The sequence below is a fragment of the Triturus cristatus genome, chromosome 9 (genome assembly GCF_964204655.1).
Source record: "Triturus cristatus chromosome 9, aTriCri1.1, whole genome shotgun sequence".
Taxonomy (NCBI): Eukaryota; Metazoa; Chordata; class Amphibia; order Caudata; family Salamandridae; genus Triturus; species Triturus cristatus.
In genome coordinates, this window is record NC_140592.1 from 23,726,153 (window position 1) to 23,870,331 (window position 144,179).

Here is a 144,179-nt window from a genome sequence, read left to right on the forward strand (position 1 = left end):
TGTCTCATTGTGTAGTAAGTGATATGGTTCATCAGCAATTAGTGACCAGATTAGTGTTGGTAAGATTAAGGATATGAAGTTAGTATTTAAAATTGAGCAAGAGGGTCTCAAGTAGTGACAGTTTCCCCAAAATGTTTGGATGGTTTCATCTTCAGGATTTGTGGGAGCATTATTTGATTTGTGGTGATCATTACTTTAAATCACATTTAAGAGGGGGGGTGATAAGGTATGATTTGTGGTGATCATTCCTTCAAATCTCGTGCAAGAAGACGGTGATAAGGTTTGATATGTGGTGATCATTCCTTCATATCATGTGTAAGAGGACGGTGACCAGGTTTAATTTGTGGTGATCACTCCTTCAAATCTCGTGTAAGAGGGCGGTGAAAAGGTTTGATTTGTGGTGATTATTCCTTCAAATCATGTGTAAGAGGGCGGTGACCAGGTTTGATTTATGGTGATCACTCCTTCAAATCTCTTGTAACAGGGGTGGTGATAAGGTTTGATTTGTAATGATCAATCCTTCAAATCTCATGTAAGAGTGCGGTAATAAGGTTTGATTTGTGGTGATCATTCCTTCAAATCTTATGTAAGAGGGGCGTGATAAGGTTTGATTTGTGGTGATCACTCTTTCAAATATCATGTAAAAGGGCGGTGATGAGGTTTGATTTGTGGTGATCATTCCTTCAAATCTCGTGTAAGAGAGCGGTGATAAGGTTTGATTTGTAATGATCAATCCTTCAAATCTCTTGTAACAGGGGCGGTGATAAGGTTTGATTTGTGGTGATCATTCCTTCATATCTCGTGTAAGAGGGCGGTGATAAGGTTTGATTTGTGGTCATCATTTCTTCAAATCTTGTGTAAGAGGGCGGTGATAAGGTTTGATTTGTGGTGATCATTCCTTCAAATCTCGTGTAAGAGGGATGTGATAAGGTTTGATTTGTGGTGATCATTCCTTCAAATCTTGTGTAAGAGGGCGGTGATAAGGTTTGATTTGTGGTGATCATTCCTTCAAATCTCGTGTAAGAGGGATGTGATAAGGTTTGATTTGTGGTGATCATTCCTTCAAATCTTGTGTAAGAGGGCGGTGATAAGGTTTGATTTGTGGTGATCATTTCTTCAAATCTTGTGTGAGAGGGAGGTGATAAGGTTTGATTTGTGGTGATTATTCCTTCAAATCTCGTCTAAGAGGGGCGGTGATAAGATTTGATTTGTGGTGATCATTCCTTCAAATCTCGTGTAAGAAGGGTGTGATAAGGTTTGATTTGTGGTGATCATTCCTTCAAATCTCGTGTAAGAGGGGTGGTGATCAGGTTTGATTTGTGGTGATGATTCCTTCAAATCACATTTAAGAAGGGGTAATAAGGTTTGATTTGTGGTGATCATTCCTTCAAATCTCGTGTAAGAGGGGCGGGGGGAACAACCTTTACAACGCAACTTTTACAACGCACTACACTTACAACGCATTTTTTACAACGCAACATCCACTACAGCGCATTCCATTACATCGCATGACACTACAACGCATTTTTAAAAACTACCTTTACAACGCATTCCATTACATCGCATACTACCTTTACAACGCATACCATTACAACGCATAATATTAAATTGCATTTAAGGTAAGTATGCACCCCCTGGAGTTAGAATAGTAAATTTTACCCCTACACTATCCAACACTTACCCTACTGTTGCACCCCCTGGAGTTAGAATAGTAAATTTTACCCCTACACTATCCAACACTTACCCTACTGTTGCACCCCCTGGAGTTAGAATAGTAATTTTTTCCCCTATACTATCCAACACTTACCCTACTGTTGCACCCCCTGGAGTTAGAATAGTAATTTTTACCCCTACACTATCCAACACTTACCCTACTGTTGCACCCCCTGGAGTTAGTATAGTAATTTTTACCCCTATACTATCCAACACTTACCCTACTGTTGCACCCCCTGGAGTTAGAATAGTAATTTTTACCCCTACACTATCCAACACTTACCCTACTGTTGCACCCCCTGGAGTTAGAATAGTAATTTTTACCCCTATACTATCCAACACTTACCCTACTGTTGCACCCCCTGGAGTTAGAATAGTAATTTGTACCCCTACACTATCCAACACTTACCCTACTGTTGCACCCCCTGGAGTTAGAATAGTAATTTTTACCCCTATACTATCCAACACTTACCCTACTGTTGCACCCCCTGGAGTTAGAATAGTATTTTTTACCCCTATACTATCCAACACTTACCCTACTGTTGCAACCCCTGGAGTTAGAATAGTAATTTTTACCCCTATACTATCGAACACTTACCCTACTGTTGCACCCCCTGGAGTGAGAATAGTAATTTTTACCCCTATACTATCCAACACTTACCTTAAATGCAATGTAATATAATGCGTTGTAATGGTATGCGTTGTAAAGGTAGTATGCGATGTAATGGAATGCGTTGTAAAGGTAGTTTTTAAAAATGCGTTGTAGTGTCATGCGATGTAATGGAATGCGTTGTAGTGGATGTTGCGTTGTAAAAATTGCGTTGTAAGTGCATGCGTTGTAAAAGTATGCGTTGTAACGTCATACATCCGAGGGGCGGTGATCAGGATTGATAGTTGTGATCATTCCTTCAAACCTCGTGTAAGAGGGGTGGTGATAAGGTTTGATTTGTGGTGATCATTCCTTCAAATCTCATGTAAGAGGGGCATGATAAGGTTTGATTTGTGGTGATCATTCCTTCAAATCTTGTGTCAGAGTGGCAGTGATCAGGTTTGATTTGTTGTGATCATTCCTTCAAATGTCATGTAAGAAGGCGGTGATAAGGTTTGATTTGTGGTGATCATTCCTTCAAATCTCTTGTAAGAGGGCGGTGATAAGTTTTGATTTGTGGTGATCACTCCTTCAATTCTAGTGTAAGAGGGCGGTGATCAGGTTTGATTTGTGGTGATCACTCCTTCAAATCCCATGTAAGAGGGCGGTGATCAGGTTTGATTTGTGGTGATCATTCCTTCAAACTCGTGTATGAGGGCGGTGATAAGGTTTGATTTGTGACGATCATTCCTTCAAATCACATTTAAGAGGGGGGTAATAAGGTTTGATTTGTCGTGATCATTCCTTCAAATCTCATGTAAGAGGACGGTGATAAGGTTTGATTTGTGGTGATCACTCCTTCAAATCTTGTGTAAGAGGGCGGTGATAAGGTTTGATTTGTGGTGATTATTCCTTCAAATCTTGTGTAGGAGGGCAGTGATAAGGTTTGATTTGTGGTGATTATTCCTTCAAATCATGTGTAAGAGGGTGGTGACCAGGTTTGATTTGTGGTGATCATTCCTTCAAATCTCGTGTAAGAGGGCGGTGATAAGGTTTGATTTGTGGTGATCATTCCTTCAAATCTCGTGTAAGAGGGCGGTGATAAGGTTTGATTTGTAGTGATTATTCCTTCAAATCTCTTGTAAGAGGGGCGGTGATAAGGTTTGATTTGTGGTGATAATTCCTTCAAATCTCATGTAAGAGGGGCGTGATGAGTTTTGATCTGTGGTGATCATTCCTTCAAATCTCATGTAAGAGGGCGGTGATCAGGTTTGATTTGTGGTGATCATTCCTTCAAATGTTGCGTAAGAGGGCAGTGATACGGTTTAATTTGTGGTCATCATTCCTTCAAATCTTGTGTAAGAGGGCGGTGATAAGGTTTGATTTGTGGTGATCACTCCTTCAAATATCGTGTAAAAGGGCAGTGATAAGGTTTGATGTGTGGTGATCACTCCTTCAAATATCGTGTAAGAGGGCAGTGTAGTGTTCTTCCCACGTGCATTGGCGCAATGTGGAATTCTTTCCACCTCACACTGGAACCTTTGTTACGGTTTAAAAAAGCAGTTGTTGTCCCTGCCTCCTGCCTTTAATGTTTGGACGTGTTGGTTGCTGGGGACTTGTTGTAAACATTAATCAAGGATATTTTTACCTCAACCAGGCTACGTGGTTACATCTTTTGGGCGACAATCTTCAACCCAGTCCTTGGCTGTGGCACACTTTTTATTTTTCTATTTCTGCATCTTCACAGCTTGCCCTGGCACCACCATACACGAAGCGACGCTTCAAAATGACTTGAAGGCTCCGCCACAACTCGTCCTGAAGGCTTCCCTGCCTCACTCCACCACAGCTTCCTGCCTTCGCCATCCGATATTTTTGCTCGCAATCCACTGAATAATACAAAAAAAGAGGCGTCTAGTTTATCGAGGAAGGCTGCAGTGACGTCACTCCTGGCCGGCCCGCTGCAGTCCTGAATGTCAGCACAGCGTGTGAGCAGCTTCCAGCAATGCAAGCCACCTGCCCTGAACGTCATTTACGTGCCGCCATTTTCAATACAAAAGCTGCGGTCTACTGCTACTTGAAGTTTAGCACTGTGCTCTGTACGCACTGACTTCCAGCAACACAGGGGAAGGATTTAACTGTGTTTTACGGTAGAAGGATTTAACTGTGTTTTGGTTTGCTTACTAAAGTGCTCACCAGTTTATGGACCATTCACGGTTCTTTACATATTTATTTTTTTAGGTTGGTGCTCTGTTGCCTATTTGTCATTCTCTCATCATCCAGCAGTGTTGCACACCGCCACCACCTTGATTGCAAAATCCGAGGGACACTTGTATGAAATGGAGTAAGTGGTTGGGGCTCTTTAATAATTTCATGGTGGCCATTGATGGCGATTCGTTTAGTGTTGTGAGGAAAAAAGGCTTGTTGCTGAATTCAATTGGCACTGAAGCTCAAGAAATGTTTGATCATTTGCCTTGACTCGTTGCGCCTCAAGGTGTGGACGAGTATAAAGAATTTACGGAGACCTGGACAGATGAAGGCTGCATTTCACAGTGGAACCACACATGGTTATGGAACATTTTAACTTTTATTCCAGAGATCAAATGGCTACGGAACCCATTGAAAACTGCGAAGCAGCATTGAGAGTTTTCGCTGCTAATTGTGTTTGGTGCCATCATTGAGCAGTATTTGCGTGATCAAGTGATTATGCACTGCTTCAATAAAAATATACAAGAACAACTTCCTAGACATAAGAATCCTTCTCTCAGAGAAGTCATTGAAGTCACGAAAGGAGTTGAAAGAGCTGCCAGACCCTTCAAATTATTGAACGATGAGAAAGAGGGGTATCTTGATGTTGCATTGATATGTAATCAAGAACAAGTTCCTAAAAAACAAGTCCTTTTCCAATATGAGTAAAGAAAAGTATGTTAGGTGTGGGTCTTGTACTCATACTAACAAGGCTTTGTGTCCTGCTATCAACAAAAGTTGCTTCAAGTGTGGCAAAGCAGGTCACTTCTCTAATGTGTGCAGATCTCAACGGGGAATCAATGCCATCCAGGAGAATGTGTCAGATGTGCAATCCGATGAGGCGTAAGCCAGCAACGTGGTTCTCATTATCAATGGATTTGAATCTACGGCCAGCATTGACAGGGAACCGTGCAAGTCACCTTTGTGTGAGGTTTTCATTGACGGGGTCGAGTCCAACATATTGGTTGACTCTGGGTCTCCCTTTTAATTGATTTCTAACATATTATTCAATAAAGTCTTGGCTAACAGGAAGTTGCAAGGCTGTGACATTTAAGCTTTTGGCTATGCAAATTCTAACATCAACATTTTAGGTTATTTCATTGCAGCCATTTCTTTTCAGGGTTGCACCATAATGGGAAAAGTTTATCCCGCAGAAGATGGGCAGCATGTTCTTGGGTGCAGACACCAAGGAAATCTGGGTTCGATTTTGAACCCATCGGCAGAGTTACCTGTTTACTGTATGGCAGTTCATCAAGGTATAGAAAAAATTATTGACCAATTCCAAGATGTTTTCTGCAACAATTTGGGGAAGGTTGTGGGTTTTTCACATAGTATTGTTCTCAAACCTAATTTGATTCCTGTTCATCACAAACTTAGGGATGTCCCATTGAGTGCCAGGGAAGAGCTTTCTGCCTTGCTCAAACAGTTACTTCTCGAGGGTGTGATTGAGGAGGTTGATGCCTCTGAGTGGGTGTATCCCATTGTTCTTGTCAGGAAAAACTCAGGGTTGTTGAGATTATGTGTGGACTTGAGATCTCTCAACAAACAGACAGTTGTGGATTGTCACCCCTTCCCAAAATTCAAGAGGTACTTGCCCAGATCAGCAGAGCTACGTTTTTCACTTCCTTTTATCGCGAATCTGCCTACCATCATATAGAATTGGAGAAGGGTTGTAGACATCTGACCACGTTTATTACCCTGGATGGGGATTTTAGGTACATTTGCATGCCTTTTGACCTAGCATCCGCAGCTTCTGTTTCTCAGAAACTCATGTTTTCTCTTTTTGGTGAAATGGAAAGTGTGGTCGCGTTTCAATATAACATCTTGATTTTTGCTGAAAGTTAGGAGACTCAAAATGCCAGATTGTCCAAAGTTTTGCAAGTGTTACATGAGGAAGGGATGAATCTCCAGTTGGAGAAGTGTAATTTTCTCAGCCAGGAGGTTGAGTATTTGGGCCCTTCCATTTCTGGTAAGGGTTTTTTCAAAAATGCAAATTAGTTGAGGCTATTGAGTCTGTGCCTGCTACCAAGGACAAAGACAAATTAAGACCTTTTTTAGGTCTGCGTGAATTCTATTCTAGTTTCATTGACCAGGTTTCACATATTGCTGCACCTCTTAGGTTTTTACTCAAGAAGGGTGAATGATTTGTTTGGGAAAGTGTTCAGCAGATATCTTTTGAGCAGATCAAATCTTCCATTATCAATGCTCCTCCCCTGGCTCCCTTTAATTTCAAAGAACAGTGTATTGTAAGTGTGGATGACAGCCTAGATGGGTTAGGGGCAATGTAAATCCAGAAATCCAACAATATAGTCAAAACTGTTGCTTTTGCTTCTAGATCCCTTTCTGTGGCAGAGAAAAAATACTCCACCATTGAGTGTGAGGCTTTGGCTTGTGCCTGGGGTATTGAACATTTTAAGACGTATCTTTGGGGGAAAACATTTATCATTAAAACTGATCACAAGCCCCTTTTGTCTTTATTGAATAGCAATGGCACTGGTAAGGCCTCAGCTCGCTTAGGGCCTCATGTAGGTAGCATACCAGTTACCACTTCATAAATACCGAGCCGTACCGAATCGGTATTTAAGAAGTGGTAACTCGTATGTAGGTAATGAGTCGGTAATTATTACCGATTCGTTACAATTCGGTAATTACCGAATCGGTATTTACCGATTCGGTAATGAGGCATACTTTCCCATTGAGGGGAAGGTATGCCCCATTACCGAATCGGTAAATACCGATTCGGTAATTGTGGAGAACATGCAAGGGTGGCAGGGTGTCACATTGACACCCTGTTGCACCCCTGATTCGGCCATGTGTGCACATGTGGCACACATACATGCCCTAAGGGCATGTATGTATGCCACATTGCACACTGCTACGCGCGTAAAAATGCCTAAACACATACATTAATTATTTACCACCAACTGTAAGTTGGTGGTAAATACCGACTCTTAAACACAGCCACACACTCCCCCTACATCTCGATTTTGGTTTCGGAATTTACCGAATCGGTAAAATTACCGATTCGGAAAAGTTACCGATTCGGTAACATTACCGATTCGGTATTATTACCGAATCGGTAATTTTACCGATTCGGTAAATTCCGAAACCAAAACTTGTCCCCCTACATACCAATAGCCAAAATACCGGTCGGTAACGGTATAATTACCGAAAATCGGCCGTTACCGACCGGTATTTGGCTACCTACATGAGGCCCTAGCCTCATGTAGGTATAATACCGAATCGGTAATGTTACCGAATCGGTAACTTTTCCGAATCGGTAATTTTACCGATTCGGTAAATTCCGAAACCAAAATCGAGATGTAGGGGGAGTGTGTGGCTGTGTTTAAGAGTCGGTATTTACCACCAACTTATAGTTGGTGGTAAATAATTAATGTATGTGTTTAGGCATTTTTACGCGCGTAGCAGTGTGCAATGTGGCATACATACATGCCCTTAGGGCATGTATGTGTGCCACATGTGCACACATGGCCGAATCAGGGGTGCAACAGGGTGTCAATGTGACACCCTGCCACCCTTGCATGTTCTCCACAATTACCGAATCGGTATTTACCGATTCGGTAATGGGGCATACCTTCCCCTCAATGGGAAAGTATGCCTCATTGCCGAATCGGTAAATACCGATTTGGTAATTACCGAATTGTAACGAATCGGTAATAATTACCGACTCATTACCTACATACGAGTTACCACTTCTTAAATACCGATTCGGTACGGCTCGGTATTTATGAAGTGGTAACTGGTATGCTACCTACATGAGGCCCTTAGTGAGGATTTTATCCAAAATGTATGAAAACAATTTCAGGGCCAATTACATTCCAGGCCCGTGTAAGGTTGTTGCTGACTGTTTGTCCAGGCTGCCTGAGCCGGGTTACTCACATAGTGCTGAGTTGATTGAGGAGTGTGTTGTTGCCACTGTGGAGGATGTTTTAGGAGAATGGTCTGGTAGACTATCCAAGTCAGCTGGGTTGGAAGCAACCCAACAGGACAAAGATTTGTCTCAAGTGGTGGAGTTTATAAATAAAGGTTGGCCTAGAGAGAAAGTGCTTTCAGCAGAGATGCAAGTGTTTTGGAAAGTTAAGGGTGCCATTACTGTTGTGGGTTGTGTGGTCACCAAGTATGATTGTGTTGTGCCACCCAAAGGACTCAGGAATTCTATCTTAGATCTGCGTTATGAGGGTCATCTGGGGGAAAGTGTACTAAAAGAAGAGTTAGAGAGTATTTTTGGTGGCCTTACTTAGATTTTCAGATTTCCTCTTTTGTTAAACGATGTCCATTGTGTGCCAATTCCGACAAATCACTTATTACTTCCAAGGTTGATTGCGAAATTTCTGAATTTCCGGTCAGGTCATGGCAAAAGTTTGCTGTGGACCTTCTTGGTCCATATGATAACACTTCTTCAAGCAAATTGTATGGTGTGGTACTTGTTGATTATTTTTCAAAGTGAGTGGAGTACAGGTGGATTTCTTAACCCCCCTCAAGGTTACAGAGTTTTTAGGAGATTGTTTTCATAAGGAAGGACTACCTGGTTGCATTGTTTCTGACAATGGCGTGCAATTCACCTCACCAGATTTCGAACGGTTTTTGCGTGCTAGAGGTATGAGATGCATTAGAACTGCTTTATACTCACCACTATGGTCAAGTCAAGAGATTTAATAGAGTCGTTGTAGAATCCATTCACGCTGCACAGGCAAAAAGAGTTGATGTTAAAAGATTTGATGCTGAAAAAATCTGGGCATATCACACATCTCCTTATTCTGTTTTCATTCGCTCCTTTTTTGTTGCTAAAGGGTAGGATCCCTCGCTTAAGTTTTAAACCCTCATAGATGAGGGAGAGAACTCCGGTGGTTGAACTGAAAGAGGTTTATGCTCATGCTCGGAAGAATGTTCTTAACCATCAGGTTTTGAGAAAAACTGGTCAAGTTTCTAATAAGCGTTATTCTTCGTGTAATTCTTGACTTCCTGTGTCCAAGTTTTTCTCTGAGGGGAATGGTGGTAACTTGTTGGTTGGTGGTTATGTCAAAATCAAATTACCATTTCATGTCAAGAAAGGTGAATCCAAGTTTTCAGGAAAAAAGTTTAAAGTTGTTGTAAAGGGGGAAACCGCAGCCAAACTTAACAATAATTATTGGTGGAGTCTTGGCAGGCTTGCTAAAATTCAGAAAAATGTGTTGGATAAAGTTCTTGCTCAGGACTCTCATTCTGGATGCTGCTCACAATTTTCCTCTTTTTCAGATAATTTGGCGAATCCTTACTCATCCTCTAATGGGGACCTTTACAAACAAGATATCATCCCTGGAAATCAAGTAATCTATGAGACTGTTGATTCTTTTCTGGGTGATTTTGTTTCATTGAATTTAGATGGGTCTTGTGGGGATTCCAATGTTGCAGTTCAAGAGACGGAAAATGAGGCATGTTTGGGGGAAGTTGCTAATTCTGAATGTCACAGGAGGGAACTTGTCGTGCCTAAGAAATTTGAAGGTTTTTTTATGTTTTAATGTTTTTCTTTCTCTTTTCTCCTTTCCCATACCCTCTCTGTCTACGTCTTCTATCCCTTTCGTTTCCCCTAGAGGGTGGAGTTGTGTAGTGTTCTTTCCACGTTCGTTGGCGCGAGGTGGACTTCTCTCCACCTTGCGCTAAGGCACCTTCACCCGAACGCTGGAACCTTTGTTACGGTTTGAAAAAGGCAGTTGTTGTCCCAGTCTCCTACCTTTAATGTTTGGACGGGTTGGTTGCCGGGGACTCGTTGTAACCATTGAACAAGGATATTTTTACCTCAACCAGGCTCTGTGGTTACTTCAGGCCGTGATAAGGTTTGGGCATCCAGCCCTTTGATGACTATCCCTGTCCCCAGATATTTGTGCCTACAGGTCTACTTTCTCAGGGTCTAAGATGTCCTTAATGCCTTCTAATCTTGACTGTCCTGTATATTTATGTTTGTCAGGCGTCCGATGTTAATTATTGGACGGACCGTCTCTGCCCAGGTCTTCGGCTGCAGTTCTGGCATACAACCTTCTCCTGTCAGAGGGCTTTCTTGCCTGTGCTTTGTGAACTCTCCTCTTCAAGTCACTGATGCACATTTTGGAGGCCTCAACTGTGCGGGATATTAATAAGAGCATCAACATGGTTGGAAACTGTGGGGCTTATTTACAACATTTTGGTGCAGGGCAGCGCCATAAGGCTTCTTGCTGCACTGTGTCAAAAGAAAAGGGCAGGAATGCGCTGTATCTATGAGATACAGCGCATTTCTGTCCTCTTTCACAGCACTGGTGCACAAACGGCTATCATGTGCCAATGCAGACACCCTTTCACCATGGTACAAGGGTGCCTGCGTTGAATTCAGGTTGGTTTTGTGGAGGAAGGAACACTTTCCTTTCCAGAAACAACCGTTACGGCGCCCCTGGGGAGGCACAGAGTTTTGACGCATTCCCAGGTTATGGATTTGTTGTCAAAACCCATGGGTGTTGCGTGGAAACACCCACCACAAAGCCTGTGGCATGCCTCCCCGAGGCAGTGTGAAGCAACACAGCGACTTGCTCTTCATTGCCTTACACCATATCTACGAGGTCATGAAAAGCCAGGCAGGGTGGCTTGCCATGGCCTTCTAGATATGGCTGAGAGGCCTGCACCACCGGAGCGTCATTAACAGTGACGCCCTGGCAGCGCAGGCCTCTTGTAAACGAGGCCCTGTCTGCCACAGGTTGGCACACACCTTGATGCTGGGTTAGGCCACCAGCTGCCCTTGGTAGCTCCATTACCATCTCCTCAGCAAGAGCCTGTAGCTCCCATTCAGAAACTCTCCCCTTCTGCAGCCTTTGATGCAATTGGACCCCAAGGGTCGGTGCCTGAAGACTCAGTCCTGAAAATTCAAAGATTCATCACCAAGATACATTATTTTTATCCACAACTTTCCCTACAAAGCTGGAAAGACCTGCTGCACGGGATCATAGCCGTGCTTTTATTTTTAAACATCCTGCCTGTGTTTTACTTCTATCAAAGAACCTGCCACAGGGCAGATCGTTTCCTTTCAATGTCAAAAACAAATATTCTTCTGTCCTCATCCCCTTTAACCATTCTCAGAAAATAATTATTCGCTTTCTGCCCAATACTGCATTTGCCCGATTAGTATTTTTATGTCGTCTTAAATTTGATTTTGGAGGTATGAGTTGTTGACTTTTTTAATTTTGCTGTATAGTATTGTTGTTTTGGTTGCACCAACCAATTTTCCTTTTAAGGGTCATACATGAAATGAAAAGGACTGGCGTGGACTGGCTTGTGCCTGCTTCTTACACAAGCAGTAACACTAAGCCCCGGGGGTGCTATTCATTACACCAGAAAAGCAAAAGCTACAATTAAGGACTCTACTTCCAAATATTAAGATGCCAAGCCCTCTCTTCCACCTCTTGAACACTGACACTGCAGTAATTAGTGTAAGAGAAGCTTCAGTTGACAGGTGTGGAGCTCTTGCACCAATCTGTCAGTGAGATACCCATCTGCAGGAGTGATGCAGGTGTCACCTGCCTCACCTGTCCTGTCCACCACTTCAACGGCCAATGAGGGATACTTCTGTACTGTACGTGGTACTGGCCCTCTGTGGCGCCACATTGCCTCTGTTTTCGTCTCCCACCCACAAATGCCGGAGACAGGTTCTACCTTGCAGGTTACCTTGAACAGTATCTGAGTGTACTCTCTCTGTCTCCAGGGTTGTGGTACAAGAACTCACAACACAACAGTGACATAAACAAAAATACAATTAAAGACAGTGAGCCCGATTCACAGAACTAACTTAAGACAAAATCCTAAACTTACTACTTTTGGTATTCACAGAAGGCATTTAGTAGTAGTAAAGTTAGTATTTTGTCTTAAGTTTGACTTAAGACAGACTTAAGACAGACTTAGGACAGACTTAGGACAGACTTAGGACAGACTTAGGACAGACTTAAGACAAAATCCTAACTTTACTACTACTAAATGCCTTCTGTTAATACCAAAAGTAGTAATTTTAGGATTTTGTCTTAAGTTAGTTCTGTGAATCATGCCCAGTATGTCAGACCAATGTAGATGTTCAACTTGCCATTCTCATGTCAAGTCTATTTTTGCATTTAAAAGCCCCTCTCTGGTCTCTTTGTGCACCCATATTAACTGTGGGGCAGATTTATGAGCCCCTTGCGCCACTTTTGCGTCACTTTTCCCATGTTAAAAGTGACGCAAAAGTGGCGCAAGGGGCTCATAAATCTGCCCCTGTATGCTTTGGCATGTTCAGGGCTACGAATTGATGCAAAGCCCGCATCTTAATCTCACTCGAGCCTGGCAAGATGGTGAAAAAGCAGAGATATTTTCTTTTTTTAAATCAAATTTGATAAATATTTTGTTGCATTTCTGAAATGGACAAACATAAATTATAGACTGCTAACTAAGGAAATTTTGCCCTGAATATCGGGACTCTGGCTGTACCACATATGTGGCTTTTCCCAGGGAATGTAGTCTGCACAATCAATTATGTAATAGTGGAGCTGATCACTAAAGTGTATCACAATTATTGTTTATGGGGCAGTGTTCATTTGCTGAGTGACATCAAACAAATGACTAAAGGGAAGACATAAAAAAAACAATATATGTAACTAATCGTCTACTGGCCATGGATCCTCAAGTGAACTCCCGACGTCCCATTACCGGACTGTCCGGGCCCTTGAACACACTGAACATGACGTCAGTGCCATCACTTTTCATAAACATGGTCATTCCCCTCAGTCTCCCCCGCTCAGGACCACGGCCCTGCCAGCGCCTGAGCTCCGTGTGTGTAGACTGGACATACAAGGGCTTTCTATGAGCTTGGGATGTCCACAGGTGATAAACTGAATGCAGTGCATTTAGGAACATTGGAAAGCGCCTCAAAGTGAAATGCAGGTGCGTGGCACCTTACCTTTGGTTGCAGGTTTTATCCCCTCACTGTATTGAACATATCACAGCCATCCATTTTCAGCGTCTACACATCCTGCAGTTTCAATCGCTGGGTGTCAGACTCACAGGGAGTCAGACCTCCCTTGACGTGATTGGCTGGCCGAGATGACGCTTTGTCAGATTTTCCGCATTTTTTCTTACAAAACATGTCAATTCCCTGCCGTCTGCCTCCTGCAGGTAGGTGTCCCTGCCGACCCTTGGCCTAGATCGGCGTTCTCCTCGGTCTCCTGAGAGTGAGGCCACCAGATTTGCAGGGGTTTTCAATGGGTTTGAGCAAGAATCCACACCTTTGGGAAAGGTTTTATACCTACTACATATGTAGAACCTGTCGACATCGAGATTAGGCTCAGGGCATCCCATGAGGCCATAAAACCAGTCACAGAAACTCTGGCGCAGTTAAAACAGCAACGCGCTAATTCCCATAAAAACATGCCGTTTGGCAAACCTCCGAACTTCGAAGGGAAAAACTTGACTGAAAAAATTGGAAAGAATGTGGCGTAAAACACAAACAAAGAAGGAGAAAAGGAACTCTAAAACGGCTCTCGCACTCTGCCATAGGAGTTTTAAAAAGGCACGGCAAGCCCATATTACCTCTAGGCTAAATCAAGGTGGCAATTATGCAAAGAACTCTACAAAGGTCTCAATTCCTTTACCAATCCTACTGCCTGTACTAACAAGAGCCCTTCCTCTCAGACATTTTGTGCTAATATTGCCAACTATTTTGAGGAAAAAATTCATATAATATATGATCAATTTCCCAGTGACTCAAAACTTTCTGATATTTCTGTCTTATTGTCTACATCTCAGAAAGAGAAAGAGGTCTGCCGAGAGAGTGTTCCACCTTGCTGGTACCTCAAGTAGAAGAGATGCTGAAAACAGCCAAATCTGGTTCAACCCTCGATATTTTGCCATCCCACCTGTTTGCATCACTAGCTACGCAACTAGCCCCCTCTATTTGCACTATATTAAATGCCTCTTTGAATGCAGGGATACTCCCACGTGAATGGAAGGAGGCACAAGTGCTCCCGATTCAGAAAAAGGCACATGTACCCGCAACTGAATTGACAAATTATCGCCCCATTTCACTCCTTCCACTCATGAGTAAACTCCTGGAAAGGCATATCAACACTCGGGTCATGGGGTACTTAGAATCCCAAGACAACTTTGACCCTTCTCAATCCGGTCTCAGACCCAATCACTCCACTGAAACCACCCTTATAGGCGTCACAGATCACATCAAACTTGCCCTGGACAACAATAAGGCGGTTCTGCTAGTGTTGCTGGACTTATCCGCGGCTTTTGATACGGTGTCTCCCCAAATGCTACTCTATAGATTGAATGAGATGGGGTTCCAGGGACTGGCACTCAAATGGCTTGCTAGTTTCCTGGACCAGCGTACCCAAACTGTCAACTTGGGCTCTTTCCAGTCACGTACCTTGGAGCTAACTAAGGGGGGGTACTACAGGGCTCCTGTCTTAACCCTAACCTATTTAATGTGTACGTTGCCCCTCTCGCTAAGACCATCAGAGACCATGGGTTCACCCCTTATTTTTATGCGGACGATACCCAACTCCTCTTATCCTTTGATAACAACAAGGTCATGACCAAATCTCTCTTTGCTGATGGTATGCGAGGAATCTCCAGATGGATGATGCAAAACTTCCTTCAGCTTGATGCAGCTAAAACGCAAATCTTGCAATTCGATAATTCTCAAACCCTGTGGTCCCCCGGCTGGTGGCACGCTGCCCCTACCCCTACCCATAAATTGAGGCTAAAAACCTGGTTGTCCGACTGGACCACTCTCTAACTATGAGAGACCAAGTCATGGCCACTTCAGGGACCTGTTTCCACACACTGAGTCTTCTCCGTAGAGTGTTCCATCTCCTTCCCTTATCAGTCTGCAGGTCCCTAATTCAAGCCTTAGTTATCAGCCATCTTGATTATTGTAACGCCCTTCTTATGTCCGCCAATGAATCCCTGCTGAACAGACTGCAGGTGGTTCGGAATACAGCAGCCCGCCTGGCTCTAAATATGTCCCCTAAAACCACCTCCCAGTCACTGTCACTTACGGCAGCTTCACTGGCTTCCCATCCGGCAGAGATGGTCCACAAGGCATTACATGGCAGAGTCCCAAGCTACCTTGCGGAAAAACTTAAGTGCTATCTGCCTGGCAGATCTCTTAGTTCAGGGGAAAAAGCTCTGTTGGCTATACCCGCTACAAAAGACTTTGTGCGGGGGGCAAAGGTTTTGCATATCATGCTCCCGTGAACTGGAACTCATTGCCCGTGCAACTTCAGAAGTGCACTAATCTCCTTCACTTCAGGAAACTCCTAAAGACAGAACTGTTCAGTAATTGACCGCCCTGGCTCTGCATAGTCCGCTCCCCTAGCGCAGAGATACCCCTTCGGGGGTGATTCCTGTGCTTTACAAATATAAATATTAATAATAATAGACACCAGAGAATGTTTTTGATAAGGACTTTCATAGGGTATGACTGCAGTATTTGGGCCAGCACCAAGGAAACCTATCAAGCCCAGACATATCTAAACAGTAGAGACCTATGAGAATCCAGGACTTGGGATGAGAAGAACGTCAAAAGCGTCTGGTTCCTTGCTGGGTCATAGATGTGTGTCTGTGCCCCCAGATAGGAGTCAGACGCTGTTTGGGTTTTATCTTAGAATAAATGCAAGCAGCGCCTGGCTCCTTGCCGGGGATCGGACCTGTGTGTTTGTGCCTCAGCAAGAAGCAGACGTAGTTTACATTTCTTCTTAGGCTATAAAGAATTAAAGCAGTGCCTGGCTTCTTGTCGGGGTACAGGCACACAGCTCCTTCCTCTCAGACTTCTTCTCACAGATGGAGAGGCATTCTGAGATGATGGTGCTGCAGCAGTGGCGGCCACCTCGGAAAGGGAGTGGTGCGGAAGGGGGGGGGGTTACAATTAAAAGTAATGATAATAAATAAAGTAACTTACCTTTTTCTTCGCTGCCACGCTACTGCCTGTCTCTCCTCCGTCCTCTTCCTCACGATCTACCGGAAGCACCCAGGCTTCCGGGCTCTCCCAGCCAATCACGACTCTGCAGGAGCAGCGTTGTGATTGGTCTGGACTTCCTGTTTGGATGCTCAGGCTGTGCCTGGGGAGGCTGGGCATGCTCTCCACTGGGCTTTGCAACACAGCCCAATGGAGAACATGCCAAGTTAGCATGACTGTTTGGCCGGCAGACTGTCATGTGCACTCAGAGAAGTGCAAACCACTCCTCACTCTGGCGTCTTGGAACCCAGCCCCGTCTCTACCTGGCTCCGAGCTCCACAAAGAAAAAGAAAATTATAATAACATTATGTTATCTTTTTATTTTTATTTTGTCCACTGTTGAATTAGGAGTGGGGCAACGTTCCTCAGCCTTAGCGGAGGAGCCGCCACTGGCTGCAAGAAATGAAACAGGAAGTGGAGATTATAAAGGAAGGGACTGGAAATAGTCCTTGTCTCTCCCATTCCATTCCTCACCACTGAGGATATTTCTTTAGATTCGAGGTAAGAGGAGCAGGGCTGCTCCTTCCATCCTGTCTCTCGCCTCTCTCTCTCCCTCTCTCCCTCGCTCCCTCCCTACCACCAGGAAAAAGCAGGTAGGCTTCACTAGGTAGGAGATGGGGGCAGTAATAGCTAGCCGTAGTCCTTACCACAACCCCTCCCACAAGTTTAATCCCCTTAAGTAGCTAAAGTATCCATCCCAGGTCCATGTGTTATGAGTATGATGTCACTAGTGATGTCACATGCATATTAATGAGGTAGCTTAAACGTACCTCAAAACTGAGAATGCTAAGAGTATTAAGATATTAAGATCTTATCATAAGTTTAAGGCCCAGAGGGGATGCCTCCATTGAGCCTCCAGGCGGCTTGTGGCTGAACAACACATTTGACTCAAACTAGGGTGCCGTACCACACAGAACACACCTGGTTTCTGTGCTTGGGGTCGCCCAGACAGGTGTTACGTAACTTGTTTGGCAGTGTGGGTCGGAAGGGTGGTAGCGGAGCATAATGCATATTGAAGGATGCCACACTTACCAGCACCATGAGTTTCAGAAAGGAGGCCTGGACATACCTTATAATCTGCCTTTCCAAGATGAAATGAAATGAAATGAAAAGAACATTTATAAAGCGCATGGCTACCCGGAGGCCTCCCAGCGCTGGGTTAGACTGCATGGAACAAGCTGAGGAAGATTAGGGGAACAGGAGAGTTTTCAATTGTCTTCGGAAAGCTAGGTGGTTAGGTTCACTTCGTAGCTGGAGAGGCAAGGCATTCCAAAGTTTGGATGCATTAAAAGAGAAGAGGCGACCTCCACTACTGGCCCTTTTAACTTTCGGGATCAATACCAAATGAAGATCATTGGAGCGGAGATTCCTGTTGGCTTTATAAGGCCGAATTAAGGGTGCCAAGAGAGGGGGGCCATACCCTTGAAGGGTTCTGTGCACAATACAAAGGGCTTTGAAGTTTACCCTCTCCTTCACCGGCAGCCAGTGCAGTGAGCGATGATGTACCAGGGATTTGCAGTCTAAGATGGAAGAAGGGTTCTTCTTGAGATGTCACTTCCTGTTTAACTGGTTTATAAGGAGGCATCTACAAGTGATGGATGTACCACACTGTGTTAGTTCCCTTCTTTTTAATCATGTTCATCACTCATTGCTGCTATTTTTGTCTCTGATGTTTCATCCTTGGTAGCTAGAGATGCCGGTGGATTTCTTCTGGACGTGTCTTGCTTATCTCTTCTTCCTCCCTGATGCCAGTGGGAGCCTGTGGCCTTGCTGTCCATGTCTGCTTTCATCTTCATCAACATTCAAGAGCTAAGAAATTGCCAAGGGTTTTATTTCCCTTTGTTTTTTTTCCTTCCTCATTGGTACTGCCCGGAGGAGGCACCTGATACCTTTCACATGTACTAATATGTGCAGATTGGCACCGTGGCTACTGGAAGGAGTAAACTGTTCCTCAGGCCATCAGCAGACCTTCCCAGCATCCAGTACAGATTGGAATGCCGATGCCTCCTTAGGTTTGCGTGTCCCATGGATCCCTCACAGGACCTAGTTCAAGAGTTAGCATGATTATGCCTGGAGTCATCGCCATTAAAGCAGACCTTGATAATGCAGTCCACAGATTATCCTGCGGCTCCTTCAAACACTCTAAACTGTTTGATGATCTCTTTTTTTGTGCGCTTTGCTTATCACCCTACAGTTTAGTCAAGATCATTGACAAGTGAGATAGTTGATTGGTTGCTTTACTGGAGCTGGGTTGGACTGAGCAACTTCTTTAGTAAGGATGTTTTACTATTAGCATCTAAGATGTGTGAATGTCCTGATGAGGTGTCCTGCTGAAAAAAGCCTTGTACAATATTCGGCAAGTTGGAAAGGAGGATTTGACGTATGTGACTGACTGTCATCATTTAGCTGCTGAAACTCCCTGAGTTGAAAAAACTCAGATGAGTTCTTTTCAAAGTCGTTTGAGAGAAGCAATTAAGGACTGTATTGGCTTGATGCTGCTAATTGGGCTTAGACTAAAAGGGAGATGGAAAGATACAAGGACAAAGTAATTTTTTGTTGTTGTCTAGAAGTCGTTCAGAGCTTCTAGTGCGACTGTTGCTCCAAGAAGGACCACAGCAAGTTGAGGCAGACCCGGGACCTTTAAGGGAAGGACTCTGCCATCTTGTGTGAAATAAAAGACGACGGAAGAACAGTTGTACCTTATATTGGATCGTCTATGTATAACACTGATCATCGTTTGTTCCTTCGCCCAAGTGTTATCTGAAGAGAAGACAGAGAAGTTGTTGACACTTCCGCATTGTTGGACAGCAGCGTCTGTGGAGTGTTCGCTAACAAAGAGCGGGTCACTAACAGTGATGATCCTAAGAGACCAGAGACGACTTCTGAAATGATCTAAACTGTTGATGGTTCTCCATTGACGTCAGGTCTGACGCTGGCTTCTCCATTGCGACTCTCTTTTGGACATAATTCTGAAGTGCTGTGTTTTGACACAAAATCTTTTATAACTATATTTTTGAAATCGTCCTGATTAAATAGGCAAAACCGGTAATTCACTTGGTCTACTTGAACAATATCTCTATCAGAACAGTTTTGTGAGGTCCATTGTGAGGCTTCGTGTAGCCGTTGGTTGTACAGGGATGAGATTTAGGATTATATGTCCGATTTCATACCTTCTAACATCTCTGTGTTGCCACTGCTGTACCAAGCTTACTCTCTGGATACTTACTCCTCATAGGGAGTATAAAGACGCCACATCATTCGAAGGTGCCAATGTTAATTTTGGACATAATTACGGTTCAACGGAACAAGAGAAGTTGATACTGAAGACGTATTTGCAGGAGAATTGTTCAAAATGGGAAATTTATCCCAACCATATGCTCTAACTGTAGGGACACCTTCTTTTTGTACCTAAGAAGGGCCACAATTCCCTGCCTGCCCTCTCCCAGGCAGGGAACAAACCTGTGCCCCTGCCCAGCGGGAGCAGAAACAAAAGCTGCTCTCACCAGCCAGCTCCCGTTGGCACCCAGGATGGGTGCTGGCGGGTAGGGGGGGAGGAGGGTGTTGGCAATGGACACGGCGGGGCAGGCATATTTTTGTAATATTTTGTAATGCATTATTTGTTTTTGATATTATGTCATAGAACAGATAAACACATAAAAAGTGCGCCTGCAGATAACACCAAGGTTTTTGCAAATTGGCCAGGGAGGTGTTGGTAAACTGTCGATGGCCAGCCTGCGAATGTACTCACAGAAGTGAAACCGAAGGCGCGAGCAGTCGGTGAAAGGTCTCGGGTGGTACTTGATAACAAAGCAGGGTGCCCATGCCAACGATTGAAGCAATGATTTTGAGAGTCTCAGAGTATTCACCTTAATTGGAACACTGTAAGTTGGAGACTGTTTTTAAAAATCTCAGAAAATCAAAGTTGGACCTTTAAATAACGTTATTGCCTGCGCCACAGCCCTATGGATTCGGGATATGCGATCCGGTAATCAAATTTTGATGATACACGCAGACGTTCCTGAATGTACAAAATTCCAACCTGCAAGTTTTCCGAGTAGCGTCATAAGATCTGACAGCAAAGGATGGCAATCATGCCCCCCTCATTTCCAGCCAGCGCATTGACAAACTGAGCCATGGATGTAAGCACTGTTACTTCAAACTCTCGGAAGCGGAGATCGTTCTAAGATCAGGGGTGCCACATGTATAAAACCCTGCAGCACCACACCCCACTGGCTCCTATGCAACCCCCCAACAGCAGCCGGGGGAGGACAGAAGGACCTCTAGGTAGAGAAAGCTAAACCTAAGAAATCTGCAGGTCCGGTTTGAAATGGGCATTTGGTCGTTTTGCTGTGGACCTGTGGCCGTGTTGTGGGGGTCACCCTACAAACAAAACCCACGGACCCGTTTTTGAAGAACGGGTCTTGGAGATTAGAGCACTTTTTATCCCATCCCTGATTTTTATCAAGAATTCTCCCTATAAAGCTGCCAAGCCCTGCAGCAAGTGGGTAGAGCTTGTTCGGTTTTAACTTCATCTTATTTTTTTTTATTTCTCTTATTTAAGCTGCTGAATGGCTCCTTGTTTCTTTCCAGTACAAAACATGCATGTACTGCTGTGTACCTCAAAAACACACAACAAGGCATTGCTTTTTAGGTCTCGGCTAGCGAAGGCTGCGCTTGCGCAGTCTTGCTCGCGAGATTTAATGACTTGGAGAAGAGGGGCTTGAACCCGCCCCTCTTCTCCCCTCTTCTCCATTGGCTGGCCTCTTGAATGCTGGCCAGCCATTGGAGAAGAGGTTTGTCTCTCCGAACAGGATCTAACTCATGCCCTACCTCTTGGATGCCTCTTTAGTTACTCCTGAATCTCTCTCCAAGAGAAGGGTATGTCCTACTGATGTCACAGATCCAATCATGCTAACTGTAATGACATTATTTCTGCATGCAGAGGCCCAATGGACACAATCAAGAACGAGGTGAAGAGGAAGTGAAACAGGCATCACTTCATGAAGGTCGTCAATGATGCTGAGCGCCTCAAGATCGATATTGTAAATGGAAGCAGCACCACTCTGATAACTCCAAGTGGGGCCTGTTTTTAGGGATCTGAACTGAAATTTGAATCTTTGCTTAGCTATGTTGCCAATGCTGCAACTCCATGGATTAGGGGTAAAAACTCTAGTACTCCAATGTTGAGTATAGAGGGATCACCTTGAGATTTCTGAAAAACTCACTTTGCAAATTGGCATCACAGGATCTGACAGCAAAAATGGTATCCTGATTTCAAGTGCTTTAGCAATCGCAGGGCCATATGTACAGTTTGGAGGACAGATTACAAAATGTGAAAAATGTCCCATCCGCTGTATTGTCGAACTATAGCTGCTCTTCTTTCACTCCGCCACTTATCATTATCCACTAAAATCGAATGTCACGTGTATTAGGATAAAATTTAAAAGTGCCCTTTCTTGGAACCTCGAGGCCTTTTAATTTTCACAAAACCCCCACCTAAAGTTGCACATCTGTTTCCTTGCTCAAACTATCATATCTCTGATTGCTTTTAGCTTGGACATCCTCTACTCTATGACACACATCTCTCAAATTGGAAACCCTCTCACTCATACGTGTTTTCTCCAAAACCGATTTAGGAGACAACTTACAAGGTGAGTGCCCACCCCTCAAGAGGACAGAAGGAGAAACTTCTGTAGTGGAATGTGGATTATTATCATAATCCTACAACCTATTGTTCACTGCTTTAAGGACATCCGCACCGGAAGACAAAGCTCATTGGATTGTTACTTTTAGCATCCTGTTCACCCTCTCCACCATTCCACTACATTGGGGACTATATAATACCACCGTCAAATACTTAATGACAAAAGACAAAGTCCTGCGCACACAATCAGGATAAAGCTTATTAGTAGCATCTGTCAGAGGAATGAGTAAGTATATGAATTTGATTGATTTTGAACATAGAAGGTCGACATCAGCAGATTTTTTGAGAAAAGAAAACTTTATGTGTGTCAATGTCTGACCAATACAAAGCACGCAAATATTCAGCCGGCACGTGTTTCGTCACACTGTGTAAAGATGTGACTCTTCAGGGCTGGGAAGGGCACAAAGAAATAACAGAAAATGAAGATGAGTGAAAAAAAGCAAAAAATATAAAACATTATACTGCAAAAACTGAAAGAACGTGGGTCCAAGGTGTGAGATGCTCTTGATGTGAAACGGGTGATACAATGCCTCAAGAACAGAATTTTAAACAAGGTGCACCTGGACTGTAGAGCTGGACGAGGCACTTTCAGTGGATAAAGTGGCTATGGAGAATCCAAAATATATATGAGCAGGCAAAGGACGGTGAAAGGTGCTCTTAATATGGACCCGGTGACGCTAAGTCACTGTAAAACTAAATTCAACCTTGAGGAATAAAGAAAGCTAAACTGGAATGCTCCTAAGCGAAAGCGAATCGCATGTTTATACGAATGTGTAGCATGCTGGATAACTGCTGCACTAGTAAATAAAATTGCGTGTGCCAAATGACTACGGAGAGTGCAAGAAAAATTATGGTGAAAAGACAGAAAAGGTAGAGATAGTGGGCTGAAAAACGACTGGTGATGGATAATGCAGAAAATCCCAAAACGCATGCGAGAAGGTGGCCGAACATTATAACATTAGAAATTCGTGATAGAGTTATGATTGTAAAGCACATAAGTAACCTGAGCAAAATTGAAACGAAAAAGTCTAGTGATCATTCAGTAACGGATGGAAAAACACAATAATGACAAAAGGGCGTAGAAACAATGATCTCTATGCAGTGTGACAGGTAGGTATCAAAACAATAATGATAATGGAAAAATATATAGAGCAGGCCACAATCAAAACGGAATAAACCACTCTGTAAATTGAGAGAAAACATAAGAAAATGCAGTTTTAGAAGACATAAGAGATACAGTGGCCGTGGTTACTAGAATCAAAAGCAGCAATATGACATAAGAAAATGGAACAGAAAGACGGTAGGTGATAATTCACTAGTAGCAGCCTAAGACGTGTTTGGAGGCAAAAGGGACGAATCAGGATGATCAAAGAAAAGCGGCAAGCGTAATGGGAAAAGGCTATGGTTCGATCTATTAAGTGAAAGTGCTTATTCTTGGTTGCGGAGCCGTTAATGTGAGACAGAGGGAAATACAAAACATGCACGTGGAACGGGGAACGTGGCCGATTCGAGCAAGATTGAAGAACTCCCCGTACCTGATGATATCGATGAGCGTGGACCTTGAAACGTAAATGAAACTGGCAAGGTGAGGGTGCGGTACGGAAAGACCGGTCACCCGAACTGGTGAGTTAGGCGCCGATGTATAACAGCCACGTGGGTTATTGGCTGTACAATCTAAGGTACAAAAGGGTAGAATGAGCGACGTGCAGTTTAAAATTTAAAAGTGTGGCTAGCGGGTTGGGGTCTTACCGGGTGTGCTTGAGGATCGCGGGTTGTGGATCCACCGATTCCAGGATGTCGGAATATCGAGGTCCCGGAACCGGAAGCTTAAATAGCCGGGTTGTCAGTTATAACTCGAGAGAAACTAGAGCGCGCAGTGCATGCGGGAGAGTAAGAAGCAGGAAGTGAGGGAGTGAATGACTAAATCGTCATGGTTACGTGTCTAAGCAAAATAAAACGGCTCATGTGGCGTGTACTCGCAACTAATGACAGATAGAAGGGATAAGCAAGGAAGTGTACAGTAGACCCTACGAAGAGAAATAAGTATCCATGTATTTATGCAGCAGTGTGCGACAGATATAATAAGGGTACAGTGTACACATCATTGGGGAATAATTGAGTAGAATCACATGCATATTCATTAATGTCAATGAACAACGAAGAGACAGCAAAAAGGGTGGAAACTCTAAAGCCAATGATTGCACAGTTAAAGAAAACAGAAAAACAGGTTCAGAGGTCAAAGCAGAGTTTGCCCCACTGTGAATACTCAGTGGGAAGAAAACCAAGCATATAATGAAAAATTATGCAAATACATAAAAGAGCATGTAAGTTATCACAGGCATGACATGACATGAAGGGAAACAACAAAAATGGGTTAAGTTCCTAGAAAGTACTGTAATTCATGGTCAATGTTGAGACCGTGTTTGACCGACTGAAGGCGCATTATCCATGTCGCCTCTTGTCTCCTCAGCCTCAGTTCTCGGTTACCACCTCTGGCATTACTTTTGGAAATGTCTATTCCAAAAAAGGAAAGTCTTTTCAGAGTGCCCTGTGTTTTGCATGATGCTATGTGAGACGCCATCGGGTATTTGGCATCCACATTGTGCATAGCACGAACATGTTCACTGATACGCTCCTTCAGTGACCTGATCGTGCTCCCCACGTATTGAAGGCTACATGTGCATTGTAGGATGTAGACCACAAAGGAGGAATTGCAGTTGATGTTGCAAGTTATTCTGTGTTTTTTGCCATTCCAGCCACTGAATTCTTTAGTGCCATTAGCGGCCCATTTGCAAACGCCGCAACAGCCACCTTTGAAAAAACCAATGGTATGGGGTTTAAGCCAGGAGGAGGATGCAGACGTGGAGTGAGGAATCGTAGGACAGAGTCTGCTTCTGAGTGTGGCTGGCAAAAAACACAGAATAACTTGCAACATCAACTGCAATTCCTCCTTCTCACACCTTGGACCCACGTTCTTTCAGTTTTTGCAGTATAATGTTTTATATTTTTTGCTTTTTTTCACTCATCTTCATTTTCTGTTATTTCTTTGTGCCCTTCCCAGCCCTGAAGAGTCACATCTTTACACAGTGTGACGAAACACGTGTCGGCTGAATATTTGCGTGCTTTGTATTGGTCAGACATTGACACACATAAAGTTTTCTTTTCTCAAAAAATCTACTGATGTCGACCTTCTATGTTCAAAATCAATCAAATTCATATACTTACTCATTCCTCTGACAGATGCTACTAATAAGCTTTATCCTGATTGTGTGCGCAGGACTTTGTCTTTTGTTCTCTTGAGCGGGCTTGTCCCACTTAATTGCAGGGGTTTCCTTGGGTTGGTACCCCTGACCTGACAGCACCACACCTACTCTTTCAAAGTGATTACTCACAGTGCACACGTCTGAGCGCCATCTTCCTTTATCCCCATCCAACCCTGCCACATTGTGAAATACTTAATGACAACAAATGTAAAAAATGTCTCAATGCTACTTAAAAATTGCACTCCATGATCTGTGACTAGGAATTTAGGAACGCCTTCCCTCTAGAATAATCCTGTTAAAAAACAAATTATGTCACAATAGTGATGGGAGATTCAGAATCCACAGTGACTTCAACTTACACGTCACCATCACCTATAGTGCAGACAGGACCACCCCCTTTCTTAAGTTATTGTGGGGTCGATACCATCTCCACAGATAACACCCCTCTGCTGTCATTTTCTCCTGCTTCATCTTTACTTCCCATGGATGAATCATTAATAAACACAACACCTGGATGTTCTTGCAGACTCTGGCAAAATGCCCAACCTTTTTGCATTTCAAACAGGTTTTTCCCATAGCTGGACACCCCCTAGACTTAGGTAAATGAGTGTTTGAACCACATTCTAAGTCAAGTATTTAAAGAATTAGCTGCATTTTCTGAACTTTCTTATAATCCTTTGAAGACCCAAGAAGGGTCTTAGATTTAGTAGTGATGGCATTAACATTCTCCGTTTCAGTTACCTTTTTGAATTTATTCAGTTCTCTAGATGACATTAGAGAACATGTAATGCACATAGCAATCTCTATCATTTCCTCAAGACTCGGATTTCAGCAGCATAATAACCTTCCCTGTGTTCTTTCGTAATAACAGATGATAACTGTTTGATCCCTCGGATATTGTCAAGACTGCCATCAAACTCACATGTACATACGAACACGCAAAGCTCGGCTAGAAAACTGTCAATTGACTCATGCTTTAATTGGTGATGTGAGGGAAATCTGTGTTTCTCTACAATTACACCTGTGTTATCTTTGCAATGGTTCTGTAATCTGTTGACTGCTTCCTCATGTATGTCCCTATACATTTCTGTTGGCCGCTTCACGGCTGGCAGAAGATCAAAAAGTCTTTGACCTTCGGACTCTGAGCAATTATCCAGTATTGCCACCTTCCCTATCGGATCATACTTAGAATTGCACCTAAATAACTATCAAACATCTTGAACCATTGTTTCCATTTGAATCTATGCACACCTCAGGTGGACAGGATGAACGTGGACTCTCAAGCAAAAAGGTCTACGCTGACCAGCGCAAGGAGGGTGAGCACGTCTTCATGTCAGGCGCTTGCGCGACAGGTCCAACCTGAAGTGCGTGAGGAGAGGAGCGTGGAAGAAAGTAAGCTTGAGCGAATTTGCTGATGCAAAACGCTTGTTTCCCACCCAAAACACAGAGTCTGCTACAGGTAAGCAGACCCAGTGAGAAAATAATACAGTACATTTAATATGACATCAACGCAGACATAAAGCTTGAGGAGCTACCAGCGGTGGTAGAGGACAGTAGAAGGTGACTGATAGAATCCTCGACAGTTTGAGGAGGCAGAGACCTCAGGGTGCAGTCCAAAGGTTCACCAACTCTTCACCAAACTTATGTTGTGGAGATAAATGTCCAAAAGAGCCAAAGTGAAGATGAAGAAATGTCCTCAGTAAGAAATTGATGGACAGCACTCGACATCCCTTGGTGATTGCTCAAGGCGCCAACCAGGCAGTCTGGAGCCTGCACCCCTCACCAAGAAATGTCCAAACCTACGCTCTATTGTCAAAGTTACAGGAAGTCACCCAAAGCCGTGGCCCAAGGTAGTGCAATGAGTCTGGCCAGATCTTGGTTTCTGGTCTCTGCTCCAGTCTTGTGTTTGAGGATTAGAAAGCCAAGGTCAAGCGTTTTGTTTGAGTGTCACTTGATCGTTTGTTACCGGCTGGGGTTTTAGTGGTAAAACGCCGCACGGCTGTGACACGCGGAGGTAAGCAGGCTCACTTTAGAGCTGCCTCCGGTGGGTTCTGCTGTCCTCAGATGGATTCTCCAGTTGAGGGTCAACATTCTGTTGGAAGAGATTCAACGATAAAAATAAAGCATACCTTTTACTTTAGCAGCAAAATAGGAGGTCAGAATTCACAAACGCTCCTTAGCACAGAGTCCAGGGTGTTCCCTTCAATTATACTCGAAGGAGAAAGGCTACAATGAATGCCTCTGTTTTCAAATAGTAATGGGTTCGTCCACCCCTCCACTTCTGCAACATTAACACCTGTCATTAGCCTAATTACCGCTTCTATTAAAAGCTGTAGGACTCACATCAAGCTGTCAACGGAAGAGACCATCCCTGCAGGCAGTGTGTTAGGTAAGAGCCTCTCTATTCACCGGTCCCTGCTTGTATAAGCAAGGTTTGTTATTTCAGGGCTGTCTGTAGTAACCCTCGCCCCCTGCCGGGGGCAATCGTCTCACTTTGTTGTTGACTAGGTCCCAAGCATGCCAAGTGCAGATTGCATCTCGCAGGATACCTTGAGCAGCGTCGGCTTTCCTCCACGCTGAACTTACTTTGTCTCCAAGGTTATGTAAGGACTCAAAACACAGAGAGCAGTTTAAAGATAAGAAATAAACAAAGACATTATGGTGCCCCTCATATGGCATGTGTAGATGTTCCACTCGTCATTCATATGTCAGGCATACTTTTGGATTCTAATGTGTAGCTACAGACTGTTTACCACCGAAGCCCCCTGCTTAGCAGGAACCTCTGGTTTCACACTATTTTACAGTTGTTCTGCAGGTGGATTTTTCTGGATTTACACTAACTAGATTCAAGATTTCCAAAGAACCCTCTGGGAAGAGGTAAGATTGATGCTTGGCTTCCTAAGTTGCATCTAAAGGTGGAAGAAAGGTTCGTGAATCAGGTTTGATGGGGGCTCCACCGGGTCCGGCAGGCTTGTAAATGTGCCAGGAGTCCGGCGCTCTGGCTGCTGACCTGGTGTTGTGCTGCCTTATAGTGACTCCAGCAGAGCTGGCACACAAGGGACCTCCACCCAAGGAGCGCCAATGATCATAGAAGAGAAGCGAGCTCCTTGGTGGAGACCGATGAAGAGTCCAGAACGCAGAGATACTGCCTACACTGGCGAGGATAGACATGAGGGTGGTGCTGTCCGTGGCAAAATTCAAAGCACCAGATGTACTAGGGTTTTGCGTCGGGGTTGCGTCACTTATTTGGAGGGTCCACTACGCAAAATTATTTTTGCCATTTCCTGAAGCCACGCAGAGCCACTTTGCATGGCTTTGGTAGTTTAATAAATACAAACTAGGAATTCCATGGGTGGAGCATGGGCGTTCCCATGCATCCATCCAGGGATTTACTAAGGTGAGTAAACCTGGGATTGAGACAAAAGTCTATGCCTCCCTCAAGCAAGTGTAACAAGGAGAACTGTCTTTATTTCTCCTCGTTACTTCCTGCAGCATGCATAGAAAGAGGACATTACTTCTAAGCATTGATTTTGAGCAGAAAGGTCTCCCTTCCTGCACAAAAACAACCCTGCCTGTAACGCAGGCACCCTTGCACTATGGTTAAAAGGTGCCCGCATTGGTACAACTTTGCTTGCTGCCCTGCGTTGTGTGTAAAACAATAAATGTGCCCCTATGTCCCTGGAAATAAACAGTGTTACAAACTGCCTAAAGGGGTAAAACGTGTGATTGCAAAAACATATTTTCAGTATTTACAATGTGTGGCGACAAAGGACAGGGTTCAATTTGACTTGATTTCACTTGCTTTGACAGTGGTGGTCAAACAGGTAGATGCACACAGAGGGGATAGTGCAACTCCGTCGACAGGTGAGATGTGATGATGGCACGGTCGTAGCACGATAATATAATCCACTAAGTAGTGGAGAAACAGCCTAGAGTATATCTTCCCACAATCATAGATATACCACAAAGATACTCTGGGACCTGGAGGGGCCCCTACCCAAGTGTGTTGTCCGCGTCTTCCTACAGTAGTTCCAGAGCCAAAGGAAGAACGTATTTAACTCCTCATTCAAATGGACATGAGTTTCTCAGCATCCCCGGGGTGACATGCTCCACCATAGTGGTCTCTCCTGGCGGTGTAGAGATGTTCTCACATTGGTCGCTTAACTGGTGAGTCAGGCGGTGCCTTTGAAGCAGATTTTGAGGGTATTGAGTCATGTTCCAGTATAAAGTAAATATGGGCCACCATCTCAGGAGCTCTCTAATGTGTCAAGAAGCATTCTTTTAAGGCATGAATAGAATATGGGAACGTGAGGACGTCTTGCTCATGTGGCCGGTGAACCCTTGAGCTCCAAAGGACAAGTGGACTGGATCCTTCATTGTTCTGAAAAATATCGGTCAAGTAAAATATGTAGACCTTTTGGGCATTGTCCATAAACCCCACTTGGTGGACCACAGGGCAAGCCAAGAGGCTACAATTCTCATGGATGGAGAGAAAGCCAACAAGGCAGTGATCTCCTCTCTGGCGGTAAGAGAAGGTACCTCGCCACACCGTGTGTAATATATTGGCAGCAGTGTGCTCCAAAATGCACAACGGGCTACATACCACACCCTTACCCCTCTCCTGCTGAGTGGGCTTACTTACCACACCCAAGCCACTCTCCTGCTGAGTGGACTTGTATACCACACCCTTAATAATCTCCTGCTGAATGGGCGTACATACCACACACTTACCACTCTCCTACTGACTGGGTTTACATACCACACCCTTCCCACTCTCCTGCTGAGTGGGCATACATACCACACCCTTACCACTCTCCTGCTGAGTGGGCTTACATACCACATCCATACCACTCTCCTGCTGAGTGAGCTTGCATACCAAACTCTCACCACTCTCCTGCTGAGTGGGCTTACATACCACATCCATGCTACTCTCCTGCTGAGTGGGCTTGCATACCACACCCTAACCACTCTCCTGCTGAGTGGGCTTACATACCACACCCTTACCACTCTCCTGCTGAGTGGGCTTACATACCACACCCTTACTACTCTCCTGTTGAGTAGGCTTACATACCACATCCATACCACTCTCCGGCTGAGTGGGCTTACATACCACATCCATACCACTCTCCTACTGAGTGGGCTTACATACCTCACCCTTACTACTCTCCTGCTGAATGGGCGTACATACCACACACTTACCACTCTCCTACTGACTGGGTTTACATACCACGCCCTTATCACTCTCCTGCTGAGTGGGCTTACATATCACATCCATACCACTCTCCTGCTGACTGGGCGTACTGACCACACCCTTATCACTCTCCTGCTGAGTGGGCTTACATACCACACCCTTACTACTCTCCTGCTGAGTGGGCTTACATACCACATCCTTACCACTCTCCTGCTGAGTGGGAGTACATGCCACAACCTTAGCACTCTCCTGCTGATTGGGCTTGCATACCACACCCTTCCCACTCTCCTGCTGAGTGGGCATACATACCACACCTTACTACTCTCCTGCTGAGCGGGCGTACATACAAGACCCTTACCACTCTTCTGCTGAGTGGGCTTAGATACCACACCCTTACCACTCTCCTGCTGAGTGGGCGTACATACCACACCCTTACCACTCTCCTGCTGAGTGGGCTTACATACCACATCCATACCACTCTCCTGCTGAGTGGGCATACATACCACACCCTTACCACTCTCCTGCTAAGTGGGTGTACATACCACACCCTTACCACTCTCCTGCTAAATGGGCGTACATACCACACCCATACACACTCCACTACACTTTATCTGAAAATTACCTCCCCGGAAGACCTCATCTCACTCAACTCAATGCTGATGAACACTCAAAACTGGCTCACTGACAACTACCTCATGCTCAATACCTCCAAAACTGAATTCCTTCTCCTCGCTCCCTCTAATCACATTCCCAAGATTGACCTTTGGATGAAACACCTCACAGCCTTCAACTGCTCCCCCCACATTATTGAATCAGCGAAATCCCTCGGAATCACGCTAGACTTGCACTTATATGAAGAACCACATCAGCCATGCAACCAAGGAAGCTAAACATCCGTTGAGTATACTAAAGAATCGCAAACCATTCCTTCCACAGAAAGACTTCAAATGGCCAGTACAGGCTCTAGTTTTGCCAAGAGTAGACTACGGTAGTTCTGCACTATGTGGTCTCCCCAAACAGAGCATGGCGCCACTAAGGGCCTCCCTTAATGCCATAGCTAGATTGATTACTGGGACAAAAAGAAAAGAGGAGATATCCCCAGCCCTAAAATCCCTAAACTGGTTACCATACGAGGCCTGAAAACAGTTAAAAAGTGCCTGCATGACGCACATAGCCCTTCATTTCAAGACCCCGTCTATCTGGCTGAAAAGCTAGAACTATCAGGGGGCTGCAGAGCGGCACGAAGTGCAAGTTCAATGGTCCAGCAACCACAGATTTTCCACAAAAAGGCATTGAGTAACAGAGCCTTCTCAGGCATTGTCCCGAAGAGTTGGAACTCTCTTCCGGAAATCCGACCGCTTCCTTCAAAAAGGAAGTGAAAAAAATCCTAATGCTCAAGTTCCTTCCCTAATAGGCCTCGGCTCCAAGACTCCATTACTGCCCTCTATTCGGTCGTCTTGATTGACTTTTGACATGGTTATAAACCTGGGAATAACATTGTTAGCATGCATTGTAGATACATATGTTCAAATGCTGCTCACCCCATTACTGTATCCGCTCTACCCTTATGTGAAGCGTTCTGATACCTACAGGAGTCTTCCACCAGCCTTGCATAACTATGTAACAAATGTTTTGCTTCCCAGTACTGTATCCCTCTTACCCAAAATTGTGATGCGCTCTGATACCCGCAAGGGTCACGTTCGCACTAAGCAAAACTTTATAAATAACATTTTAAAAAATAAATAAAAATACTGCTCTTCTGCTGAGTGGGCGGGGCTCATTTGTCGCTCTTGTTCTTTTTGTGAGGCTTGGGTTTTCATAATCCCTCTGTCTTCAGTGATGTAACATTCAAGGCAGCAACCCTACTCTGAAGATTGTTCCAGTGCGACTCCTTGATCAAAGATCCCTTTAATAACCGGTCTTGAAAGTAATCAATTGCGTGTGCCTGGTCAGCTTCCCTGATCAGGAGGCTGATGGCATGAGTCCCCAGACAGGAGGTCCAGGATTTGATAACATGAACGTTCCTCAGAAGTGGAAACCTCCCTACTGGAATCGGGGGTTCACCCAAAAGGAACTTTCTGTCTGTCTGGGGTACCTACATCTACATGTCCAGGGCATGACGGATGCTGGTGGCAGCTAACTGATAGTCAGGGGACAGGCCTTTTAACCTCCACCCCAGCCTGGCTGAGCTGAGTTATTCTGTCCATCCCTGGTAAACCCAAGCAGTCTGTTGTATCTGGATCACTCACTTGTGTGAATGTGCGAAGTATGTTTGCAGCACAGTTGTGTAGACATGATAAGCAGCGGTGCCCATGTATGTGTGTAGTCTGACGTTTGCGGGTCACATGAGGCAGCGGTAGGCCTTGGAGTTAGCTGTCTCCTTCTGTCCACTGCGTTCTCTTGCACTGCTTCCTGGACAGCTCCCTGCACAAGCCATTATGTCCAGTTTGTTGTGCATCTAGCTTGGATGAACACATTCTGCAATGGAGGTGAGAGGGGCTCTTCATTTCCACCCATGACCACAGTCAGGAGACTATTTTTGGGGGGAGCATGCTCCAGTATGGTAACAACAAAAGTGCACAGCAGTACAGATTGGGTTCTCCCCCAGCATGTATGGGAAAGTGGTACAATATTTCATGTGTTTTAAGACACACAATGGTTTTATATGTTAATTAGTTATTGCTTTTATCGTACTAATAGATCGGAAATGCATTCCAAATGACAGATTAAGAATAGGGGTGTGCGGAATTATGCCTGTAAGATATTTACCATGCTCACGTGGGAAGTGCAAAATATGCAATGTCACTGGTGACGTTTGGTACTAAAATAAGTAAACAAAACATGTCAGTTCCGGGTGGGGCTCAGTGTTCAGAATTCCGAGCTGCCCTGGAAGTATCAATGAGTGCTCCTTTGAAGCTTCAATCCCAGTCAGGGCTCCAGGAGGTCGGACACATTCACTTGAATGTCTCCCTCTTTCACTCTGTGTGCACTGATTACAAGAATGACGAATGAACTTCCCCTTTATTAGGAAGGCAATGATGTGCATGGCCTGCTGTCTCTCTGGTTGCTCACCCCGGATGGACAAGAGTCCTGAGAGCCTCATACAAGTGACCAGATGACCAGTCTCTGCTTTTGGTGGTGTGAAAAGTTCTACCAAAGTTCAAGGCTTGAGTTCTGGTGGGGCTCATTTGAGGTCCATGTGCTGGACTGTCGTGTCGTAGAGTACATGGGAACCTCTGCTTCACTGGGCTGAAACGACCTGACCAGAGCAAGGGTCAGAGCTCTGTTGGATTAGCATAATGGCCCCTGGAACTTGGGGTCCATGCACTGACCCGCTATCCCAGAATACCTAAGATGGGATTCCACCGGCCCGTGGAGGGCTCTCCTGCTTCACCATGACAAGAAGCTCTCTCCAGGTCCCTGGACAGAGCTCTGGCAGCCCCAGAATGAGGGCACCTGAGACCTGGGGTCCATGCACCGGCCCAAGATATATCAGAGTGCCCAGGATAGGATGCTGCTGGCCCATGGAGGTGTCCCCTGCTTTATTGGCTTAAGAAGCTCTGACTCGGCTCCAAGTCAGAGCTCCGGCTTGCCAGGTGATGCAAGTGCCCTGGCCCTGGGCTCCAGTCTCCGTCTCGCTGTCTTTCAAAGTGCCCAGGATGGGATCTTCCCGGCCTCTAGGAGGCCTTCCCTGCTTCACCAGGATAAGGAGCTCTGACCTGGATCCAAGTCAGTGCTCCAGCTTGCCAGGCTGTTCAAGCGCCCTGGCCCTGGGCTCGATTCTATGTCTCGCTGTGTCTCAAAGTGCCCAGGGTTGAGTCCTCCTGGCATCTGCAAGGCCTCCCATGCTTCACCAGGATAAGAAGCTCTGACTGGTACCCAGGTCAGAGCTCCAGCTGGCCTGCAGGTGCAAGCCTGTGGCCCTGGGGTCCATTCTCCAGTCTGATGTGTCTCAATTTGCCTGAGACAGGATTCTGCAGGCCTGGGAAGTTCTTTCTTGCTGGGACGGCTGTTGAAGCTCTGTCTGGGCCCCGCGTCAGAGCTCGGCCAGTCCTGGTACCCTGACCCTGGGCTCCATTTCATGGCCTGGCAGGTGGAAAAGTCCCCTATACGGGATCCCACAGGACCACGGAGGGCTCCCCTGCTTGGCTGGGTGTTGAAGCTTTGACTGTGATCCACTCCCTTACTAATTCTCTGGAAGGTATAACAAGCATTGGCAAAGCCAATAGGTCTTGTCATTGCCCAAGCTATTGACCTTGTCAATGTGAATGTCTTTTAGCCATGCTGTCTAGGAACACATCTGCTGTTCAGCATGGCGGAAAGTCACTGAAAGCCCAGAATCACAGAATGTTGAGCTGATGTCGAGTCTGTTCGCCCCCCATGTAGAGTTTATTACCCTGCCCCGCCTAACACAAAAAAGCGCTATGATGTGGCCTGCGCTGGCCGCATTACAGCACTTTTTTCTGTGACTTTCAGTCATGCTGAACAACAGATGTGCTGCTACACAACATGGCTAAAAGACATTCCCATTGACAAAGCCAATAGCTCACTCCTCGATTTATTGGCTTTGCCAATACTTGTTCGGTGTTGATGGGGTCTTGCTGAACAAATGTGGAAGTGATAGTCAGAATCAGTTGAGGAGCTTTGAAGTGAAGCGAGGGTGTGGCGTAACGGCCAGAGCTGCTGACAGGGGAACCAAGTTTGAATCTCGAGGTCGACTGAACAGTTTGTGATTCTGGGCAAATCACTTAAGCTTCTCCTGCCTACAACAATGAATGTCGTTGTGTAATGTAAGTGGTGAGCACTTAAAGCGCTCCAATACCATCAGCTGGTGTTAGCACTATGGCAAGATGGAGGACGTAACTAGTGTTCCAATACCATCAGATCGTGCAAAAAAAATAAAGCAGCAGCAACGAGGGAGGTACTGGGGGGATGGGTCTTGCAGGGAAGCAGGATGGGCTGGGGGAGATGGGCATGCAATGACGGGTGAAGGTGGGTGGAAGCAACAATGAAGGGGTAAAAAATACCGTAATTGAAGCGAGATCATCGACAAAAATGAATGCGTCATTGTGGAATGTAACATGTGAGCACCCAAAGTGCTCTAACATCATTGGCGTGTGTTCGCGCTATGGCAAGACGGAGGATGAAGTGAGCACTCCAATACCATTGGATAGTGCAAACAATCTGTGTTTTAATAACCTTTTAAGAAATTCATTTATTTATGTACATGCACATGCATTTTTGTGGTATGTGTATATGTGTACAAGGGAAACGGCCTGAAAACACAAGCACTCCTATGGAGGGTTTGAAAACAAAGAAAAAATAGCTGCACAAACCGGGAGCAGTGTAAGGAGACATGTACTTGGTCAGTGAGCTATGTGAGGGCCAAACGCAAGAAGAGGGCATGATGCCCGCATGCCATGACGAATGGCATCAAAGAAAATGAGAGCGACGTTGAAGTTTACCAATGATAGGAGATGGGCCCGCAGATAGAACACAACACGTCTCTCTTGAGACTGTGCATGCGCTGTCAAGATGAGCAGCGCATGCTCTGTCTAGCCGAGACCTAAAAACAATACATTTCACTCAGGCGAAACCTACTGGCTTTGCCAATGCTTATTGTGTTTAAAAACAGGAAGAGTAAGTGATTTATCCACAATCACAAAATGTGGGTTGAGGCCGGGGCTAGGGAGATGATATGACATCCTTTCAGGAAAGGGTGTGATGTAAGGGTCAGAGCTGCCCAATATGGAGTTGGTAAACCGGGCTTGAGTTTCGGCTTCGGCTTAACATCCTGTGATTATGGGCAATTCACGTAATGTCCCCGTGCCTACAAAAATGAATGTGCCCTTCTGTAAAGGAACTGGTGCTAATGTAAAGTACTCCAATACCTTCGGGTGGTGTTGGCTCTATACAAAACTGCACACAAAAACAGAAAGAATCACAGTGTTGGTCTGGTTTACAGTTGTGAACATGAGGAAATACATTGCGTCGGCAACCACAGTAAAAGGACTACTTTTGCCAGGGACACTGAGGGGCAGGCAGTCCTTGATGACATCAAGACTCAGCCTGGCTCCTTTGAAGAGAATTCAAGTTAAGCAACAGTGGCACAGGGAAACACTTCACTGGTGAATGCGGGAAAAGTAAGAAAGTGTTTGAAAAAATAGAGTCCCACCCTATGAAATGAGAAACATCAAGGTGAGACATGAGCAGTTCAATCATTTTGCACAGGAGAAACATGGCTATGCAATTTCAGATATTTGTAAAGCACGAACATATCACCTCTTTAGTCTTCAAGGTGCTGGGGGCCATTGGGGAGATTAAGTGAGCTATTGCCCAGAGTCACACAGTGCTGAGCTGCTGCCGGCAATCCACCTGTGAACCCTATGCTCTGGAGTCAGCCGCTCTGGTCGCTGCGCCACACCTCTCCCTAAATTACAGTAGAAGACACAGGTACTTTAGAAGCTCTGACATGCCCTGTGATAACACATACCTGATTCACTTGATTTCTGATTTTCCAGCTACAAAAACAACATTTCTGAATGACCACATATGGTGTAAACACTTACACACACCTAGTACCCACATGCGAGGAAATTCAACAGAGACTAAATGTGTGCCAACTAAAAGCAGCCATGCACACATGTTCCAATCAGCACGCCAGATATACACTAACAGGGCATTAAAAGGCAGAACACCACCACTCACAAGAATGAAACAGACTACAATGGGGGTTTAATGCAGTGATAGAGTTGGGGGAGGGGGTGATTTGTGGATGGAGCAATCACCAGGAGGTGCGAGGGAGCAAGCAGCGATGGGAGGGAGGAGGTGGGGGAAACGGAAAGCAGCAAAGGAGGAAAAGCAGTGCTGCAGGAGGGGAGGGGTTGATCCGTGGATGGGGCATAAAGGTGGGTGGGAGTCAACAGAGATGGTAAGATCATGAGTACTGCGTAGAGTGCTCAAAAGAAAGAAAAAGGTAGGTCCTAAAATGGTTGTAAAAACTGAAGCAGTAGAAGTTTACAAGTACTTGGTCCATGCTCTGGGGGAGGGCTAAACAAATGAAGAGACATGATCATGCATGCCTGGGAGAAATGGTGACAAAGAATATGAAAGTGACGATGGAGCGAGCAAATGGGAAGCTGTGGGTGGGCTGAAGCCCACAGATTTATCATAGCATGTCTCTTCTAGAGAGCGCAGAGGGTTGCGAACTACTGACATACTTGCTGTTATGTCGCATCCTTACTCCTGAGTGGAGATATATCTGATGGGCGGGCCGTAGCTTGTGCTATTTTGTGGAGCAGACTGGGCCGCGCCAGGACGCAGCAGCTCACCCTGTACCAGGGGCTTCCTTCTGTAGGACTTCCAAGGATCCGTAAAAGAGGGTTGACACTTACCTTGTGCTCAGGCTCTGGTGCGAGTACAATCAAGCTCTGCCTCCTGGCTTTACCAGCAGCTGTCATGCTTATTCTAAAAATGACCAAGTTAGACCTGATGTGAAATGGACACTATTGCAAAATGCCGGCTTCTAGGCGCTAACCCCATTGCAGTTATGCAACCAGGACAACCATCGAGGAAGAAGCAAAGAGGGTACAGAGGAGGTTTGGGCCGTGCGTTTTGTGGTCTGGGATGGCGGAGTCTCAAAGTCTTTGGAAGATATGGTTTTTAAAAACAGTCTACATTTCTAAAATGGTTTCCTCTTGTGGTTATATTTCAAACCCATAATTAAACATCTTTGTACGGTTTCTGGAACGATTCTAAAAGGGACAGGGTACTCTCCTTAAAATGTTGTTTTTTGACTTTTGCTGAAGGCAATCTCCCTTCTTTTTGTTCCTCACATAAAGACTGACCTATGGGTCCACACTCACTCCTCCCCAAAGCCTGAGGTCCCTTCATTCAGAAGAATTGAATGAACAGATGAATGAATGAATCCACTCTGGCTACCCCTGCCCTCAGGAGTCATGAAGGCAGCGCAGGACTCTCAGAGCTGGGCCTCCTCTCTGTATTTCGTCTTCTTTATCTTCTCCAGTTCTCTTTTATCTGCAGGGGGCTGGAGAGGGGTGGAGAGAGGGAAAGGAGTCAACCCTGTGGGTCACAGGTTGTAACATCTTGGCCACATGTACATTTGTATTCGCCTCTGTGATCTGGCATGGATCCCATGCTATCAAGGCTGTATACTCTCCTTTCTTCCTTATGTATGTGCTGACCCGACCGCTGACGCAGCAGGTTCCTCTTGTGCAGTGGCGGCTGGCATCTACTGAGGGTGGAGGGGCAGGCAAACAAAAGAAAACAAAGAAATGCACTTACCGGTCTTGACGACGGTGACGATGTCCCCCTCACTCCGACCTTGTCTGCTGCCGGGACTGCAGTGCAGGCCCCAGCAACCTCCCTTGACCAATCAAAGACCGCTCAGTGCTGTTAACCAGGATGTGAGCAGTGCCCTGATTGGTGGGTGCTAGATGCCTGCACTTGCTCTCACCCTAGCTGTCTTAAGATAGCTGGGTTGAGAGGCTTAATGTGCAGATGTGTGGCTGGCGGTCGCAAGACGGCGGCCAAAGACACATGCGCACTTTGAACAAGTGCAAAAGGCAGCCCTCTGCCCACCACTCCTCCCTGCTCACTGGGCAGGACCGCCCATCCGGACGCTCCGTTCAGGAGAGAACAATGCTAATGATTTACCATTTTTTTTTTTTGTCTGGGGCTGTTGGGGGCACATAAGTGGGGCGACGCTCCTTCTCTTATAGCAGAGCTTGTTTGAGCAGAAATGCATCACAGCCACGGAAATCAGGAACTAAAGGTATATGAGGTCATTTATTCTCACAGACATGGCAAAATGGGGGTCTTGTGATGTGAAGCGTTGAGGAGGCCTTAGGGCATGATTCACAAACTGCAGGTCTGGTACTCACAGTTCTATTACTCACTCACAATGCAATTCATTAACCTAAGACCGGAGGGCGCCGCCGCTCCCATCGCTCCTGTTTGAATGCCTCCGAGATCTCCGGATATGTGGGCATACGTTTCAGGGGTAAATGTGGGAGGGACAAGGGGGTGTGGCTGATAAATGGGGAATACCTGCTACTAAATATGAGTGACTTTCTGATACAAAAGAGTAAGACGATTGTAATTCACAAAATACACTTACAAAGTTACTACAGCCCTAAAGGTGTCAAAACAGCCTTGGAACACGGCCTTGGGGTAATTCAAGCACCACACATGGTACTGCAACACACCCCCTAGAAAACAATGTAGGCAAGCAACTGATGGAACACCACGTAGAAACGAATGTTGAATTATTTATATGGCTGTCATTTGAAATGAAGCAAAAACCAAAGGAAATGATGGACGGAGTGTTGAACATTGCAAACACTCACCCCCAGTCAACTGATCTGGGTTTAATCCATCACCATTCTTTAGCCCACTCTGCCACCCCAGTTCAGACATGGCCATATGCAAATCAGTCTGACCCTGTGCCTCATGGGACCAGTCCAGCCCGAACTGCCAAGCCATATCTTCCGTGGACCGGAACAAGCTTCCTAGGAGCGGTTTCTGACATTTCAGCCGTCTTCAGCCAGGCTTGCTTGAATCCAGTGGCCAAGTGAGCAAGGGACTCACGTCTGAGCATACCCTGCCAACTTATGGCGAACAAAGCAAAAACCAAAGGAAATGATGGACGGAGTGTTGAACATTGCAAACACTCACCCCCAGTCAACTGATCTGGGTTTAATCCATCACCATTCTTTAGCCCACTCTGCCACCCCAGTTCAGACATGGCCATATGCAAATCAGTCTGACCCTGTGCCTCATGGGAACAGTCCAGCCCGAACTGCCAAGCCATATCTTCCGTGGACCGGAACAAGCTTCCTAGGACCGGTTTCTGACATTTCAGCCGTCTTCAGCCAGGCTTGCTTGAATCCAGTGGCCAAGTGAGCAAGGGACTCACGTCTGAGCCTACCCTGCCAACTTATGGCGAACAAAGCAAAAACCAAAGGAAATGATGGACGGAGTGTTGAACATTGCAAACACTCACCCCCAGTCAACTGATCTGGGTTTAATCCATCACCATTCTTTAGCCCACTCTGCCACCCCAGTTCAGACATGGCCATATGCAAATCAGTCTGACCCTGTGCCTCATGGGAACAGTCCAGCCCGAACTGCCAAGCCATATCTTCCGTGGACCGGAACAAGCTTCCTAGGACCGGTTTCTGACATTTCAGCCGTCTTCAGCCAGGCTTGCTTGAATCCAGTGGCCAAGTGAGCAAGGGACTCACATCTGAGCATACCCTGCCAACTTATGGCGAACAAAGCAAAAACCAAAGGAAATGATGGACGGAGTGTTGAACATTGCAAACACTCACCCCCAGTCAACTGATCTGGGTTTAATCCATCACCATTCTTTAGCCCACTCTGCCACCCCAGTTCAGACATGGCCATATGCAAATCAGTCTGACCCTGTGCCTCATGGGAACAGTCCAGCCCGAACTGCCAAGCCATATCTTCCGTGGACCGGAACAAGCTTCCTAGGACCGGTTTCTGACATTTCAGCCGTCTTCAGCCAGGCTTGCTTGAATCCAGTGGCCAAGTGAGCAAGGGACTCACGTCTGAGCATACCCTGCCAACTTATGGCGAACAAAGCAAAAACCAAAGGAAATGATGGACGGAGTGTTGAACATTGCAAACACTCACCCCCAGTCAACTGATCTGGGTTTAATCCATCACCATTCTTTAGCCCACTCTGCCACCCCAGTTCAGACATGGCCATATGCAAATCACAGTCCAGCCCGAACTGCCAAGCCATATCTTCCGTGGACCGGAACAAGCTTCCTAGGACCGGTTTCTGACATTTCAGCCGTCTTCAGCCAGGCTTGCTTGAATCCAGTGGCCAAGTGAGCAAAGGACTCACGTCTGAGCATACCCTGCCAACTTATGGCGAACAAAGCAAAAACCAAAGGAAATGATGGACGGAGTGTTGAACATTGCAAACACTCACCCCCAGTCAACTGATCTGGGTTTAATCCATCACCATTCTTTAGCCCACTCTGCCACCCCAGTTCAGACATGGCCATATGCAAATCAGTCTGACCCTGTGCCTCATGGGAACAGTCCAGCCCGAACTGCCAAGCCATATCTTCCGTGGACCGGAACAAGCTTCCTAGGACCGGTTTCTGACATTTCAGCCGTCTTCAGCCAGGCTTGCTTGAATCCAGTGGCCAAGTGAGCAAGGGACTCACGTCTGAGCATACCCTGCCAACTTATGGCGAACAAAGCAAAAACCAAAGGAAATGATGGACGGAGTGTTGAACATTGCAAACACTCACCCCCAGTCAACTGATCTGGGTTTAATCCATCACCATTCTTTAGCCCACTCTGCCACCCCAGTTCAGACATGGCCATATGCAAATCAGTCTGACCCTGTGCCTCATGGGAACAGTCCAGCCCGAACTGCCAAGCCATATCTTCCGTGGACCGGAACAAGCTTCCTAGGACCGGTTTCTGACATTTCAGCCGTCTTCAGCCAGGCTTGCTTGAATCCAGTGGCCAAGTGAGCAAGGGACTCACGTCTGAGCATACCCTGCCAACTTATGGCGAACAAAGCAAAAACCAAAGGAAATGATGGACGGAGTGTTGAACATTGCAAACACTCACCCCCAGTCAACTGATCTGGGTTTAATCCATCACCATTCTTTAGCCCACTCTGCCACCCCAGTTCAGACATGGCCATATGCAAATCAGTCTGACCCTGTGCCTCATGGGAACAGTCCAGCCCGAACTGCCAAGCCATATCTTCCGTGGACCGGAACAAGCTTCCTAGGACCGGTTTCTGACATTTCAGCCGTCTTCAGCCAGGCTTGCTTGAATCCAGTGGCCAAGTGAGCAAGGGACTCACGTCTGAGCATACCCTGCCAACTTATGGCGAACAAAGCAAAAACCAAAGGAAATGATGGACGGAGTGTTGAACATTGCAAACACTCACCCCCAGTCAACTGATCTGGGTTTAATCCATCACCATTCTTTAGCCCACTCTGCCACCCCAGTTCAGACATGGCCATATGCAAATCAGTCTGACCCTGTGCCTCATGGGAACAGTCCAGCCCGAACTGCCAAGCCATATCTTCCGTGGACCGGAACAAGCTTCCTAGGACCGGTTTCTGACATTTCAGCCGTCTTCAGCCAGGCTTGCTTGAATCCAGTGGCCAAGTGAGCAAGGGACTCACATCTGAGCATACCCTGCCAACTTATGGCGAACAAAGCAAAAACCAAAGGAAATGATGGACGGAGTGTTGAACATTGCAAACACTCACCCCCAGTCAACTGATCTGGGTTTAATCCATCACCATTCTTTAGCCCACTCTGCCACCCCAGTTCAGACATGGCCATATGCAAATCAGTCTGACCCTGTGCCTCATGGGAACAGTCCAGCCCGAACTGCCAAGCCATATCTTCCGTGGACCGGAACAAGCTTCCTAGGACCGGTTTCTGACATTTCAGCCGTCTTCAGCCAGGCTTGCTTGAATCCAGTGGCCAAGTGAGCAAGGGACTCACGTCTGAGCATACCCTGCCAACTTATGGCGAACAAAGCAAAAACCAAAGGAAATGATGGACGGAGTGTTGAACATTGCAAACACTCACCCCCAGTCAACTGATCTGGGTTTAATCCATCACCATTCTTTAGCCCACTCTGCCACCCCAGTTCAGACATGGCCATATGCAAATCACAGTCCAGCCCGAACTGCCAAGCCATATCTTCCGTGGACCGGAACAAGCTTCCTAGGACCGGTTTCTGACATTTCAGCCGTCTTCAGCCAGGCTTGCTTGAATCCAGTGGCCAAGTGAGCAAAGGACTCACGTCTGAGCATACCCTGCCAACTTATGGCGAACAAAGCAAAAACCAAAGTAAATGATGGACGGAGTGTTGAACATTGCAAACACTCACCCCCAGTCAACTGATCTGGGTTTAATCCATCACCATTCTTTAGCCCACTCTGCCACCCCAGTTCAGACATGGCCATATGCAAATCAGTCTGACCCTGTGCCTCATGGGAACAGTCCAGCCCGAACTGCCAAGCCATATCTTCCGTGGACCGGAACAAGCTTCCTAGGACCGGTTTCTGACATTTCAGCCGTCTTCAGCCAGGCTTGCTTGAATCCAGTGGCCAAGTGAGCAAGGGACTCACGTCTGAGCATACCCTGCCAACTTATGGCGAACAAAGCAAAAACCAAAGGAAATGATGGACGGAGTGTTGAACATTGCAAACACTCACCCCCAGTCAACTGATCTGGGTTTAATCCATCACCATTCTTTAGCCCACTCTGCCACCCCAGTTCAGACATGGCCATATGCAAATCAGTCTGACCCTGTGCCTCATGGGAACAGTCCAGCCCGAACTGCCAAGCCATATCTTCCGTGGACCGGAACAAGCTTCCTAGGACCGGTTTCTGACATTTCAGCCGTCTTCAGCCAGGCTTGCTTGAATCCAGTGGCCAAGTGAGCAAGGGACTCACGTCTGAGCATACCCTGCCAACTTATGGCGAACAAAGCAAAAACCAAAGGAAATGATGGACGGAGTGTTGAACATTGCAAACACTCACCCCCAGTCAACTGATCTGGGTTTAATCCATCACCATTCTTTAGCCCACTCTGCCACCCCAGTTCAGACAAGGCCATATGCAAATCAGTCTGACCCTGTGCCTCATGGGAACAGTCCAGCCCGAACTGCCAAGCCATATCTTCCGTGGACCGGAACAAGCTTCCTAGGACCAGTTTCTGACATTTCAGCCGTCTTCAGCCAGGCTTGCTTGAATCCAGTGGCCAAGTGAGCAAGGGACTCACGTCTGAGCATACCCTGCCAACTTATGGCGAACAAAGCAAAAACCAAAGGAAATGATGGACGGAGTGTTGAACATTGCAAACACTCACCCCCAGTCAACTGATCTGGGTTTAATCCATCACCATTCTTTAGCCCACTCTGCCACCCCAGTTCAGACATGGCCATATGCAAATCAGTCTGACCCTGTGCCTCATGGGAACAGTCCAGCCCGAACTGCCAAGCCATATCTTCCGTGGACCGGAACAAGCTTCCTAGGACCGGTTTCTGACATTTCAGCCGTCTTCAGCCAGGCTTGCTTGAATCCAGTGGCCAAGTGAGCAAGGGACTCACGTCTGAGCATACCCTGCCAACTTATGGCGAACAAAGCAAAAACCAAAGGAAATGATGGACGGAGTGTTGAACATTGCAAATACTCACCCCCAGTCAACTGATCTGGGTTTAATCCATCACCATTCTTTAGCCCACTCTGCCACCCCAGTTCAGACATGGCCATATGCAAATCAGTCTGACCCTGTGCCTCATGGGAACAGTCCAGCCCGAACTGCCAAGCCATATCTTCCGTGGACCGGAACAAGCTTCCTAGGACCGGTTTCTGACATTTCAGCCGTCTTCAGCCAGGCTTGCTTGAATCCAGTGGCCAAGTGAGCAAGGGACTCACGTCTGAGCATACCCTGCCAACTTATGGCGAACAAAGCAAAAACCAAAGGAAATGATGTACGGAGTGTTGAACATTGCAAACACTCACCCCCAGTCAACTGATCTGGGTTTAATCCATCACCATTCTTTAGCCCACTCTGCCACCCCAGTTCAGACATGGCCATATGCAAATCAGTCTGACCCTGTGCCTCATGGGAACAGTCCAGCCCGAACTGCCAAGCCATATCTTCCGTGGACCGGAACAAGCTTCCTAGGACCGGTTTCTGACATTTCAGCCGTTTTCAGCCAGGCTTGCTTGAATCCAGTGGCCAAGTGAGCAAGGGACTCACGTCTGAGCATACCCTGCCAACTTATGGCGAACAAAGCAAAAACCAAAGGAAATGATGGACGGAGTGTTGAACATTGCAAACACTCACCCCCAGTCAACTGATCTGGGTTTAATCCATCACCATTCTTTAGCCCACTCTGCCACCCCAGTTCAGACATGGCCATATGCAAATCAGTCTGACCCTGTGCCTCATGGGAACAGTCCAGCCCGAACTGCCAAGCCATATCTTCCGTGGACCGGAACAAGCTTCCTAGGACCGGTTTCTGACATTTCAGCCGTCTTCAGCCAGGCTTGCTTGAATCCAGTGGCCAAGTGAGCAAGGGACTCACGTCTGAGCATACCCTGCCAACTTATGGCGAACAAAGCAAAAACCAAAGGAAATGATGGACGGAGTGTTGAACAATGCAAACACTCACCCCCAGTCAACTGATCTGGGTTTAATCCATCACCATTCTTTAGCCCACTCTGCCACCCCAGTTCAGACATGGCCATATGCAAATCAGTCTGACCCTGTGCCTCATGGGAACAGTTTAGCCCGAACTGCCAAGCCATATCTTCCGTGGACCGGAACAAGCTTCCTAGGACCGGTTTCTGACATTTCAGCCGTCTTCAGCCAGGCTTGCTTGAATCCAGTGGCCAAGTCAGCAAGGGACTCACGTCTGAGCATACCCTGCCAACTTATGGCGAACAAAGCAAAAACCAAAGGAAATGATGGACGGAGTGTTGAACATTGCAAACACTCACCCCCAGTCAACTGATTTGGGTTTAATCCATAACCATTCTTTAGCCCACTCTGCCACCCCAGTTCAGACATGGCCATATGCAAATCAGTCTGACCCTGTGCCTCATGGGAACAGTCCAGCCCGAACTGCCAAGCCATATCTTCTGTGGACCGGAACAAGCTTCCTAGGACCGGTTTCTGACATTTCAGCCGTCTTCAGCCAGGCTTGCTTGAATCCAGTGGCCAAGTGAGCAAGGGACTCACGTCTGAGCATACCCTGCCAACTTATGGCGAACAAAGCAAAAACCAAAGGAAATGATGGACGGAGTGTTGAACATTGCAAACACTCACCCCCAGTCAACTGATCTGGGTTTAATCCATCACCATTCTTTAGCCCACTCTGCCACCCCAGTTCAGACATGGCCATATGCAAATCAGTCTGACCCTGTGCCTCATGGGAACAGTCCAGCCCGAACTGCCAAGCCATATCTTCCGTGGACCGGAACAAGCTTCCTAGGACCGGTTTCTGACATTTCAGCCGTCTTCAGCCAGGCTTGCTTGAATCCAGTGGCCAAGTGAGCAAGGGACTCACGTCTGAGCATACCCTGCCAACTTATGGCGAACAAAGCAAAAACCAAAGGAAATGATGGACGGAGTGTTGAACATTGCAAACACTCACCCCCAGTCAACTGATCTGGGTTTAATCCATCACCATTCTTTAGCCCACTCTGCCACCCCAGTTCAGACATGGCCATATGCAAATCAGTCTGACCCTGTGCCTCATGGGAACAGTCCTGCCCAAACTGCCAAGCCTTATCTTCCGTGGACCGGAACAAGCTTCCTAGGACCGGTTTCTGACATTTCAGCCGTCTTCAGCCAGGCTTGCTTGAATCCAGTGGCCAAGTGAGCAAGGGACTCACGTCTGAGCATACCCTGCCAACTTATGGCGAACAAAGCAAAAACCAAAGGAAATGATGGACGGAGTGTTGAACAATGCAAACACTCACCCCCAGTCAACTGATCTGGGTTTAATCCATCACCATTCTTTAGCCCACTCTGCCACCCCAGTTCAGACATGGCCATATGCAAATCAGTCTGACCCTGTGCCTCATGGGAACAGTCCAGCCCGAACTGCCAAGCCATATCTTCCGTGGACCGGAACAAGCTTCCTAGGACCGGTTTCTGACATTTCAGCCGTCTTCAGCCAGGCTTGCTTGAATCCAGTGGCCAAGTGAGCAAGGGACTCACGTCTGAGCATACCCTGCCAACTTATGGCGAACAAAGCAAAAACCAAAGGAAATGATGGACGGAGTGTTGAACAAGCATGTATGTGTGGGGGGTGTCTGTGTGTGAGAGAGATTAACAAATATATTTAATTACTATAATTATTGTTTTAGTTTAATAATAAACGTAGTTTGATAGATACATTTATCTATTGAACTTTTTTTAAAGCATGTATTAACTGATCTTACTAAATATTACAAACATTAAAAATAGGGTTCTTTATTTAATCATTGTTTAGAATTAAATTGTAATTAATATATAAATATTTAAAATTAATTTTTATTCATATTATACATTAAAATATGTGTATTTAATTGTTAAGCAATAAACTTAATTAAATCTCCCTTTGCTTTTCCATAGGGAGATTTCCACTGCATGGAGATCTCCACACTGATGGCAGAAATGGAGGCAGACATGTGCGCCAGCTAGGAGGAACGCAAAATACGATTGTAGAGTTACTTAAGCTAACTTTATGGCCTCCTCTCTAGAGGGGGAGGAGTCATGTAAGTATACATCTTGGTGTAAATCCACACTTGGAAATGGTGAACAGCAAAACCTTTGAGGGTAACACACAGAAGTTGTAGTAAATATACATGTCTGTACATACAGGAGTATATGCAGGTATATATTTACCGTTGTGAATCTAGCCCTGACCGTTGACATAGACAATATCCCGCATGTAAATGCACATGATGCACATTCTTTCCCCTGCCAGTGCTGTGACTTCACTTCCTCTACTCCTGGTATTGTGGGAAATTGATGCCCGAGTGCTTGAGATGAGATTACAAGGTATTTCGGACGCACAGAAACTTTATGGAGTCTGATTCTATACGAAGGAGTTTTGGGAGGCTTCGGGGGGCCTGGGGAGGGGGACATTTGCTTACCAACTGTTTTTACTGCACAGTTGATCTAGACATCTGGTGAGTTGGGATGGTGAGAACACGAACCCAGGTGACAGCCCTGAGCTGCTTTGTTCCTCAGGCACATTACTCCGAAGGTCGACCGTTCCTTGGTTGAGGGTAACTGAAGTGCCGTCGTGGAAGGGGACTAAGGTTGGATATTTGGAGGATGAAGTTGACCTGAAAGTCGCTGAGGGCAACTGTGCTCCACATATAACCTAAGCTGGAATATAACTCCTGTTTCAACGTCATTTGCCAGAAAAGTAGACTGGAGAGGGGCTTGCAAGCTGCCCAAACTGCAAGGTTCACACTGTTTGGTTCCAGTAGTGGGTGCAGATGCAGCTCCCTCCCTGAGTGATGCCTTGGTGGACCTTGAGACAATGAGTGCAAAGGGTGGACATTCTGGGAGTACCCACTTTCACTGCACATGCCTGCCTGCAGGGAGGAGGATGTAAAGGTTTGAGGGTCTTGGGGACTTTGGTCACAATCTCTAGGAGATTCCTCGAATGTTGAGGGCGGTGATTTTTTATCTAGGGCAAGCGGCAGGGGCTGGAGTTAGGATGGAGAGGTTTGAGTGGTGAGATTGTGTTGATGATATTGGGCTGAAGACGTTGGCGTAATGAATTTGGGGTGGAGTGTTTAGAGGGCTACGTTGGCTTGGTGATGGTTGGTTGGTGAGATTGGGGTGCTGAAGCTGAGCTGATGAGTTTTGGGTGATGTAGTTTGGCTGTAGAAGTTAAGCTGGTGAGGGGGGGTTGGTGAAGTAGGGGTGGAGAGTTTGGCTGGTGAGGTTGGGTTAGTGAAGTTGTGTTGAAGAGCTTGAGATGGAGAAGTTAGGATGGAGAGGTAAGAGTGGTGTGTTTGGGTTGATGTTAGGCTGGTGAGGGTGGGTTTGTGAAGTTTGGTTAATGAGTCTGTTGTGGTGAAGTTGGGTGGAGAGAATGGGTTGGTGAGGGTTGGTTGTAGAGGTTGGTTTGATGAATTTGGGGTGGGGAGGGGAGCCCTGAGTGTGTCTGTCTTGTGCTTGAAAAATGCCCTAAGTTCATTGCTAGGTTCTTGAGTGGGCGCTTGGGAGGAGGCTGCCCCGGAACAGGAGCGGGGCCCAGCTCTCTGGTCCATCCCAGACCCTTTTGCTGACAGTATAACGTATAAACAAGGGCTCTGTGGACAGTTTAGTCCCCTCACACGTGCTCTCATACCTCCTGGGGCAAAGCAAACTAACTCATACTTTCCACGTGCCTGGAAATCTGGAGATGCCTTACTCAAGGAAGTTACACAAGCTGGGAGGAGGGGGTGGGCTGGAGATGAATGGGGGGCAGGGGGGATTGACGGGGAAAGAAATACCAGAGACTTTGAAAGTGTGCCCACCCTGCCATGCATGAAATGTACGTGTAACAGATGTGTCCCGCTGACCACAAGTGGTTAATCCAAGGTGGTGCGGACGGGGTACCCTACTCTACATTTAAACCCCGAGTCCTTGCAAAATTAAACACCAGCCTCCTGTTTAGAAGCAGCCAGCAGGCTACTGATGCATTTGCCGGCCAAGCCGCAGGCAGAGTTTATTTGTCTAACTTTGATCATTTCCGTGTCAAGTGAGGTTTCCGTCCGGGGGCTGTGTGACGTGAGGAACTGATAGCCTGGCTCCCCTTCGTGCCCCCTTTCTCTTCTAGGCACCTTTGGGAACAGATAACTTAACTCCGTGAATGACCGCAATGGAATCGGTGGTGGGTCCCCAGGAAAAGGTGGGTTCGGTCTTTGGAATGACCTCTCAGCACATGTGGGGAGCCTCTGTGTGGACGGACTCCATGCACCTCCCGCTTGCGTAGATTCCGAAATCGGACATTTCCCGGTGAGTTCAGCATCATTGATGGACACTGGTGCTTCTTCAAGGCCCGCCTCCTGCAGAAGGTCCAACCTCTGGTCCTCCTGCGAGGGCTTGTGATGCTGGCTCTCACCCACTTGGCATGACCACGCTCCTGAACTGAATATCTGAAACTTTCTGAGCTTGGGAACTCTCACAGAGACCAGCCTGTTTGCTGGACTAGCGTGAGGGGATAATGTCCTCAAATCCCAGTGGATGGAACTTTATTTTGGAGTCAAAACTCACGACTCGAACTAAAGCTGGGTGAGGATTCACCTACTTGCCCTGCGAAGAGGTATTTCAGCACAAACCCCCCTCAGGTGTTGCCTACACTTAACTTTCCCTCCATCTTAGATACATCACTCAAATAAGAACAGCGCCTTGAAGCGCAGACTGTTCTGCTACTGTCTAAGGATCTGCCTCACTTTGGAAAGAAGAGAGAGAAAGGGAACATCTAATGCGAAATATATGGAATACGGTAATTTTACTGTATATTGTGCAGCTATTGCAAGTCACAAAGGAGTGCTGCGTACACACATGTATGAGGCCAAACGTCAAGCTACTTTGTAAGGCCACAAAACTCCATGGTGACTTGCAATATCCTTTTAATGCTCGTTGGGGGTATTTTATTCCTTATAGTGGATGGTTACACCTTGACGTGCCAGTGGACCGTATTAAATCCCTGGCCATTTGAACCTTTCCAAGAAGCACTTTATCTGGTAGAATATATGCAGAGCGCACATGGAACCTGGTATTGTGTAAATACAATGGGGCAGATTTACAATAACTGGCGCATCCCTGCATATCAGCAGGGATGCGCCAGTTAGTGTGCGCCACAGCTCCGTCACCATGGATGCATCGCATTTACAATGCGGCTCACCATGGGGCAAAAACAGACAGATGCGTGACGCATCTGCTGCCGTAAAGGCGGCACATTGTTGGAGCTGCGTCACAAGTGCGACGCAGCTCCAGCAAGGCTCGGGGTGCCCTATCTTTAAAATGCTGCATCAATCCTTACGCCTGCTTCAAGCAGGCGCAGGGTTTTGATGCAGCATGGCCTTAAAAGTGGCTGAGTGAAATCTTGTAGATTTCACTCAGCCACTTTTAGGAGCGTTCCTGCGCCGGAGCGCCCCCCGCGCCGGAACGCCTACATGTGGCGCAGGGCTTTACAACGTGACGCATCTCCCAGATGCGTCACATTGTAAGTACCCCTCACCATGGCGCTGGCTTTGCGCCGCCGCTGGATCACAAAAGTGACGCAACGGCGGCGTAAAAGAGGCGCAAGGGGCTTGTAAATCTGCCCCAATGATCTTTTATTCACTCGGATATGAGTTGCTATCAGAGCGTGCCCCGAGCGGACAGGCAGATAGGCGCCTGTCCTCCTCCTGTGAGCCACAGCCGTGCGATCAATAAACAAACTGATACAGATGTCTCATGATCGTGATTTTAAGGAAGAAGGGAAAAGAGCAGACAAGCCCCTCTTCCTTTTGATCAATGTGAGACCCCCCATTACAAAACTCAGAGGCCAGGCTCACCCTCCCACCCCGCGCTCACGACACCACGCGCCTTACAGAGCTCCACTCGCTCCCAATGCGCAAACAAGCTTCAAGCTCCTCACGCACACATACAAAGCCGTACACAACATTGCCCCCATGTACTTCAACAACCGGATAAACTTCCACAGACCAACCAGACACCTCAGCTCAGTCGGACTCCTACACGCACGCCGTGCATGCGCAGAACCGGATCCGGTGGCCGTGCCTTCTCCTACATCACCCCTAAAGCCTGGAAGGACCCGCCTGCACACCAGGCCTCCTCCGTTCTTGAACTCTGCAAGAAGCTGAAGAGCTGGCTCTTTACCTAGCCCCGAACCTGGCTCGCCACATACTGCTCCTGGCGCAATCCTAAACTGTATCAAGGGGTATATGCACCATTCTGTCACACAACGCAGCAAGGCACCTTGCGGTGCTGCTTTGCATGAAAGGGAGCGGGGAGATGCACAGTGCACAGTGTGCAGCCTAGCGCCAACGCAGGCACCTATGCACCACGGTGCAAGACTGCCTGTGTGACAGGCAGGATTGTGTCTGTGCATGAAGAGACGACAAAAACATCCCTTAGAGACTATTTCCTCTTTCGATGTGTGCTATGCAGCAGACAAGAAAAGAGGAAATCACATGGAGAGAAAAAGATATTTCTCCTCGTTAAACCTCTGTCGGGTAGGCGCACCATTTTGGCGCAGACCCAGGTTTGCACGTCTTTGTAAACCTGGGTTTGCGTCAAAGTACATGGGTGGATGCATGGGAACACTCATTCTCCACCCAGGTAGTGCCCACCCGATGAAAAGTAACACAACGCAGTGTTGCGTTACTTTGTATTTACTACAGTATGTGGCTTTGCGTGGCTTAGTAAATCTCAGTTAAGGACTGCGTTGGCTTGAGATGACTTGTGTTGTGCAAGGACCACACAAGTCCTTAGTAAATATTCCCCAGTGTCTTGTAAACATGGCATATTTAGCATATCCACACCCAATGATGTCATCGGTGCGTATCTTGTAATGAGGTTGATGTGCTATTTTTGGTCATTCACGCACCGCTGCAGATTTTCAACTAGCGATGTATTATTTGCAGAAAATCTAGTCTAGTACACATGCCAGATCTTCGGTGAATTTAAAACGCAGGGCGGCGCTAAAGAAAACCAGTTGGCCATCGCCTCCATCAGGCCATAGGAGGCAGTAGATGGGGGCTGGATACTGCGCCCACCATAGGAATGATGTGCATTAAGGTACACCCCTTAAATACCCCATAAGTAAAGCCATCTGTCCACACATGCTTTCAATCCATACAATACACTCATTGTACTTCTTAGAAGGGTGGCCTGCGCCTTCCCCTGAACATATTACTTTTAAAAGGGCCTGTATGTTTTCTTTGATGCTGGAATGCGATACATTATCCACATACATACGAGCGCTGAAAAGACAAATAAATGTGGAACATAAACCTTGGTAGGCCCAGCGAGTAATCGAATTCTCACTTAAATAAACAGGAAAATATATTTTAAAATAAGATGATGTTGAGATGGTACAATTGCCTTAACAAAAGAGAGAGGGGTACTGAAGAAACACAAATGTTTGTCCAAGTAATGGCCCGTTTAATAGACCACTGATCACTGCAGAGTATGCAAGGGCGCCGAGAGATATGCACTGCTGTGCATACCCCACGGCACTCTTCCATACTTACAGTGTATGAGCCTCATATCCTTTGAGTATGTTGGGGAGCCGAGAGATATGCACTGCTGTGCATACCCCACGGCACTCTTACATACTTATAGTGTATGAGCCTTATATCCTTTGAGTATGTTAGGGAGCCGAGGCATATGCACTGCTGTGCATACCCCACGGCACTCTTCCATACTTACAGTGTATGAGCCTCATATCCTTTGAGTATGTTGGGGAGCCGAGAGATATGCACTGCTGTGCATACCCCACGGCACTCTTCCATACTTACAGTGTATGAGCCTCATATCCTTTGAGTATGTTGGGGAGCCGAGAGATATGCACTGCTGTGCATACCCCACGGCACTCTTACATACTTACAGTGTACGAGCCTCATATCCTTTGAGTATGTTAGGGAGCCGAGGCATATGCACTGCTGTGCATACCCCACGGCACTCTTACATACTTACAGTGTATGAGCCTCATATCCTTTGAGTATGTTAGGGAGCCGAGGCATATGCACTGCTGTGCATACCCCACGGCACTCTTCCATACTTACAGTGTATGAGCCTCATATCCTTTGAGTATGTAAGGGCGCCGAGAGATATGCACTGCTGTGCATACCCCACGGCACTCTTCCATACTTACAGTATATGAGCCTCATATCCTTTGAGTATGTTAGGGAGCCGAGGTATATGCACTGCTGTGCATACCCCATGGCACTCTTACATACTTACAGTATATGAGCCTCATATCCTTTGAGTATGTTAGGGAGCCGAGGCATATGCACAGCTGTGCATACCCCACGGCACTCTTCCATACTTACAGTGTATGAGCCTCATATCCTTTGAGTATGTTAGGGAGCCGAGGCATATGCACTGCAGCGCATACCCCACGGCACTCTTACATACTTACAGTATATGAGCCTCATATCCTTTGAGTATGCAAGGGCGCCGAGAGATATGCACTGCTGTGCATACCCCACGGCACTCTTACATGCTTACAGTGTATGAGCCTCATATCCTTTGAGTATGTAAGGGCGCCGAGAGATATGCACTGCTGTGCATACCCCACGGCACTCTTACATACTTACAGTTTATGAGCCTCATATCCTTTGAGTATGTTGGGGAGCCGAGGCATATGCACTGCTGTGCATACCCCACGGCACTCTTCCATACTTACAGTGTATGAGCCTCATATCCTTTGAGTATGTTGGGGAGCCGAGAGATATGCACTGCTGTGCATACCCCACGGCACTCTTACATACTTACAGTGTATGAGCCTCATATCCTTTGAGTATGTTAGGGAGCCGAGGCATATGCACTGCTGTGCATACCCCACGGCACTCTTCCATACTTACAGTGTATGAGCCTCATATCCTTTGAGTATGTAAGGGCGCCGAGAGATATGCACTGCTGTGGATACCCCACGGCACTCTTCCATACTTACAGTGTATGAGCCTCATATCCTTTGAGTATGTTGTGGAGCCGAGGCATATGCACTGCTGTGCATACCCCACGGCACTCTTCCATTCTTACAGTGTATGAGCCTCATATCCTTTGAGTATGTTAGGGAGCCGAGGCATATGCACGGCAGCGCATACCCCACGGCACTCTTACATACTTACAGTATATGAGCCTCATATCCTTTGAGTATGCAAGGGCGCCGAGAGATATGCACTGCTGTGCATACCCCACGGCACTCTTACATACTTACAGTATATGAGCCTCACATCCTTTGAGTATGTTGGGGAGCCGAGGCATATGCACAGCAGTGCATACCCCATGGCACTCTTACATACTTACAGTATATGAGCCTCATATCCTTTGCGTATGTTAGGGAGCCGAGGCATATGCACTGCTGTGCATACCCCACGGCACTCTTCTATACTTACAGTGTATGAGCCTCATATCCTTTGAGTATGTTAGGGAGCCGAGGCATATGCACTGCTGTGCATACCCCACGGCACTCTTCCATACTTACAGTATATGAGCCTTATATCCTTTGAGTATGTAAGGGCGCCGAGAGATATGCACTGCTGTGCATACCCCACGGCACTCTTACATACTTACAGTATATGAGCCTTATATCCTTTGAGTATGTTAGGGAGCCGAGGCATATGCACTGCTGTGCATACCCCAAGGCACTCTTCCATACTTACAGTATATGAGCCTCATATCCTTTGCGTATGTTGGGGAGCCGAGGCATATGCACTGCTGTGCATACCCCACGGCACTCTTCCATACTTACAGTATATGAGCCTTATATCCTTTGAGTATGTAAGGGCGCCGAGAGATATGCACTGCTGTGCATACCCCACGGCACTCTTCCATACTTACAGTATATGAGCCTTATATCCTTTGAGTATGTTAGGGAGCCGAGGCATATGCACTGCTGTGCATACCCCACGGCACTCTTACATACTTACAGTATATGAGCCTTATATCCTTTGAGTATGTTGGGGAGCCGAGAGATACGCACAGCAGCGCAGTCAGTGGTTTTTAAACAGGACCAGAAGAGGGAACTGTCTCACTATGTTTAAAAATTACTGCAGATTAAAGTTTAATCTGAAGTGTTTTTTAAACACAATATATATACATATATATATATACACCAGCATTTGTAAAGCGCACAGCTACCTCCGGAGAGATGTCCCGGCTCTGGGGGTCGTCTGGAAGATTAAGCGAGCTATTGCCCAGAGTCACATGGTGCTGGGCTAGCCTGCCGCCGGCGATCAAACCGTGAACCCCGTGGTCCTGAGTCAGCCACCCTGGCCGGTGTGCCACACCTCTTCCACAAAGGCGGAATAGTGGAATGTTATAGTAATTCTGCATCACAAGAGTTACACAAGAGTAACACAGAATTACTAAATTCCTCCAATTCTAACGGCAGAATTAAAAATTCCTGACGCCCCTACTGGTTAGCTCTAGCCTGGAGCTTTTTCAGCAGGCGTCCTTGTCTCAAAAAGGGTGTACTCTGCACAGAACTGGCTTCACTGGCTCTCTGCACCAGCTTTCTCCTTTGCCTGCCTCCTGGTGCTCCTCTCCTCCTGCTTGGGCAAAGAAGTCCAGGTCTCCCCCAACTGGTCCTCAGAGGGTATTTGGCCAGTGATACGGGCCCTGGACAGACACAACTAGTCCTGTAGATAGCTAAGGCAGTCCTTAGTCCACCAAGGCATCAGAAGGCTTGTCCTTCCAGCTGTTCATGGTGTTGCCGCCATTGCAGTCCAGGCCCAGGGTCTTGCTCACTATCTCTTCTTTGTACAGGGGTTTTTAAGTGTGGCTGGAAACTTTTAGATGCCAGACACCCCTGGCCAATCCTCTTGAACAGCATTCTGACACAACCCAATACGGCACCGTCAAGTTGTCTATGTGCAGAGCTCCTCTGAGGGCCTCAGCTCCACCACTAGCTGATAGCACTGCCAGGTACTTTCCCACTCAAACTTCAAAGGGGGGTCCCCTGGTATGGCCCCAAACATCTGGACTTCCTCCTTTGTTCAGTGGGCTTGGGCTGGTCTAACCCAGGTACAGTGTGATAGCTGATTACCAGACGCAGATTTTCTTCCTCATCCCTTTGTTCCCCGGAACTGAGTCAAGTACTGACAAATGCTCCTTGTGAGTGGGTAAGCATTTGTTACCTCTGATGCAGCGCATCTTAATTAACTTGGACTGGAAGGGGGGGAAAGGCCTGGAATCTGATTCTCAGTTGAGTCAGAGAAGTATGACAAGCCTGGACATCCCATAAGATGTACACATAGGTTCTTGGGACTTGCCTCTTCAAACCCAGCACGCATGTTTCACCCAAGTTTAACACCTAACTGGACCGTGTAGACCTAAGTGGAGTGAAGTTGCACTTTCAGCCAGATTTCACCTTTGTGTTTAATAGAGTGACACTACAGATAATACAGTAAACTCTACCTATCTACAAATGCACACTGATCGTATAAGGCCTCCCTCAGGTCAACATCTATCCTTGCAGAGTCCTTTAGGGCCAGGCTACCTGTGCACAGTTACTGGGCTACGCATGGCAATAGTCTCACATGCCCAGCCCGCACACATGCACACACAAGTGTGCACACATGTTCACATGTAACCAGTCCAGCGCCCCTTACCCTAGCAGTGTCCCAGCAACTTTATCTCAAAAGGTGGACACTGGCTGTAAATATGTGCATTTCAATTAACATACAATTACCATAAGTGAGACTCCAGGAGTGAGACCCGCCGACAGTAAATGTCCAGAAATCGAGTGATCTAGAAGTGCAAAATTAGGGTGGACTAAAAGGTCGAAACCCATCTCGCTACAGGAATGAAAGGGGGAAATGACTGGGGGAACCTACAAACGAGGAATGAAGAGATAGAAGGTAGAAGTACAAAAAAAGGACCAAAATGACGATGACAAGGGCTAGTAGAACATCAATGAAAAAGTAGAACGATAGGGGGTCAGTACCAGGGGGCATTTGGCACGTGGTATGGAAAGCAAGAGGTGTCACTCTGCTGTCATGGGCATGTGAACCTGGAGACAGATGCCATGAGAGATGTTCACAACTTGGAGGAGATGCTGTATGAGATGGTCAGATCGCTCCCCAGACAGGTGTCATGGTAATGGGCTGACCCAGGACAATGCATGTCACACAACTAGTATGAGAAGGCGAATGCGACACCATCGAGACAAAATAAATGGGACCCACTGGGCAGCAGACAGTAGGAGATCCAGTTGGGCAAACCCTGTATAATGGTGCATAAAGGGGTAAAGGAACTAGACTTACACTACAACACAGGAAAGGCCTTGCAGCCTGGAAGAGGGTACCGGGAAGTAATGGAGGAGGCTGTGCTCCACTTTCAGAGTTCATGTTGAGGTGGAGAGAAGGACGGTGTACGGGACAGCACTGGGGAGGGAGCAATACTTAGTTTGAGCTGGTGGGTGCGAAAAACTTTGGGGGCGTAGAGAAAGTGGAGATAGTGAAAGAAACAGGATGTAGAAAAGGTAGAAGAGGATGGAGTGGTGAAAGACGAAGGACAGAAGGGCAAAGCAAAGGCAGGTCCCTTGAAGTAAAGCCAAAGGCCGGTCCATTGATGTATATGGAAATTATGACTCCGCCCAGTACACGCAGACACATGGCACGGCCTGGCTACCATAGGACCAACGGTCCTGGTCATGCATGGGAGAGAAGAGGTCACTGCAGAGGGTGGGGGAAACCTGTGGCTGCTATTCTTGGCGCTGGCTACTATGCATGGATGGCACACATTTATGAAATAGTGGCGCAGCACAGCAGGGAACCTTGCTGCGCTGCCATGCATCACAGGGAAAGAGCAGGAACGCGCCGTATTTAAGGCAGATGACACACAACTGATGGACGGAATGTAGAACAAATCAAAATATTCACCCCCAGTCAAGAGATCTGGGTTAAATCCATCATTATTTTGCTCACTCCACCACCCCTGTTTAGACCTGGCCATATGCAGTCTTGACCCTGTGCCTCATGGGAACAGTCCAGCCTGAACTGCCAAGCCAGGTCCTCCCTGGACCGGAAACAAGCTTCCTAGGACCGGTTTCGGGGTTTCACCCTTCTTCAGCCAGGATAGCTTGATTCCAGTTGCACAGTGAGCCCAGGACCCACGTCTGGGCATACCTGGTGCTCTTAGGGCTCACTTTGCCACTGGATTCAAGCTAGCCTGGCTGATGACGGCTGATTAGACAGAAACCGGTCCCAGGAAGCTTGTTTCCGGTCCAAGGAAAGACATAGCCTGGCAGTTCGGGCTGGACTGTTCCCAGGAGGCACAGGGTCAGACTGATTTGCATATGGCCATGTCTGAACTGGGGTGGCGGAGCGAGCTAAAGAATGATGATGGATTAAACCCAGATCAGTTGACTGGGGATGAGTGCTTGCAATGTTCAACACCCCGTCCATCATCCCCTTTGGTTTGGCACATTCCTGGATTTTCCCCCGTGCCAGTGCACAATGGGCTGCCTAAAGTCAACACAGGCACCCTTACACCATGTGTTGGAGGCAGGATTGTTTTTGTGCAGGAACAGACACCTTCCTGCAGCACACATAGTCCTTGTTACGTCTCTCCTGGGGAGGTGCATCTTTTTTGCTCATTCCGAGCTTTACAAGGTCCTGTAAACCTCGGAATGTGTCAAAAACCATAAGAACTGTGTGAGGACTCCCATCGCAATGCACATGGAATGCCTACCCATGCACCATGGTGCAAGGATGCTTGTGTTGCATGCAGGATTGTTTTTGTGTGGGACGAGACACCTTCTTGCACATAACCAATCCTGAGAGGTATTTTCCTCGCAGCACACAAAGAAAGAGGCAGCAACGAGGAGAAATAAAGATATTTCTCCTTGGTACACCTCTCCTAGGGAGACATATCTTTTTGGCGCATTCATGGGTTTACACGGTCTTGTGAACCTGGGAATGCATCAGAAACCATGAGAGTTGCGTGGGACACCCACACAACACCCATGGAACGCCTGCCCAGGGCAGAGTCACGCAAAGCAGCGATTTGGGCAACGTTACTTCACTCCAGATGTTTGGAGCCACTCAAGGCCACGTAACGTGCCAGTGCGTGGCTTCAAAAATCTGACTTAAGGCTTGCGTTGCTCTTGCACACCTTTGCGTGGTGCGAGACATCACACACTGGATTATAAACATAGCCCCATGCTGCTTGCCTACCTCGATATCCCCCATTTCAAGTGTGTTCATTCATTGAATGATGGACTTCAGCCAGACGTGGGAGGTACGTGTGTATGTCTGTTGCGCTGAATGCACGTACACCTGTTGTTGTGTCTGGGTTGGTGAATGCATGGCTAGATATATTCGTCCGTCTAACAAGATATAGCTGTTAGTCTCTGTGCATTAGTACGTGTACTGTGTGCAACGGAGCTTGTATGTCTGTTGATATCTGTGTGTCACTGTGTTGGTCGTGCATAGTACCGCCACGGACACCCCTCAGTCCCCCCTCCCCCAGAATACATACTCAAATAACACACACGCCGACTGTTGAGTTGGGTAAAGTTTGCTGCAGGTTTATTACATATTCCAATATGTAATGGGTGGGTTATCTTACGGGCGATCCAAGGGCAGGCAACCAACTGGGCCGCCTGCCCGCCTGATGAGCCGGGCAGCGCTGGAGCGAACCCCGCCTTTGCTGCCGTCCAGGTGATTCTTTTCCAGGATCACGTGCCGTTGGTAACTTCTACTCACGCTCCCCCTCTCGGGGCGGAGCGTCACATAGCAAACCCCCGGTTGTTCAGGCCCACAACCGCCCGCAGGACTAGCGGGGTGCCGACACAGCTTCCGGGACCCTCCCCTGAGGCTCCTCGGACTTGGCTCAGGCACCCCCTATGCTGCCGCGCAGAGGTACCCTTGGTACCGGCCTGCTTCCAGATCGCCCTGTAACTCCGACTGCAACGAAAAAAGGAAACATTACAACGCTCTGACCCCCCCCCACCCGACCCATACGCCGGGTAAGCGGTAGGGAGGGATGCGGCGTCTAGGCGAACAAAGAGGTCGCCCGGAGGGTGGGGAAGGCTAAATAGCCTCCCCTTCCCCACAGTAGCCCGGAAGTGACGCGCTTGTGCGTCACTTCCAGGCGAGAGAGAGGGGAGGGAGACACCGGCCGGCATCCCTGCCCCCTGGGATGGGGGTGGGGAGGGGTGACCGGTGCCCCGGCGGCACTAGGGCGCCGACCGCCTAGTGGCCCCCTGCGGGGGCCGCGGTCGGCGGCATAGTACCGCCACGGGCACCCCTCAGTCCCCCCTCCCCCAGAATACATACCCAAATAACACACACACAGACTGTTGAGTTGGGTAAAGTTTGCTGCAGGTTTATTACATATTCCAATATGTAATGGGTGGGTTATCTTACGGGCGATCCAAGGGCAGGCAACCAACTGGGCCGCCTGCCCGCCTGATGAGCCGGGCAGCGCTGGAGCGAACCCCGCCTTTGCTGCCATCCAGGTGATTCTTTTCCAGGATCACGTGCCGTTGGTAACTTCTACTCACACCCCCCCTCTCGGGCGGAGCGTCGCATAGCAAACCCCCGGTTGTTCAGGCCCACAACCGCCTGCAGGACTAGCGGGGCGCCGACACAGCTTCCGGGACCCTCCCCTGAGGCTCCTCGGATTTGGCTCAGGCACCCCCTGTGGTGCCGCGCAGAGGTACCCATGGTACCGGCCTGCTTCCAGATCGCCCTGTAACTCCGCCACAGCCCTGGAGGTGGCTCACTGTCGCCGCCAGGGCCCCCCACCAAAACTGCTATAGTCTTACCTGCAACCTCTCCTGTCTAGAGCTTCCTGAAACTAGATGGAAGAGAACCATCCCTGCTGGTTATAGATGGCCCCATCTATATCCTAAAGCCCTAGACGCTATCCTGGGTGATAGTGTCTGCTGAAACAAAGGACCCGTTGGGCCTGAGAAGTTGTGCCAAGAATTATTCACCCCCATGCGGGGAAGTTACACCGCTTCACTTGCCTCCGCCCGAGCCAAATCTGGGCGGGTGGATGCCGGCTCCCAGGCTCACAAAGCCCCATCATTTTGATGATCTCACCTAGCTGCCGTCCTCCTAGCACCGAGTGTGCCTGAACCTGCGTGCCCATCTCTGGGACCGCAGCCCACTTGCTAGGTGACCACTCCCCCACCCACCTGCCTGCTTTGGCTATTATGGCGAGAAGGGGTATTATTTAACCTTTGAACAGTCCCTTTGTTTGCTAGATCCTGATGCACCGGAGTGTTACTAACTGAAAGTGTGTGACCATGGGCAAGGGGCCCTCTTGCCCTTGCCGTGCATCCCTTATTCCTTATGGGAATTAAGCCCCTTCAGATCCCTCTGTGGTGAAACCCCCTAGGCATCCCAGCTTCGGGAATCTGTCTGGTTTACGCAGTGCGCACTGTCTGCGGTATGGTTCAAACATTAAGGATTGACTAAGTCCTACTTCACCCCTCCGAAGTTGAAGTTTAGTTTTAGTTACCCACTGGGCGTGCCAAATGTTCTATTGACATAGTGTCCCATTGTGTTGACACGCTGCTACTCCCTTATTGGGACGGCAGCACACTATGTTGGCTGACCGCACCCCACCAAGCGAGGTACAAGTGTCAGTATCCCAGGTTCCCAGTTTCTCGCTAGCTCCAGTATACTAACAGTGGTTCCGCTGGGAGGTACCAGCAACCGCAGTGGTCATCCGAACCTTAAAAAGCGCCCAATTCTCACCTGGGCGCACCTCTAAATGATAGTGACTTCACACTTCACACTTTGGAGCTCTGTGTTTAAGCAGCGTGCATGCCCCCCTTGGCATGGTGTTGCTGAAGAGCCGGGGTCTGTTAACTTAAATGTCTGAGGTGAGGAGTTGAGGAACACAAGACAGGTAATATGCAACTGGAGGATGTATGTACTTCTGCCAATGACCTGACAGCAGCCCAGCTGTGCCCCACGACCCCGCAGAATGCACACCCTTGGGCTGTTAACCGGTGGCATGGCAGGCTGTAGTTTAGCGACTCGCGACATTGCCTCCAGATATATACAACCAACACCCTGCCTCACTGCACGCCAGTACCCTTAGCTTAACAATGCTTGTTAATTGTGTAAGATAGATGAAACAAAATTCTAGTTTCCCTGCATGGCCTATTTGGCATGCTTCAATTCTGACATGGTGGGACTGTCCCTTAACATGTTGGACATTCCTTAACTGTCTCCCTTCGATGAATAGTGGGCTGAACTGCAAATGAACCCACACACTAATCAACTTCCACAACAGCCAGACAGGTTACCTACATGTGATCAAAGTGCGGGAAGCAGGAGCCCTTTGGAAACGGCATGGTGGCGCACAATCCACGCCTTGGAGACAAAGTGTTTCACCTCATTGTACTGCGAGATTGGTGCATGTAAAGACAACCTAACTATCCTTTGCCAACACTGAGCCAGACCATAACTTTTGTCTAAATTGGAACGAGGGCAGACCATGGGAATATCACTGATCAAGTCTATGATGTCGTATATGACCTCTGCCCCTGTGTTTTGTGTGATATCGCCCTCCTAGGTGTGGGCAGAGCCCCGGGAAGTATACATGGGTTCGGGACGGTGATGCACCCTTGTTCGTGGAGAAAGCTGAAACCATGCTTGCCGGATCCCGGCCACCACCGACAACCATTTTTACCTTTTGTCAACACTAGCACATACATCAATAAGACATTGAAGTGGGCCACCTGCCTAACTCCTGGTGGCCGCAGGCCTTGCTGGCAAAGCAGCGAAATCTTCGCTCCATGCCCTAATACGAACAGTCTTCTCACGGCGCACGTCACCCAGGCGCCAGACAGGACACAAAGGTTTACACCGAGCATCCCGAGTCCAAATCAAAGGCACCACAACCCCAACCCCCTGCGCAAGTCACTCACCAAGGCACCGCAGAAGGATCAACCCCTGGACAGCGCCTTCAATGAGCTAGCAAGCTCAAGCGCAAGTGGGGCCATTACACTAAGCGACACCACCCATCAACGGGAATCAACCGTACCCCCTGCAAACCTGGGTGGTATGAAACCCAGCCACGGCCAAATGAAAACATGGAAGCAGTTTATCTGGGGCATTGTAGAGATGTAACCGATACTAGACAAACTGACTCTTCTATCTGAAAATCGATAATCATTAACAGAATGCCAGGTGACTTAAAAGAGGCATAACACTGTAACAGCTCTCCGCGCTGCAAAAGGCTCTTGCTGCACAGGGGAACCTCAAATAAGGTGCTTCCTTTCCCTGCCTACGCTTAATCTGCGTTCCTGTGACCTTGGCTGGTAAAGAGCTATCCCTGCCTAACAGAAAATTAAACTCTGGAACTGCAGCCATGAAAGCTAAACAACTGAAGACCAGTGACCGAGGTAAATCCTTCGGAGTTTATGCTCGCAAGGCTGAAGTCATGAGACAATCGACTCGTTTATGATACCAGAGTATGTCCAAAAGATCCCTTAATATCCTACTTGAATGCTTAAAACCTAGGATGCATAAAGCTGCTTAGACCACCTTTGGAATTGCCCCCATTTGTGAATGGACCCTAGGTTGTATGTTAGCCACCCGCCGGTCAGCCAACTCCATGTGCTTGCCAAGAACACAGCCCCTTATCAAATTGGTGCTAACCAAGACTTAGTTTCTATTTTACTCCTCTAAACCTGTGGGTATTCTCAATATACTGTGCTTTCAATCCCCTTTCCAGGTTGACACACTCTCAGCCCTTGTACTGTTATCCCGGGGTACAACTCGTGCCTTGAGCTCTATCCTCACCTCAGGGAGCCCATCCACGCCCAGCCTGACTGCATGTCTTGCCCTACCCAGGCAGTGCTGGTCAAGACACTGAGGGACCGTCGTTAATTAGACTTTACAGCCAGACGCAGGGATATGATAGGGCTTTGCGCTCCTAATGTGCATGAATCCAGCTGAAATTTTTGCATGGGCAATCAGTAGCTGGTGCCACCAATCATATTGTGTGCCTGCATGTACTTAAACATGTCGCGTCCGCCGACGCCCCCACACATGTTGTGTGCCTACCTGTAATTAACATGTCGCATCCGCTGACACCCCCAAACATTGTAAATACATGTAAGTAAACATGCCGCATCAGCTGACGCCTCACACAGTTGTGTGAATACATGTAATTACACATGTTGTATCGACCGTCTCCTCTAATATTAGTCCACCGTTGGGGAGGGTGGGTGAGGCCTGGGCGCCCCTGTGCAATCGGAAGGTCCGGCTCCCCCAAGAGGATGCCTGGGATGCCAGGGGTCTATCTAAATTGTGTGTCCTCAGACTAATCAGGTGCCATATGTTGAAGCCCTGTTGAGGCCAAGAGAAAACCGCATCTGGCCCTCTATGGACCCCCCCACACCCAGGCAAACTCCGGCTCAACCTATAGTGCCTAGCCTTACCACCAAAACCGGCTGCACTCCTTGCTCCACTCTTGCTGGTGCCAGGCTGCTATACCTTTATTTTTTGGATAAAACAAAGTGTTCTTAGGTTATCCCTTTGACCTTATTGTGATCCAAAAATTAAAGTATGTTACATTCCTTTATACGATTCCCAGCCTGATTCATGGGTTTACACAGTCTTGTGAACCTGGGAATGCGTCAGATACCATGAGAGTTGTGTGGGACACCCACACAACACCCATGGAACGCCTCCCAGGGCAAAGTCACGCAAAGCATCGTTTGGCCAACGTTACATCACTCCAGATGTTTGGAGCCGCTCAAGGCCACGTAACGTGCCAGTGCGTGGCTTCAAGAATCTGACTCAAGGCTTGCGTTGCTCCTGCACCCCTGTGCGTGGTGCGAGACATCACACACTGGATCATAAACATGGCCCCAAGCTGCTTGCCTCCCTCGATAGCCCCCTTTTCAAGTGTGTTCATTCATTGAATGATGGACTTCAGCCAGACGTGGGAGGTACGGTGTATGTCTGTTGCGCTGAATGCACGTGCACCTGTTGCTCTGTTTGGGTTGGTGTATGCATGGCTCGATATATTCGTCCGTCTAACAAGATATAGCTGTTAGTCTCTGTGCATTAGTACGTGTACTGCGTGCAACGGAGCTTGCATGTCTGATGATATCTGTGTGTGGCTGTGTTGGTCGTGCATGTATGCTGTGTGCGTGCTTTGCCTCGGTGTGCATGCAGTACGCCAGGTCCATACCTATCGTCTTTAGGAATGCTTGTTTTCGTCTGCACATACGCACAAGCGAGTGACCGTGATGCACAGTGCTCTCGAGTGACGTCACTTGTTTGCCTGTTGGTATCTGTGTGTGGCTGTGTTGGTCGTGCATGTATGCTGTGTGTTTTGTCTCGCCATGCATGCAGTACGCCAGGCCCATGCCTATTGTCTTTAGGAATACTTGTTTTCGTGTGCACATACGCACAAACGAGTGACCGTGATGCATAGTGCTCTCGAGTGACGTCACTTGTATGCCTGTTGGTATCTGTGTGTGGCTGTGTTGATCGTGCGTGTATGCTGTGTGCGTGCTTTGCCTCGGTGTGCATGCAGTACGCCAGGTCCATACCTATCGTCTTTAGGAATGCTTGTTTTCGTCTGCACATACGCACAAGCGAGTGACCGTGATGCACAGTGCTCTCGAGTGCCGTCACTTGTTTGCCTGTTGGTATCTGTGTGTGGCTGTGTTGGTCGTGCATGTATGCTGTGTGTTTTGTCTCGCTATGCATGCAGTACGCCAGGTCCATACCTATCGTCTTTAGGAATGCTTGTTTTTCGTGTGCACATACGCACAAGCGAGTGCCCAGTGATGCACAGAGCTCTCGTGTGACGTCACGTGGGTGCTGCCCTGCGGGTGCAGGCGCAGGCCCCTCAGAGAATGATGCAGAAACAGATCTGCTCCCAGCAGATCGCGTGCCGGCTCATGTGACCACTTACCTCGCCTGAGAGGTGCTTGTGAGCTGAGACGCATGCGGGAGGGGGAGTGAGAAGAGACGGCTGCTAATGAATCTCCTCTGTTTGTTTAGAGTGACGGGTTAATGACAAGGTTCCTGACTGCTGCGACAGTCAACAGTAACAAACTTATCCATCAAGTGCACTTTCTTCGCAGCGCCCGGGTCACAACGAGACACCCTCACTGATCAAGGCGCCGACTGAGAGCAGAACAATGTGGTGCGTGCTTGGAAGAGTCAAGAGAGGGCGCATTGCAAGCAGGCCAAGCATTCTGCAAGGTGGCGCCCGCGGACATCTTCTGCCATGGCTCCTCGCCCCCTCCCTGGGCCCCCTGCTGGCCTGGCCAAGTCCAGGTAGATCTAAGAACGAAGACCGTATCCTACCCAGGGATTACCTCCGCCACAGAGCTATCCTAGATGCCAGAACCAGGCATGTCCAACCCCTTGATGGCACTGCCACCAGAGAACGACATAGAACTGGCACAGCACATCGGGTTTCCTCTCACACAGCAGTGCATTCTGGGAGTTCCAGTCTTGGTTCCGCCCTGTTGAGCCAATTGGCCCAACTCCAGGGGTAACAATGAAGTGTGAAAAGAAAAGCCAGGAGTGGACCTCTGTTCTTGCGTAAGGAGCCGGGGGCGCATGCAGTGGGTTCTGCACCCCCATCTTTACGATGACTCTAGGGGTTTGTGCAGGGTCAGACAGGGGCGTAGGAGACACTAAAATTCTGGGGGGGACAGGGACAACCTTGTGCACTTTCCAGTGACCCTATACAAATCACCGCCCGTTAAACAAATACAATTGCATACTTTCGAAGTGAAATATTGAGATAAGCAGGCATGTAGTCACAGTTTGCATGTATGCTTTATTGTTATTTACATTCATATAGTAATGAGACCAAAGGTTTAAAAAAAACATATATATGAATCTTGCATCTTAATGCACAAAGCAAACAAAGGCCGCTGACTTAGGGTGGGGGCGTCGTGTTTGCAAGTGCATTATGGTTTGAAAAGTACCTGCTGCTGCATTCCTGGTCTCCAGCAATTTTCAGGCAACAATAAAAATGTGAAGATAACTTTGGTGATTAATGTTCTTTTTTTGAGAGAGATCGAAGGCTTGTCTAGTGAAAGTTTTAATTCAATAGGTCGGTGAGTTACTGCTTTTGTCTGAGATATTCTTTTGGTATTTGAAGTTTATAAGTTCAAATCCTAACATTGAACAGTGAGCTATTAACCGTCATCCAAGAGCTGCATAAAAACTTCAATGTATAGATTAGAACGTTATGATTTTTCCCCAGTCTTTCCCTATCCTAATGTTGGAAAATGGGTTCATTAGGATAGAAATCAATTCTGATTATTGAAGAGATCCCCCCAACCATGGTGTTATGTTTTACATTCTGAGTTTGTGTTTCTCTAGTGTTGCAAAGCCGCCCTGGGCACTCCCCAACTTTTTGCTGACTGGTACTGGTGGTACCTGACTGACTGACCCTGGCCTCTGCCTAAACAGCCAGTGCTATTCTGAAAGAGGCACTTAAAAATACAGTGAAAACACCTACATACACTAGGGTGCACTATGGGTTAGGGTACCCCTATGATTGGCATGACCTCTCCTATAAGGCCCTAGTACATAATAGGGCAGGGGGATTAGAACTACTTTTAAGTCCCTAGAATATAATAAGGCCTGGCAGTTTAGAGGCCAGCAGCCCTTTCTGCGCTTGCATGTGTGCACTGCTGAAGCCTGAGGTCAGTTTAAAAGTAGCTCTGTGTTATAGGGCTGCTTTTAAAATGCAAATTGTGCCCAAACTCGACTTTTGGGTTTGGGGAACTTACAAATTGATCAACTACAATGTTGGGGCAAAATTAAGTGGAAAAATGTTTTCCACTTAACTATGGCTGTATCATATTTGCCACATAATACATCATCTGCTGCATAATCTAACGATTTCCTCCAAAACAATTTTGTAGCTCAAACGGATCCCAAATTACTAAAAGAAATGTGACTTGTGTTACTGTGAAGTTTAGGGCCCTTTGCAAAGGTTAGTAAAGAAAACAATTCCTAAGAAAACAATTGGTCCCAGACACTCCTAATGACACTCTAATTAATACCTGTAGGAGAGTGTAGTATGCAATCAATTCATACAACCAAAAATGTATAATGTAAAGGCACATTCAACAGGGAAATCTCATAGTTAAGAGGCCAACCAAAGTCAATTAAATTGCAAACATCAATTTATTTCCCGCTGAATCATATTCATAAAATACAAACTTAGGGGCTGACTACGATGGCAGGCGGACTTCAGTACCACCGCCATCGAATCGGGGAATGGGACCGCTAGCCTTCAAGGTGGAGGCCCCACGATAGGCATTACAATGCGACTGCCACTACGGTATTCGCAGTGCCTATCTTTTACATTGCAGCAGGTGCTGCTGGCTGCATCATCCGCCGCAAAGTAAAAAAAAAAGGAACATGTTAAATATATCGGTGCCTGCCACATGGTGCAGTGATATGTTGTGGGGCATCCTAGATGCCCCCCAGGACCCATGTCTGAGGGCCAGGGGTAAAGGGGCCTGCTACAGGCCCCCAATGTCCCTTTCGCCAGCATTTCCATGGCAGGTGACCCGCCATTGATAAGCTGGCGGGTAAGGGACATCGTAATCCCTGCTGTGGTGCATGGTAGGCACCACCAGCATTGTAGGAACCACGAGCCCCTCCACCACACCGGCGGGCTCAAGAAGCCCGTCGGTGCGTGGTGGTTGGTCTTTCCGACCACCAGGTAACCACCCGCCATTGTAATATGGCGGGCTGTGATGCAGTCACCAATGGCGGTGGGACCGCCACCGACGGGGTGAAGTGGCGGTCCCACTGCCATTATAATCACCCCCTAAGTTTGGTGTGCATGCAAATCCTACATTGCCAACCCCTGGCAAGTTGCACTGCTAGTGCTGGAAAAAGGCCAATGGAGGTACCAATGGGTGAGGTGGACTGGCCTCAAGGGTCTTGTGACCTCAGTGACAGATTCACTGTCGATCTAGGATGTGCTTCTTCATATGCCTGCCCGTAAGACTGGAAGTGAACTGCAGTATGGATTGTGGTGGACAGGTCCACCTGCGGGTGCTAAGACACCTGGGCTTCTAAGGTCTATCGGACCTTCTAAGGTGTAGCATCGGAAAAAGCTCTGTCAGGAGTGTGGTATGGTGAACTGGTCATGAAGGTCTGAACATGGTTCTCCAGTTCCAAATTCAGCAGCTCTGGCCAGAGTGCCACATTCTCTCCCACACTGAACACCATACTGCCCCACTGAGAGAAACTCGCACTGCCTTCAGCACAACTCAATTGTGCTGCGACTAAATTCAAATTATGCACTAGACAACAGTAAAATGCTGCCTGAAAAAAAATGAATAACACCCTGGAAAAAGCAAACACTCATAGGGAATGCAAGAATAAGCAAAGCATGTGAACTGTAATCAGACAAAAACATGGTTACCTTAACGGTTTTAAACTCATTATTCAGAAATCAGTAAGTGATTTTGCCTGAAAAGTTCAAGACATGGCTACAGGACCAGGAAGGGACCCCTTTCAATGTCCATTGCTTATATCCTTTCAAAATGTATGCAGTTTGGTTTAAAAAAGACCACATCCCCAAACACAGAGCCGCATTTTATAAGCTAAAATAATTAAAAAGTTGAAAACGATCATATTAAACGTTTCCACTCTACCCATCAACCAGGTATTGCAGTCCCTTTAGGAATGGCGCACTTACCCACCCTGGGAAAACAATGTTGTTCAAAGAAAGAAGATAAAAAGAAAGTAGCGCTTTCACTGGCAAACTTTGTAAAGTGGCGCTAACAGTGGTGGCTGGTGACATTTGAAAGTGGTGAGGCGTAAAAAAAGGGTCTAAATGTGTTTTGTGTCATAGCGAGCCTGATTGACTAAAGGGGAACTGCAGGACCCTCACGCCAAGGAAATTTTGAAGAACAAAAAAAAAAGGCCCAAAGGATGCAGGTTAAACCACATTTCAGAAAGCAAGAATATTTATAAAAGTAGGTAGGATATGTAGACTTGAAATAATTAAACACATTTAAAACTGTCCCATATCGTGCTTCATTCCTGCTTGCACCCGTGCCATCCATTTAGCCTGACTGCATTATTTGAAAAGAATAGGGAACATTGGCGTTAGCCGCCTGACCTTATTGCCAAAGAAAGATGAACTATATGTCACCTCAGGTCTCCATTAGGGCCAAAGATTGGGTGGCGAAAACAGTGACCAAGTCTCCATAACCACACTCTCTCAGATGCATTGAATTAGTTATATAGCGCCACTCATACCAGTGCAGGGTGTCTGAGCACTTTGCATCACACGCATATTACACACACACATTCAATCATACATGTGTAAATCACTGTGTAGGAAATGTTACGTAAGCCAAAGGACTAAAAGTGTAGGAGTCACATGTCATCCATACTGGTAGGCAGCATAGTTTAAGAGTGCTTGGTGTGGAGAAGCACAAACTCAGAGTCGAAAAAGAAACAGCATAGTTGGGAGTTTTCTTTAATAATAAGAATCGATTTCTAGCCAAATTAACCCTTTTTGTAACATTGATCAATGTTCTGTACTTTGCAGAGTGTATGCAGTTCTAGGATGAAAGTTAATACCTCACTATTCTATATTAGGACTTTAAATTATACATTGCAAGTAACCTGCTGATCTGTTTACATCTGTAATCTACATGGTACACGTTCTTTGCAGCAGGCATATTAACCCTCTGCACTAAGTTCACCTAAGTCAAAACCACAACTATACAAAATGCTGATCTCTCTCTCCAGGAAGATAATTAATCACACGAGTTATCTTGACATTTATGTGAGCCCTGGTAATTGCAGGGTGAAAGAAACGCTGCAGCAGGAGCTTCAAAGGCTTAATAAACTTTCAAACACGGCGCCCCCAGGATTCCAGCAGCCGGTGCGGTGGCACCGATCGCACCGCCCTAAAGCCGGCCCTGACTGGCATTGATACGGCACCAGGGGGTCTAAAATAGTAATGAATGTTGTTAGACCTGTCAGCCCTTTGGGTGGTCCCTCCTCATCATTATTTATTTTGTCCCACTTTTGCCTCAAACCCTGTTTGAATTTTTCCTTTTTGGGAACCACCAGACTTTTTCGTGTTGCTACAGATTCAGGGAGCCATTTTACCTACCCCTGAAACTTCTGTCTGAGGGCCTGAAGCACAAAATGGTGGCCACCTGTGACATCACCAGCATCCACTGGAACCTGCTAGCACCTTCCAGAACATTCCAGAACCCTGTGACCGTTGGAGGCGGTTTAGAATGTTGGGAGGTTAAGACAGAGTGTTGGCAGTTGGAGCTGGCAGTTGGCACCTGACTGGTGAAGAGAGAGCAGCACAACAGTGAAGGAGGAAGGAGTGAAGCAGCAGGGGTGGAAACTTGTGCCTGGAGTGGGGTCCATAAACCCACCCTTGATACTTGTCCCTACTGATGGATCCCAGCCTGTAGCCCTGTGTGGGAAGAAGCCAGAAAAACTCATCCTAAGGACCTGGACAGCAGGAACAGGCCTTAGAAGCAGAAAGCAGCAAGATCCTGACCTGGAAACTGGTTTCCCTGGAGTCCGGCGTCGAGTAGCCTGAGACCTGGAGCCCGAGGTGGAGAAGCGGCGCTGACTGAAGAAGCAGACGTCGTACCCGGAGCCGCCTGAGGTCGTGAGAGGGCGCCGACGGAGGTCGTGAGGAATACCAGAGGTCGAGGAGGAAGTTAACCGAGGTCGAGTGAGCGGCGTCATCGGAGGAGTGAAGTCCGCCCTCCGGAGTCGTCGGAGACCGAGGTGAAGTGTACCGGAGGTCGGGAGTGAGGATCGCACTCCGGAGTCGCCCGGAACCTGAGAGGAGGAGCACCGGAGGTCGGGGGTGAGGATCGCACCCCGGAGTCGCCGGAAGTCGACATCGAGGCCAGGCCGGCCGACGTCATCGAAGCCGAGAGCGCCATCGGACCGGAGCCGCCCGAAGTCGACATCGAGTAGAGACTGCCCGACGCCGTCGAATCGGAGGTCGAGATCGAACCGAGGCCGCCGACATCGGACCGGAACCGCTTACCGGCGTCGTCAAAGAACTGACATTGTGCCGAGGCCGCCGAGATCGAACCGGAACCGCCTCACGGCATCGACACGACTCCAGCGGCGTCGGAGCATCAGAAAAAGGGCAGTAAGTGGAGTAGAGGGCGCCTAAGGCCCTGTGGAGACCTGAGAGACTGCTCTAAGGGGCTAGGGAGGTGCTGGAACCAACCTGACTGTGCCAGGGGTGAATTGGGACTAACCTAGAGAGGTTGTGTGGAGAGAGAAAGCCAGGGCACTGGTGTTCCCCCCTTGATCTACCTCAGTTTAGGCCTCAGCCTTGTCCCAGCCAGGGAGTAGAACCCCTCAAGCCTTCCACAACCCTACAAGCTGTGCCTGGGCCAAATCAGCCCTTAAGAATTGAAAAGTGATCTGATTACATGAGTGTTGCTGTATACTTTTAATTATTTATTGGGGGCACTGTATTTATTGAGTTTTTACATATTTATTGCTTCACTATATTTATTGGTCTACATGACTTGTTGGTGTACAATATTTATTGGTTCAGTATTTATTGCCTCAGAATATTTAATTGCCTGTATTACCTGCACTTATATTTATGTCCCTTGTATTTATGATCATCCCTATTTATTGAATCTCCAGACAGTATTTATCTGACCTGCACTATTTAAAATTTGTATATTGTGTTTGACTTATTTATTTTCTCCAATCAGCAACTGAGAGAAAAAGATAAAGAAGAATATTTTCATAATTTTTACGGTGTAGAGTCGTTTTTGGAACGGATGCACGCATGGTTATTGTTTGGGTATATTGTATGCTTAGCACGGTGCCTGTTTCCTGACCACTCGAGCCAAGCTACCACAGTGTGTTCGGGGAGTCCACCACCACCCTGCGGAGTGGGAGTGGGCTGTTTCCAACATAAATTGGTGTTCAGCGGTGGGATCGAGCTGTGCCTACGTATACTCAACAATAACTGTGGGTAGTCCATAGGCCTACACCGGGAGTTTTCTCAAAGCGGCCTTCCTAATTGTGGGTTTTTGTTTTTTTCCAAATTTACTCTGGTGGTGGGAGGAGGTATTATTAAAGGTACCCCCCTGCATAGTTACTGCACAAAAACCTGTCCTCTAACCTGAGTGGGCGAGATGGAGTTTGTACTAGAAAATCTAGAAACGTACACGGTGGCCCAACTCCGGGAGTTTTGCCAGCGGGAGGGGGTGTACTGTCCCCCAGGAGCAAAGAAGGGTGCACTCCAAACCAGCTTAAGGGCTTGGGGGGAGGCACGCCGAGAAAGCAAGGCTGAGGAGGAGGACAGGGATAGGGAGCCTGACACCGAGGGGGCTGAGATGTACCAACCTGAGGTGGGGAACCTGTCAGCAGGGCCCAGAACCATTTCTATGAAGGGCAGCAGTGCCTCTAGCGGTGGCTTGTCTGAAGTGGAGCTAACGGACCGGAGGGAGAAAAGACAGCTCACATGGGACTTAGCAAGGCTGGAAAAGGAGAAGGAGGAGCAGAGGATGGCCCATGAATTGCGACTGAAAGAGATAGATCTTCAGATCTTGAGAATCGGGGCACAACCTGTTCCTAATGGTGGCAGCCAAACCCAAGAAATCACCAGGGAATCCAAACCTTACCTGCCAAAGGACATAGTAGCTAGCTATGGGGTGGGTGATGATATCGCCAAGTGGCTAGCGGCCTATGAGGTCTCATTGAGGGCCCATGGGGTTCCAGAGAAGTACTGGGGAGGGGGATTGTACAAATACATGCCTCCAGCTGGTAGGGATGCTTTATTGGCCCTCGAGGAGGATGAGCAGACCCACTACCCCACCATGAAACTGGCGCTCATCAGAAAGTTTGGACTAACACCTGAAAAGTACAGACAGAAGTTCAGGGGTAGTCACAAGCTGGGCACGCAGAATTGGGTGGACTTCCTGGACTATGCGAAGAAGGCAATGGAAGGTTGGATTCAGGGCAGTGAAGTGAGGAACTACGAGGAGTTGTTTGACCTAGTACTGAAGGAACACCTGCTCGAGAAATGTTTCCCTGAACTGCGGCAACACCTGGTGGATAGCAAGCTGACCAGTCCCCGGAAGCTTGCTGAGGAGGCGGACATTTGGGCTAGTACCCGGGTGTCCACAAGGGGGACTGGAGGGGATACTCAAAAGGCCGGACAGGGCGCCCCCCAGAAGAAAGAGGGAGGGGAAAAGAAAAAGGAGTTCTCCAAAGGCCCCCAAAATAACTTCCAAGGGAAGGGAACAGGATTCACCCCTAAGGCTAACCCGCCCAGAAACCCTAATCCTGGCCAGAGTCAGCAGCCAAGGGTTGTCCATTGCTATGAGTGCGGTGGCGTTGGACACTATAAAGGAGATCCGAAGTGCTTGAAACGACCACCCCCTCCCACTGGAGGAAAGACCCCCGGAGTAGCTAGTGTAGTGCTCGGGGAGGAGATGCCCTTAACTAAGGGAAGGGAGTGGGCGGGTGTCACTTTAGTGTCCCTGGGAGAACGGGAGATGGTTCCTAAGATCCAGGTGCCCGCAAATACCGCAAAGTATGGGCAATGGGTCACCATCAACGGCCAAAGAGGGGAGGCTCTGAGAGACACAGGAGCCAGTATGACTATGGTGCGTAGCCAACTGGTGTCTCCAGAGCAGGTAATTCCCGATGTACTCCACCCAGCCGCGATGGCTGACGGCAGAACAGGCCACTATCCAGTGGCCGAGGTTCCCTTTGAATGGGGGGGGGTTGCAGGTTCACTTCGAGTTGCCGTAAGCCCTGCCGTGCCAGTCGATTGTCTGCTGGGGAATGACATGGAGCACAACGCTTGGAAGGAGGTGGAATACCGGACTCACACTGAGATGCTGGGTACACCTGATTGGGCCTGTGTGAGCACAAGGTCCGCGACTACCCGAAGAGGGAGTTCATTTCGGCTGGAGCCTGGAACAAAGGCCCAGCCAGCTGCCAGTCAAGGGAAGAACCGAGGACAGGAGGAGCCTGCCTCGGCGTCCACACCCCGTAGGACGGATAGGCCACCGGAGGTGGTGGACCAGGAGTCTGCGGTGGGGGACGTTACCAACCTGGAGGACCTACCGATCCCGGCCGAGTGGCACGTGGAGGGAGGCCCGTCCAGGGAGGAATTCTGCCAGGGCCAGAGGGAGTGCCCTACCCTTGAGGGGCTGAGGCGACAGGCCGAAGCCCAGGCAGCAGGGAACGTTGAAGGGAACTACAGTGTTTACTGGGAGGATGGCCTCCTCTACAGTGAACCCAAGGCACCCCTACACGGATCGTCACGAGCCTTGGTAGTCCCTCAACGTTATCGAGCCTTCCTTCTGGAGTTGGCTCACGAGATACCATTGGCAGGACACTTGGGGCAAGACAAGACCTTCGCCCGTCTTGTCCCACACTTTTATTGGCCTCAGATGAAAGTGTCGTCCGATACCTACTGCCGGACATGTGTGTCTTGCCAAGCCAGTGGGAAAACAGGGGTGAAGCTGAAAGCTCCCCTGGAACCACTTCCTGTCGTTAGCACCCCCTTTGAAAGGGTGGGCATCGACATTGTGGGTCCATTAGATCCGCCAACTACAGCTGGTCACCGGTTTATCCTGGTTCTGGTGGATCATGCCACACGGTACCCAGAGGCAATACCTCTGAGGACCATAACAGCACCTGTTGTGGCAAGGGCCCTGATGGGAATCTTTACCCGAGTGGGTTTTCCCAAGGAAGTTGTGTCCGACAGGGGGACCAACTTCATGTCAGCGTATATGCGGGCGATGTGGAAGGAGTGTGGAGTGACCTACCGGTTCACAACTCCTTACCACCCCCAGACAAATGGTCTGGTGGAGAGGTTTAACAAAACCTTGAAGGGCATGATCAGAAGTCTGCCTGAAAGCCTGCGGAGGAAATGGGACGTCCTCCTACCCTGTTTACTTTTTTCCTACAGGGAAGTGCCACAGAAGGGAGTGGGCTTCAGCCCCTTCGAGCTTCTGTATGGGCACCCTGTACGTGGACCTCTCAACCTGGTGAGAGACGGATGGGAAAGAACTCCCAGAAAGCTTCCCCAGGATGTGGTGAGCTACATGCTGGCCTTCCGGAGCCAAATGGCTAAGTTGTGGAAGCAAGCTTCTGACAACTTGGAAGCCAGCCAAGCAGTGATGAAGGCGTGGTATGACCACAACGCTCACCCGGTGGAGTTGGAGCCTGGCCAGAAGGTGTGGGTGATCGAACCAGGAGAGCTTAGTGCCCTCCAGGATCGCTGGTCAGGACCCTTTGAGGTGTTGGAGAAGAAGGGTAAGGCTACCTACTTGGTGGACCTGAAGACCCCTCGTCAGCCCCTGCGGGTGCTGCATGCCAACCGCCTCAAACCCCACCACGAGAGGCCCGAAGTCATCTTGATGATGGTGACTGACGGAGGAGAGGACGTGGAAAGCGAGCCTCTCCCTGATCTGTTTGCGTCTCAAGAAAAGGATGGGTCGGTGGAGGGAGTGATTCTCTCCCCATCTCTAACTCCTGAACAGCAGGAGGACTGTCGCCAGGTCCTGGGGCAGTACTCCTCGTTGTTCTCCCTTGTCCCGGGTAGGACTCACCTGTGCGTCCATGACGTGGACACAGGAGACAGCCCACCTGTGAAGTCCAAGATCTACCGGATGTCAGACAAGGTGAAGGCCAGCATTCATAGTGAAGTCACTAAGATGCTGGAGCTAGGAGTGATTGAACCTTCTGGCAGCCCCGGGTCTAGTCCGGTGGTGTTAGTACCGAAAGCTGCACCACCGGGTGCCCAACCAGAACTGAGGTTCTGTGTGGACTACCGGGGACTGAATTCAGTGACAAAAACTGATGCTCATCCGATCCCTAGGGCGGATGAATTGATTGACCGGCTGGGAGCTGCCCAATATCTAAGTACCTTTGACCTTACTTCAGGGTACTGGCAGATCTCGTTGACTGATGGAGCAAGGGAAAGGTCAGCCTTCTCCACGCCCAATGGCCACTACCAGTTCTGTGTGATGCCCTTTGGGCTCAAGAACGCACCTGCCACGTTTCAGCGCCTGGTAAACCAGATCCTCACCGGAATGGAGAGTTTCTCTGCTGCTTATCTGGATGACATAGCCGTCTTCAGTAACAGCTGGGAGGATCACTTGCGTCACCTGCAAGCTGTTCTCCAGGCCCTGAGACAAGCTGGATTGACGATCAAGGCCAGCAAGTGCCAGATCGGGCAGGGGTCGGTAGTGTACCTTGGACACTTGGTGGGTAGGGGAGCGGTGCAACCCCTCCAGGCGAAGATCGAGGCCATCATGGCCTGGGAACCCCCCAAGACACAGACTGAGGTCCGAGCATTTTTGGGCCTCACGGGATATTACCGCCGCTTCGTGAAGGGGTACGGTACCATCGTAGCCCCCCTCACGGAGCTCACGTCCAAGAAACAACCTCGACGGGTAGTCTGGACGGAGGCCTGTCAGCAGGCCTTTGTGAGATTGAAGAAAGCCATGTGCGAGGCCCCGGTCTTAAGGGCCCCAGACTTTTCCAAGAAGTTCATTGTCCAGACAGATGCATCAGAACATGGCATTGGGGCAGTGTTATCGCAACTCAACGAAGAGGGTCTGGATCAACCCGTGGTCTTCCTATCCCGGAAACTACTTCCCAGGGAACAGAAGTGGAGTGCAATAGAGCGTGAAGCCTTTGCAGTGGTATGGGCTCTGAAGAAGTTGCGGCCATACCTGTTTGGCTCGCACTTCCTAGTTCAGACCGACCACAGACCCCTTCGTTGGCTGATGCAAATGAAGGGGGAGAATCCCAAGTTGTTGAGGTGGTCTATTTCCCTACAGGGGATGGACTTTCAGGTGGAACATCGGCCTGGAGTGGACCACGCCAATGCAGACGGTCTCTCAAGGTATTTCCGCCTTAGTGATGAGAACTCCCAAGGGGTTGGGTAGCTCTCCCCACTTTCAGCTGGGGGGGACGCGTGTTAGACCTGTCAGCCCTTTGGGTGGTCCCTCCTCATCATTATTTATTTTGTCCCACTTTTGCCTCAAACCCTGTTTGAATTTTTCCTTTTTGGGAACCACCAGACTTTTTCGTGTTGCTACAGATTCAGGGAGCCATTTTACCTACCCCTGAAACTTCTGTCTGAGGGCCTGAAGCACAAAATGGTGGCCACCTGTGACATCACCAGCATCCACTGGAACCTGCTAGCACCTTCCAGAACATTCCAGAACCCTGTGACCGTTGGAGGCGGTTTAGAATGTTGGGAGGTTAAGACAGAGTGTTGGCAGTTGGAGCTGGCAGTTGGCACCTGACTGGTGAAGAGAGAGCAGCACAACAGTGAAGGAGGAAGGAGTGAAGCAGCAGGGGTGGAAACTTGTGCCTGGAGTGGGGTCCATAAACCCACCCTTGATACTTGTCCCTACTGATGGATCCCAGCCTGTAGCCCTGTGTGGGAAGAAGCCAGAAAAACTCATCCTAAGGACCTGGACAGCAGGAACAGGCCTTAGAAGCAGAAAGCAGCAAGATCCTGACCTGGAAACTGGTTTCCCTGGAGTCCGGCGTCGAGTAGCCTGAGACCTGGAGCCCGAGGTGGAGAAGCGGCGCTGACTGAAGAAGCAGACGTCGTACCCGGAGCCGCCTGAGGTCGTGAGAGGGCGCCGACGGAGGTCGTGAGGAATACCAGAGGTCGAGGAGGAAGTTAACCGAGGTCGAGTGAGCGGCGTCATCGGAGGAGTGAAGTCCGCCCTCCGGAGTCGTCGGAGACCGAGGTGAAGTGTACCGGAGGTCGGGAGTGAGGATCGCACTCCGGAGTCGCCCGGAACCTGAGAGGAGGAGCACCGGAGGTCGGGGGTGAGGATCGCACCCCGGAGTCGCCGGAAGTCGACATCGAGGCCAGGCCGGCCGACGTCATCGAAGCCGAGAGCGCCATCGGACCGGAGCCGCCCGAAGTCGACATCGAGTAGAGACTGCCCGACGCCGTCGAATCGGAGGTCGAGATCGAACCGAGGCCGCCGACATCGGACCGGAACCGCTTACCGGCGTCGTCAAAGAACTGACATTGTGCCGAGGCCGCCGAGATCGAACCGGAACCGCCTCACGGCATCGACACGACTCCAGCGGCGTCGGAGCATCAGAAAAAGGGCAGTAAGTGGAGTAGAGGGCGCCTAAGGCCCTGTGGAGACCTGAGAGACTGCTCTAAGGGGCTAGGGAGGTGCTGGAACCAACCTGACTGTGCCAGGGGTGAATTGGGACTAACCTAGAGAGGTTGTGTGGAGAGAGAAAGCCAGGGCACTGGTGTTCCCCCCTTGATCTACCTCAGTTTAGGCCTCAGCCTTGTCCCAGCCAGGGAGTAGAACCCCTCAAGCCTTCCACAACCCTACAAGCTGTGCCTGGGCCAAATCAGCCCTTAAGAATTGAAAAGTGATCTGATTACATGAGTGTTGCTGTATACTTTTAATTATTTATTGGGGGCACTGTATTTATTGAGTTTTTACATATTTATTGCTTCACTATATTTATTGGTCTACATGACTTGTTGGTGTACAATATTTATTGGTTCAGTATTTATTGCCTCAGAATATTTAATTGCCTGTATTACCTGCACTTATATTTATGTCCCTTGTATTTATGATCATCCCTATTTATTGAATCTCCAGACAGTATTTATCTGACCTGCACTATTTAAAATTTGTATATTGTGTTTGACTTATTTATTTTCTCCAATCAGCAACTGAGAGAAAAAGATAAAGAAGAATATTTTCATAATTTTTACGGTGTAGAGTCGTTTTTGGAACGGATGCACGCATGGTTATTGTTTGGGTATATTGTATGCTTAGCACGGTGCCTGTTTCCTGACCACTCGAGCCAAGCTACCACAGTGTGTTCGGGGAGTCCACCACCACCCTGCGGAGTGGGAGTGGGCTGTTTCCAACAAATGTGCATAACTATTTTAGGCCTAAGGAGGGCCTAAAATAGTTTTGTACATTCATAACTTCACAGTAACGGCCGGCATGGTGGGGGTCGTCACGGGGGGTGGAGGCGGGTGGGTAAATTAAAGAATATTATAAAACTTACCATCCTCGTCCTGCAACATCTTCTGGATGCGTTTCAACTCCCGCTCCGTACTGCAACACCGCAGCTTCTGGATGCGTCCAAACTGCCGCTCCCGCCGTCCTGAAGCTCTCGTCGTCATGTCCTCATCAATGAAAGGCAGCCTCCCTGCCTCCGCTCTGCCAATCACAACGCTGAGGCGCAGTGGAGAGCGCCCCAGCCGGGACCATTTTCACTATGTAGAGTGGGCGCCGTGGGCGGTGCTGCTCGAGGGCATGGGGGGAGTGGCTTGCCCACTGTTGTACATACGGACTTTTGATCGGCCCCAGGGGGGACCAAACAGTCCCTATGCACAACAGTGGGCAAGCCACTCCCCACTGCCCTCAAGCAGGACCGCCCACCCCCGATCAGGCACTTCTGCTTTCTCGCAGTGCGAGAAGGCAGAAACATAAATGGTAGTTATTACCATTTATGTTTCTGCCTTCTCGCACTGCGAGAAAGCAGGGGGGCGGCGCCCAAACGCCCCTATGGAGGAGCCGCCACTGGGCGCTAATGTGTGTGGGTGTAAATAACAGTCTGGCCTGTCTGCTGTCCACTCTGTATTGCTTTATTTAGGTATTTAACTATTTTTTCTCTCCATTCCGAGGTTTTTCTTTTCAATAGAAAACGGTCAGAAAATGAGGACATTTACAGCCAAAGTGTTCAGCCTTTTTTGGATCAATTTCACAGGGGAACAAATAAAGAAAAGAAAAAAGACAAAAAGAGATGGAGGAATGAAGAGAAGAGGGCAGCCGCCAGAGGCAGATCAGGAGTAGTGGACACGGTCCTTGCCATGAAGGAAAAGAGACAGCGTTGATTTTTTCTCCGTTCTTTGCCCTTCCCAGAACGGCTGAGCCTTCCTGCAGCATAACAAAAGGCAGAGGGCGGGTGGCCTCTGACTCCAGGCAGGTCAAGTGCAGGGCCATTAGGTAGCGCTTTCGCGTGCTAATGGCCCTGCGATAACAGAAGGGAGAGGGGAAATTCCTTTGTCCCCTCGTCCCCCCCACCCTTGTCCCCCGTGTCCCCCCCACTCCAAAATCTGGGGGGGATATATCCCCCGCGTCCCCCACACTTCCTACGCCCATGGGGTCAGACTGGGACAGAAAATATGCCCAGGAACCAAAAAAAGTGGTCTGCATTAGGGAATTAGACATTGGCTCATATTTACAAATCGGGGCCGTTTGGAACTTGCAAACTGCTCTAAATATGTCTTTTGCAAAGTATGGGACAGGCAATGTTTATAGTAATAGCAAGGACACATACATAACAAGCATTTGCAATGCAATAGGTCTCGCATTTCTGAGAGTTTGAGCTATCGGCACTGTAAATGACAATGCCTTTTATTTATGTGTTTTGAACACTTGCAAGCAGTGCGTAAACACGCACTTTGTACTTATAGTCCATACTTATGAGAAGCAAGGCTGGCAGTAAAAGATGCACAGTTACTGCCAGCTTTGCAAGTCGTAAGCAAGGACTATAAGTACAAAGTGCATGTTTACGCACTGTTGCATGTTTTCAAAACACATAAATAAAAGGCATTGTCATTTACAATGGCAATAGCTCCAACGTTTGCAAACGCAAGACCTTTTGCATTGCAAATGCTTGTTGAGCTGTGAGACAGGGTGCGGCAGCAGCTATAGATAGGCAGGACCATGATGCCAGGCTGTGCGCTTTAAAAGTAGGATGGAGAGATAAATGACACTAAAGCTGAGGAGTCTAATTTAGGTCCAGTAGGATCTATGACAAATTATTAGGCTATCAATATAAAATAAGGTGAATAAAAATAACTCAAACACACAGTCAGTGGTTAGCCTGAATAATGAACTTACAGGGGAAAGCTCCTTCGGTTTTTACCTGTAATACGCATGATTTATTGGACTGAAGTAGAGTTGTGTTTTAAACTATCTGCCTCTCCCTTCAGCCAATAAATGTATTCTGGAATTGCTGAGCCACTCTTCCTAGGGCTGTGGCACTATTTTGTAAATATGATGATCGACTAAGCAGTTATGGAATACTGTTATTGGTTATAAGTATAAGCAAAAGTGGAGAATAAAGTTTTGCAAAAACTACGGCAAAACTAGAATTACAGAAATGCTGGGAGCCAACACCAGATCTGCTGGCTCTGCCAATGTTTGTTGGCTGGGATTATGTGTCTTCTTGCCTATATGTTTGGATAAGTAAGCGGACGGATGGCTGTGTGTACCTGTGCATAGGCAAGTGGGTGAATAAGTGTCCTGTACACCAGGGTCACGGTGAATGAGCCCCCTAGGATGCTGCTGGTGGTGCTGCACCCTGTCACATTACATGTCCAAACCCTTGCAGCTTTACTCCTTCCTGTAACAGGAACACACTTCACCTTCCCACCTTATGATACCCACTCCTGCAGCGCTTCACCAGCAGACCGAAAATGTAAAAAACATTGACAAAATCAGTAGGAACTTTTGTGGTGGAAAGGCAGATTGGTCCTCGACAGTTTGTGTAAGTGCAGTGCTTAGAGGGAGTGGCTATCCCAAAAGGTATTGGTACAACGCGGAGGGTGGTAGTGTGTTATTAAGGGGTAGTAGTGTGGATTGATGGTGCGGTGCTGGCAGTGGTACAAAGCAGAAGGTGGTAGTGTGTCAGTAAGGGGTAGTAGTGTGGATTGATGATGCGGTGCTGGCAGTGGTACAACGCAGAGGGTGGTAATGTGTCACTAAGGGGTAGTAGTAAGGATTGATGGTGCGGTGCTGGCAGTGGTACAATGCAGAGGGTGGTAGCGCATCAGTAAGGAGTAGTAGTGTGGATTGAATGTGCGGTGCTGGCAGTGGTACAATGCGGAGGTTGGTAGTGCGTTAGTAAGGGGTAGTAGTAAGGATTGATGCTGCGGTTCTGGCAGTGGTACAACGCGGAGGATGATAGTGCATCAGTAAGGGGTAGTATTGTGGATTGATGGTGCGATGCTGGCAGTGGTAAAATGCGGAGGGTGGTAGTGCGTTAGTAAGGGGTAGTAGTAAGGATTGATGCTGCGGTTCTGGCAGTGGTACAACGCGGAGGATGATAGTGCATCAGTAAGGGGTAGTAGTGTGAATTGATGGTACGGTGCTGGCAGTGGTACAAAGCGGAAGGTGGTAGTGTGTCAGTAAGGGGTAGTAGTGGGGATTGATGGTGCGGTGCTGGCAGTGGTACAAAGCAGAAGGTGGTAGTGTGTCAGTAAGGGGTAGTAGTGTGGATTGATGGTGTGGTGCTGGCAGTGGTACAACTCGGAGGGTGGTAGTGCATCAGTAAGGGGTAGTAGTGTGGATTGATGATGCGGTGCTGGCAGTGGTATAACGCAGAGGGTGGTAATGTGTCACTAAGGGGTAGTAGTAAGGATTGATGGTGCGGTGCTGGCAGTGGTACAACACGGAGGATGATAGTGCATCAGTAAGGGGTAGTAGTGTGAATTGATGGTACGGTGCTGGCAGTGGTACAAAGCGGAAAGTGGTAGTGCGTCAGTAAGGGGTAGTAGTGTGGATTGATGGTGCGGTTCTGGCAGTGGTACAAAGCGGAAGGTGGTAGTGTGTCAGTAAGGGGTAGTAGTGGGGATTGATGGTGCGGTGCTGGCAGTGGTACAACTCGGAGGGTGGTAGTGCATCAGTAAGGGGTAGTAGTGTGGATTGATGATGCGGTGCTGGCAGTGGTACAATGCAGAGGGTGGTAATGTGTCACTAAGGGGTAGTAGTAAGGATTGATGGTGCAGTGCTGGCAGTGGTACAATGCAGAGGGTGGTAGTGCATCAGTAAGGAGTAGTAGTGTGGATTGAATGTGCAGTGCTGGCAGTGGTACAATGCGGAGGGTGGTAGTGCATCAGTAAGGGGTAGTAGTGTGGATTGATGCTGCGATGCTGGCAGTGGTAAAATGCGGAGGGTGGTAGTGCATTAGTAAGGGGTAGTTGTAAGGATTGATGCTGCGGTGCTGGCAGTGGTACAACGCGGAGGATGATAGTGCATCAGTAAGGGGTAGTAGTGTGAATTGATGGTACGGTGCTGGCAGTGGTACAATGCGGAGGGTGGTAGTGCATCAGTAAGGGGTAGTAGTGTGAATTGATGGTGCGGTGCTGGCAGTGGTACAATGCGGAGGGTTGTAGTGCATCAGTAAGGGGTAGTAGTGTGGATTGATGGTGCGGTGCTGGCAGTGGTACAATGCGGAAGGTTGTAGTGCGTCAGTAAGGGGTAGTAGTGTGGATTGATGGTGCAGTGCTGGCAGTGGTACAATGCGGAAGGTGGTAGTGCATCAGTAAGGGGTAGTAGTGTGGATTGATGGTGCAGTGCTGGCAGTGGTACAATGCAGAGAGTTGTAGTGCGTCAGTAAGGGGTAGTAGTGTGGATTGATGGTGCGGTGCTGGCAGTGGTACAATGCGGAAGGTGGTAGTGCGTTAGTAAGGGGTAGTAGTAAGGATTGATGCTGCGGTGATGGCAGTGGTACAACGCGGAGGATGATAGTGCGTCAGTAAGGGGTAGTAGTGTGAATTGATGGTATGGTGCTGGCAGTGGTACACTACGGAGGGTGGTAGTGCGTCAGTAAGGGGTAGTAGTGTAAATTCATGGTGCGGTGCTGGCATTGGTACAATGTGGAGGGTGGTAGTGCGTCAGAAAGGGGTAGTAGTGTGGACTGATGGTGTGGTGCTGGCAGTGGTACAACGCAGAGGGTGGTAGTGCATCAGTAAGGGGTAGTAGTAAGGATTGATGGTGCAATTCTGACAGTGGTACAACGCGGAGGGTGGTAATGTGTCACTAAGGGGTAGTAGTAAGGATTGATGGTGCGGTGCTGGCAGTGGTACAACTTGGAGGGTGGTAGTGCATCAGTAAGGGGTAGTAGTGTGGATTGATGGTGCGGTGCTGGCAGTGGTACAATGCGGAGGGTGTTAGTGCGTCAGTAAGGGGTAGTAGTGTGGATTGATGGTGCGGTGCTGGCAGTGGTACAACGCAGAGGGTGATAGTGCATCAGTAAGGGGTAGTAGTAAGGATTGATGGTGCGGTGCTGGCAGTGGTACAATGCGGAGGGTTGTAGTGCGTCAGTAAGGGGTAGTAGTGTGGATTGATGGTGCGGTGCTGGCAGTGGTACAATGCGGAAGGTGGTAGTGCGTTAGTAAGGGGTAGTAGTAAGGCTTGATGGTGCGGTGCTGGCAGTGGTACAATGCGGAGGGTTGTAGTGCGTCAGTAACGGGTAGTAGTGTGAATTGATGGTATGGTGCTGGCAGTGGTACAATGCAGAGGGTGGTAGCGCGTCAGTAAGGGGTAGTAGTGTGAATTCATGGTGCGGTGCTGGCATTGGTACAATGCGGAGGGTGGTAGTGCGTCAGTAAGGGGTAGTAGTGTGGATTGATGGTGCGGTGCTGGCAGTGGTACAACGCAGAGGGTGGTAGTGCATCAGTAAGGGGTAGTAGTAAGGATTGATGGTGCGGTGCTGGCAGTGGTACAACGTGGAGGGTGGTAATGTGTCACTAAGGGGTAGTAGTAAGGATTGATGGTGCGGTGCTGGCAGTGGTACAACTCGGAGGGTGGTAGTGCATCAGTAAGGGGTAGTAGTGTGGATTGATGGTGCGGTGCTGGCAGTGGTACAATGCGGAGGGTGTTAGTGCGTCAGTAAGGGGTAGTAGTGTGGATTGATGGTGCGGTGCTGGCAGTGGTACAACACAGAGGGTGGGTGCGGTGCTGGCAGTGGTACAATGCGGAGGGTGTTAGTGCGTCAGTAAGGGGTAGTAGTGTGGATTGATGGTGCGGTGCTGGCAGTGGTACAACACAGAGGGTGTTAGTGCATCAGTAAGGGGTAGTAGTAAGGATTGATGGTGCGGTGCTGGCAGTGGTACTACGCGGAGGGTGGTAATGTGTCACTAAGAGGTAGTAGTAAGGATTGATGGTGCGGTGCTGGCAGTGGTACAACTCGGAGGGTGGTAGTGCATCAGTAAGGGGTAGTAGTGTGGATTGATGGTGCGGTGATGGCAGTGGTACAACGCAGAGGGTGGTAGTGCATCAGTAAGGGGTAGTAGTGTGGATTGATGGTGCGGTGCTGGCAGTGGTACAATGCGGAGGGTGGTAGTGTGTTAGTAAGGGGTAGTAGTGTGGATTGATGATGCGGTGCTGGCAGTGGTACAGTGCAGAGGGTGGTAATGTGTCACTAAGGGGTAGTAGTAAGGATTGATGGTGCGGTGCTGGCAGTGGTACAACGCGGAGGGTGGTAATGTGTCACTAAGGGGTAGTAGTGTGGATTGATGGTGCGGTGCTGGCAGTGGTACAATGCGGAGGGTGGTAGTGTGTTAGTAAGGGGTACTAGTGTGGATTGATGATGCGGTGCTGGCAGTGGTACAGTGCAGAGGGTGGTAATGTGTCACTAAGGGGTAGTAGTAAGGATTGATGGTGCGGTGCTGGCAGTGGTACAACGCGGAGGGTGGTAGTGCATCAGCAAGGGGTAGTAGTGTGAATTGATGGGGCGGTGCTGGCAGTGGTAATGTGATGCTGATGGTGGTTGCCAGTACTGACGGTAGCGTTTGAAAGACACTTCATCATAAACAGGCGAACAAGAAGCCCGATGTAAAGCAAAGATCACACGTTGCTGCAGCCCAGGGGGAGCAGCCTTCCCAGCTGTCGTTTTCTTCGCATTCAGACACTTCCAGTCCCTTATTTATAATGGAAACGGCATAATCAAAAGTACCGCATGCAAATATATTTGAGACTTTGCTCTCCCTTTAAATATGAGTTGGAACATTGACATTTTGAAGCTCAGGTGACACATGAAAATGAGGGGGCAGAAATCAGTAATGCTCGGATTCGAAAGAAGCAGAGCCGCACAGCAGCCTGGTGGAATTACTGCTTCCAGCTCATCACAAATAAGTCACATGAAAGGAATGCCTGACTATTCCTGACTCTGTGATGGAATCGTGAAGGGTAAGGTACACTGAAACTGGCATTAGGGCTGTACACCAAAGAAAGACCTAATGTGCTTCAATGAGAGCAGAGTTCTTCAAGGGCTCTTCAAACGGACCCACTCTGTGAAAGCTCTTCCTAGTTTAACCTGATAACGAAGAGCAGCCTTTAAATCTACTTCAAACCCGGAAGTACAGATGCAGCTACCTGGCAGGACTCTTCAATTCACCAATCTCTCCCCACACTCAGAATTTTTCAAATGAAGCACGTCAAAAATGGGAAAAAGCTGCAAGTCTGACTGAGCTGTGCACTGTCCCTTACTGAATAGCAGCACTAAAATCTCATCGCAGACATGATTAACAGAGAGTAGTGTCAGGAAACGTGCACACGTTCTTACTGCAGACTGTTCGATGGGGCACTTCTGGTGTGGCCTAAAGGCCAGAGCAGTGGACTTTGGAACTGGGGTAGGCAGCTCAACATCCTGTGACTCTGGGCAACAAATCACCTAATACTTCCGAGCCTAGAACATAAATCCGACCTTGTTGCATTTAAAATGCTGAACAGATGATAAGGGTATCTATCATGTGAGCACACACAGACACGGCTAGAGACACACAACTTCAGTAAAAATGTTATGGCTTCTTTCACAGGATGCGTGGAAGTCACTGCACTACTACTAAGCAGAGCGACCTATGTGTCAGAACCCGGCGGGGAAGGCGAAGATGGAGCCATTAGGAGCCTGGGCAAAAAGTCGGCCGGAGCAGGGAAGCTCCTCCCCCGCATGATTTTGAATTAGCCCGCTCGAAAGGGGGAAGAACAGGGCAAACACGAAAGGAGATAAAAAGTGGATCATCAGGCCCAGGCAGGCAGAGCCCCCCCCCCCCCTCCTAACAGCGACAGGAAAAGGAATGATGTGCCACCGCAGAACTCGCACTTGGACAAAGGACTGGATCGTGGACGGTGACGAAAATGCGGCAGGATCCAGGGCGGAGGCATCGAGATGGCGCCGGAATCATAGTCCTGCCGGCAGCGAGAAGTGTGGATCACTCACCACTGCGAAAGGACGGCGTCGCACCAGAGAAGGGCAGAGATGCTCGGCCCTCGAGAAGAAACAGGCTGGGACAGACGATCTGGGCAGTGAGACGGGTTTTACAGGGGCATCACGCTGCAGAATAGAGGCTCGAGGGGTGACGCGCATATGGCTGCAGGGCCGTGATGAGCGCGACCAGCTCCTTGATGTGCTGTCCGTGGTGGGACTGGGAGCGCTCGAAAGTTAAGAGACGCCGTGCACGTGCACATGGGCTGTCCGGGCGCCGTGAGCGTGCACATCTTTGAAGTACGATGCCAAACGGATTGCATGGCGGCACGATGCACGTGATTGTGTGCGTGCTCACCATGCAATCCACTTTTGGGAGCCTGTTACTAGAGTCTCGCTTGCGATCGTTTACGCGATAGCCAGGCGAGACCTAAAAAGGCTCCTACACTGACCTGTTAGACCAGCCCATAGGGCACTGCCTGATTGCCATATAGGCCAGTCTGACCCTGGGGTACAACATGGTCAGGGGGAGGGACCTTCAGATTATCCAACAATGATGCTCAGGCGTAACGAAACTTGAGGGGGCCCCCCTGCAAAGCACAATGAAGGGGCCCCCCAGTGGCCCGGCCCCCCACCTACCACCGTCCACCAAATCACTAATCTGCATCTCACATGGGAGTCATGGAGGGCCACGAGAAGGGTGCGCGGGCTTTTTTACAAGTTCTTTATGGCCACACAAATGAGCTGTGTCCCCCACCCGACAGAATCTGCATGGCATGTAAAATGTCACCCTCTTACAAACAGATGTTAAAAAAATTTAAAAAAATCTCGCTCCTTACACAAAGAGTGTCTTGTGTGTGAATGCACGTCAAAATAAGTGCACAGAGGTTTGTTTACACGATCCTCTCGGCACACGTGATCATAATGAGTGATTACGGGTGTCTGGCCATGCAGGTTATACGACGAACATACAGGATCCTCATCAGCTAATTCGGACGCAAATCAGCGCTTCTCATGTTTAAACCGCTCTATCTGCGCTCTTAATCCCAGCGCGAACGTTGCAGAGTAACAGCGTTATCTTGGGATTGTTTTACTCAGCGGGCACCACATTTTTGTTTTACAAGGTTATCAAGCTTGCACGCTCCCATGGTGCATATGTAAGACCGCTGAAGGGTTATGTTGGGTGGGGGGCTCTACACAGTGTAAGAGGGCAGCTGCAGGTGCCCACGCGCCATAGTAGGCACCCGATGCAACAGGTGCCAGCCCTCTTTCTCCATCGGTCTGTTCAACCGCCATTCACATTTTGTTTCCACCCACCAGCATGGGTGCCCACTTCAATCAATCAATCAATCAATCAGTTGTAGAACGCACTACTCACCCTTCAGGGTCTCAAGGCGCTGAGGGTGGGGGGGAGAGCTGCTACTGTTCGAACAACCAGGTCTTGAGAAGTCTCCTGAAGGTTAGCAGGTCCTGGGTCTGTCGCAGGTGGATGGGGAGGGTGTTCCATGTCTTGGCGGCGAGGTGGGAGAATGATCTGCAGCTGGTGGTCGTTCTGTGGATGCGTGGGACGGTGGCGAGTGCGAGGTCGGCGGAGCAAAGCTGGCGGTTGGGAGTGTAGAAGGTGAGTTGTTTGTTGAGGTATGCTGGTCCGGCGTCGTGGAGTGCTTTGTGTGCGTGTGTGAGGAGCTTGAAGGTGATCCTCTTGCTGACGCGGAGCCAGTGCAGGTCCATCAGGTGGGCAGTGATGTGGCTGTGGCGGGGGGATGTCGAGGATGAGGCGTGCGGAGGCGTTCTGTACGCGTTGAAGTCTCTTCTGGAGTTTAGCCATGGTTCCTGCGTAGAGGGCGTTGCCGTAGTCCAGCCTGCTGGTGACGAGGGCCTGGGTGACCGTCCTTCTGGTTCCGATGGGGATCCATCTGTAGATCTTGTGAAGCATGAGGAGGGCGTTGAAGCAGGAGGAGGAGAGGCACCGGTTCTCTTGTGTTGTGAGTGTTTCTTTTTCCTGATCAGGTGCACATTTACCTAAAACATGCACCCAGAGTCAGGACAGATGGGCCAATATGTTACTTTGCAAATGCTTTTTGTTTCTATTCTTTGCCTTTTGGAATTTTTAGCCACCATTATGTGCTTCCATGTTGCAGTAATTCACAGGCAATAGTACATTTCTCTTTGTGCCAACAAAAATCATATTTTCCTGTGATAGGTATTACAATTAGGAGGGTTTCTATACCTCTTTAATTCCACCTGCCTGCTATGAAGCAGCAATAATGCTCTATTAAAAATATACATCATATTTAGGCAGCATGTCTCTTTATATTTCTGGCATAGAATTCAGACAAAAAAATATATAAAACTAGCTATCATATCAGCTTGTCATGCCAGGCCTATTGTCTTTGCCAATGCTTGTTTCAGCATAGCTATGAATGAACTACTGCCACCAATCTCCAAAATGCTGTGACACGTGTCACACTTTAAAATGGGCTCCTAACCCGTCTCTACTGTATAAATGCCAATACATGCATAAAATGTTCATGAATGGACACTAAATGAATCAATACAAAATTAATATCACCGGCAAAGCTCTCAGTTTTCATAGGTGAGTAACACGTCCAGTCCAGATTTTTGTTTTGCATTCTGTGACTTGGAGCCTTGTTTTGAAGGACATTTTAATGTTTGCATATTTCAGTTCCAGTAGGAGACAAAAAGTACATACTAAAAACAGGGCTACATTTTTTCTCATATAGCATAATATTGAGTGAACAAAATTGTTTAACGATGCACAAAGGGTACCCACCACGCATTAAAGAATGTGTAGCACGCAATTCCGTTTTAAAATGGTACCAACCTGGAATTAATGCCAGCACGGGTTAATGATTTTAACATATTTTGTGCCGTCATTTACACCCATTTTATCTTAAATAGCTCGCAGGTGAGTCTAATTGGACAAGATTTACTTCAGAGGTGCTCTTGCACAAAGGCCTGAAAGGGGGAGGGGCGAGGTTTACACACCTCCGTGCAAAGAGCCTCGGGCAGCTCCAGACATATAGGAGTCATGGACTCGGGATTAGATGTGCACTAAGAGCGAGCAAGTGTTGAATAGAGAGTGGGGTGCACCTCGGGTACTATCGGCTAAGAGGTGAAGAAGGCAGGGCGAAAGGAAGGGGCTGGACATACTGGGGAAACAGTACTGCAGCAGGTGCACTGGTCTTAGGGGCCCGGAATTCCATTTTTAGATGTATTTTACTATCCACCCGGCAAACAGATAGGGGAACATCTTCCACTCTTGTACCAGGGCCCCAGGGCACCCCTGCTACTCCACTGGACAAGGGACTGGTGGAAAGGAGTAATGGGGCAGTGAAGAACCGGGATTTAAACCCAGCGGCGCAGGGGACACGCCCGAAGTCTTCGGGTTCACCTGTCTTAGAGTACAGAGACACGGGATTCTTCTGGTGACATCAAAGATCAAATGTATTAGCTGCAGCCAGTAACAGAGATCCTAGAAGTACAACACGGTGTATGTTCTCAGGAGACTGCTCAAACAAAAAGAGTGGAGCATCGTCTTTTATGCCAAAAACCACGTTCCTGGCTAGCATCAATTACTTACAAATTTGACCAATCAGAGGATGACATTTACAGAGGCATCACATAATGACAAACCCACTTTCAGTTATCCAGCCCATCTCCAATGACAAGGTAAAAAACCAGCATTCTTGCTCGAACAGGCTGGAAGGGCCTGTCATAAAAGACCTCAACCCAAATCAATAATTAGGCCATAAGGCCATAAAAGGAAGGAGCAGAAACAGATGAGAAGCAAGATAGAGGGGTGTGTGCGTGTGCCATAGAATCAATAATGTCCTGCTCTTTGATCTCTATCTGACCAGCTGCTTAACAAGGTACTGGCTCAACAAGTTTAGCCTCGGGCAACAGGGTCAGTTGACTCAGGTCAAACAGGAGTCAACACGAACTCAAGCTAAGGTGTATGCGTCCCTAGAGGCTTGCTTGGCCAGTCATCCTGTAGTCATTGGCCTATGTGAGGGCAACCACAAAATGGCAGTTATGCACAAAATGAAACCCAAGGGTTCAGACTAGATCGTCAAATACACAGTGAAATCATCGTAATGTAGCATGACGAAAACACTCATGCATACCGCACTTGTCATTCGGGGTTCGCTGACACCAAAATCATCACGATACGACAACCTTCATTGAACGGGTTCAGAATTCACGGAACCACAGACCCTCCTTTTGCCCTTACATAGGCAATAACCTAAACTCACGTCAATCTGAATCCAGGTCTATGTTCATCAGATCATTGAGATGTTGCTGTAGCATCATCCTGGTACTTAGTAACTCTCTCTGGACAGGTCTCCTCGAACACGAGGTAGCAAAAAGGCCACATATAGCAGGAGCACACTGTATACAAAGACAGAACAGGAAAAGAATAGCTAATACCATCCCAATGACCATCAGAATCTTCCATCCCCAGGTGGATAACAGTCCCCAGAACCATTCTATTAACGACCAATCTCCTTCGTCCACATGTACGGACTCGGAGATCTTATGTAGCTTGGAGATGGCTTGGAAAACTGTTGGAGCGTTGTATGGAATGAAAACACAACAGCTCGATTGGATCAATTTACAGACCCCTCCTCTATCTGTAAGTATGACATCTAATGCAACTCTGTTCTGAAGAGTCATGAGGCGATCCGACTGGAGCTCAGCAGTCAAGTTACTAAGGGCGCCGGCAGTTTCGACTATGGTGGACTCAACAACTCTCGTCAATTGCCGTATGTTCCTGCTGTTAACCATAGGTCCCCAAAACAGCAGAAAACCCTTCAAGAAATCTCCCAATTCTTGTCCTGCGGTATCTTCCTTACTGAAGACACCTCTAATGACTCTCATCTTGTGGTAATCTGCCGCAGCTGTAAATGTAGGAGGTAACAAGAACGAGACAAAACATGTGCCCGAGAAATCAGGGGGCAACCTTGTATACGCTCTGTCATGGCATATGAAGTAGGTACCCTTAGCTGCTAGAAACGGTGGGGAAGTCTGGGATGCAAAAACATATGGCTCAGTGCAAACACTCTTCCCTAACTGAGCTCTAGGATTCTTGCCATTACCTTGCAGACAGTAATGACCCTGATGGGGTACTATCCAAATCGGAGAGGATCTCTTCGCTCGCTGGTTCCCACTCAGACTAACTCCATATCCAGTGACGTTCCATCCAATATACGCTAGCGTCTCATCTCTCGGGATAGCCTCATAAGAACCTATTCCTCTAATCATGTCGACTATTCCCTTGACCAGAGCACTATTCTTTGGATTATCCTTCACAGAACGTAGGGCGTTAACTTCACGGGCATAAATGAACATTGTTCTGTATGCCCACACAGAACCATTGTAGCTAAATGGCAGGACCAGGTAAGGAATACCTTTATCGGTAGTATGGGGCATAAGGCCACACACCCAACAATTAGTTGTGTTCACTACTAGCTGGTGTTGGTGCAGAAGCTGAACAAAGGAATTATTAGCGAATTCCATTCTCCTAATGGACTCATGTTCGGGCAGAGGGTGAAAAGAATGCGAAGAAACAGTAGGAGGAGGCATAGGTTGTGTAGTGGGCATGAATGTCACTTGAATAGAGAATGTCACATATCCAAATAAAAACATCATTAAACTAAACAGTATAAACAGACATAATATTAAAAAACGTTTTCTACTCATTATTATACACATTTCGCTCTTGAAGCTCATTCTTTTAGTTGGTCTCTCCATCCCGAAAAACTCCATCCTCTAATCGTGCTGCTCGCGGCGGATGGGTGTTCCGTGCTTAGGAATGCGCCTGTCGGTCCAGGGAACGCCCTTAGACCAACCAGAACCGTTGACCTAACGTCTTCGGCTTGCACTCCAAGGACTTGGCACCGCGACCCTACAGCTGAACCCGGATGGTGGTTCGAAAAACAAAAATCAAAAATAGTTTCTCGGAGGGGAGCTAACCTTAAAAATAGCAAAGAAGGAACTTTAATTTGTTATTTGTCCCGCGACTCTCGGTCGCAAATTATAACGCTCTTTGCCAGGCAATGTCTGTTCTCGGAAAAGTAACTCAGGTTCAAAAGTGTTCAAACGGTTCGATGGAGGTACAGCTTCTTGAAGAAGATCGTCGCTCTCTGGCTCAATGTTTGTTCCAATCAAACGGGCATCGCTGAAAGGCAGAAAACGAGGCACGGTCTCAGTCTCAGAGTCAGGAAGTCCTTTTTGGACCCACCGGTCGTACGGCAGAGGCAAAGGGACCCTCTTACAATGTACGCCGTGAATCCAGTTCTTTTTTACCGTGCACTCGTACCGCAGAACGGGTAGATAACAACACCAGGTAAGGTCCTGTCCAGCGGGGCTGCTCGTTCTTGGTTCGCTGAAAATTCTTCACGAGCACCCACGCGCCAGGTTCAAAGGGGTGCCCTGGATCTTCAGAAACCTGTGGCAAAGTATCATGAACCTGTTGATGCAGAGCACGCAATTTAGCTGTCAATTCGTACAGGTAGTCAAGCAATACAGGGTGTTCTATCTCACTAAATTTTGTCGGCCGCGCCACTCCCCAAATATTTGCCGGGCGACCAAACACAACCTCATAAGGACTCAGACCCATTCGCGAATGCACAGTCATTCTTGTGGACAGAAGGGCTAATGGCAAAGCATCAGGCCATTGTAGACCAGAGCTCGCTTGAATTTTGGCCAATTTCAATTTTAACGTGCCATTGTAGCACTCAACTAGACCAGCTGACTGGGGATGATTGGCAGCGTGGAACTTCTGCCGGATTCCTAACCCATCACACACTCTCTTCATCACTTGACCCACAAATTCACTCCCATTGTCACTCCAGACCATTCTCGGCAACCCATACCTAGGGAAAAATTCCTTAATAAGGGCTTTAGCTGTGGACAAGGCAGTATTGTCCTTCAAAGGGTAGGCTTCCACCCATCTAGAAAAAGAGTAAACAACCACTAAGACATACTTCAGGTTGTTGCACCTCTCCATGTGCATGAAATCTAGCTGCAACGCCTCAAACGGATACGTGGGAGGAGCAAAATGACCAGCTGGAGTTGGAGTTCCCTTACCAGGATTGTACATCAAACAAACCATACAGTTCTTGACCAGATTCTCTGCACACTTAGGAATTCCAGCATTTTGCCATACTGGGGCCAACAACTAACAAATCCCTTTCACACTGATATGGGCCATTACATGTGCTATCGTAACCACTGGAAGTACATACGCATCAGGCAACAACCATCGCTGATGCTCTGACAACTCAACCCAACAACCATTTGAGTCCAGTTTACCCTTGCTTTCTCTCCATTCATTCAACTCTTTTTCTGTAGCTTCAGCTTGGATGGATTTCACACTCTCAATCGTATCTTCACACATGCTTCTATCTGGAATCCATCTCACCGGACCCGCAACATACATTCGACTCATCATATCTCTCGCAGTCTCTTTCGCGACTTCATCTGCAAACGCATTACCACGACCAACATCATCCGTGACTTTCTTATGCGCACTGCATTTCACGATCGCAACTTGCAACGGCAAAGTAAGAGATTCAAGAAGTTCATTCACCAATCGACCATGTTGGATCTTGGTCCCATGCGAAGTCAGAAACCCACGTTCTCTTTACAATCGTCCAAAGCTACGAGCAACACTGAACGCATACTGGCTGTCAGTGTACACAGTCACTCTTTTCCCTTTCGACAACACACACGCTCTTGTCAATGCAATCAACTCTGCCGCTTGTGCTGAATTATGTGGGATATGAGCAGCTTCAACAATCGTATGCAAAGTCGTAACCGCATATGCCGCAGTCGTATCACCATTCGGAAGCTTGAAGCACGAACCATCAACCCATAGAGTACCGTCACATTCTGCAAGAGGAGTGTCCCTAAGGTCTATCCTCCCTTTCGTTTCTTCCTCAGTCCTAAGAAAACAATCATGCTGTTCGGTATCATCTGTCTCAGTTGAGATCGGCAACAACGTGGCTGGTTTCAACGTGTTGCATCTTTTTATATGTACATGACTTGCTAACAAGGTCAATTTGTAACCTGACAACCGAGCACTAGTTAAGTGCTGTGTCTTGGTACTGTTCAACAAGGTATCCACTGCATGTGGAACCATCACAGTCAGTGTATTGTCCATCACCAAACCAGCAGACTGTCGGATTGAAACAGCCGCTGCCGCTGTAGCTCTCAAGCAACTCGGCAACGCTCTAGCTACCGGATCCAAAGTCGACGAAAAATAAGCACATGGACGTTGCTTATCGCCAAACTGTTGAGTCAAAAGTGACAATGCACATCCCTCTCTCTCGTGGACATACAATGTGAAAGGTTTACTGTAATCGGGGGTACCCAACACAGGAGCCGAACACAGCGCATCACGCAATTCTGAAAAACTCTTCTGACATTCGTCAGTCCAAGGAATAGGATTCGGAGTATCCTTAACAGTAAGAGCTATCAAAGGTTTTGCAAGCAACGAAAAATTAGCAATCCACTGTCTACAGTACGATGTAATACCTAGAAACGCACGCACTTCTCTCTGTGTCGTAGGCACACTCATTTTCGCAATCGCTTGAATTCTTTCTGGGGTCAATCTTCTTCCCTCCTTCGATAAGAGGTGACCTAAGTAGGTAACTTCTTGTCGGCAATACTGCAACTTCGAAAGAGAAACCTTATGATGGAAATCAGACAAGTGTCGTAACAACGACAGAGTAGCCTCTCTACAAGTCTCTTCATTGTCAGCAGTGACTAAAAGATCGTCAACATACTGAATAAGGGCAGCACCATCAGGTAAAACCAACAAATCAAGTTGCGTCATCAAAGCTTGACTATAGATCGATGGACTCTCACAATAGCCTTGAGGAGCGCGTTTAAACCGGAAACTTCGGCCTCCTAAAGAGAAGCCAAAGATATCTCTACTCTCCGCGGCAATCGGGATGCTGAAGAAAGCATTCTTCAAATCAATCACCGAAAACCACGTGGCTGTAGCCGGAATCAAAGTCAGTAAAGCGTTGATATCAGGCACAACAGGGAATTGTGGAACAACGATCTTATTCACCTCGCGAAGATCGATCACAAACCTATATACAGGAGGTTGTGAAGAATCGGTTCTTTTCAGAACAGGCAAAACCGGACTATTACACACATTACCTCTCGTTTCCTCAATCACACCTTTCTCAATTAGATCAGAGATGATCGCCAAAAGTGTTCTTTCACCATCACTTGAGATGCGATACTGTGGAATGCGTGGCAATCTAGCATTCGCCTTCAATGTCACAACATATGGCGGAATCTCCAAAAGACCCACATCATTAGGACCAGTAGCCCAAAGAGAATCAGGAAGAGAAAACAATTCAGCTGGAAGTTGGTCTTTAGACAAATACATCGGAGAGATCACTCTCTTTCCCAATGTAAGCTGCACTCCTGAAGGAGAACAATAAAGCGCCGCATGCAATCTCTTCAACAAGTCCAATCCCAACAAGTTCTCACCACAACCTGTCGTCAGAATGAGGGGTGCTTCGAAGTCACAAGGTCCCACAGAAAGAGACAAAGGACTAGAAATCGGATTACTAACCGGGGCGCCAGAAAAACCTACTGAAACATTCGTTGAGCCAGACAAAGGTGCGCCAGGGAGTTTAGAGTGCATGATAGAACTCTTCGCAGCACCAGTATCCAACAGAAAAAGTTCTGACACACCTGATGCAATCACTTCAACATAAGGTCCACTCTGATCTACTGGAACTGAAACGACTCCCTTTCTTTGTCTGTGGCTGTCCTAACAATTATTACCTTCCATATTCTCACCTTCAACGTAATAATCATCCGCATAGTACTGAGCCGTCCTACCAGACGCACCATTCTGTTGATCAAAACAATTCATCGAATTCTGCGGAGGCAAGGAACGCGCAATCTGAGACATACCACGTCCTCGACCTCGCGGAGCTTGTTGAACACCTCGACCTCTCATACCAGAAACACCATTCGTGCGCTGTAATAATATCGGGCAACTATTCTTGAAGTGACCCTCTTCTTTGCAATACGCACACTGATTAGGGCCTACAGGGAAACGCTGTTGAGAAGACTCGAACCTTTGCGAGTTTCTCTGATATTGTTGGGGTTGCTGATAATCACGCTGGGTATTGCGAGGCTGGTATGCTTGCTGCAAAAGAACCTTAGTCTTCAATTCTTTAGTCTTTTTATCCGCTTTCTCTATCTCATCCTTATTTCTATTCTCATAGCAGGCATCAAAGTCTTCATATAATCAATAATTCTACCAGGGAGATCAGCAATCACATTCTCGGGTTTAGCACCACCTATTTGTCTTTCATCTGCAGTTCTAAGATTATTCCATGTATCACCTAATTCCTGCGCATGATCCGTATGACGAATCTTACTCCATATAGGCTGTGGAACAACATTCCCAAATAACATATCTATATCAGCCAAATTCATAATACATGAACCCGCAGTTTGAGATAGTTCCTTATAAAACCCCGCAGGATTTTTACGTGGATCAGGCAGAGTCTGTTTTAGAGCTAGGACTTCGTCATGCTTCCATGGAACATGTACCCAAACGCGCTGGAAATGCGGCAGAACAGGTGGATTAACTTGCGCATCACCAGGTCTCCAAACGGGAGGAACCTCACGCATCGGATATTGATGTGCCTTTCTCCTAACTGAAGAATCAGGCTCAAATAATGACCTAGAAGGAAACTCACTCCTAAACGACAACAATGTCGCGACTGCTCTTTCAACATCAAGACCCACTATAGTTCCTTTCGCAAACTCGGACTGCACACGGAACAACTCAGGCGGAGTCTGCCCTACCTCACTATCTTCCCAATGTTCACGAAGGAAAGAACACATCATATCAAATACGTATCTCTGTTTCGGTGCTTCCCATTGTTGGAAAACATCCATAACACCCTCAAGATCATAGTGCGAAGGATAGGTAACCCATTTACGCGCCAAGTGATCCAGCACGGTCCGTTCATCAGGACCAGGCAATTGACTACACAATTGCTTACGCTCTACAACAGGAGACATACCCAATGAACCCATTAGAGGAGAAAAAAGACTAGCAACCACATCAGTCATTCTCCGTCGAGCAGAAGGAGAAGGTGACAAAAGAACAGGGGACAAAGCAGAATGAGAAGGAACCGAAGTCGGAACAGTAACAGAAGGAACAGACAACAAAGGTATAGGAGTAGCAGACGAAGGAGGTAGCAAAGATGGCGGCCTTTGAGAAGGCTGCGCCGAAGCAGTAGTAGTAGCCAGTAGAGGGAGAGCTGGCTGTTGAGGAACCACTGGAGGTAAAACAACCGGAGGTTGCGCAACTACAAGTGGCGGAGGTGCGGTAGCACTCTGAGCATAAGGGGGTGGCGAACTTAATAGGTGCGACATTAAAGGATCTTTCGTAAGATCTTTCTTTTCTTCTTGCTGTTGAGGCGGCAAAGCTGGATAACATTTGTCTACCGCTAACTGACGTTGCCTAAACATCTGTTCGCTTTCTTGCTCTTCCTCATTATCCCTAAACTGTATAGCAGCCTGCACCATCGACATACCTCGTACACGCTTATTTCGTTTCGCTAACTTAATTTCCTTTTGTTTGGCTTCCTTTCGCCAAAGGCGGAAAGAGTCAAACATTGCCGGCCGGGCTTTCTTTTTGAAGAGTCTGACTTCTAAATTATCTAAAATTTCTGTGTCGTAACTACCATATTGGGGCCACTTTAGGACACCATCCTTCCTAGTATACCTAATCCATACATCATTATACGTGATGGGGCCCACGCCGTGTTTTAAATAGAGCTCATAGGTCGGAGTTCCAATCGGAGGCGCCGGACACGAGTCCTCCAATCGGGAATCCCTTTTACAATCATAACAAAATATCTTTCCAAGTCTGCTAAGACCAGGCATCTTCGCTCACTAGTCTAGCTTCAAACTTCAAGGGAATATCAAAACGATAGCCTCGTGAATACACGAGTCCCTCGGCTTTGGGGCCTGCAGGTACCAAATCAAAGCGATCCCGAAGGATACCAAAGCAAACTAAGGACTGGGAGACGCTCCACTCATACTTAACTGAAATATCGATGACGTCGCCAGAAGACCCGTCTATCGTCTCGCTTTACAAGTCATCAAAGGGCTCCAAGACAGGGCGACAGTCAGGGCAGCAGTCCTTCGTAGCCGTCGGAATGCGGGGAAATTCGCAGCAAAGACTTTCGGACCACAACGACATACAGGGGTCGATGAAGTGGTAGGCCTCCCTCCAGAATTTTCACACGAAGCTCCTCACGATCTTCAGGCTTGGACCGGTACCACTGAAGTTGCCCAACGTTGGGCGCCAACTGAAGAACCGGGATTTAAACCCAGCGGCGCAGGGGACACGCCCGAAGTCTTCGGGTTCACCTGTCTTAGAGTACAGAGACACGGGATTCTTCTGGTGACATCAAAGATCAAATGTATTAGCTGCAGCCAGTAACAGAGATCCTAGAAGTACAACACGGTGTATGTTCTCAGGAGACTGCTCAAACAAAAAGAGTGGAGCATCGTCTTTTATGTCAAAAACCACGTTCCTGGCTAGCATCAATTACTTACAAATTTGACCAATCAGAGGATGACATTTACAGAGGCATCACATAACGACAAACCTGCTTTCAGTTATCCAGCCCATCGCCAATGACAAGGTAAAAATCCAGCATTCTTGCTCGAACAGGCTGGACGGGCCTGTCATAAAAGACCTCAACCCATAACAATAATTAGGCCATAAGGCCATAAAAGGAAGGAGCAGAAACAGATGAGAAGCAAGATAGAGGGGTGTGTGCGTGTGCCATAGAATCAATAATGTCCTGCTCTTTGATCTCTATCTGACCAGCTGCTTAACAAGGTACTGGCTCAACAAGTTTAGCCTCGGGCAACAGGGTCAGTTGACTCAGGTCAAACAGGAGTCAACACGAACTCAAGCTAAGGTGTATGCGTCCCTAGAGGCTTGCTTGGCCAGTCATCCTGTAGTCATTGGCCTATGTGAGGGCAACCACAAAATGGCGGTTATGCACAAAATGAAACCCAAGGGTTCAGACTAGATCGTCAAATACACAGTGAAATCATCGGTGTAGCATGACGAAAACACTCATGCATACCGCACTTGTCATTCGCGGTTCGCTGACACCAAAATCATCACGATACGACAACCTTCATTGAACGGGTTCAGAATTCACAGAACCACAGCAGGAAAAGGGGACAATTTCCATATCGCTAAGGGGCAGTGCCAACATGCAGGGCCGTTAGGTTGTAGTGTAGTTCCTATTTCCCTTATAGGCTCTGAGCATTGGAATAATATACACTATAGTTCTGTGCATAGGACTGAGGTCAGTATGCTCCTATTGAGTATATTAAACTCAATTACTTGTGAGCCAGCTAACTCAGAGGTCACTAGAAACTTCTCGAATGAACAAGAAGGGATTAGTTTCTGACAACCGCATAAACATGGCAACGTTGTTTCCTTTCAGAATCGGAACAATCTCAGAATCGTGGAAACAATAGATAACAGTTTCCCTCAGTCAATCATGCATGCTTAGTTTATTCAGAGTTACACAGAAAATAGGAAGACGGGCGTTTTCAATAAAAAAGGATTTATTGAACAGTCTTAGTTCTCGTGTAAGAGATATGAGCTGTCATGATAATTAGACAGAAAGCAAGATATAATATGCACAGCGTCAGCAGTAAGAAGAAGTAAAACTGCAACAGCATTGTAATGTGAATTTTAATTTGTATTTTAAATAATCACACCAATACTTTGCTTACCTTCACGCTGTGTCTTGCGATTCCCCGGTCCACCACTGAAAGTTCAGATTGTGTGGAGGGAAAATACCGCAACACAGGAAGTGAGGAAGCCCACTGGCGCAGGTCAGCATTCTAGTAGCTGTCTCCTGCCCTTTAAAACCCACATGTCTGGAGTCACGCGCAGCGGACGCGCGCAGCGGGCGCGCCGCCGGCGCGCCGAAGGCGCGCCAAAGGCCAGCCCGTCTGCGCCCATCCGCGCCAGACCGGGCCCAGGGACCACAAACCCTGCATCTAGGTCCCCCGTTCAACATTACTACTCACTCACTCAGCTCAACCAGCTTAATAGACCTGTAAGCAACGCCTGTACACACTCCATTCCGCCGGATAAAATCCCCGACTATTGCCCTTACTGTCTGCACAATTTTACTCCTCCTAACCTAGAGCCTTCCTCCCCTTCTGCAGTGCTCAAAATATCACTACTAAACTGTAGATCTCTCTCCAAACATACTACCGAAATCTGGATGCTCCTCCAAGATTTAGACCCTGATGTGCTATTTCTGACGGAAACATGGCTCACCTCATGCGCAGAACCCGACATCATTCAAGCCCTCCCTCAAGGCTTTATGATGCAGAGGGTCGACCGCGCAACAGGCAGGGGGGGCGGGATTGCGATTATTCATAAACCCCAATTTATCTGTCGTCTGTTTGGGAGTCCAATCACCGACTGCGAAAGCACCTACTTCAACATAGAAATCTCACCAAGCCTATCATTCTCGGGTATCCTCATTTATCGCCCTCCTGGAGCCCTCGGCTCCTTCCACCATTCGCTGCTCAAGACCACAGCTAATCTTGCAAGTTCAGCACCCAATTTTACTCTCCTGGGAGACTACAACCTCCACTTTGAGGATATCTCGTCTGGCAACGCTAAGGAGTTGACTAGGGACCTCTCTGCACTACACATGAAGGAAAAAATTCTTCAAGCCACTCATATTAAAGGCCACCTATTAGATCAAGTTTTCTCAAATCTAGTAGACCTCAAAGGAGATGACCCTATTCCTCTCCCATGGACTGATCATTTTTTGATAAACCTATCCTGGAGCCTTCCATACCTGAATCCCCCCCTCCAAACCTCCTGGACCTATGACCGCCCCTGGGCTAAACTTCCTTTGGAGAAATGGATCCAAACCCTTGAAAGAACCCAACCCGAATCTAACCTCTGCCCAACAATTGCCAACAAAAATTTTTCAGACTGGATAAATCAATCACTGGATTCCGTCCTCCCCAAAGTTAGAATAAAAAAGTCTGAAAGGCCCCACATGGCCCCTTGGTTCACCCCTGAGTTAAGAGCATTTAAACAGCAATGCAAAACCAAGGAAAGGCAATGGAGAAAAGAATACCTCCCTACAAAAAAATTAGAATACAGAGCGGCCATCCAAATGTACAAATCTCAAATAAAAAAGGCCCAATCTTCCTACTATGAAGAAAAAATTCTTTCAGCCCAGAACTCGCCCAGAGAAACATTCACCATTATTAAAAAAATACTTAAAACACCTGCCCCCCGCACTGCTCCCGACCCTTCAGGCCAACGTTGCAACAAATTAGCTAGCTTCTTCAACCATAAGATACAAACCATCCTCGAATCCCTCCCTCAGAGGAATGAAGCGCTGGAAACTTCACTCTACCCAGACTCTCACTCAACCAAACCCATTCTGGAGACCTTTCCCCCTATGAACTCAGAAACTCTTCTCACCCTGCTTTCCACCATTAAAAGCGGATCACCAACAGACCCAGCTCCACTATACATTCTGAAGAAAGCAATAACCACCTTAGCCCCAAACATACTGAACCTGATTAACGCCTCACTCAACACAGGATCAGTCCCTGCCAGCTGGAAACAGGCGATGGTTAGGGCTCTACTTAAGAAACCTAACCTAGACCCCACTGAAATGGGAAACTACCGCCCAATTTCCCTTTTACCAGGAATAAGCAAAATTACTGAAAAATTTGTCAATCAGACTCTTTCAGGCTTCCTAGAAACTCACAACCTGCTGCACTCTTCTCAGACTGGATTCCGACCTCGTCAGAGCACAGAGACAGCCCTGCTAGCAGTAGTTGAGGAAAGCAGAAAAATCCTCGATTCAGGAGGCTCCACAGCTATTATCCTCCTAGACCTAAGCGCGGCATTCGACACAGTGAACCATGAGACCCTCATCAACCGGTTGAGGAACATAGGAGTCACAGGCACTGTGCTTCAATGGATGCGGTCCTTCCTAGAAGGAAGAACCTTTCACGTTTTCGAGGAAAAAGTAATGTCTGAACCAGCCAATTTAAAGAGTGGGGTCCCACAGGGCTCCTCTCTCAGCCCGACCCTTTTTAACGTTTACATGTCCCCCCTAGCAGCCATAGTTGCCCCCCATGGCATCCGCATAGTGACCTACGCGGACGACACGCAACTGGTGGTAGCACTTAATCAGGCAGTAAATAACACCAATAGCCTCCATTCCTGTCTAAAAGACATCTCAGAATGGATGGATCACTCCCAACTCAAGCTCAACGGTGGAAAGACCGAGACTATGGTCTTAGGCAACCACAGCAGCTTTCACCCTAACTCAATGTGGCCTCTAAGCATGGGACCACCCCCCACCCATAAGTCCGAAATCAAAAGTCTGGGCATTTGGCTGGACCAAGACCTGACCTTTAGAACACAGGCCAGGAAGACAACAGCCACCTGTTTCGGCATGCTCAGAATGGCCTGCAAAGTTTTCCCTTTGCTCCCCACTCCAGCAAAAAATATACTAATACAATCCCTTATACTCTCCAGGCTTGACTATGGGAATGCCTTATACCTAGGCTCACCCTCCTCAGTAATTGCCAAACTCCAGTTAGTTCAAAACAGCGCAGCCAGAATTCTAACGGGCACCCCAAACAGACAATCAGCCAAACCTGCCTTACACTCCCTCCACTGGCTTCCCGTGCTTGAACGCATTAAATTCAAGTCACTATGTATTGCCCATAAAACACTGTCAGGTACAGGCCCAGCAATCAACTCAGCCCTGATTCTTCCCTACAAAGCCAAGAGAAAACTTCGATCAGATGACCTGCGTCTGGCCGAGGTGCCGAGGATAAAAAGAGCCAGAAGTGGCGGACGACTCTTTTCTTACAATGTCTCCAAACTCTGGAACTCCCTGCCGCTTCAGCTACGTCTGATTCCCAATCATCTGACCTTCAGAAAACAACTTAAGACCTGGCTGTTCCCATAGTCCGGCCTCCGTCCTTGTCTGATCCTTCAGCGCTGGGACACTCCCGGGTAGCCATGCGCTTTATAAATATCGTTTTCATTTCATTTCATTTAATTTCATTGTCTTTTAGCTATGACCTATATCTGTATACATACACAGGCTAAAAGTGGATACTCATCTGGTGCTTCTAAATAATTCTACCCCAGTGTACCTAACTTGAATGTAGTGCGAGGTAGGAAGTAGGTGCTGATTTAAGCTATAGTTGGTCTGAGCTTAAGTTAGTATTTCATATGAGATGCCTAGAATTTCCTTAGGTTCTAGTCAGCTCCATACCTTAGAATGAGAGAGGTGGGAATCTCTTTCCAGATCACGAACTCTAACGTCCCGCAAGGGGAGTTGGAACACTGGGAGCTGGAATCTCTGCGTGCAGGGAAGACAGCGTCTGTTCAGTGCGTCGGGTGGGGACTTGAACTCCTTCAGGACTTGCCGTGGCGAACCGTATAGCCGAGCTGTGCCGTGCCGTGAATTGCTAGGGCAAGTGAAGGTATATTTATACCAGGAAGGTGTCTAGGAATGCTAGCATTGACGTAAAGACGGGCAGAGGAAGACGTCATGAATGAACCCCTAAGAAATAGTACTTCATGCAAAATAGATGAGTTCTTGGAGAAATCAATAATCCCAGCAGGGAAAATCGCAACGGCTTAAGGGTCTGGTTTCTAAGAATTCGTTGTGACGTGGGATGGACGGATGTAGGTGACCATGCCTGTATTTGGAGAATACTCAGTAATAGCACTCCCTGATCCAGTCACATTTGGTGCTTTTCGCCCAAAATACAGATAGCAAATGCGTGTAAGCAACTTGATGACACAATTTGAACAGATACAGATTAATATGGCCTTAATTTATGTCAATGAATTCTCCACACTTAACGTCAGTTCGTCTTCTTTATTCTTCTTTATATACCTGGTATAAGGGAGCCGGCTTATCAAGGTTGGGCAGCCCACTGCGTTTTTACTGAATAATAAGAGTAGTTTACTTAACTCTCTAAAGGATACGATGTGCGCTTGACATTCTACTAATGTGGACATGAATTCCTTGAATAACCGACAGACCGATGATGAAATCTGTTTCCTCTTAGACACATGTATGCTTGACCTATAAGCTACCGTTTCGACAGCCGACTGTATTGTGGTCATTTCTTACGTGGCAGTGCCTTTTTATTCTCTTGGGACATCTGAGGCTTCACTACCAGATGGCCTAAGTGATTTGATTTGACTTGCGCAATTGCCTTGAAAAAGTCTGCATACGCACTATGGTACAGACGAAACACGTGTTGGCTTGGTTTATATCTATTGCTATGAAACCTAGTATACAGAAATAAAGAAGACGAACTGAAGTCAAGTGTGGAGAATGCATTGACATAAATTAAGGCCATATTAATCTGTATCTGTTCAAAATGTGTCATCAAGTTGCTTACACGCATTTACTATCTGTATTTTGGGCGAAAAGCACCAAATGTGACTGGATCAGGGAGTGCTATTACTGAGTATTCTTCATTTGTATGTGCAGGTTTTTGTTGACTTGCCAATAGTACTGTTGGGTAATCAGTGCTACGAGTGTATACAGCACCCCATATTGTCAATTGTAACAACGCTACGAATTGCTAAAAGAATTGATTGCTTTCATCAACTTTAAGTGGGGCTCATCCCTGTGTAGGGATTGCTATTACCCACCATATCTGATATTATGCCTGTATTTGGATCTGCAAGACCAATGCCTAAATAAGGACTGGAATAATATGCCTAAATAAGGACAAGTCGAATTTTGCCTATGTAAGGACATGATTCAATAGACCTATATACGGGTATCTAAAGTGACACACAACAAGGTAACTGCAGCAGTTGTCAGGGTTATTGGTGAGTACATAAGCCGTAGCCCGACTATTTTATGCCGCCTCTTGCACCTGCCAGCATAAAATGCCACTGACACCGTACTGGGGCACCCACGCCTCTTCCAAGGGCCACTCACCTGCACCTGCTCTGATGCTCCTGGAGGCCGAGGCTCCGTAGCACAGCCGCCTGCACCATGATTATTTGCAGCGCGTCGCCGCAACACTGCCTAAATTTAGCTAGCCGCCCTAAGGCTCGCAAAACAAACTCCCCACCCGTGCCATGCTCTAACAGCAGGATATGACGTCCGCAGCAATGACGTCAGGCTGATAGTCAGAGGCTGCACCGCAGGGATTGAAAAGCGCAATAATGATACATTGTAGCAAGCAGTTGGGTGAGGCTGCCAGCAGACTGCAGCAAGCCCCAAGCTTGCTGGAGCAGAGCAGCATGCTCAAGCCACGTGCACCCGTACACTGGTCCAAACTTTCATAGCGCCCTATGCAGGGTTGGATTGGGATTCAAAATCGGCCAGGGCATGCTAAAAAACAAAGTGGCCCACATTTGCATATTTCCTTTCCGCAAACACTGCTTCGGCAAAATTTTATTAAAAAAAGGGGGGGAGGGAGATACAAAAAAATGCACGGATTTGTTTACACTGGTGACTGAGAACAAGTGAGGCCACTTCTGCTCAGGTCCCCTGCCCTGCTAAGGTATGCATACATTCATGGGCCGGCCCGGCGAGAGAAAAAAAGTGACACCTCTGCCTGTTGCTAAACGTGAGGTAATGATCGCCCATCTGCCTCCAGAAAGGCCACTCAGACACCCACTGGGCCGCTGGCTGTATCCGAACATCTGAGCAACAGCGATACCGCCCAAATCTGCTCCCAGACTGCTCCAAACGCAGCCCACAGTTGGAACTCGGCACCGGCCCCTCGGGCACTGCTCGGGTGCCCGCGATACCAATCCGACGCTGGCCCCATGTGAAATAGTTTCATCGAGGCGCTCCAAAATAAAAAAAAACCAGATGTGCTCGCATATATTACATAAAATGTTAAACACTGTCAGCAATCTCTGGCTGAGCAGCCCTGCACCGAGGGATGACCGTAGTGAGGGCGCCAACAATTATCTAGGAGGATATGAGGGGTACTTCCCAATAAAATGCTCCTTTTAAAGTTCTAAACAATGCATTTGACTCCTCCAGCAATTAACTACGTGGGATAAACTGGGAGGTTCTACAAGCACCCCTAAAAAGAAGACCCTGGAACCTTGGATTGCAAGGCACTGGGGAGCATCACCCACTGCAGAAACAAATCCTGTGTGTGCCTCTGAGAAGACGGCATTCACCTCTCCCGTGCGGCTGCCAGGGCAGAGCGGACGGAGGAACCCTCTCCAAGACCCTTCCCCGGCCTGCTGGGCCCTTCATGCTTCTCATACACCTGCGAGTGAAAGGGGGGCCCAGGCTGAGCTCTTCCTGCCTCTTATCTTGTCAGCCTATCAGGGAAGGAAGGCGAGGGATCCTTCAGCCCTCATGCAGCCTATCAGGGAAGGAGGGAGAGGGATCTTCCTGCCCACTTGCTTTGTCAGCCTATCAGGGAAGGAAGGAGATGGAGCTTCCTGCCCTCTTGCCTTGTCAGCCTATCAGGGAAGGAAGGAGATGGAGCTTCCTGCCCACTTGCTTTGTCAGCCTATCAGGGAAGGAAGGAGATGGAGCTTCCTGCCCTCTTGCCTTGTCAGCCTATCAGGGAAGGAAGGAGATGGAGCTTCCTGCCCACTTGCTTTGTCAGCCTATCAGGGAAGGAAGGAGATGGAGCTTCCTGCCCACTTGCTTTGTTAGCCTATCAGGGAAGGAATGAGAGGGATATTCCAGCCCCCTTGCACCCTATGAGGGAAAGAATGAGAGGGATCTTCCGCCCCTTGTCTTGTCAGCCTATCAAGGAAGGAATGAGAGGGATCTTCCTGCCCCCTTGCCTTGTCAGCCTATCAAGGAAGGAAGGAGAGGGATCCTTCAGCCCCCTTGCAGCCTATCAGGGAAGGAAGGAGATAGAGCTTCCTCCCACTTGCTTTGTCAGCCTATCAGGGAAGGAATGAGAGGGATCCTCCAGCCCCCTTGCAGCCTATGAGGGAAAGGAGAGGGGTTGTCCACTCCTTGCCATGTCAGTCTATCAAGGAAGGAATGAGAGGGATCTTCCTGCCCCCTTGCCTTGTCAGGCTATCAGGGAAGGAAGGAGAGGGATCTTCCAGCCCCTTGCCTTGTCTGCCTATCAAGGAAGGAAGGAGAGGGATCTTCCAGCCCCTTGCCTTGTCAGCCTATCAGGGAAGGAAGAAGAGGGATCTTCCAGCCCCTTGCCTTGTCAGCCTATCACGGATGGAAGGAGAGGAATCTTCCAGCCCCCTTACCTTGTCAGCCTATCAAGGAAGGAATGAGAGGGATCTTCCTGCCCCCTTACCTTGTCAGCCTATCAGAGAAGGAAGGAGAGGAATCTTTCAGCCCCCTTGCCTTGTCAGCCTATCACGGAAGGAAGGAGAGGGATCTTCCAGCCCCTTGCCTTGTCAGCCTATCACAGAAGGAAGGAGAGTGTACAGAGGGAATGCTAGTACATGATCCAGATGGCCACCTCTTTCGCTCTGTCTGAAGGTTCATGGCAGTTAAGCCAGTGGATTTGGTTGTAAGTAGGAATTCAATTGCGCACTGTAAATGATGAATAACAACAAAGTTATACTATAGTGTAATGCAAAACAGGGCATGTGTCTAAGAGCTAGATACAACAAACTGTAACACAAAGAGATTTTTATCATAAAGACTAATAAAAGATTGTCTTGAAAAACGACCAATCACACTAAATGACTCTATCTCATCTAAGGTTGAACTGTTTCGACCCCATAGACATAATTCACGAGTGAGTCTTCATCACAATTTGAATATTTATCAAATTTGTTCAGTTCTATTCTCTGTAAATTTGCACAAAGGATGCAGGCTCTAGTATCTGTTGTGGCTGTGAGCAAACATACAAGCCATTTTACATCTTTTAAATACATAGATAAAATAGTTGTGATGCCGTATTTTCCTGGCAGAGTTAAGACCTCATTTGCGAAGAATTGATGTAGGGCAGCACCACAAGTGATTTTACTGTGCTGCCCTACAACAATGCGAAAGGGCAGGGTGCATTTCTGTCCTTTCAGCCAGCGCTGGTGCACAATTTTCAGCCGAGCACCAATGCAGTCACCCTTGTTGTTGGCATGAATGTTTTTGTGCAGGAAGGGCCCCCTTCCTGCACAGAAACAATCCTGAGAGGCGTTTGCCTCGCTCTCTGTGTGCTGTGGATTGCAGCACATGTGGAAAGTGGTAAAAATGAGGAGAAAGGAAACATTTCTCCTCATTACGCCTGCTCTGGGGAGGCATGCGTTTTAGGTGCTGCCCCAGGTTTACGTGATATTGTAAATCTGGAACAGTGTCAAAATCCACGGCTGTTGAGTGGTAACACCCATAGCAATGCCCACAGACCGCCTCATTGACACAGAATAAGGCAGGGCAGCGCCACCTTGCCTTACTCCATATCTATGTAGCCACGCAGGGTGACTTTGCATCGATGATTGAGAGGCCTGCGCCGCCAGATCGTCACAAAAAGTGTTGCCCTGGCAGCACAGTCCTCTTATAAATGAGGGCACCAGTCTTCGAGTCGGAGCGCGTCAGAACTTTAAGCACATCCATCCATTTAAGGGATGCCGGAGAGTGTACACACAAAGGAAGACAGGAATGCGCCATATCTATCAAAAATGACAAATTCCTGTCATTGCCCCCTGAACTGGTGAACAAATGGCTGCCATGTGCCTATGCAAGCACCCCTTGTGCCATAGTGTCTGCATTTTAGGGATGATTGTTTCTGTGCAGGAAGTGGCATCTTCCTGCGCAAAAACAATAATTGCAGGCGATCTCCTCGTTTTATGTGTGCTGCAGAATGCAGCACACATAGAGGAAAACAATAGGAGAAATGATGTTATTTCTCCTCGTGGCGCCTCCCCTACACCTCCCCTGAGGAGGTGCAGGCTTTTGACGCATTCCCAGCTTTACGAAACCTTGTAAATGTGTCAAATGCCAGAGGTGTTACATGTGAACACCCACCGTAACGTCCATAGCATGCCCCCCTATTGCAGGGTGTGGCAACGCAGCGACTTGCGCTGCGTTGCCTCAGTCTTGTGCCTTGCAGATGGGGCCCTGCAGTCTGCACTGCTGGAGCATCACTAACATTACTCACAGGGACCTCGTAAATGGGGCCCATGATTGTCTACACTGTCTTGACCTGGTGTTCAACTGCAAACTATCCAAGTTTGCACAAAGGAGGGATTTGATGCTCTATATAAATCTCCACCACAATAAACTACACAGCATCGAAACCAGAAACATATCAGCATGATTGGTAACTCTTGTGCAAAGACACACAAATGAAGTGCGGAATGTGGAACAAATCGAATATTCACCCCCAGTCAAGAGATCTCCGTTTAAATCCATCATCGTTCCTTTGCTCACCACGCCACCCCAGTTCAGACCCGGCCATATGCAAATCAGTCTGACCCTGTGCCTCATGGGAACAGTCCAGCCCGAACTGCCAGGCCAGGTCCTCCCTGGACCGGAAACAAGCTTCCTAGGACCGGTTTCAGGGTATGTCACCCCTCATCAGCCAGGCTAGCTTGAATCCAGTGGCAAAGAGAGCAAGGGACCCACGTCTTGGCATACCCGGCCAACTTAGGGCGAGCAATGCATAAGGTATTCAGCACTGTGCGCAGTCTGCTCTTTAAACAGCACGCTTACGAACATAGTGTCTTGGAAAAATAACCCAGTTGACCCCTACATTCCACGTCAAGTTCAGCTCTCATCACTGTCACAGTTTGAAGAACTGACTTTTAACGACTTTGCAAAGTCACTCTTGTCTCTTTTCAAAACAAAGGAGACGACAGCATCGCCGGGACCGAGGGCCTGCATCAGACGCCTTTGTATGTGGAGGCCACTAAATCATGTGAACTGTTTGCCAGAAGGTGAAGTTCCCAATTAGCAATTAGTTAGCAGGTCAGAGCTCGCGGACTCTGGGCCACTTACACACCTGAAGGTGGCCAGGGATGCTCGCGGCTGATTAATGGCCCAAGAGGGCACTGTGCCCCGGCCGTGTCTCGGTACCATCGGCTGGGGGTGAGCAAGGCGTGGTGGGGGGCGGGGGGGCCCTCACGCCAGGAAGCGCACCCAGATACAAAGTGTTCAAACTCTAACAAGAACGGGACGTTTTACTTACAAAACAATAAACCATGAATACTTTGAATATTGTTCACAATATACATTGACATTAAAAACTACCATACCAATCAACCTTACAGAAAAATCTAAAATATTTAAAAATCAAACAATTTACAGTTGAAATACTTTCATTAATTATATGGTGACGATCAGAAAAACAATTGCATTTTGTGGTCAGCGCTGCTCCAGCCCCGAGCCCAGACGAGAGCTCCTCCTGCAGGTTCTAATTGGACACGTCTGGATGCTCGGCAGCTCTTAATGCTTCTTTCGTGGCCCTTAAAATATCACTGACTGGCAGGGAGAGTCGCTTCGTGGGCTCGGGGGCTCCTACCCTCAGGCAGTCAAACACACACCCTGAGATACGAAGCCTGCTTCATTGCAGGCACGTTCCTGACTGTGCCTTTTGAATGTTCTCTATGGCTGATTAGGGCATTGTAGATGCACGTGTCTATTGCTACAGTGACAGTCATTTATGGCGAATTAAGGTTTCTAAGAAGGATGTTGTTCATCAATTTGAATGTATATTACACTATTGTTTTTTTGCCTTATTGGCAAGATATCAAACTATTAAAAACAAACAAACGCATGCTCTGCGGTTGACCGGGGTACCTTTCCCTGGACACCGTGTTCCAGACTCACTCCACTTCTGTTGCGTTTGGCCTCCGGGGCTCGGAACACAGGGGTCAGAAGTCTGGTCCCCAGTCCTGTGTCACAAAAAGTCCAAACCCTCAGTGCTCCATGTTGGTGGTAGAATTGTTTGTGCAAAGCCTTACACAGGGCTTTAAGTGGGATGAAAAAACTGGAGGGTCTTTCAAAAGGGCGTGGCCAACGTAATTAAGGGCGTGGCTTAAATACACGTCAGCTAAAAATCTGTGTTTAGCATAGTGTGCCCCGACTTGTATTTTGCGGTTTCTGTCGTTGCATCCAGATATATGATACAACAAGTAACATCATACCTACAAGAAGTCAGGATTATTGGCTTTATCAGTGGTTGTTAGTTGCATGTGACACCACGAAAATGTTGCTGCTCCTGAGTTTCAAAAAGAGAATGTAAATCCAGAAAGAAAATGACTCTCTTTAAAGGATTTCCCTTCCATTACAACGCTCACCTGGCATGACGTCATGCCGTAACTTCTCCACTAGTGAGAAGTGAGTAGGGTGAGCAGCGCCCATCGATGTGCCCGCTGTCACTGCAGTCCGGGACCGCCTGTGCCAGGGCACAAAGCAGAGCCCGACAGAGACCCGTTTCGAGGCCCCCTTTAAAAACTGCCAGTGCTTAGACCCGGTGAGAACCGGCCCACTTAAAACCCTGGCCTTACCATGATAAACTGTGAGCTGCATTGATCTCCAAGAACCTTACAAACCAGGCCACCGTGGTCTCCATCCTTCACCCTTTCACCAGGTCCCAAGCGGAAGGAAATGACAATTTCTTGATAAGCACCTGTCTTCCCAAATCGGACACATAGAGCTCATCTCTTTGAAACACGCTGTCACCCCATATCTTTTTGTGTGGGATGGACCTAACCCTCTTCAGTCTTCCTACCAAAGAGGCGAAATGTGAATTTAACCACCCAGCAGAAACATTCAGAGCCCTAGAGAGAGGACATGCTCCCCTGATACTTCCTGAGAATCACAGCCGTCTAAGTGATCGAAGAGTAGGGAAAAGGATTTTGCAGCACTCTGCGTTGTTTTAGAGCTGCATTCAGATCCTGTCACTCGCTGACTCTCATCATCCATAGAAGGGGCACAGTCTAGCAACAAGCCATTAACCAGCTACCTCTTCTCTCACTCACTGACCGCCATCATCATTCGAAGGGACGCAATGCAGCAACAAACCAATGGCCAGATACCTCTCCTATCACTCGTTGACTGTCATCGCCCTCTGAAGGGCACAATGCAGCAACAAACCAATGGCCAGATACCTCTCCTATCACTCGTTGCCTGTCATCGCCCTTCGAAGGGACGCAATGCAGCAACAATGGCCAGATACCTCTCCTATCACTCGTTGACTGTCATCGCCCTTTGAAGGGCACAATGCAGCAACTATGGCCAGATACCTCTCCTACCACTTGTTGACTTTCATCGCCCTTCGAAGGGGCACAATGCAACAACAAACCTATGGCCAGATACCTCTCCTATCACTCGTTGACTGTCATCGCCCTTTGAAGGGCACAATGCAGCAACAATGGCCAGATACCTCTCCTATCACTCGTTGACTCATCGTCCTTCGAAGGGACACAATGCAGTAACAAACCTATGGCCAGATACCTCTCCTATCACTCATTGACTGTCATCGCCCTCTGAAGGGCACAATGCAGCAACAAACCTATGGCCAGATACCTCTCCTATCACTCGTTGATTGTCATCGCCCTTTGAAGGGCACAATGCAGCAACAAACCAATGGCCAGATACCTCTCCTATCACTCGTTGACTGTCATCGTCCTTTGAAGGGACGCAATGCAGCAACAATGGTCAGATACCTCTCCTATCACTCGTTGATTGTCATCGCCCTTTGAAGGGACACAATGCAGCAACAATGGCCAGATACCTCTCCTATCACTCGTTGACTGTCATCGTTCTTCGAAGGGACACAATGCAGCAACAATGGAAAGATATCTCTCCTATCACTCGTTGACGGTCATCGTCCTTCGAAGGGGCAAAATGCAGCAACAAACCTATGGCCAGATACCTCTCCTAACACTCGTTGACTGTCTTCGTCCTTCGAAGGGACACAATACAGCAACAATGGCCAGATACCTCTCCTATCACTCGTTGACTGTCATCGTCCTTCGAAGGGACACAATGCAGCAACAATGGCCAGATACCTCTTCTATCACTCGTTCACTGTCATCGCCCTCTGAAGGGCACAATGCAGCAACAATGGCCAGATACCTCTCCTATCACTTGTTGATTGTCATCGTCCTTCGAAGGGACACAATGCAGCAACAATGGCCAGATACTTCTCCTATCACTCGCTGACTGTCATCGTCCTTTGAAGGGACGCAATGCAGCAACAATGGCCAGATACCTCTCCTATCACTCATTGACGGTCATCGTCCTTCGAAGGGGCACAATGCAGCAGCAATGGTCAGATACCTCTCCTATCACTCGTTGACTGTCATCGTCCTTTGAAGGGACACAATGCAGCAACAATGGCCAGATACCTCTCCTATCACTCGTTGACTGTCATCGCCCTTCGAAGGGACACAATGCAGCAACAATGGCCAGATACTTCTCCTATCACTCGTTGACTGTCATCGTCCTTTGAAGGGACGCAATGCAGCAACAAAGGCCAGATACCTCTCCTATCACTCGTTGACTGTCATCGTTCTTCGAAGGGACACAATGCAGCAACAATGGCCAGATACCTCTCCTATCACTCGTTGACTGTCTTCGTTCTTCGAAGGGACACAATGCAGCAACAAACCTACGGCCAGATACCTCTCCTATCACTCGTTGACTGTCATCGTCCTTCGAAGGGACACAATGCAGCAACAAACCTATGGGCAGATACCTCTCCTATCACTCATTGACGGTCATCGTCCTTCGAAGGGGCACAATGCAGCAACAAACCCATGGCCAGATACCTCTCCTAACACTCGTTGACTGTCATCGCCCTTGAAGGGCCACAAAGCAGCAACAATGGCCAGATACCTCTCCTATCACTCGTTGACTGTCTTCGTCCTTCGAAGGGCCACAATGCAGCAACAATGGCCAGATACTTCTCCTATCACTCGTTGACTGTCTTCCTCCTTCGAAGGGGCACAATGCAGCAACAAACCTACGGCCATATACCTCTCTTATCACTCATTGATTGTCATCGCCCTTGAAGGGCACAATGCAGCAACAATGGCCAGATACCTCTCCTATCACTCGTTGACTGTCATCGTTCTTCGAAGGGACACAATGCAGCAACAATGGCCAGATACCTCTCCTATCACTCGTTGACTGTCTTCGTTCTTCGAAGGGACACAATGCAGCAACAAACCTACGGCCAGATACCTCTCCTATCACTCGTTGACTGTCATCGTCCTTCGAAGGGACACAATGCAGCAACAAACCTATGGGCAGATACCTCTCCTATCACTCATTGACGGTCATCGTCCTTCGAAGGGGCACAATGCAGCAACAAACCCATGGCCAGATACCTCTCCTAACACTCGTTGACTGTCATCGCCCTTGAAGGGCCACAATGCAGCAACAATGGCCAGATACCTCTCCTATCACTCGTTGACTGTCTTCGTCCTTCGAAGGGCCACAATGCAGCAACAATGGCCAGATACTTCTCCTATCACTCGTTGACTGTCTTCCTCCTTCGAAGGGGCACAATGCAGCAACAAACCTACGGCCATATACCTCTCTTATCACTCATTGATTGTCATCGCCCTTGAAGGGCACAATGCAGCAACAATGGCCAGATACCTCTCCTATCACTCGTTGACTGTCATCGTCCTTCGAAGGGGCACAATGCAGCAGCAATGGCCAGATACTTCTCCTATCACTCGTTGACTGTCTTCGTCATTCGAAGAGACGCAATGCAGCAACAATGGCCAGATACCTCTCCTATCACTCGTTGACTGTCTTCGTCCTTCGAAGGGGCACAATGCAGCAACAAACCTACGGCCATATACCTCTCTTATCACTCACTGACTGTCATCGCCCTTGAAGGGCACAATGCAGCAACAATGGCCAGATACCTCTCCTATCACTCGTTGACTGTCATCGCCCTATGAAAGGGCACAATGCAGCAACAATGGCCAGATACCTCTCCTATCACTCATTGACTGTCATCGTCTTTCGAAGGGACACAATGCAGCAACAAACCTATGGCCAGATACCTCTCCTATCACTCGTTGACTGTCATCGCCCTTTGAAGGGCACAATGCAGCCACAAACCTACGTCCAGATACCTCTCCTATCACTCGTTGACTGTCATCGCCCTATGAAAGGGCACAATGCAGCAACAATGGCCAGATACCTCTCCTATCACTCGTTGACTGTCATCGCCCTATGAAAGGGCACAATGCAGCAACAATGGCCAGATACCTCTCCTATCACTCGTTGACTGTCATCACCCTTTGAAGGGCACAATGCAGCAACAATGGCCAGATACCTCTCCTATCACTCGTTGACTGTCATCGCCCTTCGAAGGGACACAATGCAGCAACAAACCTATGGCCAGATACCTCTCCTATCACTCGTTGACTGTCATCGCCCTCTGAAGGGACACAATGCAGCAACAAACCTATGGCCAGATACCTCTCCTATCACTCGTTGACTGTCATCGCCCTCTGAAGGGACACAATGCAGCAACAAACCTACGGCCAGATACCTCTCCTATCACTCGTTGACTGTCACCGCCCTTTGAAGGGCACAATGCAGCAACAATGGCCAGATACCTCTCCTATCACTCGTTGACTGTCATCGCCCTTCGAAGGGACACAATGCAGCAACAAACCTATGGCCAGATACCTCTCCTATCACTTGTTGACTGTCTTAGTCCTTCGAAGGGGCACAATGCAGCAACAATGGCCAGATACCTCTCCTATCACTCGTTGACTGTCATCGTCCTTCGAAGGGACACAATGCAGCAACAAACCTACGGCCAGATACCTCTCCTAACACTCGTTGACTGTCTTCGTCCTTCGAAGGGACACAATGCAGCAACAAACCTATGGCCAGATACCGCTCCTATCACTCGTTGACTGTCATCGCCCTCTGAAGGGCACAATGCAGCAACAATGGCCAGATACCTCTTCTATCACTCGTTCACTGTCATCGCCCTCTGAAGGGCACAATGCAGCAACAATGGCCAGATACCTCTCCTATCACTCGTTGACTGTCATCGTCCTTCGAAGGGGCACAATGCAGCAACAATGGCCAGATACCTCTCCTATCACTCGTTGACTGTCATCGTTCTTCGAAGGGACACAATGCAGCAACAATGGCCAGATATCTCTCCTATCACTCGCTGACTGTCATCGTCCTTTGAAGGGACACAATGCAGCAACAAACCTACGGCCAGATACCTCTCCTAACACTCGTTGACTGTCTTCGTCCTTCGAAGGGACACAATGCAGCAACAAACCTACGGCCAGATACCTCTCCTATCACTCGTTGACTGTCATCGTCCTTTGAAGGGACGCAATGCAGCAACAATGGCCAGGTACTTCTCCTATCACTCGTTGACTGTCATCGTCCTTTGAAGGGACGCAATGCAGCAACAATGGCCAGATACCTCTCCTATCACTCGTTGACTGTCATCGTCCTTTGAAGGGACACAATGCAGCAACAATGGCCAGATACTTCTCCTATCACTCGTTGACTGTCATCGCCCTTCGAAGGGACACAATGCAGCAACAAACCTATGGCCAGATACCTCTCCTCTCACTCGTTGACTGTCATCGTCCTTTGAAGGGCACAATGCAGCAACAATGGCCAGATACCTCTCCTACCACTCGTTGACTGTCATCGCCCTTCGAAGGGACACAATGCAGCAACAAACCTATGGCCAGATACCTCTCCTCTCACTCGTTGACTGTCATCGCCCTTTGAAGGGCACAATGCAGCAACAAACCTACGGCCAGACACCTCTCCTATCACTCGTTGACTGTCATCATTCTTCGAAGGGACACAATGCAGCAACAAACCTATGGGCAGATACCTCTCCTATCACTCGTTGACTGTCATCGTCCTTCGAAGGGACACAATGCAGCAACAAACCTATGGCCTGATACCTCTCCTAACACTCGTTGACTGTCATCGTTCTTCGAAGGGACACAATGCAGCAGCAAACCTATGGCCAGATACCTCTCCTAACACTCGTTGACTGTCATCGTTCTTCGAAGGGACACAATGCAGCAACAAACCTACGGCCAGATACCTCTCCTAACACTTGTTGACTGTATGCTTGCCGTTGACCCTGTACTGCACCCCACTAACTTTGGGCTTGATTTCTGCCTGCAAATATCTAAAAAAAAATACATAAATAGAAGAGCCCACCATGTTGTTGCCTCCTAAGTGAAAAATTACCATATCCAGGATAGTGGTCCCCACGCGATTAATTATCCTTGACCCTGACTTGTTCAGCTTGATAAGAGGCAGCTCTCTTGGGCTGTACCGCTGGGCTTGCAAGCTTCACTGTACTGTTAATCCAATCTCGTCACCTCTGCAGGATGAAGTGACCCAATGCCTAAACCATGAAGGTCTGGGTGGAAGGATGCAGCAAATGAGCAGAAACTGTAATAGAACCACTTTAGCAAACTCAGGTCAATGTATCATTTGGACCAATCTCACTGACATCTCCAGTCTTCATGACATCCGAAGCCCCCAGCAGCTTCCCAGCGGCTGCTGTTGTTGGCACTGCTCTGATGGACTGAGGGAGGACCTTCATGGAGGAAGCTAACCCAGTGCTACCTACCTCTGCTGGACAAATGCCGTCTAAGTGGGTCTGGGACAACGGGCTGAGGTCATCACTAACCCAGTGCTACCTAACTCTGCTGGGCAAATGCCGTCAAAGTAGGTCTGGGATAACGGGCTGAGGTCATCACTAACACAGTGCTACCTACCTCGGCTGGGCAAACACCATCTATGTGGGTCTGGGATAACGGGCTGAGGTCATCATGCCTCAAAGTCAGAGAACTGTTCTGTCAAGAGGGATGATTTCTGAAACCTGTGGGTCGCTCATTGTCCTTTGAGGGGCTTGTCTACATGAGCCCAGCATGTCAAAGTTTCCTTCACCAAGGGACTGTCGGAGCGGCTTGGTTAACGTTTTTCTGATTGAGAACATGTACCGCATAGCTGCTCCTCCAACACTTTTAGTGTATTACCAAAAGCCAGTGCCACTTGAATTATGCAGCAGGGAAGGTCCAAATTATGCGGCAGGGTTGAGTAAATCATGAGAGAAGATAAGGCAAATTATGTGTTGTCATGTGGCAGATATTGTGATAGTATTACTTCATTATTTTGTAATGTTTAGGTCTCGCCTGAGCCAGCGCGCATGCGCTACCGTGTGAGGCTTGTTGTAAGGACTTTTAACTCGGACCACACGCAGGTGTTTTTTTTTTTTGCTCACAGGCTATTGGCCTTTGCGTGCGTCTTTCTAAGAAAGACAGCACGTAATTGGGCAAAGGCTGGTGCTGTCCCACCTTTGCATCCGCCCACGGCCTAGGGCTTGCGAGAGCGAGCATCAGCGCCATCTGTTTCCAATTATCGCACCCGCATCTCACGTTCGCGTTAATTGAAAACAGATGGCGCTCGTGCTGGCCCTGGCTTTTTTTTTTCCTTTTCAATGGCGGTCGCTTCACTTTTGCGGCTGCTTGTTTTGCTTGTAGGAACGCCAGCCTGCACAAGGGCTCAAGGGAGGGTGCACGCAGCTGAAGGCGCACAGGTAAGAAAACTTCACTTCAGACTCAAAGACTTTTGGGCGAGATTTCAGATATTTCAGTGTCCGAATGAAAGAATCAGTGCATTCATTTCTAAAGACTGCTTTTGTATTAGTAAAGTTATGTGGCAATGTGCTGCTTGGGCAGGAGTCGCAGCGCGTGATGTGGTTGTGCTCGTGGGAGCGACGGCGTAGATGTGTGCCCCTCAGGACAATCGGGCATGTACCACAATTTGCCTTCTTTTATACCAGTGATTAGAACATTGGAACGTTGGAAGCTCCATTGAAAACAATGGAGCAACAATGGCCAGATACCTCTCCTATCACTTGTTGATTGTCATCGTCCTTCGAAGGGACACAATGCAGCAACAATGGCCAGATACTTCTCCTATCACTCGCTGACTGTCATCGTCCTTTGAAGGGACGCAATGCAGCAACAATGGCCAGATACCTCTCCTATCACTTATTGACGGTCATCGTCCTTCGAAGGGGCACAATGCAGCAGCAATGGTCAGATACCTCTCCTATCACTCGTTGACTGTCATCGTCCTTTGAAGGGACACAATGCAGCAACAATGGCCAGATACCTCTCCTATCACTCGTTGACTGTCATCGCCCTTCGAAGGGACACAATGCAGCAACAATGGCCAGATACTTCTCCTATCACTCGTTGACTGTCATCGTCCTTTGAAGGGACGCAATGCAGCAACAAAGGCCAGATACCTCTCCTATCACTCGTTGACTGTCATCGTTCTTCGAAGGGACACAATGCAGCAACAATGGCCAGATACCTCTCCTATCACTCGTTGACTGTCTTCGTTCTTCGAAGGGACACAATGCAGCAACAAACCTACGGCCAGATACCTCTCCTATCACTCGTTGACTGTCATCGTCCTTCGAAGGGACACAATGCAGCAACAAACCTATGGGCAGATACCTCTCCTATCACTCATTGACGGTCATCGTCCTTCGAAGGGGCACAATGCAGCAACAAACCCATGGCCAGATACCTCTCCTAACACTCGTTGACTGTCATCGCCCTTGAAGGGCCACAAAGCAGCAACAATGGCCAGATACCTCTCCTATCACTCGTTGACTGTCTTCGTCCTTCGAAGGGCCACAATGCAGCAACAATGGCCAGATACTTCTCCTATCACTCGTTGACTGTCTTCCTCCTTCGAAGGGGCACAATGCAGCAACAAACCTACGGCCATATACCTCTCTTATCACTCATTGATTGTCATCGCCCTTGAAGGGCACAATGCAGCAACAATGGCCAGATACCTCTCCTATCACTCGTTGACTGTCATCGTTCTTCGAAGGGACACAATGCAGCAACAATGGCCAGATACCTCTCCTATCACTCGTTGACTGTCTTCGTTCTTCGAAGGGACACAATGCAGCAACAAACCTACGGCCAGATACCTCTCCTATCACTCGTTGACTGTCATCGTCCTTCGAAGGGACACAATGCAGCAACAAACCTATGGGCAGATACCTCTCCTATCACTCATTGACGGTCATCGTCCTTCGAAGGGGCACAATGCAGCAACAAACCCATGGCCAGATACCTCTCCTAACACTCGTTGACTGTCATCGCCCTTGAAGGGCCACAATGCAGCAACAATGGCCAGATACCTCTCCTATCACTCGTTGACTGTCTTCGTCCTTCGAAGGGCCACAATGCAGCAACAATGGCCAGATACTTCTCCTATCACTCGTTGACTGTCTTCCTCCTTCGAAGGGGCACAATGCAGCAACAAACCTACGGCCATATACCTCTCTTATCACTCATTGATTGTCATCGCCCTTGAAGGGCACAATGCAGCAACAATGGCCAGATACCTCTCCTATCACTCGTTGACTGTCATCGTCCTTCGAAGGGGCACAATGCAGCAGCAATGGCCAGATACTTCTCCTATCACTCGTTGACTGTCTTCATCATTCGAAGAGACGCAATGCAGCAACAATGGCCAGATACCTCTCCTATCACTCGTTGACTGTCTTCGTCCTTCGAAGGGGCACAATGCAGCAACAAACCTACGGCCATATACCTCTCTTATCACTCACTGACTGTCATCGCCCTTGAAGGGCACAATGCAGCAACAATGGCCAGATACCTCTCCTATCACTCGTTGACTGTCATCGCCCTATGAAAGGGCACAATGCAGCAACAATGGCCAGATACCTCTCCTATCACTCATTGACTGTCATCGTCTTTCGGAGGGACACAATGCAGCAACAAACCTATGGCCAGATACCTCTCCTATCACTCGTTGACTGTCATCGCCCTTTGAAGGGCACAATGCAGCCACAAACCTACGTCCAGATACCTCTCCTATCACTCGTTGACTGTCATCGCCCTATGAAAGGGCACAATGCAGCAACAATGGCCAGATACCTCTCCTATCACTCGTTGACTGTCATCGCCCTATGAAAGGGCACAATGCAGCAACAATGGCCAGATACCTCTCCTATCACTCGTTGACTGTCATCGCCCTTTGAAGGGCACAATGCAGCAACAATGGCCAGATACCTCTCCTATCACTCGTTGACTGTCATCGCCCTTCGAAGGGACACAATGCAGCAACAAACCTATGGCCAGATACCTCTCCTATCACTCGTTGACTGTCATCGCCCTCTGAAGGGACACAATGCAGCAACAAACCTATGGCCAGATACCTCTCCTATCACTCGTTGACTGTCATCGCCCTCTGAAGGGACACAATGCAGCAACAAACCTACGGCCAGATACCTCTCCTATCACTCGTTGACTGTCACCGCCCTTTGAAGGGCACAATGCAGCAACAATGGCCAGATACCTCTCCTATCACTCGTTGACTGTCATCGCCCTTCGAAGGGACACAATGCAGCAACAAACCTATGGCCAGATACCTCTCCTATCACTTGTTGACTGTCTTAGTCCTTCGAAGGGGCACAATGCAGCAACAATGGCCAGATACCTCTCCTATCACTCGTTGACTGTCATCGTCCTTCGAAGGGACACAATGCAGCAACAAACCTACGGCCAGATACCTCTCCTAACACTCGTTGACTGTCTTCGTCCTTCGAAGGGACACAATGCAGCAACAAACCTATTGCCAGATACCGCTCCTATCACTCGTTGACTGTCATCGCCCTCTGAAGGGCACAATGCAGCAACAATGGCCAGATACCTCTTCTATCACTCGTTCACTGTCATCGCCCTCTGAAGGGCACAATGCAGCAACAATGGCCAGATACCTCTCCTATCACTCGTTGACTGTCATCGTCCTTCGAAGGGGCACAATGCAGCAACAATGGCCAGATACCTCTCCTATCACTCGTTGACTGTCATCGTTCTTCGAAGGGACACAATGCAGCAACAATGGCCAGATACCTCTCCTATCACTCGCTGACTGTCATCGTCCTTTGAAGGGACACAATGCAGCAACAAACCTACGGCCAGATACCTCTCCTAACACTCGTTGACTGTCTTCGTCCTTCGAAGGGACACAATGCAGCAACAAACCTACGGCCAGATACCTCTCCTATCACTCGTTGACTGTCATCGTCCTTTGAAGGGACGCAATGCAGCAACAATGGCCAGGTACTTCTCCTATCACTCGTTGACTGTCATCGTCCTTTGAAGGGACGCAATGCAGCAACAATGGCCAGATACCTCTCCTATCACTCGTTGACTGTCATCGTCCTTTGAAGGGACACAATGCAGCAACAATGGCCAGATACTTCTCCTATCACTCGTTGACTGTCATCGCCCTTCGAAGGGACACAATGCAGCAACAAACCTATGGCCAGATACCTCTCCTCTCACTCGTTGACTGTCATCGTCCTTTGAAGGGCACAATGCAGCAACAATGGCCAGATACCTCTCCTACCACTCGTTGACTGTCATCGCCCTTCGAAGGGACACAATGCAGCAACAAACCTATGGCCAGATACCTCTCCTCTCACTCGTTGACTGTCATCGCCCTTTGAAGGGCACAATGCAGCAACAAACCTACGGCCAGACACCTCTCCTATCACTCGTTGACTGTCATCATTCTTCGAAGGGACACAATGCAGCAACAAACCTATGGGCAGATACCTCTCCTATCACTCGTTGACTGTCATCGTCCTTCGAAGGGACACAATGCAGCAACAAACCTATGGCCTGATACCTCTCCTAACACTCGTTGACTGTCATCGTTCTTCGAAGGGACACAATGCAGCAGCAAACCTATGGCCAGATACCTCTCCTAACACTCGTTGACTGTCATCGTTCTTCGAAGGGACACAATGCAGCAACAAACCTACGGCCAGATACCTCTCCTAACACTTGTTGACTGTATGCTTGCCGTTGACCCTGTACTGCACCCCACTAACTTTGGGCTTGATTTCTGCCTGCAAATATCTAAAAAAAAATACATAAATAGAAGAGCCCACCATGTTGTTGCCTCCTAAGTGAAAAATTACCATATCCAGGATAGTGGTCCCCACGCGATTAATTATCCTTGACCCTGACTTGTTCAGCTTGATAAGAGGCAGCTCTCTTGGGCTGTACCGCTGGGCTTGCAAGCTTCACTGTACTGTTAATCCAATCTCGTCACCTCTGCAGGATGAAGTGACCCAATGCCTAAACCATGAAGGTCTGGGTGGAAGGATGCAGCAAATGAGCAGAAACTGTAATAGAACCACTTTAGCAAACTCAGGTCAATGTATCATTTGGACCAATCTCACTGACATCTCCAGTCTTCATGACATCCGAAGCCCCCAGCAGCTTCCCAGCGGCTGCTGTTGTTGGCACTGCTCTGATGGACTGAGGGAGGACCTTCATGGAGGAAGCTAACCCAGTGCTACCTACCTCTGCTGGACAAATGCCGTCTAAGTGGGTCTGGGACAACGGGCTGAGGTCATCACTAACCCAGTGCTACCTAACTCTGCTGGGCAAATGCCGTCAAAGTAGGTCTGGGATAACGGGCTGAGGTCATCACTAACACAGTGCTACCTACCTCGGCTGGGCAAACACCATCTAAGTGGGTCTGGGATAACGGGCTGAGGTCATCACTAACCCAGTGCTACCTACCTCAGCTGGGCAAACACCATTTAAGTGGGTATGGGATAATGGGCTGAGGTCATCACTAACCCAGTGCTACCTACCTCAGCTGGGCAAACACCATCTAAGTGGGTCTGGGATAACGGGCTGAGGTCATCACTAACCCAGTGCTACCTACCTCAGCTGCGCAAACACCATCTAAGTGGGTCTGGGATAACGGGCTGAGGTCATCACTAACCCAGTGCTACCTACCTCAGCTGGGCAAACACCATCTATGTGGGTCTGGGATAACGGGCTGAGGTCATCATGCCTCAAAGTCAGAGAACTGTTCTGTCAAGAGGGATGATTTCTGAAACCTGTGGGTCGCTCATTGTCCTTTGAGGGGCTTGTCTACATGAGCCCAGCATGTCAAAGTTTCCTTCACCAAGGGACTGTCGGAGCGGCTTGGTTAACGTTTTTCTGATTGAGAACATGTACCGCATAGCTGCTCCTCCAACACTTTTAGTGTATTACCAAAAGCCAGTGCCACTTGAATTATGCAGCAGGGAAGGTCCAAATTATGCGGCAGGGTTGAGTAAATCATGAGAGAAGATAAGGCAAATTATGTGTTGTCATGTGGCAGATATTGTGATAGTATTACTTCATTATTTTGTAATGTTTAGGTCTCGCCTGAGCCAGCGCGCATGCGCTACCGTGTGAGGCTTGTTGTAAGGACTTTTAACTCGGACCACACGCAGGTGTTTTTTTTTTTTGCTCACAGGCTATTGGCCTTTGCGTGCGTCTTTCTAAGAAAGACAGCACGTAATTGGGCAAAGGCTGGTGCTGTCCCACCTTTGCATCCGCCCACGGCCTAGGGCTTGCGAGAGCGAGCATCAGCGCCATCTGTTTCCAATTATCGCACCCGCATCTCACGTTCGCGTTAATTGAAAACAGATGGCGCTCGTGCTGGCCCTGGCTTTTTTTTTTCCTTTTCAATGGCGGTCGCTTCACTTTTGCGGCTGCTTGTTTTGCTTGTAGGAACGCCAGCCTGCACAAGGGCTCAAGGGAGGGTGCACGCAGCTGAAGGCGCACAGGTAAGAAAACTTCACTTCAGACTCAAAGACTTTTGGGCGAGATTTCAGATATTTCAGTGTCCGAATGAAAGAATCAGTGCATTCATTTCTAAAGACTGCTTTTGTATTAGTAAAGTTATGTGGCAATGTGCTGCTTGGGCAGGAGTCGCAGCGCGTGATGTGGTTGTGCTCGTGGGAGCGACGGCGTAGATGTGTGCCCCTCAGGACAATCGGGCATGTACCACAATTTGCCTTCTTTTATACCAGTGATTAGAACATTGGAACGTTGGAAGCTCCATTGAAAACAATGGAGCGCTCCGGGCTTATAATGGCTGGTAGAAGCCCGGAGCTCCAACATTCCAATGCTTCTTTATTCACAGCTCTGGCTGTGAACACAGGCTTCAGGGAGCCTGAGGGGATTTCAATCCCCTCACGCTCCCTGAAGGCTTCGTTTTATTTGTTAGAACATTCTGCCCTCTAGTAGCAGAATGTTCTAATAGCCTTATAGCCCTTCGTAGCCAGGCTATACCGGCTTTTAAAGTCCCTCTGCCTTGTTAAAGTCCCTCGCCTTCGGCTCGGGCCTTTAACGCTGCAGCGGGCCTTTAATAGCCGATATAGCCCGCTACGGCGGGCTATAAGGCTATATTATAATATCACGTACAAAAATTTAGAATGTGTAGGAACTTTCGGAAACAGTTTTCCTGACCCGAGTGTTTCTCCTGAATTAGTCTCTGCACTGGAGGTTCGAGGGTTACTGCTTAGATGTGTGTCTTTCTCCTGTCATAATCCTGATTTTTTCGATGGGCTTTTGTTTATGATCTTGCGCTAAGGTGCCACTCGTTTTCCAAATCGAAATTGGACTCCGGGAACGTGTTTTTTGGCGATCTGAAGTTTGTGGCCTTCTCCGGCCTTGGTGCCGAACTCGGGTTGGTGAGGTGCCCGGCTGCGAATTGAACAACAGCGGCATGCCAGGCTGGGCCTGCCCCGGCCCCCGTGCTTTCACTTTCGGTTTCGAGTTAAGCTACCGAGACTGATGCGTGGGACATTGGGAGAGCTGCGCGGGGTACGGAGTGCAAGGCCTAGTCTTGAACTGTAAACAGGCCTCTTTCAGTTGGCGGCCCGGATCTCCTGGCCTTCCTCCGGGTGCTGGAGGGTGCTGACCTTGCTGATCGCTGACGATGACGACGAGAGTGGACGGCGACAAACTGAAACCTAAATCTACCCGGAGGGAAGCTTATTCCCAGGCCAACAATATGGACCGCTATGCACAGCCAAAGGGATCCCCTAGTGGATCGCGTAAATCGCCTGAGCCGCCCAAGGAGGCCTCGGACGCATCATCCGAATTGACCCTGTTGGATGTCATGGGGGCCATTGAGGAGATGAAGGTGACTGTGAACCAGCAATTGGATACTCTGGCTAACAAATTGGACTCGGTGCTGATTGATGTCACCTTGGTCAGAGCGGACCTGTGGAAAACCAATGACCGGGTCGACTCATTGACCCAAGCAGCGTCGAGCCTAACGGTAGATGTGGCCGGAGGTGCGGAGGTTGCAGCTCGCCAGTGACCTGACCGAGCGTCGCCTTGAGGACTCCGAAGGCAGGGCCAGACGGAACAACGTCCGCATTATCGGCGTGCCCGAACGGTCGGAGGAGTCTGCTGTGGATCTTTTTGTGGAGGATCTAGTGGTGACTCATCTAGCACCCAAAGGGCTGAGCAAGTTCTTCGCTGTGGAACGGGCCCACAGGATCCCGGGGGGTGCGCCCAAGGTGGGTGCCCCCCCGCGGCCTATCATTGCCCGACTTTTTAATTTTCGGGATAGAGACGCTATCCTGCAGGCGTCGAGGGTGGCTGGGCCATTACGATTTGAGAACTCTAATGTTAGCTTTTACCCAGACTTTACACAAGCGGTTCAAAAGCAACGGATGGGATTCTCGGCCATCAAACGGCGCTTGAGAGACATGGAGTTCAAGTATGCGATGCTGTTCCCGGCTAGGCTGCGGGTCGAGTTGGATGGTCGCTCCCACTTCTTCGACCGGCCGGAGGCGGTGGGAGAGTGGCTGGATGCCCTGCCCAAGAGTCGGGATCGGGAAGGTCGGATGGCGGAGAGCGGAGAGGGTTTGACGGAGTAGGAATGGAACTGTGATCCTGGTGATGGACTGTATTGGTAACGTTTTGCACCTGTGGCTGCACTGGACTCCAGTTTGTAACGATTTGCCCCGTGGTATTTGGAGGTTGCGGGGGGCTTGCTGGGGCCCTTTCCTCCTTCTGGGGTTTTTTCTTGTCCTTTCTTCATATTGGGGCGACAGGCACACTGCATGTTGGGGGGGCTGTTCGGGCTCACGCAGGGGTGCAGGGAGGGGGAAGTTTTGTTGGGGTTGATGGGGGGGGTTGGGGTTTGTTTGTTTGTTTCACAAGGCGGGGTAATATTTTTTTGCTGTGCTATTATGATTGTGCTCCCCGGGAGGGGGATATTTTGTGCTGGGAGGGATGGGGGGTAGGGGACTGAGACTTCTTTCCTGGAATGTGAATGGGCTGGGGGACAGGATAAAGCGGGGGGTAGTCCTGCAGTTCTTGAAACGTATTTCGCCTGACATGCAGGAAACGCACCTCATAGGGAACTCTTTTCATGCCATGAACAGACGAGGATATCGCCTCCTGGCCCATTCTGGTTTCACCTCTGGCTCGAGGGGAGTGGGCATCTTAGTCAGGACCTCTCTCCCGCTGGTGGTGGATGAGGTGCTCCACGACGACAGAGGGCGCTACACTGTGCTGGTGGGGAGGTGGGAGGGTAGATTGATTTCGCTGGTCGCGGTCTACGTGCCGCCGGGCCTGCAGACGGCCACCTTTGCTGTTTTGGGGCGCCTGCTACTTGGGCTTCCGGGGGGGGTTTTGGTCTTGGGGGGGGATTTTAACTCAGTGGTTTCCGGAGTTGAAGATCGACACCCCCCTAGGGACCTCCCTCGGGCCCAGAACTGGCTGGGGGGCTTTCTGGATACCCTGGGACTGATAGACTGCTGGCGGTTGAAACACCCTGGACAGGCGCAATATACCTTCCACTCTGGGGCCCACGGTAGTCTTTCGAGGCTTGACTATATGCTAGTGCCTGCGGCCCAAGCTGGGATGATCGGGGAAGTGCGACACTTGGCACGCGGTATATCTGATCACTCCCCTCTTTTTCTACACCTAGATATCGCCTTGGGGGCGGAGGGGAGGGTGGCGCCGATCAACCCCTGGTACTTACGAAACCCCACGATCCGTGCAGACCTGGTTAAGTCTTTGGAACACTATTTTAATGATAATGTGGGGTCGGTGTCTTCCGCCGTCTCCCTTCGGGAGGCCTTTAAGACGGTGCTCCGGGGCCAGGCCCTATCTCTCATTTCCCACACCGAAAAATGTGAGGCGCAGGAGGTTGTTCGGCTAGAAAATGAGATCACCGAGTTGGAGAGTGATTTGGAGCAAGGTGTTACGGATGACAGATTGCATGTGCTGGAGCTTAAGCAGGCCGACTATAAGGCGCTGGTTACTGAATCTGCTAGGAGTATGGGCAGGGAGCAACAGGGGCGATTGTATGATATGGGTGATAAGGCAGGGAAGTTGATTGCCTGGTTGGATAAGAAGGAGAGAGCGAGTCGAGTGGTGCCGGAGATTGAGAGGGTGGATGGTGTGCGTGTGACGGACCCCGGTGACATTGTTGATTGCTTTGCGGAGTATTTTCACGGGGTCTACTCTCCGGTCTCAGAGCGATCGGAGGAAGACTCTCGACTGCTGCTTCGAGATATTACTCTGCCTTCCCTATCTGATGAGGATAAAGTATTGATGGATGCGGCCCTATCGCCAGATGAGATTGCTTTGGCCATTCGCTCCATTGCCTCGGGTAAGGCCATGGGTCCTAATGGACTTCCCATCGAATTGTATAAGCTGCGCCCAGATGCGATTGCCCCGTATCTCCGGGACATGTTCCTTGAGGCTCAGGCGGCGGGCTCCCTCCCTTCTGACCAACGTCTTGCTACTATTGTTGTTATCCATAAGGAAGGGAAGCCGCAGGATCGGTGTACTTCTTACAGGCCTATCTCTTTGTTAAACGCGGAGCCCAAAATCCTCGCCAAGGTACTGGCCAATCGTCTGATCCGGGTTGTGGGCGACCTGATTCATCAGGATCAATCCGGTTTTATACCCCATCGCAATACCGCTTTGAACCTGCGGCGACTGCATGGCGTCCTTGCTCGCGCCCCATTCATTCGTGAGCCGGCCATCTTGGCGTCCTTGGACGCTACCATGGCGTTCGACACCTTGGAATGGCCATACATTTGGGCGGCGTTGGCGAAGTTTGGGTTTGGCCCGGGGTTTATCGGTTGGGTGAAATTGCTTTATGACAACCCACTGGCACAGGTAGTGGTCAACGGACGGGTGTCGGCTCCCTTTGTTTTGGGTAGGGGCAACCGACAGGGATGTCCACTGTCGCCTCTTCTCTTTGCACTTTGCTTGGAGCCCCTTGCGGAATGGCTGCGGTGGCACCCCTCGATACGTGGCCTTAGATGGACGCCGGAATACGAGGATCGTGTTTCCCTATATGCGGACGATATCCTCTTGTATCTTGCATCTCCGCGTAAATCGCTCATTGTATTGGTGGATGTGTTGAGCTCCTTTGGTCGCAACTCCGGATTGGTAATTAACTGGGCTAAGTCTTGTGTATACGGTCTCTCCGGCGAGGCCCCCCCCCTTCCGCGGGGGTGCCCTATCCAGATTGCGGAGTCGGGGTTCACGTATTTGGGTATCTTTATAACCCTGGATCCGGTGGCCCGGTATGAACGGAATCTTCTCCCCCCCCTTCAGCGCCTAAGGGCGGATGTGGCGGGTTGGCGGCGGCTGCCGCTCTCGCCGCTCGGCCGGGCAGCATTGTTCAAAATGATGTCGCTACCACGTTTTTTGTACGCCCTGCAGAATACTATGGACGTAGTGCCGGCCTGTTATTTTCGGGAGGTGGAGTGTCGCCAGCGTCGATTGTTTTGTGATGGGCGGCCGCGGACTGCTCTTGCTAAACTGACCCTACCGTGGTATGACGGGGGGGTCGCCCTCCCTGACATTAAGCGATATTACTGGGCCTCCCAGTTGGCTGCCGTCAATCACGGGATGTATGGCCCTGCTTTGAACCCGGCTTTTGAGATGGACAAATTGCTACTGCCAGGCGGAGACTATAATCGGGCACTATACTCGGGGTCCCTTGATGCGCGGTTGACGGGCCCGACGCGGGTCGTGGTGCAGGTGTGGCATGCAGCAAATGCGGCGATGGGGTGGAGGGATCGCTTGACTCGGGCTACGCCATTGTACGCGTCCCAGCGTTTGGGTTGTCTGTATACTACGAAAGGCTTCGAGAAGTGGGATACGATTGGTATCAGCACGGTAGGGGATCTCTGGACGAAAGGGAAATTTAAGACGTTCGATATGCTGAAAACGGAATACCAGTTGAATGATAGGGAATACTATCGGTATGTTCAAGTTCATCATGCCTTGTGTTCCGTGTTTTCAGACGTGGTGGCTATTCCGGAGCATTCCCCGTTGGAAGAGAGAGTATTGGACGGTTATGTGCCGGACAGCACCATTTCGTTGATCTATAAAAAGCTTATCAATGATCGAATGGGTTTGCTGGCCTCATTACGGGAGACATGGATTGCAGACGGTATAGAACTGGACGACGAGGATTGGGTGTCAGTGGTGGCCTCCCCGAAAGAAGGGATAGACGGACCGGGAGGGTCGGCCGAGGTCAGGAGGAGAGGTCTCCGGGGAGAGCCGTCTCCAGCGATCGTACAGACAAGTAACTTCCCCCCCCCACAGACAGATACCACACACGGATAAGGTTCAGTGTTCTTTATAAGCACTTCTTAAGGTACGGTTGAATGGTACAAGGAGGTCTGGACTCAGGGGTCCCCTCGATTCAAGTCTCTCAAAGCAGGGTAAGGGGTAGCGGGACAGTCTGTCTACCAGTCAGGTAGTTTGGATGAGATGATGATTAGCTCACAATCCTCGAGCTTAGTTGGTACGGGCCGCGGCAGCGCCAGCAGGTCCCGGAAAGATGGTCGATGTACGGTCCGCGGCAGCGCCAGCAGGTCCCGGTGAGGATGGTCGTTACCACGGGCCGCGGCAGCGCCAGCAGGTCCCGGAAAGATGGTCGATATACGGTCCGCGGCAGCGCCAGCAGGTCCCGGTGAGGATGGTCGTTACAACGGGCCGCGGCAGCGCCAGCAGGTCCCGACGAGGATGGATGTTGTAGAAGGCCGCGGCAGCGCCAGCAGGCAGGACGATGGTTCACAAGAGCGGGCTACGGCAGCGCCAGTAGTCCGTCAAGGCTGAGTTCTCTCGGTGTCTCTCGACTCCAGGATACAACTGCCTTCCTGCTCCGGAGTTGCCCCAGTTATAGGGCAGGCGCCCTTTGATGTCCGGACCCTCGCACTTGGAGGTCGGAGGGCCCGGGATGAAGGTGTCCAGACACCCAGCAGGGGGTGGAGCCAGCGCCTGGGGGAGCTGGAGGCGATCGGCACCTGGCGGGGGAAGAGCTCTTGACACTTCGTCCTCCCATTGACCTGCCAAGTGGTCCGCTCACCTCCCGGGTGGATGGTGGTGCCGGGATGTCGGGGCCGGCCAGGCCCGGGGTTAGGGTCGGGGCGAGGCCACGCGGCCTCGTGGTGCAGGGCCCAAGATGGCGGCTTGAACCGGCCGGGGGAGCCGGTGGGGCTGGGCCCCGTGATGAGTAGAGGTCCGAGGGCAGAAGATCCGTCGGGAGACGGGGTACAGGTGCTTTTCGTGGATTATGCCTGGTGGGCCGGAGCTCGGGCCCTGTCGTGCGGGGAGGGAGCAAGCCCTTCGTGTGGCCTGTCCAACATGCGTCCCCCCCAGCTGAAGGCGGGGAGAGTCACCCATCTCCTTGGGGACTCTCTTCGTCGAGGCGGAAAAAGCGGGACAGGCCATCCGCGTTGGCGTGGTCTTGGCCTGGTCGGTGCTCCACAGTGAAGTCCATTCCCTGCAGGGAAATGGACCAGCGCAAGAGTTTTGGGTTCTCCCCCCGCATCTGCATCAGCCACTGCAGGGGTCGATGGTCGGTTTGTACCCGGAAGTGGGTACCGAAGAGATAGGGCCGGAGCTTTTTGAGGGCCCACACCACTGCGAAGGCCTCCCTCTCGATGGTGCTCCAGCGCTGTTCTCAGGCCAGGAGACGTCGACTGATGAAGGCCACCGGCTGGTCATGACCTTCGGGGTTTAACTGAGAAAGGACGGCTCCGATGCCGTGGTCGGAGGCGTCGGTCTGTACCACGAATTCCCGACTGTAATCGGGGGCCTGGAGCACAGGGGCGGTGCACAGGGCGGCCTTCAGCTTCTCGAAGGCCGCTTGACAATCGGGGGTCCAGTAAATCCGCTTCGGTTGGTTCTTGGACGTGAGAGCCGTGAGGGGCCCCACGATGCTACCGTAGTCCTTCACGAACCGCCGGTAGTAGCCGGTGAGCCCCAAGAAGGCTCGGACCTCGGTCTGGGTGACGGGGGGCTGCCAGGACTGGATGGCAGCAATCTTAAGTTGTAGCGGGGCCACCAGCCCGCTTCCCACTTGGTGCCCAAGGTAGGTCACAGACCCTTGGCCAATTTGGCACTTGCCGGCCTTAATTGTGAGGCCGGCCCGCTGGAGGGCCTGTAGGACCTCTTGGAGGTGACGGAGGTGGTCGGGCCAGTGGCGGCTGTATACAGCGATATCGTCCAGGTAGGCAGCGCTGAACTCTTCGAGCCCCGCCAAGACCTGGTTCACGAGGCGTTGAAACGTGGCGGGGGCATTCTTCATGCCGAAGGGCATGACCTTGAATTGGTAGTGGCCATCGGGGGTAGAGAAGGCTGACCGTTCCTGAGCCCTGGGTGTGAGGCCGATCTGCCAGTAGCCCGCTGTTAGGTCGAAGATACTGAGGTAGCGGGCGGCCCCCAGCCGGTCGATCAGCTCGTCTGCTCGGGGAATCGGATGAGCGTCGGTCCGGGTGACAGCGTTCAAGCCCCGGTAGTCGACGCAGAATCTCAGTTCAGGTGCGGTGCCGGGGGCAGCGGCTTTGGGGACCAATACAACCGGACTGGCCCAGGGACTGTCCGAGGGCTCGATGACCCCGATTGTGAGCATCTTGGCCACCTCTCTGAAGCGCCGGGTCTGATTGCGTAGGGCCAGGAGGTATTTGAAGACGTCTGGAGGGGTCTTTAGGGGGGCCATCTCCCAACCTTCTTTTACTAGGCTGAGGGGCCCTTGCACAGGGTGCCCGTACAGGAGTTCGAAAGGGCTAAAACCGAGGGACTTCTGGGGAACTTCTCGGTAGGCGAAGAGGAGGCACGGGAGTAGTACATCCCACTGGCGACGGCGGGGCTCTTCCAATCCCCCAATCATCCCCTTGAGGGTGCGGTTAAAACGCTCCACTAGTCCGTTCCCTTGGGTGTGATAGGGGGTCGTGAATCTGTAGGTGACCCCGCATTGTTGCCAGAGGGACTTCATGTATTTGGATATAAAGTTCGTGCCTCGGTCGCTGACGACTTCTCGGGGGAAGCCTACCCGGGAGAAGATCCCCATTAGGGCCCGGCCAACCACCGGAGCTGTCACGGTCCGTAGGGGCACCACCTCGGGGTAGCGGGTGGCATGGTCCACCAGTACTAAGATGAACCTGTGTCCTTGTGCCGTGCGGGGGTCCAGAGGCCCCACGATGTCTATCCCCACCCTCTCGAACGGGGTGGTGACCACAGGGAAGGGTTGCAGAGGGGCTTTCAGCTTCCGACCACTCTTCCCGCTGGCTTGGCATGTGGGGCAAGATCGGCAGTGGTTCAGGACGTCGTTCCTCATCTTCGGCCAGAAAAAGTGGGTCACTAGGCGGCTGTACGTTTTATCTTGGCCCAGGTGTCCAGCCAGGGGGACATCGTGGGCCAGGTTGAGCAGAAAGTCTCTGAAGCGGAGAGGTACCACCAGTACTCGACCGGCCCCCAGCTCGGCGATTCTTTGCTCGCTGTATAGCAGGTCGTTATCCCAGTAGACCCAGTGAGTTCCGGTGGAGTCCCCTGCGTTCTGGGCGCTGGCTTGTTGGCGGAGTCCCTCGAGGGAGGGACAGGTCTTTTGTTCCTGGCGGAACTGTGCTTGGGTGGGCCCCCCCTCTTGACGCCACTGAGCCAGGTCAGGAAGGTCCTGGGGTTGCGCGTCCCCTTCGGCCGTCGGGTCTGGGAGGCTGGCCTCGTCGTTGTCTTCTACTGGGGCGACTGGGGGCGGAGGTGCTGGCCATTCTGGTTCTTCTGATCGAGGGACGGCACGGGCGGCCATGGACCGGGTGGTTATGCAGGCCCAGTCCGGGAGGCCCAGCATCCCCAGGTGCTCTCTTCTCTCAACGGTGGCCCACGGGGAACTCTCGAGGTCATTCCCCAGGAGGCAGTCCACGGGGGCATCGTCCCGGACCGTCACCTTCAACAGGCCGGAGACCCCTCCCCATTCGAATGGGACGCAGGCCATTTGACACATACTTTCAGAGTTGTCTGCCGAGCGGACGGGGCAGAGAATGTTCGGCAGGATCTGCTCGGGCTTCACCAGGTGACAGCGGACGGCCGTCACACTGGCGCCTGTGTCACGCAAGGCCTCGGCTCGCTGTCCATTAATGGTCACCCACTGACCGTATTTCCTGGTGTTAGCGGGTAGGGGAGCCCGCGGGACCATGTCTCTTCCCCCTAAGCACGCCAGGACCATGGCGGCCGGTTCCCACTCTTGCTGGGCCGGCTCATACTCCTCTGGTTCCTCCAATGATCGCTCTTCCCCCAGGGCGGCGGCAGCTACCTGGCGGGGCTTGGGTGTTTGGTTCTGCGGGCAGCTCGGGTCATTGGCGTAGTGGCCGACTCGCTGGCATCGGTGGCACGTGACGTTGGCTCGGACCCCAGGACGCCACGGGGGGTTGCCCCGACCAGCCGGAGCCGGGGTGCTGGCCACGGGTGTTGCGGGCAAGGCGTCTCTCCCTCGCCCCTGGCCCCCTCCTCCTCCCCGAGGACGGTGCTGGCCTTGGTTGTTTCTGTTCTGTTCGTGTGGCCCCCTCCGGCCCACTCGGGTGCTTTCCCATCGGTCAGCTTCGGCGGCGAGCTGCCGGGGGTCAGTCAGCTTACTGTCGAGGAGGTGCTGCCTGAGCTCGACGAAACAGTTGTTCGACAGGTGCTCCCATACCATCAGGTTAAAGAGTTGTTCGTAGGTGGTGACCTGGCTCCCCTTTATCCAACCCTCGAAGGCACGGCTGAAATAGTTCACGTATTCTACCCAAGTTGTACCTGGGATCCGGGTGCAATCTCTGAACCTCTGGCGGTACATCTCGGGTGTGAGGCCGTAGCGGGTGAGGAGGGCAGCCTTCATGTGGTCGTAGGACGACATTTGGTGATCTGGGAGCTGCAGTAGGGCATCGCGACCCTCGTTGATAAACCTCCCCCAGAGTCCGGCTCCCCAATCACTCCGGTCGATCCGGTGGGAGGTCATGGCGATCTCGTAGGCTTTAAACCACTGTTGTATGTCGTCTTCTCGGACATACTCGCGGACAACATCCTTGGGGATGTGGACTTTTTTCTCGATTGGCCCCGGGGTGTGTGGTCGCTCAGGCACCCCCAGTTCTTTATTCTGTTTCCGAAGTTCTATTTCCGCCAGTTTGCGCTCGTGCTCGAGCGTTATTTTTTTCTCCTCCAGCTCTCTCTGTCTCTGCTTCTCTTCTCGTTCTTCTTGGAGCCGCATGTGCTCGAGGTTGAGTTTCTGTTCAGCTAACTTGAGTTCCCCATCCATCTTGAGTCGTGCCATTTCCAACTCGTGCAATCTGGTTCTTTCTCTTTCTCGGATCTCCTCCTGCGAGAGGCCCGTTCCCCGCTCCTCGGGAGCTGTGGCGTTCCCCTCTGGTGTGATGCTGCTTTGGTCGGAGGGTCCGGCGACCCCAGTTTCTGTCCACGACTCTAGGGCGTGCTTTAGATCATCTTTGGTACTCAGGCCGGTGGTAGCAATGCCAAGTTCTATGCAGAATTGTCTCAGTTCGCGGTGGTTGTATTCTTCTAATTTATCCATTTGGTATTTCTCGGTGGAGTTGCTATCTTTGGCTGACATCGTGTTGTTGTCGTGGGGTGAGCTACTCTCTGTACGATTACGCGTTGATTCGGATCGCGCCGCTGGCCACCAATGTTAGAAGGGATAGACGGACCGGGAGGGTCGGCCGAGGTCAGGAGGAGAGGTCTCCGGGGAGAGCCGTCTCCAGCGATCGTACAGACAAGTAACTTCCCCCCCCCCACAGACAGATACCACACACGGATAAGGTTCAGTGTTCTTTATAAGCACTTCTTAAGGTACGGTTGAATGGTACAAGGAGGTCTGGACTCAGGGGTCCCCTCGATTCAAGTCTCTCAAAGCAGGGTAAGGGGTAGCGGGACAGTCTGTCTACCAGTCAGGTAGTTTGGATGAGATGATGATTAGCTCACAATCCTCGAGCTTAGTTGGTACGGGCCGCGGCAGCGCCAGCAGGTCCCGGAAAGATGGTCGATGTACGGTCCGCGGCAGCGCCAGCAGGTCCCGGTGAGGATGGTCGTTACCACGGGCCGCGGCAGCGCCAGCAGGTCCCGGAAAGATGGTCGATATACGGTCCGCGGCAGCGCCAGCAGGTCCCGGTGAGGATGGTCGTTACAACGGGCCGCGGCAGCGCCAGCAGGTCCCGACGAGGATGGATGTTGTAGAAGGCCGCGGCAGCGCCAGCAGGCAGGACGATGGTTCACAAGAGCGGGCTACGGCAGCGCCAGTAGTCCGTCAAGGCTGAGTTCTCTCGGTGTCTCTCGACTCCAGGATACAACTGCCTTCCTGCTCCGGAGTTGCCCCAGTTATAGGGCAGGCGCCCTTTGATGTCCGGACCCTCGCACTTGGAGGTCGGAGGGCCCGGGATGAAGGTGTCCAGACACCCAGCAGGGGGTGGAGCCAGCGCCTGGGGGAGCTGGAGGCGATCGGCACCTGGCGGGGGAAGAGCTCTTGACACTTCGTCCTCCCATTGACCTGCCAAGTGGTCCGCTCACCTCCCGGGTGGATGGTGGTGCCGGGATGTCGGGGCCGGCCAGGCCCGGGGTTAGGGTCGGGGCGAGGCCACGCGGCCTCGTGGTGCAGGGCCCAAGATGGCGGCTTGAACCGGCCGGGGGAGCCGGTGGGGCTGGGCCCCGTGATGAGTAGAGGTCCGAGGGCAGAAGATCCGTCGGGAGACGGGGTACAGGTGCTTTTCGTGGATTATGCCTGGTGGGCCGGAGCTCGGGCCCTGTCGTGCGGGGAGGGGCCAAGCCCTTCGTGTGGCCTGTCCAACAAGGTGGCTATCCCGGCCCGATTGCGGTTCGTCCAGCTTAAGATACTGCATAGAGTGTACGTCACGGGGCCTGGCCTGATGCGTATGGGGTATTCGGTGGATGGTTTGTGTAAGCGAGGCTGTGGGCTACTGGGGACTTTTCTCCATATCTTGTGGGAGTGTCCGGAGGTGACTCGGTTTTGGTGCAGAGTGCATGCGGTGTTAGAAGAAGTCACGCATGTTGCCTTGTTGCCGGAGGCACGTAGATGCTTGCTGAATGTCTGGGAGCCGACTGATTACAATGCGACGCAGATGCAATGGGTGACTCTAGGCTATATGATAGCGAAGTGTGACATCGCACAACTGTGGGGCTCCCAGAGGCCGCCAACGGTCTCCGAGTGGAAGGAACACATGGACTGGTGTATGTTTGGAGAGAAAACGGTGTATGTGGCGAGAGGCAAGCCTGGGAAGTGGATTAAGGTGTGGGGTCCCTGGAACTCCTATCGTGGAGGTATTTGCGCCCCGCCCCAGACGCGTGAGATGGACGCCGCTCTGTCTCCCTAGCCCCCGCATTCCTGTATGCTCCTGCAACATGCGGCTTTGTCGCTTCTGCCTTGCCCCCCTCCCCCCCCCTCTGTCTACCCGGGTTGGTTTACTCCCTCGATACGAGGAGCACATGTTTTTGCCATTAACCTCCTCTGCCTTGTGAGTTTGATGTTTTCTGTTTTTCAAAAAATATGAAACCTTTCCTGTTTGTTTAGGGACTGCGGCTGTGGCTGACTGCGATGATTAGCACTTTAGTAACTCTTTTGCTGCTTCATTGATGTGCATGTTAAGTCGTGCCTATGTTTACACTGCGTTTAGCGGCCGGCCTGTTGGTTATAGGCCCATACTTGTATCTTTTCGAAATTGTAATAAAGGTTTTTAAAATAAAAAAAAATAAAAAAAATAATGACACAGAGGTTATCTTACACACAGTGTTGTGCACGCACAGCAGCCCTGGCGTTAAGTACCTCAGCAGGTGCTGGCATTAAAGAAACCGCTCATTTTAGGCAACCACATGCTAGACTCTTTTATTATGGATTTACATGCTAATTTAGAACTGAAGGAGCTCGAACCCACCGGATGTTCTGCCCTTAAACAATGTTGCACGTTTACAAACATGGCCCCACCGGGCTCTCCTCCCAACTTGAATTGTGATTTGCTCATTTCGGTGGTTGCTTGTTCTTTTTAAAGGGGTTCATTAATGTCTATTAGTTTATTACTTAGCTTCTCTCCTGTGGGTTTCAGGAGCTTGCAGATTCTGCAGTTACACCCAGGGTTTGCATTCCTAAACTCTCTGACTTCCTTGGCAACCCCTTCTCCGGGAGACGTTATCAGAAGACTATCGGGGAACACTCGTACCACATTCCACCCTCAACCAGGGCTGCCTCAAAACCAATAGGGGTGTAAGGAATGTCCCTGTGGTGCAGGGGGGTGCAACCATTCAGGGGATCTCATTCAGCCAAAAAAATAAAAAGGTCAATGTGTATATGTAGGCTATGAGAGACTCGACCCCTGATTACATTTTGCAGGAGTGGGGCATTCTTTTGTGTTACACGACTGAACACCACTAGTGTAAAAGTGCACTCACGCACCTCACAGTTGGATGCATTCTCAAATTTATACATAAACTCATCCCGAATTGACGATGGGACTATTAAAAATAAAAATACAGAAAATGTGATGGAGTCAGTAATGGTTGTATTCTAAGTTAAAAAGACAAATAAAGCTAGCCAGAATTGTCATATACATATCACTTGCTAAGATTCATTACATTAATTTGTCAGCTCTGTTAGGTGCCAGAATTTTTCCAAATAGCATTAGAAATAGACTTAAAAATATAACGTTATCATTTAATTGACCTATTGTAATAAAGTGGCTCTGTATATACTGTTCCCAAATAGGTACAGTGTGTACCGAGTCCACAGTCCCCAAGTGGTAGCTTGATAGAGCAGTAAGGCAGTATCAGAGGGCAGTGTAAAGCATTTGTTGTACACACTCAGTCAGCAAATGGTCTCACACACTCAAGAACTGAACTCTAGGCCAATGGTTTGTATATAAAAATATATGGTTGTTTTATTTTAGAACCAACAATAGGTATCAAAATTTACTTTCTCAGAATGAGATGCTTTAGTTAAATACTTTGCAATAGGCAATTGACTTTTGCAGGTAATAGTTACAGTTTGTTGCAATAGGCAGCACAATTTCAAACACAATAATACATTGAGCTCAATGGGAATTTTAAGTTATGTGCAATTGATTACTTTTCTAACTCCAGGACTGGATCCTAGATTTGGTCCTGGGACAGTTCTTGGAAACAAGTGAGTAAATTCGTTTAAGTTACTGTTGTGACTTTTAAGCAATATTTTGCTATTTTAAAAGTTGACACTTAAAAACTTTTTCTAATCAAATTACCAATGTCATCCTATGGAAGAAAATTCACTTATCAGGTAAGTGGGGTTATGGTTACTTTTTCTAGGTGAGTGTTGGATCTTGGATCCAGCACTAGTGTACCACCTGTAAGCAGTTGAGAAACTGCGTTTAAGTTACACAGGCGATTTTTAAGGAATATTTATAAGTTTGCAAAATCGACACAGAAGAAATTTCACAGAAAAATAGTCAATGGTTTCCTAAGAAAGAAAATGCAAGATACGTTTAAAGTATGTTCTCATTAGTTTTGTAATCCAGTGCTGGGCTCCTAGGCTCAGTACTGGGGCATCTATCTAAAACAGGTAAGTAATTACGTTTTCACAGTTGGTACGATTTTGAAAGAATATTTGTAGTTTGCAAAAATCAACACTGAAGAAATTTCACAGAAAAACAGTCAATGGTTTCCTACGAGAGAAAATTGAGTTAGTGGTAAGTACGGTTGTAAGTACTTTTCAGGGTCAGTGCTGGGCACCAAGATCCAGCACTGGGATCTCTCCTAATAGCAGGTGAGTATTTCCGTTTTCATTACTCGGTTGATTTTAGGTGAATATTTTAAAGTTGAGAAACTCCACACTTAGAGGAAATTTCAAGAGAAACCAGTCAATGTTACCCTATGGAAGAAAAGTGAGTTATCGGCTTTTGGGTAAGTACTCGACTGGCAGAGTTAAGGTTCTGGGCACAGACTCAGGGGTCTCCCAGGGTCAGGTAAGTACAGTTGTTGCACCCTCAGCGGCACAGGGGCAGCCGGGTGCAGAGTGAGTTAGGCTCAATGTTATCCTATGGAAGGCAGGGGGCCCTTGGTTGGTGGCTGCTGACTAGCAGGCCACGCGGCTGTGGGTGCTGGGCTCCTGGTCACTTGCTCAGGGAAAATGGGGAAGTAGATAGGAGTAGAAGTTGCACTGCCAGGGCCACTCGGGCGGCTGGGTGCAGGGTGCTTTTGAGCCTTCGAGCGCTCAATGGATTGCAATGGAAAAGCTCAAGGACGAACAAAGGCTGCAAGCTCGGGGACGAAGATTCTTCAGGTGCAACCACCACTTCGAGAGGTAAGTTGGGTAGTTGGAGGATAGGTAGGTACCCAGGAGTCGGGCACAGGGGGCCGCAGGGCGCTGGGTGCAGGGGTGCCATTTGGTGTCGGGAAATCTTACCCTCTGTTGATCGCGGTTGGGGTGGTCTCTGGTTCTGAGGCTGCAGACATCGTCAGGAGAGTCGAGGTGGGTCCTTGGGTGCCAGATTCGGGGTCACAGTCACCGGGGGGACGTCCTCTGGGTCTCTGTCCACTCCGGCACAGGTCAGGCTTGGCGGGTGCAGAGTGTGCAGGGTTCGCGGTTCCGGGCTGATGCCAGGGGTTAGATACTTGCTTTGAGCAGAGCCACTACTCATGGGAGTCCCAGGTGCTCAGAGTCACAAGGTAGCCAGGTCCTCCGGGGTTTGTGAGGTTGCTGGCCACAGGAGGTGCCGGGATGTAGCAGGAGCAGGTTCCAGGGTCGACAGGCCGGTAGGGCTGGGGCCAAAGCAGTTGGTGTCTTCCTCTTCTTAGCAACTGCACAGCAGGTCTTCTTTCTTCTTGCTCTTCTTTGCTAGTTTAGAATCTGGAATCTAAGGAAGGAAGGTTCAGAGTGCCCCTAAATACAAAATTTAGGGGCGTTACAGGTAGGTAATGGGCAGGGACTACTGGGTCCCTGCCCTGGGGTGGGTACACCCCCTAT